Source organism: Notothenia rossii, assembly GCF_949606895.1.
Source record: "Notothenia rossii genome assembly, chromosome: 5".
Taxonomy (NCBI): domain Eukaryota; kingdom Metazoa; phylum Chordata; class Actinopteri; order Perciformes; family Nototheniidae; genus Notothenia; species Notothenia rossii.
Window position 1 is genome coordinate 73241199 of NC_136903.1, and position 141865 is coordinate 73383063.

Consider the following 141865-nt stretch of genomic DNA (forward strand, 5'->3'; position numbering starts at 1 on the left):
ACAGGGGAAAATATGTTGTCTGGGGATGCAAAATTATTGAAAGCGAAGGATGAAAGGAATATAAAAAGGTTAGAAAACTGTCAAAGGAACTATAATTTCACGGGAAGACTAGGGGTAGAGGAATGTGAGGGATATTGTCAAATATCTGGAACAAACTACCAGAAACCTGCAGGTCTGCTGCAACTCTTTTAAATCCAGGCTGAAGACTTTATTTTTGCCGCTACTTTTAATTGAACTATTCACATCTTACACTGCACTGTAACTTGTATCATATACCTGTGTTATTCATGTTTTATTATCTTTGCTTTTTAATGTTTCTAATGTGCTTTATGCTCTTAATGTCTTTCATTTTTGTAAAACACTTTGAATTGCCTTGTGTTGAAAAGTGCTATATAAATAAACGTGCCTTGCCTAAAGCTAGAGTGAGCTGATATTTGCATCAAAGAATTGCAGTAATATTTAGTCCAGACAAACTGTGTGTGCCAACAGCTTAAATATTTTTTGAGGTTTAAAAACATATGGTTAATGCTGAATTGCAAGTTTGGCTTCATGTTTATATGCCCATATTTACCTCTGAGTTTACTTTCTCTTTTACCTATGACCCCTCAGGTGAGGCTGAGTTCATGTTAATGTCTGCGGTAACAGACAATGAGACTCGAGGCCCCTGGGCACAGACAATTGGTGCTAGTGAATTAATTTCAGTTTTTCGCACTCTCGCGGGAGTGTCATTATTGTCTCACTACTACTATTACTATTACTACTACTATTACTATCACTACTGTCATTATTAGGCTGTAATTTGTTATATACTGTTGGAATGGGTAAGCAGGCCTATTGTTTTTGGATATTTGTGGAGTTAGGTGGTCCATGAGTGTTTTTTATTGGTTAAGTGGTCCTTGGTATGAAAAAGTTTGAGAAACACTGCGCTAGTGGATTGTCAAAGGGGGAGCTTCGTTGCGGGGAAATTATACAGATGGCTAGTCCGCCCCTGAAAATGTCTATGCAAACGTTATTATTAATAATATTTTTTAAAATATATATATAAAAAAAATTTATCAATTTTTTTAAAATAATTTTTCTTTTTTTAATTTTCCATTTTTATTTTGTAATCATCTCGCGACCCCCCACTCGGGACTTTGGGAACCCCTGTCAAAAAGCATGAACACAGTTATAAAGAACAGGCAGGCACAAAAAGAAAGAGCAACAAGGGGATACTTGTTAAATGAATGCTTAAAAGGCTTAATGATGGCCACTCACAACCAAAGTAAGTGCTAAAGAGACCATGCTTTCACAAATACATTTAAGGTAGAATGTTTTTGGTAAGATGAACAAATAGTTCATGAAGCACACTAATTCACACATCAACTGTAATAGTTGATATTTGATTCAATAAGTCAGTCAGTTATCTTTGATATTAAGGTTTTGGCAGCTGGGGTCATGTAGCTACACAATAATTTAATGCTACCACTATAGATCTCTTTCTTTTGTTAAGGCTTTGCTGGCAAGCAAAGTGGATTACAACTCTGAGCCTTTCATACGCACTCAGAGATGAGGAGATGAAGGGCTAACGGTGGACCTTGCTGCTGCTCTTACACTTCATGCTGACCCTGCCTGGATGCTGAGTGAATGCAGTTGTAGGTATTGGCTATGTTTTTACAGGATTTTTTTTAATGTATTTTTATAAAAGAGACATGGGAAACAGCCCTGGGACGAGTGTGGAGGAACTACAAGCTTGTGAGAGTCATCAGTGGTACAGGAAATTCATGACTGAGTGCCCATCTGGAGTTCTCACCTATTACGAGTTTAAACAGTTCTTCGGCCTGAGGAATCTGTCGGAAGCGTCAAATGCCTACGTTTTGACCATGTTCTCAACGTTTGATATGAACGGTGTAAGTTCATTTATACTCCTCTGGCAGGTTAATATATACATTTTAATGTTATCAGCAAAGATGAGTGTCACCATTAGTTGCTTCTCATCTTTACTGAATATCAGTGGTTGTTAAATGTTTTTAAACGGTTTATTTCACATTGCATGTCATTTTTTTTAAAGTAGATTGCTTATGATAATGCTGCTAATATAATTAATGCAAATCATACTCTCACTATGTAAATAATATTGATAATCTGCTATTATGAAGAATTAAGATTAAAATGATCTTCATAATCCTCAGCAAAGAACCAATGAAACAAAAACGAAGAATATATACAATCCTTTACATGCACTTTATTTTGACCATCTATTGTTACTCTATGTCCTGCTTTAATGCAGAGACACTGGTTTGTTGTTATTTTCATTTAGTTTTAAAACCGTGCAGTTTTCATGTTTGCCTGTCTGTGTTTTCCTCAGTGTGTTTCTGCTAACATAAATAATTTAGAAGAACTTAGTCTTTTACTAAGGGTGCTTATCCCATCAATGCTGCTTACTGACCTGCAACTTTAATCGAGAAAGATCAAACCTCTTCTTCATGCTGTTGTTGATTAGTGTATCAGCGTATTACATTAATGACATTTGAAAAATAGGTGGGGAACAGGAGTTTATTCCACTATTTGCATTGTTGTCTTTAAAATGTCAGGAGTATACCATGATGAGTACTGCTCTGGTAATGACAATCTTCACAATGTGCTTTTCTTTCGTAGGATGGCTACATTGATTTCATGGAGTATGTGGCCGCTCTGAGTCTGGTGCTAAAGGGAGGCGTGCAGCAGAAGCTCCGTTGGTACTTCAAACTGTATGATGTAGATAGGAGTGGCTACATCGACCAAGAGGAGCTACTTCAGATAATTAAGGTGCGAAAGAGACTTTATGTTAAAGCATGATGCAGGGCTTAGTGAAAGACTTAGGGAAATCCCAAACACTGTCCTGAAACAACCTGCTTAGACCACTGGGGTCCAAATGAGAAACAAGGCCGAGAAATCCCCTCCTCAGGCTTATAGGAGCGTGGGATCTACTGTGAGTTAGGTTCAGAGGCACATGGATGACACTTGGATGACATCTACTGGTTAACAAAAACATTAAATGTGTCAGTTTATGGCATGTTCATGATCATAACATGACAAAAAAATACTATGATTCCTGTATGAAGCACTTGCAAATATGTGTGGCCTATTTGAATCTAATGTACTTGCAGGATTATTGCTGTTATGAGTTTGTATCTCTTAGGTTGATTGCATGTACTGTGTGTTGCTTTGGATAAAAGCATTCGCTAATTGAAATGTAATGTTCAGTAATGATTTCCTTTCTTTGTGTTGTGTTCAGTCCATCCGTGCAATCAATGGCAGTACCAGTGAGATTTCAGCAGAGAACTTTGCCAACATGGTGTTTGAAAAGATTGACGTCGATGGAGATGGTAAGACCGGAGGGAGAAATATTCAGACATTCGATAATACCTGAATATTGGGATACAGCTGGATAACAAATATTTAGCAAAGGATTGACTATTTATGAATCCAGGTGACAACCAGCATTAGATGATTGTGCTTAGTGTTTGTATGTGTTTATTCTACAGGTGAACTGTCCTATGATGAGTTCATGGAGGGGATTCAGAATGACGAAATGCTGCTGACGACACTAACAGAGAGTTTGGATCTCACACATATTGTCAGCAAAATTCAAGAAGAGATGAGAGCCAACACCTGATACCTCTATCTTTATTGACACTGAAATAAACATTTTTGTATAACTGTTCCACAGCTGAAGAGGTGGATAATCCATAAATCATCATCAGGATGAAAGGATGTGGACCAATCTCTGGGTCACTGTCAAAGAACAGCATTTAACTCCTCTGAGTTTACTAACTCAGACTAACAAAGACAAATATTAATGTTGTATTCAATGACACACTTAAAGGTATTCTACTGCATAGTTTATAATGCTTTCAACATGCACCTTAAACATAAATATTGTGACAATGCTTTACAGTCAAAATAATTTATATGCTGCAAAAAAATGTAATTTTGTCTTCTGAAATAGTCAGACAAATCATAAAGACAGATTAATACCTTAACTCTTTGTTGGACTCTAGCTGAAGTATAAAACTACATGATTTCAGTCCAATCTCCATAAAGTGCCATTATTGAATTTATGTTGTAGCTATTGCATGAATTTTTACAATACATAAGCTACGCGTTCAGTTGAATGTGTTTAGGTGAAACCTACAGGTTCCTTAATTGTAGTGTTTCACATCATGTGCAGTAGAGCCACCTAGATCTCCCTACATCTGAGACAGTAGATGATGTATATTTGAGATTAAACAAGTACCTTATACTACCGTTCTCAAAATGGTGTGATTTTTTACGGAATCCTTTTTTATTTGATATTTCACTGTGTGTTATTATAGGGACAACAAGAATGTGTGCATTTCCAGTTATTTCAAGCAAACTGTAAGCAAAAAGCTAACAAAACGTTCTGTTTGTTCTTCAGTTGTCGAGTTAACTGTTAAAGCATTAGACAGCCTGTAGTCTGAATTAAGCTAAATGACAGTTCCACATTAATGAGTTTTTCATGATATAAGTTGTTGGCTTGAGCGTTTATGTTTAAAACTAAAAATACCTTAGTTAGATATATGCACATTTATAAAGTGAAATGAGAGAACGTGCAAAAAGGACCTTTGTGTGACCAAATAAAAGTTGCGAGGCAAAAATGATATCCAGCATCAATGCCATAGACATCTCAGTATTTAATAATGTTTTAGTTTGAACTTACATTTTTTGTAAGGTGTGTCTGTGTGTCTGTGTGTTTTACATTCTGACTTATTATCACTTACTGACACAGATGGACTGTCTACATTAAAACTTAAAGCCAAGTCATGTTTTTGATCTCTCAATGCGGAGGGAAAAAGGAGTTGGCCACAAAAATGCAAAAGAAAGGAGCAACATCTTATAAAACGAATCTAAGGATGCTAAATTCATAATCTGAACACTTCCTTACACTCCCCTTTATGTCAAATATATTCTGGTATAACCCCTGGGGATTCCTTTATCCTTTGTTAGGGGACAGTGTCTGGCTACTTGGAACCATAACAAACCAACACACCCATCAAGAAAAGACTCGGACTGACCATCCATCCCAGAATGAAAAAGAGATCAATGATCTCAATGGGATTCACCTGCATAAATAAAGGTTTGAAATTAAATTAAATGAATGCAAATAATTAGCACTACACACACATGCGCGACAGGCTCATTATGGATATTAATCCGAAACCAAGAAACCCGAAGTCAAATATGCGCAGCTGGATGTCGGACACACGTTCTCAAAGCCATGAGTAGTTTCAGGGTGTGGTTTATTATTGCCGGGCTGTTTTGTCTACTATTAGTGATAGGATCATCGCCAACCGTCCATTTGTGCCAATGCACATTGAATTGGCTGTTATTTTCAATGGAAACTGCCTAATCTGTCTGCCAGCTGAGTCATAAATATCGTCTGCTAGTGCGCAATGCTGACCAATTTATACGCAATCTAATGTATGACCAATAAATCCTGAATTACAGTAGTAGTTCCTTCCTTCACAAACTCCTTAAAACAAATAAAATACAATTTCTGGAAAATATAAAACACCAGTGGAGAAAATAACAAACAAGAGGGTAAATAAACCCTGAATGAGCAATTTAAAATAGTTTTTACAAAACAAATGCTCAGCATTTTAAACCAAAAAAATTAATTATAAGAACATGTCCGTGTGTCAGATTGAGCCTTACAAAAGCACTTATTATTATATTAATTGCATTAGGATCATTTATAATTATTTTTGATTAGGTAGCTTATCTACATGTCAGATTTATAACTCATGATAATGTTATGAGGTGAAGTTGGTTTACAGTGAAATGCTCAGATGGAAAATTAAAGTATGTGTCCACGTGCTTCAGGAACAGCTTTCCCCTCAGCTGCTCAGAAAAGGTGTGTCGCCGGCGTGACGTCACGGCTGTACCTGAGTTTCGGTGAGGAAAGGGGAAGGGCCGAGCCCGAGTGAACAACACCAGAGTTCCCCGGGAACAATTTGTTGTTATTCTCTCACACTTTCGTCCAAATGATTATCTATTAACATTTCCTTCGGGTGAATCTGCGACACTTCGGGTTTTTGCAGAGGAAACGCGGTTTAATCTCCAGCTGCTGGTGAGCAGGCCAAGAACAGACCTCTCCAACTTCCTGGTTCACCACAGGTATGTGTCGTTCTTTAGTATCGTGTTTGGTCGCTTTTTAACCTGAATTATTTTTAATTGAATCTCACGTTTATAGATACTCTGAACTATTAAACACGGGGTGTAATCTCCGAGCAGAGCTAGTTATATGACAAACAAGTGCTTATATAATCGATAGTATCCCGACTTTCAAAGTGTGCCTGTTTAAAAATGTTTGGATAACCCGGACGCGCAGGATTTCTGGGAACACTGCTGCACCATTGTTAGTCACTGAGAGTGTTTAAACTCTCTGGCTATTGGGGAGATGATTCACAGTAAAATCCACAGTGGACTGATCGGTGTATGTTGTCTTGTCTTTCAGGATGTCGGTCACCCCTCGACGTGTCCGCCTGAAGCCCTGGCTGGTGTCTCAGGTGTCCAGCGGGCGATACCCGGGGCTGGTGTGGATTGAGCGCGAGGCCATGCGCTTCAAGATACCATGGAAACACGCGACACGACATACACCGCAGCACGAGGACGAGGACACCATATTTAAGGTTAACCTAAACTTAACAGATGTCATGGTTGAGCTAAAAGAGGAATGAATGTAGGCCATGAAACGAAGTGTTTGTTTACCCCAAGGCAGAGCTTGTACATGTTGGCACTGCTGCACGGGCAGGGAACTGTGTCCTCTCTTTTTAAATCGACATTTTTTTTGCAAGGTTATTAAATACGCTTTTACAAGTTAAAAAAAGACAAAACTATTTGCATGTAACATCTGGGTTTGCGAGTTGCATCACAAGGCCTCCCAGTTCCACAAAATGACAGTTATTTAATCATGGATCTGCTTTGCCTATTAAAGCGTTGCTTCTTATTTGTCCCTTTTCACCTGATAAACAATTTGAGAAAGTGAACATTTGCTATATCGGTGTAACTTGAGACATACTAAACCCTTTTTGTACTGAGCACATTAATTGGGTGATATTGTCATGAGAAAGGAAACATTTAGGGATGACAAATCTCTTGTATTTTCTAAATATTTTGCTATATATATTGCTATAAGGGTGGTGGTGGCGAAGTCCATATAGGGACTTGACTTGGCATGGCAACTGGAACGTCACCAGTTCAAGTCCCGGAAAGACCAAGTGCTACCGAGGTGTCCCTTAGCAAGGCACCGTTCCCTACACTGCTCCACGGGCGCCGTACATAATGGCAGCCCACTGCTCCTAACACTAGGATGGGTCAAATGCAGAGAAACCGTTTCGTTACATAGTACCTGTGCTACGTAATGACAATAAGTTGAATCTTTAATCTTCTTCAATTATATATGTAAATGCTTTTCATGGATACCCCACAAAGTGCAACTACCTTTGAGAAAGACAGTACAAATATGTGGATTCAGTGCAGGAATGTAAAACCGGACTCTGATATTGATACCTCCGTTGTGTTTAAATGTTCCTCCAGGCTTGGGCTGTGGAGACGGGGAAGTTCCAAGAGGGCGTTGATGAACCTGATCCTGCCAAGTGGAAAGCCCAGCTTCGATGTGCTCTGAACAAAAGCAGAGAGTTCCACCTAGTCTACGATGGCACCAAAGAGGTCCCCATGAATCCTCTGAAGATTTATGATGTGTGTGACATTCCACAGCCCCTCAGTAACCAAGGTAAACAAGAGCTGCTTAAATATGAGTGATTAATTTGTCCTCCTTAATTAGCATTTTTCTTTTGAATTTCAATTGATTTTGTATTTTTTACCCCACAGGTTCCTCAGATGCTGGTTCTTGGACTCCACATGATGATGATGGTGGTGACGAAGATATTCCAGATACACCAGAGTCTCTCCCTCCGTACCCATCCAATGGTGAATATCTTCTCCCCATACTTAATGCATTTTCTCCCCTTAATTTCCTAGCAGTATATCAAAACCCCTCTTCTCTATTATCTCCTCATTTAGGTACCAGTCCCCCTCCTCTCATTATGTGGTCTCCTATGAGCTCCGGATCCCCCATACAACCTTCCAGTTGTCCCCCTTCAAATGAGGTCTGGCCCAAAGAGGAGCCTGTTAAAATCTGGCCTAAAGAGGAGCCCGTGGATGTGGAGATGCACCCCACACCCCTGAGTGAAATGCCCCATGCTCCTCTGCCTGACGTCCCAATGCATCCCCCTTCTCTACCTGAAGTATTCTTCGCCTCTCCAGAGACGTGGATCAGTTCCCTCCCGAGTAAGCATGCACTTCTTCTATTGAGGAAATCACTGCACATCATAAAAGGAATGAATTTGTTTCTCTTTCTCAAACAGATTTTGTATTTTAAGCTACTGTAGCTCAACCTGGTCCATGCATTTCCTAACCTAGGGCATTGTAGTCTTTTTTTTTTAAAACAATACCAAAAAACAATCACTTTGGATTTTGTGAGTATTAACATAACAGGTATGATGGCACGTGTCAGCCAGCGAACTATGTGTCGTATTGTTATTGTTATATTTGTGTTTTTAGATAACATTGAAAGTCTATGGCATAGATAGATGAATAAGCAGCAGGGCCAATACTTGTTAGAAGGATCATTATAAGTAAAATTATGTAAAAGTTTGAATTAAAGCAGAGATGTCATACATGGGTTTAAAATATGTCTGGATTTGTCTCTGTACCAGTGACAGACCTGGAGGTGCAGTTCCTGTACAGAGGGAAGGAGATGTGTCCCACAGGGAACATCAGTAACCCTCAGGGCTGCAGGCTGTTCTACGGAGACCTCGGCCCCATGGTCAACCAGGAGGAGCTGTTCGGGCCGGTGAACCTGGAACAGCTACGCTTTCCGACCACGGAGCACATTGCCAACGAGAAGCAGAGGATTTTCACTAACCGCCTGCTGGATGTGATGGACAGAGGCCTCATCCTGGAGGTCAGCGGTCACGACATCTATGCAGTGCGTCTCTGCCAGTGCAAGGTGTACTGGTCCGGTCCCTGTGCTCCAAACCCTGCTGCACCAAATCTCATAGAGCGCCAGAGAAAGATCAAACTCTTTTGTCTGGAGTCTTTTCTCAGTGGTAAGAAAAACTCACCTTCACCATGCAGATCTGATTGAAGTCATGGTCTTCGCTCTTTTTTAAAATGTTATATTCTTTGATCCACAAATCTAATCCTAATAAATGTGTCTCCATGGTGTTCAGGAGTAATCGCCCATCAGCGTGGCCAGACACCAATCCCTCCTCTATTTGAAATCAACCTATGTTTTGGAGAGGAGTGGCCTGATGGCAGGCCCAAAGAGAGAAAACTTATCATGGTTCAGGTGAGAAATGTTGTTCAAATATGTGTGCTCATTGCAGGACAATACAGGCCAGTGATCAGCAGTCTACACCTCATACTTGTGCATGAACAAACTTCATCTCTGTTTAACAGCAGTTGAAATAATAGTTTACTCAAAAATAATATAAATCTGCAAAAAAGTATATCTGTGCTTAAATATTTAGCATGAAAATGGTTTTAGAAAAGACCCAGAAAAATATATCCTCATGTAACCCTCCTGTCTTCGGGTCAAATCTGGCCGATTTACTACTTTCATCAATCATAACTTTTTAGTTTTTTTTTGTATTCGATTGCTGGCTTTTATGATATCCTTCACAGTCGACATTTGAACATATACAATTGCTGATCACCACATTCATTGAATTTTGGATGGTGGACTTTGTAACACCCATGGTTTTCCCGGTCAAAAATTACCGCCATAAAGAAAAGGAATTAGTAACCACCTGGATCTCACACACACACACACACACACACACACACACACACACACACACACACACACACACACACACACACACACACACACACACACACACACACACACACACACACACACACACACACACACACACACACACACACACACACACACACACACACACACACACACACACACACACACACACACACACACACACACACACACACACACACACACCAGTAGCCTGAAACAATATGTACCGTTTGAAAGGGTGTTAAATGAAATTTGGTGATGATTAATGGTTTTTGTGTTAATGTAATAGCAGTTAAAACAGGACCGGTCAAATTTGACCGAACACCATAGTAAGGGGGGGGGAACGAAGACAATAGGAGGGTTAGTTTTTTTTCACTTGATGGAGACATACTTCAATAATATTTTACATACTTGTATTGGGTTACTAATAAAAGATGTTTACATGCTTTTCTTTCCCTTATTTTTTCTACTGTCCATCTCAATCTACCTGTACTAACCCTCGATCTTGAACGCACCACTATCTTTAAGTCTCTCACCGAAAAAAATCCCAGACTTGTTTTGAGTTGTCTCTTTGATAGTTTGGGGTTTGTTAGGCACTCCTGAATATATATATATATATAATATATATAACATAAACAGAAATGCAAAAGCACTGAAAAAGTGATTTTTGATATGATATGACCACTATTTTAAAGAAAATAGAAACTGTTTAATTTAACCTTAGCTGCAACCCGCCATATATTTTTTCACATTACTCGTAGTTCCCGTTTTAATCCTGACGAACAACTATTCATCCGTGTTACATGCGAACCTCAAGCAATTAATACTTTATTTTGAGAGTGCCTGATTGTGTGCCTCATATTGGTCCTCTCTCCCTGCTCTGTCCTGCAGATTATTCCAGTGGTGGCACGTATGATAAGCGAGATGTTTTCAGGGGACAGCACGCGGTCCTTCGACAGCGGCAGCATTCGCCTGCAGATCTCAATCCCAGATATCAAAGACAACATAGTGACCCACCTAAAGCAGCTGTACTGCCTGCTGCAGACCCACCAGGGCCAGGACGGGTGGACATTGCCCCCCGGCCCGGGCCTGAACATTGTCCAGGCTATGCAGGCACAGTGAAGCAGCCCACACTGAACCAACATATATTATATATCACTGTATGTTCCACAGTGCTACTGAGAGTTGCCTACTGTTGGGAAATAAGTACTTGTGTGTATGTGTAATCATATTTAGAAGTTTAAACACTATACTGTTGGATTATAGTGCTTTCCTCTTGTAAAGTGCTTTCACTATACTTTTCTGTAAATAGAAGTAGTGCCTTTAAGCCTGCATCACTCTACATCATGTGTGCAGGAACTACAGACAGCTGCGGTGACTGCAGGGGCCAAAGTCCTGCTTTCTGCCAGGGGACATTTAAGTTAACTTAGTTAATGAGTTACAGTTCGCCCCATGCCCTATTTATACAAAACTGGCCAGTGATTACCAAACTTTCCTGCACCATGCAGAATACCTTTTTATGTTTTGATCTCATATACATTTATATAAAATATAGGCAAATATTAATTAAAGTATGGATGTTATTTTTCTTCTAGTCATGTACTACTTTAAACTGGCTATTTGGCCCCATTTATCCTGCCAGCATATTGGGTGTTTCAACTCTTTTAACAAATGTTGGACAATAAGGTCTTCCCATTTGACATAATTGGCAGTTGTCTAGTCACCTCATCTGCAGTTTTGTCTTCAGTTCTTTTACTTTTTCCATCTGTATTGTAGTCTATTTTTGTAAACATATCTTTGATTTTTAAGCTATGTATTGTTTCCAGACAGCCATTTAACTAAACAATATTCAGCTACATGGGTCTGTTTTAATATGGATGCCACTGCACTTTGGGGTGCTGAATTATGTTTTATGTCTAGTTGAATTTATCCTGTGATTGTATGTTTATTTTATCAATAAAAATGCAGAAATGATAATGGTGTTTATGAATGACTTTTAATGGTGACACACACACAGTAACTTGTTTCTTTTAAAAATGGTAAAATATTTGACTTTTGTTCACAAGTGTTTGTTTACTTTTATGACTTTACTGATGAGGCTGCAGCTTGACAGATTTGAGTGACCTGCAGTTCTGCACCAGATGTGCTTATGCAGCATTGCTGACCTCTAGTGGATTTGTTTAACAATAGCAAAGGGGGGTTTGTGGGTTAATATGTTAATTTTCAATAGATTTTCTCAGCGCCATATACTGTAGACAGAAGATCTAGATCTAAGATCAGTCTATCTGGTGCTGGATTTTCTGCCATCTGATGATAGTACTTAGTTGCCAAATATAATCATCAGAGCGACCAATATATAACGGCTAATTGTGGCAGAAAACAAAAAAAGCACTTAGAAATGTATATCATTCAGAATTTCCACCATATTGAAAATATCTTAGGTTTGTGTCATTCAAGCATTGGGGTCACATGGTTAGAAAAAGTGGCGGGGGACACTTCAGATAAATAAAATACAAACACTACTGCATTCAGCCCCCCCTGTGCCAACAATACATGCTTACAATTCTAAAAAAGTATCCTAATGCAAAGTGGTGGGGACAACATTGGCCATCTGCAAAAGTGGTGGGGGCCATGTCCCCAGCGTCCCGTCTACATGACGACGTCAATGCTATCAAGTATTTATTGACAATGAAAACCCTCTGATTAAGAGCAAGGGCTCGGGTGTGAGCTGACCGTCCTCTGACTTCTGGCAGTCGGTTAGAGAGAGGGAAAAGCCGCCGCTGGATCTTGAGTGTTGTCTGACATCCCATCGAACAAGCTGCTGCTTTGACAACGACAGTTGGTTTCTAGGCAACACAACAACAACCTGGCGAGCATGGCGGAGAGCAAGCAGAGTGCAGGTTCGTATGAGTTAGAACATTCACTTACCAACTTTCTAGTCACACAACAATAAGGGAATTGTCTTAATAACGATAGTTAGGTGAACAGTTGTTTTCGATTGAAAGATTTGACCTTGGAGTTATTTCTGATCAGTAAGATAGAAAAGGATCGATAAGCTGCTACTTTGTTAAAGCTCTAATGCAAAGTTTTAGGTAATATTCCGTTTGAAACCATTGAACATGTCAGTGTTTGTATCGGAATCTTTTAGTATTCCAACATAGGGGACATTTACACAGTTACAACAAAGAGACAATTCTGATAAAATATAAAACAGTGTTTAGTTAAAGGTAGGGTAGGTAATTCAATTCAGAAACACTTTTTGTTATATTCCATGGAATGCTCTTAACATCCCGATAGCAATGAATAGGCTTACATGAAATGCTTTGACAATAAATACATTACAAAATGTCATCTGTGGAAGCCGTGGCGCTGTAAAATGCACGACCAATCATCTGAGCCGGCCCGGGTCAAATAACTGGATGGACTACCTGCCTGTCAGCCTTCCATCTCGTGCACAAACTTCTCTCGTGCCCTCATTGGTCATGTGCGCGTTCGTGTGTTGGAGGAGGGGCTCTGTAAGGAAGTCTGAAGGAAGGGGCAGATTTCTTTCGGCTGCGTACTTTCAAATTCTAGCGCACTCGAGCTGGTTTCTCCATTCTTACCTACCCTACCTTTAAGTGGCAAGCAAACATTAATACACATTTAAAATCAATGTAGCTGCAGGGTGATGGTGTAACGTGTAAGTATGTTTTGCACAGTGTTATATTGCAATATTGTTTAAAAAAAAACAACAACTAGTAGGCTATGTATTATTTATACATTTCAGACCTTTCTTTCAACTGTATTTGTTATCCTCATTTCATTTCCTTACATGTTTTATGTTTTGTACAATTTATGATCGTTTTATATTATGTTTATACAAAATGTATTTACTGCAACTTTTATTAAATGAAACCTGGAACATATGAAATCTATAACACATCTTTATAAAAATGTATTGACTTTTCAAAATGTGGTTGAGGGAGAAAGTAGTAGGATAACACTCACCTCTCTTTACTCTTTAGAAGCCACAGTGTCGGATGTCCAGAAGAAGATCAGAGCAGCGTTTGAAGCGTTTGATTATGAGTCCAACAACACGGTGGATGTCAGGTGAGCTCCAGCAGTACAGAGAGAGGTGGGGGTGGGGGGGATCCCATTGTTCTCCTGGGCTGATACACCAGACTTTTGTAATGTAAAAACACACTTCCCTGAACCCTTGAGGTCATAACTTTAAACACAATTAAAACATGTCATCTTATTATACTTCTAATCAAATAAACACTTACTAATGAGGTGAAGCGTATACTCAGTTAATAGTGTGGTCTCTAACATGATGTTTGTTTTCCAGAGAGATTGGCACCATCATATATTCCCTGGGTTGCTTTCCCTCTCAAGCAGACCTACACGACTTAATAGCTGAGGTCAGAACATCGTTTTTTCAATATTTTGTCTATAATAGTTGTGGTGACTTGCATGTATAGATTGCTTGAAATTGCAACTACTTACTAAAATATGATATCAGTTATGTTAGAAATTGCTCAGCTTGTTGTTAAAAGTTCCAAACTCACTAGCTGTGTCCTGTTCAACCAGGTTGAAGAGGACCAAACAGGATACATCCACTTGGACAGTTTCCTCCCAGTCATGAGTAAAGTGCTGCTGGAGCACAAGTAAGACAGTTATTTGATCTCCAATACACCTTCTTGACTGATGCCAGTACTGATGTTTGGTATCTAATGAGGTATCTAATGAGGTAGCTACTGAAGGATTTCACTGAATCCATGTGTAGTAAAAAGGTCTTCCACTGTAACCTGTTGTTGATCATTAAACATTCAGGTGTTTGTTTTGCCACCCAAGAAGACACACGTCAGATCTCTTTCAATAATGTATGCCACCTTCTTTAAAGTTTAGCTTTTTTATGCGGGTAAATGTACGTGTGTGTGCGTGTGTGTGTGTGTGTGTGTGTGTGTGTGTGTGTGTGTGTGTGTGTGTGTGTGTGTGTGTGTGTGTGTGTGTGTGTGTGTGTGTGTGTGTGTGTGTGTGTGTGTGTGTGTGTGTGTGTGTGTGTGTGTGTGTGTGTGTGTGTGTGTGTTAGGTTCCCACCCATCCCTGAGGACCTCCTGCTCCAGGCCTTTGAGGTGAGATCAGCTGTTTACGGCTCCTACACACGGCGGCGTGCGTTGTCGCTTGCCGGCGGGGAGGGGCTGAAACTCGACCAACAACCAATCACATGAATCTCCCGCCCAAGCACGCGGTTTGATTGGCTAGAGCTTGCACTGGCATATGATTCGATTGGCTGACGCCTCCGTCGAGGCTTCAAAAGTAGAACATTGCTCTGCTTTTGCAGCAAGCACCGCGAGAGAAGCTACGCTTTGCTCCCACAATGCAGTTCGGCGAATGGTGACGTCACCCCATTCAACGTGAATGGGCAGAAGCGTTGAAGCGGCAACGCACGCCGCCGTGTGTAGGCTCCTCATATTCTCCAGTGTTGTAGTTCCCGCGTCTGAACAGTATATAAATAAAGTTGGACCCTTCGAGTCTCTGCAGATATCATACTGTCAGCAGAGTGACACTAACATCAGAGTAACTGATATTTGTTAAAGCAGAAAATCAATAACTCTATATTTCCAGGTTCTGGACAAAGAGAAGAAAGGATACCTAGAGCCTGAGGAGCTGACAAAGTACATGACACAGGAAGGTAAAAGCAGAAGCCTTCAGGTTTTACTTTGTGACTTGTTGGAGCAGATCATCTCATAGATATTTTTTGTGTGTCTTACATTCCCCCTACTATTTTTTCAAAACATCTTATAATGTACAAACAGTTTTGAAACCATGGCTGTGTTGTTTTTGTGTAAACCAGGTGAGCTCTTCACCCAGGAGGAGATGGATGAGATGCTGACAGCACTGGCTGACCATGAGAAGAACGTTGTCTACTACAAAGACCTAATCAACCAGCTGACCATTGACCCAGACATGTAGACAATGTCACAGTGTGTCTACAAAAATGCTGGAAAATATTAGAAACACACGTCTGTGTGTTTGTTGACTGTATTAATGCAAGTTATTATGTTGTGCTAGTAGTTCTGATATGGTATAATATAATAAATGTAAATATCTAAATCCTAACTTTGTGTTTCCAGAATCGTTGAATTTCCAGAATCGTTGAATTCAGATAAATTACAATTTGGTATAAATTGCGCATTTTGGGGGAAAAATAAATCAATGCATGTAAGCTTGAAGTTTATATTCATCATTACTTTTTGAAGTCTTGTTGTTTCTTAGTAATAACATAACCTATATATTAATACCTAAAGTGTTGTTTTGTTTGTTTAACACATTTAAGCATTAAACTATAGTCCAATTGAAGTTAGTAAAAATGTATATATTTTAATTTTGATTGAAATATATGCGCACCCTTTTTTCACTTAAAAACAGTATAAGTTTCTGATAAACATATTTCATACTTCAGCTTGGAAGCTGTTTTGGTTAAGTAAAAGTAAGGAAATAGTGTTAGCTCAACATGATGTAAATAAAGCTTTAAAAGTAAAGCTACTCATCAGGCATTAACTTGAAACTAGAATGTAATCTTATGACCGTGTTACTCGTCACGGTAGATCTATTTTTAACAATAGTTCATACTGTTTGGTAAATCAGATTAATATATGATGCAAGTTGCATCATGCAACTTTGAGCATGTTCTCATAGTGTGTGGGAATAGAAAGTAAAAGTCTAACTTCAGTCCTTGATGCATATAATTCCACTATTGCTTAACAGGCTGGATTTCTGTACATTTCCCAAGTTTTTCATCACCTTACATTTAGGTATTAAAATGAATAGGTGACTCATGTTAGATCTCTTTTTTATATTATTTTCACACATATTACTTTAGGTTTGGGCTAAATATGAGCATGTTGTTTACCTTGTGTCCATTACATCATTGAGGAATGTATTCTGGTTCATGTTTGGCAGAGTGACATAAAAAACAAGGAAGGGCCTGGGGTTGTTTTATTGTGGAGCCAGTCTGCCAAGCAGTTTAAACGGTGTGACGGAGATAAGAAGTGCTGCAGCTAGACGTTTCAAATGTTCTCTCTCTGTTTATCTTTCCCAAGAGCTCTTTCTTTAGTATCAGCTCCATATGTACATTAGATTAATACAAAACTGGACGTGGTAGATTCAAAAGAGACTGTCATACGCTGCTATTGAGAAATTGCAACAGAAGGAAAGTGTTACAAAGATATGACTGCCCTTACTAGAAGTTTGTAATACATTTAGCAATAAACTGAACATTTTATCCCTTCTTTCTCTGTAGATCTGTTTTATTCACTATAACATGTACCTGCCGTGTTGTAGGCAGTTATCTATGACAGGATTCACACATTTATAGGCCCATACTAATCGTCGTTTTAGATTAGGAAGATACATAAATATGAGCTGACTGAGCCTTGTTGCTCAATACTTGTAATCTCACAAAAATGGAAGATGGAAAATGAGAAAAATGCTGATAAGGCATTTCAAGTCTATGTATAGACCTGGAGACCTTTAAGCTTTTCCAGGGTGATTTCCCCCGTATCTGGTAACCTTTGCTCGGATGGGATGCCACACTAAAGGTCTCACACCCTTAACTGAGTCGACTCAGTGTCCCACAGATCGCTGTGCTACTGATGTGGACTTTGTCATTCTCCTTTATAAGGAAGACGTTGAGGGAGGACTGAGCAGGATTAAAATATGAGTTCTTTTCACACTAAACAGTAAATCTTTTAACAACATTCATCTAGCAGACATCAAAGGTAAGAGCTTTTGAACATGAATCTCCACAATACACTCGATATTTCTTCGCTGTTTGTTTAAACAGTCTATAGTAAAGGCTTGCTGTGTGTACGCATTTCATTTAACACAATTCAAACAACATCTACAGAATAATCTTCCACATACTCCTCAAAGTAATCAGAAATCTGAGAACAGAACAACACTTTTCAGATTACTCCGAAATTAGCCTAACGATTCGTACTGAAGTATGTTGCGTTTATTTTTATTATATTCAAACAGAGCATTTACCTTTGGACTGTTTTCATCGACATTTTTGTCGTAAGGTTGTCAATCTCTTTGTGTTGCCAGGTGACTATGACCAGTTTATGATTTCAAGACCCATTCATTAATTTTCCATTCACCGATAACAACCAGGTGTTGTTTGAGCAAAGGCTCACTTAGCTGAGTACATTTGTTAACTCAATGTTCTCAAAGCTACAACCAGCTTTAATGAACACTAATGGAATACAAACTCCCTAAATCCCATATTTTTTTTTCAGAGGCAAGTTTCTGACGCAGCTCGTAGCACTGACATAATGTACGGTGTGTGTTGTTAATGTCATCTATGATAAGGCAGGTGTGTGAGAGTGGACAAGATGTTCAGGAGCAACAGTCCCTTTGACAACGACACCAGCAGCTACGCTGGATCCATCCAGTCCAAGTATGCATTTCACAATCTTTATGTTTTTGATTGATTGTTTTATTTCATTTATTCATCAGCAGATGATTGATATTGTATTTTGTTCTATTTTCTGTGACAGTGGTTTCTCCAACACGGATGATGTGTCATCGCAGGCGTCAAATGTGTCGAAGCTCAGTGCCATGTCAGTTTATTGTAAGTTAAAACTCGACATGAAGAGTGGTTACACCTGTTCAGTTAAACTTCATAAATAATAAGAGCTCTGGTTTATGATCAACAGTGCAAAGGAAGGAGTATGCAGAGTCACTAAACAAGATGATGGACAAATTACGGTACAGAGTGGAGGTAACCTTCGAAATAATCTCCAAACAAATATGATCCTCTATGAATCATGCCTTGTTTGATGTTGTGTTTGAATCCCTCCATGCTGCAGCACTTGTTCACCTGTGACCTGGATGGGAAGGAGCTGAGAGGCGTGGGGGACTGTGTGGAGCGGCTGAAGCTTCTGGACGGTATGGGCCGAGTTTGGGGTCAGAACATGAGGCTGGAGGTGCGAGGAGCCAACCTGCTGCTCACAGACAGCGAAACCAAGGTCAGCAGCGTGTGATGCCCACAGATACACACATCAGCTGGGAGTAGTCTCCTCCAGGATGAGGAGGACCCCACCCAGGGTGTAAAGGTTCACTGGGTGATTAAACCAGCATAGCAAACAGATGTGAATCATATGTTACAGCCTTCACAGTCGCCAGATCTTAGTTCAACTGAACACTATTCAAGTCAATCACACCCCCTTTTAACAAATGTAGAGGTTTTTAGTGAACAAAGGAGGAAAATCCTGTTTGTTCAAAGACTACTAATGTACCTGCCTCAGTAGTGTACATGCTGTCTGTAAGTTCAGTTTTCTTCAAACTACAAATCTGTTTGAACATCTACGCAGACGACATACACCTCTATAATTAAGACTGTCTTTCTGCAAATGTCCCAAATTGCACGAAGGAGAATTAAAGTTGTTGTAGAGCTTTGTCACTGCCCAGAATCTCACTAATAAACTGTATTATCTGGAGTTCTTTCTTAATTGAGAGTGCTTTGATACAAGAAACTTATTTTTAAATACTTGAAGATGATGGACAAAAGCAGCTGGGTTTTGCCTTCATTTATGCATGTGGTCCATGACGTGGTTCATGTGAATAACAGCCTGTTTTCTCAGGAGGAGCTGGAGTCCATGTCCTTCTGTGACATCCTGGAGCTGAAGGCGGTGCTGGACGCCGGCGTGTTTAACTCCCTGCTCACAGTGTCTTTCCGGCCCGAGGGGAAACACACCACCACTGTCTTCATGTTTCAGTGTGAGGATGTCAGGGTGAGCACAAAACCCTAAAAATGGCTGTTATTTCAACTGCTATGAACTGAAACAAAATAAGTGGGTACATCTTTTCCTGCTGCTTACAGGCTGACTATGTCCAAAGGGATCTCTCAGCAGCATTGTCACGCAGGAAACATGACTTAGGCATCAGGTAAGAGCTTGAAGTCAGAGAAGACATACCTGAAACTACTGTATGTGTGTATATTGATTGATGGTCTCTAACATTCTTTAAAGCAGCAATGCAGGACCAATATCAAGACATCAGAGAATGGAAAACCTGAGTGACAGCAAAGATTTCTCTGAACCAAAACAGCAGAAGCCCCCCCGATGGACGGCTCCTGACTATGGTGAGTCTGTGAGATACATAAGGGTTTGATATTGCTTATGAGGTCAAAATCAATACCAACCGTCTGTCTCTTTGTACTTATAGAGGAGGATGACGTACCTGAGCCTCAACCAGTTGTGTATCAGGAGGAAGAGGAGGAGGAGGAGGAGGAAGAGGAGGACCCACCTCCCAGAGAGAGGGCACCGTCACCGCATCCCTTCACCACCAAAGAAGAACCTCTGTCGAGCCAACGTCCATACACAGACCTGGACAGGGATGTAGTAAGTGTATATTTGATCATCATTATGAATGCCTCATTTAAGAATTTTAGAATGTGAAAATGACTTTCTTTATCCATCTTCTTTACAGGACATCTTGAATCATATTTTAGATGACATAGCAATCTTCATGGGAAAAGTATCTGCAGTAGTAGCGAAAAATGCAAAGAAAAAGAAGAAAAAGAAAAAAGGAAAAGGTAAATGAATGAGGTGAAGAAAGGCAGACATGTAGACTGTTTCTAAATGATAGCACTCAGTCAATACTGGAATATTCTAAATTAGTTTTTCTTTTCTTTTTTACTTTTTTTCTCTTAACTTTTTTTTGTTTTGTTCACACATAACATCAATAGAACATACATGGAGATGCTTACATAACTGCAGCTGTTGTACACCAGGATGAATCATTCATGCCCTCCTTGGACACCAAAAGGACATACAGTTTCTTAATATTATCAATTTCTATATTGTTATTGTGCAAACATTATTAACATATTACAGACTCTAAATGAGTTTTGATACAACATATCATCAGTTATGAATACACTGCGACATGTGTTATGAAACTTTTGAGTCATACTGTATTATGACATTTATATGAATTCTGTGTTGCTATGACTTCTTTACTTATGACATCATCTACAGCACAATTTTGGATGACTTCTGAAAACTTGTGAGTCATCGTGTTTCTATTTGTTTTCTTTAGCCCTAGACGGTATGCCACCTGCAGCAGAGTTTGAAGAGTGTTTCCATAAGATCAAATGTGGTTTCAATCTGGTGGTATGTGTCCTTAATCACATTCATATTATATAATCATGTTCAGTATTGCTACTGTTCATTCTGTAGAGTACAGTTTGTGTAACAGTGAAATACTTCTCTTGACAGGGGGAGCTCAATGGAAGGATTAACAATCCCAGCGCTCCTGAATTTGTTCACTCCTTATTTTCCATATTAACATTCGTAAGTGACTTCATCTCGTAATTCCAATACTCCCTTATAATTAAGTTAATACGAAATAACTTATAAACAGATAATGTTTTTAAAAAAAATTAAAATAAATTGATAATGAGCATGCATTTAAAACCCTTTTATATCACATACTTTATTATTTATCTTCATATTATTGAGTATCTTTAGGATCTGATGAGGTTTTAGTTTTTCTTTTGAATACTAGATTACTATGTTCTGTTGTTATTGAGCACAATTTCATTTTTCCAGTTCATACTTGTACTTTGTGTTTCTACTAGTACATGTTTTAATGTTCATAAACACTCTTTCTTAAACGCTTTGTTTTGGCACCAGTATCTTCAAGTCCTCCCAATTGATTTACAGGAAAATAATGGTGCCCTATTGCAACGTTATATTTATAAGCCAAATTTGGAGATAACCAATTTTGGGTGTTATATTCTAATTAGCCTGCATGTGACATTAGAAGGGGACTCATAGACTAGATTCGATTAGATTACTTTATTGTCATTACAAAAATGCAAGCACAGTGTAACGAAATTAAGGAGGGTCTAACCAGAGTGCAACACAGTCAGTTATATACACAATTATCAGAAGTATGTACAAAATAAATGATACGAAAATAAAGGTAAATAGATGGGAAATGTATAAATAAGAATAAATACACAGATAATAATAAATACAGTGAATACAGAATTGCACTTCAGCACAGCACACGACAACAACTAGGCAGTATGGGACAGCGTAGGGTTCATGTTCAGCAGTCTGACCATCATGATCGCCCTCTGTGGCACCTGTCTAATACAAAACTAATGCCTTCTTAATTATTTGTTTCCTCACCAGCTGGTATCTCACTGCCCTGAAGATCTGATGAAGACCATCGTGGCGCCGCTGCTGACGCCTCAGTGTATCCGTCTGCTGAGTGAGGAGGCGTCCACAGAGGAGGACCAGCTGTGGCAGTCTCTGGGAGACGCCTGGAACATCCCCAGGTGAGACAACGGACAGTGTGGGACCTGATGAACTGTAGCTTTCTCTTTTCATTTGCATGAGACCAAAACATTAGCCCCATCTCAGAAAAGTAACTTAATACATTTCAAAGATCAGTTTTGAAGGATTTTTACTTTAAGTTAGTGTCTACACATATGGACACAAAATAGTTCAAAAGGGCTACAACAGTACAATTCAGATTTTACTACATAAATATATATTTACTTTGGATACTGTTAGTTTTCCTGCCTTATAAAACTTAAGTACATTTACCTAATTAGGCAGAATGTATCTTGTAATTAGCTTTATCTTTGATGTATTGATATTTTTATTTAAGTATAGTATTTGAGTATTTCTTCCATCACTTCAGTTTGGTTTACTAAAATATGTCAGACTGATAAGTGTCAAGATAACAATCGGTCATGATTTTGACAATATGATCAGCACCCAATGGCCAGAAGACGACGAGGACATCCCAACATACACTCTGGAGTTCTCTGACGGCTGGCAGGCCCCTGAGGTGACTGCAGCACCTGAAGCCAGTGAACCAATGAGAAGAGAGGAGCGTCAACAACCTGCACCCTACCAGGTAGGCTACTCCTCCAGATCAGACATTCAGTTCAACATCGGCACAGAGAGACAGGTGGTTTGGGAGAGAAAAAGGGAGGAAATATTCAAACATAACACGACCATGTTTTTTTTTTTCGTGCAGGCTCCAGCCAAGAGTATAACACCAGCTCATCGCCCCAAAAAATCATCACGGTACAACAAACCCATAAAGAATAAATAAAAATCCAGGCGATTGTTCGAAGTTTAACATTTTAGATGCCCTTTGTGTATTTCAGCTTTGGTCAGTCGCCACCGCGTGACATGTATGTTACGTATGACTTCATCTCAAGAAACCAAAGAGAGCTCACCGTGAGAAAAGGAGAAGTAGTTCAGGTGAGTGAACCGACTCCTAATGTTTGAGTGGAATTGGTTACAAAAGGGTTCAAACAAAAGATAACAGAGAATGAACACAACTCATTAAGACACTGGCTCTGATTTCCATCTACAGCTGCTGGACATGTCGAAGCAGTGGTGGAAAGTGAGGGACAGCGCAGGGCAGGAGGGCTATGTTCCCAATAATGTCCTGGAGGTTTATGATGAACAACAGATGGAGGTGAGCACCACAAACACACCGCAGGTCTTCTGTGACTTAGTATGAGACGCCTCAATCAGAAATATTGGTATTCATGCACAACTTTGAACATTTTTATTCCATAACCTGCTTCCATATTTCTCAGAGTCTCCTTGAATTACTCTCTCTATATACTCATCTTTATATTTCAGTAAAAACAGAGCAATATCATTCCTTTTTTCAGCAGGCGCCTGGGGGTGCTCCTGTCCTCACAAAGAAATCCAAGCCTGCAGAAGTGAAAGCTTGGCTGGAAGACAAAGGCTTTAGTAAAATGTAAGTACACATTTATTAAACTCCTTTCATAGGCATTAAAGCACGTTTCATTTAATTTGATATAACCTACTCCAACCTACAGTATAAGGCGTTTTCTCTTCAGTTAATTGAAGATGTTGGGACTCATTTTGTATCATCAGGGTTATTTGTTTTCTCTTGGAATGGGATTGAACAGAAAGCCTGTAATACTGGATGTGGTTTACAAAGAAGTGAGCATATAAGAAGCAGGAGTGTCTAATGAAAAATACTTTTAAGATGCATTATGGGTAATGAGACCAGTGTTTTTAGAGCTCAACTCTTAATATGGATAAAAAGTCAGGACATAATGGACCGTGCTCCCTTCAGTTTAACCATTTTCACCATCAAATAAATTATGAGTAACCAAACTTCACCCACTGCCCTTTAATATTAGAGCAGAAATTTGACCTTTTTCCACCAAATGAACTTCAGAGATTCAGAAGTGATTGACAGACTAATATACGTTTTATTGCAGCACTGTGCGCTGTCTGGGCGGGCTGAGCGGCTCCATGCTGCTGGGCATGAGCCGAGAGGAACTGAAGACCGTTTGTCTCGAGGAAGGAGGACGAGTCTTCTTCCAGTTACAAGCAGTCAAATCCGCCATGAGTGTAAGTTACCATCTTTATCTGTGTCCACTGAGTAATGCTGGTGTGAATACAAAAGCACGTCTAACAGTTTTTTGTTTGAATACCCAAGGTTGCCACATAAGAGACCAACAAGAGAAAACCAAAGAAGAAGGAGAACAAGAACTCCCCATGGTCCATGTCACTAAATACTGTATACTTTTAAATAAGTGAGAGATTGTTAAGCATATTATTATCTGAATCCTTGTATACAATCTCATTTTGAATTCATATATAGTATTTGTTTGGTTGAGAAATCTGCTGTAAATCCAAAGTGTAATCTAATCAGTGGAGGTGATTTTACACAATGTTCCCAGCAATACTATGTACAATGTCTTACAAAGTCCGATGATGTAACACGATGTAAACAGCCTTATGTACTGTATGTGTTCATTCAGTAACGTGTAAATAAAAGTTTTCTGGCACACAACGTTTTAGTGAATAAACATGCTTTATTTCGTTCAGACATTAAACATGAACCTTATCAAAGGCATCTGTTAAACACTGGCAATTCATTTCAGGCAATCATTTGGCTACAGATCCATGGCCATAAAATTAAAATGTCGAAAAAGTGACGAGATTTTGTGAAAACAAAGATTTCAATGAGAAAAATACAAGCTGCACAGAAATATATCTTGAGTGAGCATTACAAATGTAATAAATGAGTGATAAAGATAGTAAAACACACATAAATCAGTGTGAATTATAAATATATGAATAATGTAGCGCATATATTTGATTAACTAGTACTGGTTTTTGTGATGGCATCCAAATAATTGCTGTGTTACTACTTAGAGATAAAAGCATCTTAAAATGGTCCCATCTGTTCTGTTTTATGTGCATCACTTCTCATGCGCTGGACTTTAAAAGGTTAAAATGACCAATTTACTGGTTCAAACTGCTCAAATGTGAAGATGTGTAGCTTCTTCACATTGTCTATGAAAGTAAAGCAAATATGTTTGGGAACTGGACTGTAGTATGGACGAAAACAAACAATTTGAACACCTCAACGCCCAGGGTCAAGGAATCATAATGGGCTTTATTCACAACTTTCTGATGATAATAGACCAAACAAACAATTGCGATAAACCGGAAAAATATCAGTTGATTGTTCAACGTGTAAATAATCCAATAATGGTGTTGTGCTGTTGCGGAAGACACACAAACACAGAGAACGTTTGGAGACAAGTATTTGTGAGGTATAGGCTGCACAGTGTTGTGCAGACAGGTAGCTCTGTGCTGACTGTTAGAACAAAGTGAACCATCGGGGTCATAAGCACACAACACAACAGTTAGTGAATGGATGGAGAAAGTTCAGTACAGATTCTAGTCCCTGGAAGAACGCACCACAGCCGGTACGTCAAAGAATAAAACACTAATTAAAATTGTTGTAAGAGGTAAGTGTGTGAAGTTATTGGGCAAGTCAAGATCAATGGAGGAAATTAGTTGTTCCTAATCAAAAACACAGACAATGTATATTGATGTGACTTAAAAGAAGGGGTTTGTTTTATGTGTGTGTGTATGTGTATGTGTATGTGTATGTGTATGTGTATGTGTGTGTGTGTGTGTGTGTGTGTGTGTGTGTGTGTGTGTGTGTGTGTGTGTGTGTGTGTGTGGAGGTCAGCAACTGCTGTAACGACATCTGTTGGCTTTAAAGTAAGATGTATGTACCGTAATAGGGGGAATTTGAAAGCAAATGTATATTCGAATATTCGACACCCAAAGAAACGGTTAACCGATTAACCGAAATGTACATATGCTATAAAAAAAAAAAAAATGTGGGAAAAAATGTTACAAAAAAAGAAAAAATAATTAATTAATTTTGAAAAATAAATAAATACATGTTCAAATAAGTATAGAAACCAAGTTGAATTTGTCAAATGTATTGAATTGATGATCACAGTTTGAACAGTTGACAGCTATAGGCCTACAGCTTTCATGCTTAAAACATAACTTGTTTTTTAAATTAAAGAGGGATCATAGACGAACAACATAACGGGTTAGGGTAATGTAACCCTATTACAACAGAGATCAACAACCTGTAACAGGGCCTATGCACAGAATGCAGCTATTCAATACTTATTCTTGTTTAAGAATATGAGCATGTCTACTCAGGGGAGAGAAGGGGTGCGGAGGCGATTCACAATCAGGCCAGCTGTAGAGAAGCTGGAATTTGGGCATAAGATGAGGTTTGAGTCTGCGTGATCTGCGTGTAGGGAGGGGCAACAGCCATATCATTAGCTTGAACTAGCTAGATCTGATGAATTTGGACATAAACGCGAGTGAAGTATAACCGGACGTGAGAGAGAGATCAGCACCTGCAGCTCTGCCCGCTGTGAGGGACCGGTGAGCGGAGCAAAACACACCTTTAGACCTAACACATTTAGCTATGGCACTGTCGTATACATTGAATTATTCCATTTGATAATATGTAATCAACTTAGGCACCCCTCCCAAAAAAAATAAAAATAATAATAATAATTACAATACAAATATTCATAACTCACATTCTCATATTCGAATACCTGAATAATTTCGAATATACGATTAATCGTTCCCGTCCCTAGTATGTAACATGTACATACTGTATACTGTTATATGAAATGGCTTGATTAACTAAATAAAAGAACAGCCTTTATTGAGCGACTATCTTCATGTCATAATGGTAACTCACAATGGTAAACAGCAACACTACTAAGTGTTAAACCTTGACATCAATATATTGTGAATATAAAATCTCTTTTCTTTATATCCCCTTTTAAAAAATACGCTCTATACATGAAACCCAACGACCAAGCACACAACTATGGTGCCTCCCTTGAACACTTGAAGCTACTTCCACTTTATTCCTGCTGAACAAATTCAGCTCTCATCTTTCATCCTAATCATCTTAACAATGCTCACAGTTTGATGGAAGTTGGCCCGTGTCCATTGGCAGGTAGAGAAATAATATGATGAGTGTAAAACACAATTTGTGATCACAGCTTTGATCAGATTTGGGGCGAGTTTTAAAAAAAAAAATGCTACAAGAACCATGCAAACATCTGGACCATGTCCCAGCATGGTTGGCTTGTATCTACATGGTGAACAGTGCTTAATTGAAATCTCTTTAATGCAAACAGATTTCAAATGCTGGTGTAGCCCTGAATGAATTAAAACGTCACATTACAGCTTGCTGTATATAACTAATTCTCGCCTGCCATCCATTACTCATGCAGGCATGCAAATAAAGCACTTAGAAGCAGAGTAATAGAAACAAAATGTCTTCGTCAAACAAAGGCCAAGCTTCTTCACACCGAGCATGCAGCTAGGTGGTGTCAGTTCCATCGGTGGGGAAGTTACAACAGCTTGGAGGCCTACTGTAGACGACTGAGAAAAAGAAAATGCAAAAAGAAAAAGTGGGATTTTCAGGCTTAAGCTAAAAAGGAAAAGGCACTGCGAAGTCTTGTCCTGCTGCATATGTACAGTGCACTGCATGCAGCGGTGAACACGAAACTTTGTGATTTGTCTACAATAGAAGGAATGAGTGATAGATGTCACAGTGAGGTCACTAAGAGCTTTCTCCTCAGACGATGCGAAATTCATCCATAAATATTTGTGCTATGGTTCAAATCCATTTTCTTCTCATGAACACCATCAAAACGGGATGATTGTGAACTTTTACTGGATTATATTTGCAGCAAAAGACAAGTTTTAGCTTCCTGGAATGTTTGCAGTGGACGACCAGGAAGTCATTTTCTGAGCTCATTACATTTTGGACAAAAACATTCTTTAAAAATAAATGATCTGACAACCACAACAAAGTACCAGAAGCTGTGCTCTCTCTTCTCTGATTCAGTACATCTCCAAACCTTAGGACGCCCTGAAGAAGCTTAAACCATCTTCTGGGTAAATCCAACCTACAGCTGTTATCATTCCATAAAAACTGAATGGGTAATCATTTGAATACGTTTGTACAATGAAGAGAGAAGAGGCACCAGGTTGTCAGCTGCGTTCAGAGTGGGTTTATGTGAAGAAAGTCCCAATGTGCTGGTTGTCAGTGTTTCAGTAGAACACAGATACTACATGCTGAGTAATGCGTCTGGTGTATTAATACATACTGCTGACTGGACAGGATGTCAAACTCATGGACAGAGAGATAAAGACAGCATCGCCCTGAAACCTCTCCAGTGTTTCTCATTTTTTTAATTCAAAAGAAACACGTGTGTTGGTCTTCTCTGCTAAACTTGATTATGACAGAGCTAGGAGCGTTAACAATAACAGGTTAGATATCCATAACTTCAGCCTGATAATGACTAACACAAACAACAGAGGAACATAGAATCTGAACGGCTCTAGCAGCACTTTGTCCTTGGCTTTTTGGTATCTGTGTGTACGGCATACTTCAATATGGATGGTTTGTGGTGTTTATACTGTATGTGGGATGCAACGGAATTTCCCTCCCACCACGTCTCTTCCGTGTCATGCTGGGTGGACCACCGGGCTGGGGGTTCACAGGTTATTGTGACTTTAGTGATCTCCCGGGATAGGGCCCATGGACAGAGCGTCCTCCTCGCTGATTGGGTCCAGCTCCTCGGTGTGGACAGCCTGGGTGATGAGCTGCAGCTCCTCAGCGAGGGTCTCGCTGCGGTACGCCACGCGGATGTCAGGGACGTTAGTACGGCGGATGTCGTTGCTCACAGGACCCTCGTCAAAGTAGGTGGGGCCCAACCAGTAGCTTTTGGCCTGAAATCAAGAAGAAATACATGAGTGGGTGCCTTGAGACAGTCAGTCAATCACGTGAGATTATGAGCCAAGCTAAAAGCTGTTAATATTTCAGTTTATTACGTTTTTAATATGTTCTCAAGTGAGAAAGTAAAAATATAGATTTCCAATATGTGTCTGTTCGGAAATTTGCTGCGGAAAAGAAAAAGAAAACCTTGCTTAATTAATAACATAATTTATTTCATATAATGTGACAAACAGAATCAGAATCAAGTTTATTGCCAGGTAGGTTTACACATACAAAGAATTTGCTTTGGCATCTGGTTGTGCGAACAGAAAAAAAAAAAAAAAAGTTGCAAAGTCGGTAGAAAAAAATAAATATATATAAGGATAATAAAAAATAAGTATTTTTAACAACTGAACATTATAAACTTGATAAAAGGATCATATTAGGACAGGGCTGTTGCATTCGTTTGTGCAGGTGAGTCTATGTCCTCTGTTGAAAAACACAAAATGAGAAGAGGTGTAAACTTCTTTACCTTGTGTGAAAAGCCACTCATGAGGACACTGTTTCTGGCCAGCTCACACATGTCGCAGGAGCTTAGTTTCCACACCTGAGCAGCGATGCTGTACTCCTCCATCAGAGGCTCCTGGAGCCAGACAAGCACAGAGAGAGAGATGTCATATCAGCACTTCTGATCATCTGCATGCTATTTTTACCTAAAAGCCAAACCTGACTCAGACTGACCTTGGTGAAGTGGAACTGAAGAGGATCGTCGGTGGACAGAGAGATCATGAGGCCTCTGGACAGATACTCCAGCAGCGGGTTGCGATGGTAACTGAGGAACAGGCTGTTGTTACTCAGTGGAGACATGGCGATGCCAATTTGAGCCAGGTAGTAAAGATACTGCAGCACCGGAGCCTAATGGATATCCAATAGAGAGAGAGCATGCCAAATGTAATCTCAAACCCTATATTTCACTTGTTAAGCGAAGGCACAGTGTGACAGAATAGTTTGAATAGTTACTAAATAATCAAATCAGGAGCTCTCTGACAGCCTCAGGTCTTGAGGAAGCTGTTCTATGTCAGGGATAATAATAATAATAATAATAATAATAATAATAATAATAATAATAATACATGTTATTTATATAGCGCTTTCCCTGGTGCTCAAAGCGATTTAAAAGCAGGTAAAGAAAAAAAACTAGCTAGGTGGAATACGGGCGAGGGTTTAGTGGATTAGGAGTTGAAGGAAAGAGTGAAAAGGAGTTTTGAGGGCTTTTTTTTAATAATGTGCTTTACTTCACTTAATTTAGGATCACCATGGTAATCACCACAAACATCTCATTTTTGACAATCCATAATATCAACAAAACCAAGAGAAATACAATTCAGAGAAAGCTAGTAAGTCAACATGGTAGAACCAAGCATAACCACACTGGTCTCTATAGTCGGACCCGTCCTGACCTTTCTGAGCAGCAGACCGTGGGAGATGTTCTCTGATAACATGAAGCCTGACACCAGGTGGTGGACAGGCCCCGCCTCCCCACAGTGAGGTCGCAGGACGAACGTGTGGAAGCCTCTGCGCCTGTGTCAATCAAATATATTGACAAATTGAGTGGATGCAAGGCCTGGTCAATGATTTCTGGGTGTTATAAATGTATGGCAGTTCTATACCTTCGCAGGTGGTTGAGCGCAGTCATGTTAGCATAGGTGTAGTAGAGGTAGTAGGAGTAGGGCGGGTTGTCCTCTTCTGTCCAGTCAGCTGGCAGCGGACTGTCCAGGTTGAAGATGTGGTGCTCCGGTTTAGACTCATCGTCCACACTGTCGAAGCCCACCACCTGAAGACAAACATGCCACACAAAGACAAAAGAGAATTGGTTAGTTTCTTTTAGTGTGAACTATCTGGATCGATTTCTTGTAAAGGGGTACTCACGTGCTCCAGAAAGAGATGCAGCTCAGGATGACTGCGCGGGTTGATGCTGACTTCAAACAGAGGCATGAAGATATTCTCCAACATCTCCTCGAAATTTGCCAGCTGCTTCTTTGTCTTGTACACGTCACTGAAGAGGAGAACAGTGACATGTGTTGTTAGCATAGAGATGATTGTGTGTGAATTTTCTTTGTAAAGGCTAGGAGATATAATGTGTGCTGACACTAGTTAAGAAGGTTGTCCTTAACTTGTCTTATGATATGCATCTACTCTCTAATAAAGGGACGTGACCTCAGAAATGTTCCGACTAAAATTCCTTTGTCCTGGCTGTTACCGTTAAATACCTCAACCTGAAAGACTGACCACTTTATTTAGATTTTTTGCAGCCAGTTTGCTACTGTACTTCAGACTACAGCATTTTATATATATATATATATATATATAATATTATTTAGCTGGTGTTGCTTTTAATTTAACTTATTTAGTGTACTGTGTTTTTATATAAATCTATTTTTAATGTGTTCTGTCTGGATGTGATTTGTCTAAAAAACAGCTTTCTGCATTTTGCTAGCGAAAAGTAAACATTATAAGCATTTTCTGTTTTAATTTAATTAGTTTTGGTAAAGTGAGTTAGAGCGAGTACTTACAAAAGACGAGGCACCTGGATGAGCCAGCGCACATTATCAGAGTAAACTCGATGTTTGAGGGCCCACTGAGCCAGCTTGTCCCATTCGTCCCGGCAGCGCCCGTAGATGGACAGGCGGAGCTCAGAGTTCTGGTACTTACTCTCCTCCAAGTCGTACATCACCTCCTGGATAGAGATGTCAATAAAGAAGTGTGTTTGTACATTGATAAATGGTTTGGATGAAGTGAATATTATCAATAATATGACATTTTTCACACCTTGACTATGTGTGCAAAGTATTTTCCTTCGATGTGGTTGTCAGTCTTGATGAAGATCTCTCTGAGGATGGATTCTCCGATGGGGTTGTATTTGGCGTTGAACTTGTCAAACCGATGGAATGTGTTACGATCCTGATAAGTAAACACAACCAGTCAAACATCGTTTTTGTCTTTACCAACGCTCATGCACCAGGAATGAAGTTAAAATATGTGAGGAGGAAGATTCCATTTTAATCTACATTTCTAAAATAAAGTCAAAATGAACGGAACAAAACTGCTGGAAATTAGTCGTGAATTGTCTTAGATCTAAAGTTAGACTTGAAATGTTCCTTATTCCTGCCAATACAACTCTTCAATAGTTACGCAATATCTCTTTGTACACAACCTTTAGTTAGATACTCTTTATTGCTGCTCCCACTTCTCACCGCATGCATGTCGAGAGTGTCCACGCTCAGGTCGAAGGCCGTCAGGTTCATGCTCTCGAACACCTCCTTCAGGGTCTGACCACGGCCGCGGTCCACGTGAACGATCTCCTCGGGATATTTCTTCATGGCTCTCTTGATGAATCGCAGCAGGTGCTTCTGGTTCATGCAGGACGATGCATGTATGTGTGTGTCCACCTGCGGTTAGGACAGAGAGGAATAGGTGAGAGGCAGATATGACCTCGGATCACATTCCTTGGGCTTGTTCAAAGAGTCCAAATGTGTATTTTGTTAATGCTTTCAACCCACAAGGGTCAATTGATGTAATCAGAATAGTAGTGATGCATTTAATATGTCATTCGTTGGCTCTTGCCTTTCGTATGTTGTAGAAGTCTCTGTGGGGAACTTTCTTCTGAGCCGCCAGCTCCTTCATTTCATTCAGGAGGATGTGCATCTGGAATTTAGAGCTCAGGTACTGCAGACGGCGGTAACAGAAAGACTTCCTGTAGACACCAAACAGATGAAACTAATTTAAAATAAAAACTGAGCATTTAACCTAGGGATGTCAGCATCAGGAAAGAAAATAAAAATCAGCGAAATCTAAAAAGGGAGCTTTTTTTAATTAGGTTTTCTTTTTATTAGATTTATTTTGAATGTGTAAAACAATAATACAAACATTTAACATGAGAATTATTATACAATACAAAATGAATCAGTGTCAAATTGATATACAAAAATATGACTCTAAATTATGTATAAACAAATAATCTACTTAATTAGACATCTGAAAAGGGGTAGGAAGAAGTTTACACTTATTTAATCCCACCCCTTCTCCCAAAAACTAAATTATATATATATTTTTTTTTTCTTAAAGAAATACATTCGTTATTGAAAAACCAAAAACCAATACAAAGCTTTGCATTTACTAAAGTGCTAAATTGACTCATTGAGCTTTAGTACTGCATCTCAAAGCATTATATTCATTTCCCAAACACCTTCTTTTGAATTCACCCTCAGTGACACACACACATTACGTTGAGCTCACTGCCTTAAAGCTCTGAAGCTTCCTACCAATGTCCATATTAAATTAGCCTGTACACCGACATGCTGTTTAAACATATTCCCTACCCGACGACAACCTGATTTTGTCCAATGATCTGTGTATAATACTGGTATTGAAAAATACTCACACTGGCCCGTTGATGATGAGGGACATCATCACATTCATGTCTCCAATGTACTCAGTCAGGTCAGGATAGGTCAGGTCCAGTTCTGTGCTTCTGTTGAAGGAGAACAGGTCCAAGTAAAACACAAGACTCACTATATTTTCACTCATTGTCCTTCAGGTACAACACATACTTGTCCATGTTGGTTTTCTTGGTGTATACATGGACTACTCCACCCACCATCTTGCAACCATAGCCTGTGTCTGTCGGCAAATACTTGGGGTCTTTGTCATAGGGGTGATTCTTTGAGACCGGTGGGTGCACAGGGGCATCTGGAAAAAGAGAAATTGATATTAGTAATGTCTTCCAAGCTACAAATAAATATCGGATAATGATTAACAATGATGTGGAAACTGCTCAGACAAAACAAACACAGTGTGAGGCTCTTTAATCACATAGTGGTCCCTGGTGACCGCTGTGTTTACTTTTAATAATAAGATCTAGATTAGAATTTGGCAAGCTGAATAACAATACATTTAAATAAAAAGAGACAGCTGATGGTGTTTTCTCAATCACTTTTCGTCACTTGTTTTGCCCACAGGTTCAGGGTGTGGAGGAGGAGATTAGTTATGAAAGTTATTAACCTTCTTTCTGGCTTTTACTAGCTGACTCAATGTCAATGCACATTTATGTAGATTTATTTTAACGACTGTCAAACTTTTCAAGCTCTAACACAATTAAGACTGAAAGCGTCATCTTTATTTTAAATTTTTCTATTGTTATTGATAATCATTTTGGCCCAGATAATCGTGAAAATCAAATGTTATGACTACAATCATTCATAAAACCATCCAACAATCGGATACAACAATCATCTTTGTAGAATTCAACAAAACCTTTTGACTGAAGAATATTTTGCCTCAAACATGCAGCTCTGTCCTTTCTGAAATACACTTTCTAATTCCTGATCCCAACTGTGATAGAAGTTTTGATGTATGCATCAGTTACCGGCATCTACAGGAGTCTCTGCTATATCGTCGTAGTCGGCCAGATCCAGAGGCTTCATCCCCAGCTCCTGGAGGGAGTGAGCGGTGGTCTTACAAAAGTTCTGAATGGATCGCTTTATGTACTTCTCCCGGATAAACAGCGCCTTCACCACACACTTTGCAGCATCTACAAGGTCAACGAAGGGAACCTGGGAAGATATTGATACCCCGAAAATGAAAATGGGAACTTACTTTAATGGAGTTAAATTGATAATGAAAATTCAAACAAATCATATGAATAAAATGTCCCCACCCCGCACTTATCCTCTCCAGATATTGAAACTCGCTGGTACTCTCTTTCCAGTGGCAGCTCCCTCTTCTTAAAGCAATTATCAACATTGTCCAAACTCAGCTCCTGCAAGAACCTTAAGATACAGAGAGAAAAATGAGGTTTTTAAAAAGGGGAGAAAGGTCAAATAAGTGAAGACACAAAGGAGTAGCAGGGACATCTCATACATTATTCTGATATGAAGATGAATTGATCTACAAAATAGCAAAAACCTTAATAATTTGCCCAACGAGCTGCACGATGACCAGGACTGTAAGAATGTGTCAGGGTTTAGGACATTTAATTAATAAGAGAGTTAATAAGAAAGCAATATAACAATATAACATTTCTACATCTACCGAGTCACCAGCAGAGGGAAGATGTGGCCCATCTGAATACAGTATGCTGATGATATCTCAGGGGTTATTGATACATACTTAAATGAGACAGTCATGTATGCTTATGGTAATAATCAATTAAAAAGCCTCCACGTAAGAGGTTACCATGGACATTTCTAGGAAAGCAAGAACAAAAATTGGCCCCTCTTTAGACCTTGCATTCAAATGTGTTTAGTGTTATCTGCTTGTAATCGGATAGTGCTCCTCAAACACATGAAATGACATCCATATATAACACAAGTTGAAAACAATTGTTCCATTTTCAATCAACATACAACAACTGGCAGCATTGGGCTCTAACATGTGTCGAGACAGATAACTAACAGCCCAGACCATCTCTATGCAGCAACAAGGGAAAAGCCTGTTAGAGAAATACAAAATAATCCCAGTGTAGCTCGGTGCTGGGTCAGCCTGGGCGTTGAGGCAAAAAGTGCTCGTGCGACAGGAGACACATTACTATATGGTATTGTATATTGATACCAGTTAAAAATCTAACCAGGTTAAATCATATGTAGGTACAATCTGATACAAAACTGCTTTCAACGCCAAATGTGAATTGGGCCACAGAGAGTTACTGAAAGAAAATGAACCACCAACGAGAAAATCACTTCACAAAGCATGCATACTGAAGCGGTCTCACTCACTCTAGGTCTGCATCACTGTCGATTTTCATGAAGTCCTGTTTGGCGCGGAGCAAGATCTCGGGCTCGAGCCTTGGTTGATAAGCAGCGGCGCAGGACAGTGAGGGCAATGCAGAGAGGCAGTGAGAAGAATATATATGCACAAGCACACACACGCAAATGAGCATCCTCAAACACAGGTTTATATTTACATATGCACAAAAAGAATATTCTGCATTAAGTTTGAGGAGATTGGCACAATGAGAACACATCATCAGCTAGTAGTGGCACACCCTCAGTGATAAACAGGGGCTAACAGAGATGAGGTTCAGATAACAAAAAGCTCTGTGGTGCAGATACCATCAACCCCAAGAACAAAGACAGAACCCACCTCCTTCTAAAAGTGTGTGTAAGAGAAGATTAACAACAGGACAGCTACAATCTGCTAGCTAGCCAAGTTGCTGGTTGCAGAAGCTGATAAACCTGTGTGCATTACTGATTGTAAAAGGTGGGGGCAGGGAGATCTCTTCCTGAAATAGTGGTATGAATTCATTTAACTAGATGTGTTTGTGCGTCTGCATTTCCTCACTTGATGTCCTGGCTGATTTGCCTCTCCAGGCGGTGCCGTCGTTCTTCCAGCTGCTCGATGGGGCTGTCCTCCGGAAACTCATATGGAGCGCTCCGCATCTCGCTATCTGCCATGCTGCGTGTGAACAGCTCCTTGTGCAAACATAGGTTGTACAATGTTATATGGCGTCATAAATTAGAACAGGTCAATTTTCACGGAACTACAGACATATTATGGACTCTAGGGTTTACACAAAACCACCTGCCATTTTGCGTTTGTTTTTCTGAAACATTTCTCACTCAACAGGATTACAACTACTTGCCCATTTTTCATAGAAACGTGTAAAGGGAGAAAGAAAGAAGAACTCATAACATTATGGAGCAGATACAAAAAAATCCTCTTTTTATTTCCTTGCTGCATTCATGTGGTATCCAAATAACAGGTTCTGACTCGATCAATTTAAGAAAACGCTTCCTTAAAGTGGACCTATCATGCTATATTTGAAACATATGTTGTAGGGCCATACCTATATAAAACATGTCTGTTTGGTATTTTTTTTCAAAATACCAAACAGTTCACCCATTGTAGCCATGCCTCATACTGCTCAAACCCCTCTTTTGAAGCCCTGTTAGAGAAATGCGGATCTTTGGTCCTTAGCTTGAAAAAAAGAAAAGAAGAGGAGGCGGAGCTAATGCCTGATCAGAATTCTACCGGAGATAAAGTTAAATTAGGTTGTGATAAAACGCCATCCTGTTTAAACCACATCAATGATTATTTCTGAAATAGTATGGAGCTCAAATGCTTTTTCTCTTGCAGGTTTATCACAAGGTGAGTTCTTTTTTGATGTCCTGCTTTTTAAACATATGTGCTCTTCAGTACAGGTTAGCTCTGAGTGTTAGCAAGGCTTGCTAATGTAAACAAAGACGTCCAAAACACGTCAGGCATTGTTTCTGATAGCAACTTTCTGTGGGTCCGCTGCCGATTTGACGTCAGTTCGGATGGAATCTGTATCCGCTCGTTGTACACCCGTTTTAAAAAGATTTGGGTACGGAGGGAAAGAGAGAGGGTTTTATTTTCTGACGCTGCGTGAGTTCCTCGACGCACCGGGGACATATATGTATGTTTAAAAGACATCACAAAGTGCATTTTGCATTATAGGTCCCCTTTAAGTCGGAACAACTACTCAAAAGCAGCTTTAAACACGCTTAAAGGAGATTGACAGAGGAGGTGTGCAACTTCAGAAAGCCATTCTAGTTCCTATGTTTTTGTACACTTTAAGAAAATATTCTGGATTCCATCGGCAGGTGGTTAAATATACATTTTCAAATGAGTTAACTACTAACAACATGTTTCTAGCTAATTCAACATCCAAACATCAGCCAGTAACAGCTGATTCAAATATCTGAATGGCTGGAAATGAGCTGTATCTAAAAGATCTCGTGTGATCTGGTTGGCTTTGAATTCTTACCTCGGCAATCTCTTTGTACTTTTCCTCCATGGATGTTCGCAGGTCGATTGGGTAGTGTGTGAGAGAAGTGGATCTCTGGGGCTTCAGGGGCTTCACTCCAGATGCACCGCTCAGGTCTATGGGCAGAGACAGAGGAACGGTTTGTGATAGTTACACATCTCATGTTAAAATCTTATTTTTTTAATCTCCGGAGCCCAGTTTACACAAAGATGATGACTTTGAGTTCTGCAGGGATGAGGGATTTTTGTAAGAAGTCAGAAGAATCAGAAACAGGTCGATTACCAGGTTAGGTTAACTCATACGAGGAATGTTACTTGGTGTTGTGGTACATACATAAAAATAAAACAAAAGTTAAAAACACAGATAGAAAACTATAACAACATTGAATAGCAGTCCCTATAAGAGCATCCTCTTGGTTCCCTAAACCACAGCTAATGTGATTTTTCCATTTCATCTTGGAATATTGCACATATCAGCTCGACACTTACACATTTTGGTTTACAGATTTTTATCGTTTTCATCTACGCGCATGAAAAGGTTACATTTTCAGTAGGTTCCCTTTAGCCAGAGGTAATGACATTATTTTTCTGCAACTCGAGCCACGCAATGCAGAATCTATATTGATCCTCATGTTGCTTAGGAAATATCTTATTTAACAATGTTGTCTCTTTTGTTGGTTCCAGTAAGCTTTGTCTGTTGGAGAAAGAATGTATCCGTATTCTTTTTCAACAGACTGTGAAACAAACGTTTGTAGAGGGATTGGCATCAATGGCAGATTGTGTTGTACACTTTGAGTATTTTGAGAATGTAAAGTACCCTATAAAGAAGTTATGTGTATGTTGTAGCGCTGACAGGAAAGGATTAACAATCCACAGAACTTCTCCACACACCAACATACATACAAGTGGGCTTTTCAAGTCTCAAAGGAGTCACAGTGTACAGCCAACTGCATACAGCATCATGTGCCATTGATGCCAATCTCTCTACAAACTAACAATTGTTCATCATTTCACAGTCTGTTGAAAACAGAGACACAAATATTGTTTGTAAAAACAGACAAAGCGAACTACTACAATCGCAGACAATCACACTGATGTCACTCTCACACACAAATAAAGAAAGGCAATCAATGTTTTTTCAAGATTGAGCAATTTTTGTCTAAATAAAGTCCTTTGTTTCCTTCATACAGCAACATGAACACATAAGCCCATTTTTTTTGTGTCAACACTGAAGACATCACACAAAAAGACACTAGTGGCAAACATTCAGTCAGAAAATAAACAAATGCAAATAGCTCATAACTATGATTACCTCTGGAGAACTGTATGTCCAACAACAGAAGCCGGCTTAAGGAAAGACAGCTGTACCAATAGATACTGTGTCACTTAATCACACATGGGCATACACACAGTAAATAATTACCCCAACCAGCAAGTACACACACACACACACACACACACACACACACACACACACACACACACACACACACACACACACACACACACACACACACACACACACACACACACACACACACACACACACACACACACACACACACACACACACACACACACACACACACACAAACACACACAAGATTAAATAAAAGACAACAGTGTTTTCTACACAAAATAGCTTTGTCTGGAGACTGAGGGATACAGAAGAACATAATATGCACTGATCGTGTACTTTCTTAAGAATTTCACATTTAAAGGGTTCCAAAGTTATGCGCCCACACTGTAATTCACTACCTCGTAATAAGTCTATGGCTTTGGGAGTGGTGTGTTCACTCTCTTCTATAATTGGTTCTGTGTCTGGCCTGTGACAATTAGTCTCCGCCATCTGCTGTCTACCTACAAGGCTGTGGAGGATGGACAGAGGGACGCTCCACAGTATACTAATATGAGCATAAAACATTTCACTCAACTTTTAAAGGATGTGAGGTACAGCTTTCCAACGATCTGTGACAATCAAATGACCAAGGACTTGTGTGATCAACAAATACTGTTAAAGACATTCATCATAATAGCTCAACCAATCAGGGTGTTTAATTATTTGTTTTCCTCCTCAGCCATTGTGGCAGGTCACTGGGCATTTCTACAAGTCACACAGTTTTTATTGCCTGCTTTTTCTCAAATATATGTAGGACTTTAGAAATCGCTAAGAACTGTAAACACGCCAGTGCAAGTAGGCGTATGGACTTTGCCATGTAATCCTCATTAATGATTTGCTTTCAAACAGATTATTTCTAAACATAAGTAACACCTATATGCCATGGTGGCAGGTGACGAGACACTTTGACATGCCACAGTCAACATTGACCTGTATTTGGCAAATAGATGATCATATTATTACCTGCAACTAATATCAACCGGACCGATTCACCATATTATATAAAGAGTGCAAGATATTCAAATGTTTCAATAAACCAACAGGTGACTCCAATCAGGCCTATAAACACACAAATAAACACAGTCACCCCCAGTAAAGTATCCATGTAATCCCCCCGGCCTGTCCACAACAGATGACTCATCCCCATCTCGATTTATCTCTGTGACATCATGGTAGTATAGGGCTAGGGTCCAAGGATAGAGCATGGTGTATTCTGTACAGAGAATCGTGATTGTGTAATTTGGTACTAAATAAACGGCATCTAACTGATAGTAAGTAGCAGAAACCTTGTGCGCACACACACACACACACACACACACACACACACACACACACACACACACACACACACACACACACACACACACACACACACACACACACACACACACACACACACACACACACACACACACACACACACACACACAAGTAAACATAACAAACTGTGTGAAACTGAGTAGTACTGTAAAAACAGATGAAAGCAGAAGAACGACAACTTTGAGAGTTATTCTGAGAGTTTTGGCTCGTATTCTGGTCTACACTGTGATGCCTAATTTGACATCCAAAACCAACCAAAAAAACAAGAGACCACAGTCAAAACAACAACCGAGGCACAAGCAAGTTTATGATGAGCAAGTTAAAGAAAAAGGCTTGTATGCTGCATTCAGTTAATGGTAAATCTCAAAAGTCCAAAGAGTGAAAGGCAGGTCAAGGAAAAGCGTACTATTATTTCCTCATAACAGTTTTTCCTGACATGGTAAATAAAAATGAATATCTTAGATGTCTGGGCCATGATCTAGTCCAACAATCAGAAAAAGTCTAAGACTGTGGGCTTGTCCTCGAGACAAATGTAATCTTTGCGACTCACTTGTTGTTGTATTTCTGTGAAGCCTCAAAATAAGCCATTATGTTTTAGTTTGCAGTTAGGAGAAAAGCAAATGTTCTGCTATACCTAATACCTGGTTATTGATATTGCAACAATATTGTAAGGTTGACCATTGGTGTTTTCACAATATACTGCCTGACTCATTGAGAGTTTTGAGAAATAATTATCAGTAATGTAGTTATAATGACTATTTAGGTAAAGGCAAATGATAGATCAGATACAACAGTGTGGTAAGTTCATTTATTTCAATCTATTGTAATGCAGCAAAACCTAGTATGATATACAAAATGTAAGACAATATATAGCATTCTATAGCAATATTGATATCATTTCAATACACATTGTCTAGCTATTTTAACAGTGTGGATTGAAAATGCCTCAAATGTAATTTTGAACCAATGCTAGCAAAGAATCTCGGTTTATAGCTTAACTTCAAACACACCATTGACTGTGAGTGTGTCTTATCTTTTGTAGAGTGAAATTCCTCAACCTTTTTTTTCATGTTGCTATAGTGAGTTAATTACTTCGACAAGTGAGTAATAGTTACACATCCCTGGGACCTGAGTCTGCACACCGCCCACTATTCACTTTTTTTGCACCCCTAACAGTGACAGTGATCTAGAATCTGTGGAGCTGCTCTATACAGATCAATACACTCCTTCCAGCTCGTATCAGCTCCCTGTTCCTCAGGCTGGAAGAAGCAGCAACGTACCAGAGAAGTCAAACAACACATTGTACAGTCGTGCCCTCAAGATAGTCCAAGACCAGATCCACCTACATCATTTTAACTTTAACCTTTTGTCCTATTTATGCGTATTTTGAAAATAAAAGGACTTTGTATGAAACACACTTCTAGTCACACAAGCATTCACACTGTATGAAAACGTCCTATCATAATAAACATTCATCTGCCAGTTTATTTCTACAATAATTCTACTTGTCTGAATGGATGTAATATATGTTAGTGAATGCTGACCACATTTCCAACTGCGTCACATTGGGCTGGAAACAGACCTTGTTGTTAAACAGCTATTCTCAGTGCAATGTCTAAGAGGTAGTGTTTCACCACAATAAATCCACCCAAGGTTTCTGGCACTTGGGTGAAAACATCTGGCCTTGCACGGCCTCTTCTGAACGGATTTAAACTTGTTATGCACACTGAACGTCAGAGATGGGAAAAGTACGCATATCCTTTTCTCAAGTAGAAGTACAGATACTCGTGTTTAAAAATACTCTGGTAAAAGTAGAAGTACTGACTAAACTGTCTACTCAAGTAAAATTAAAGAAGTATGGGCTTCGAAATGTACTTAAGTAAAAAGTACCCATAACTACCATCTGTTTTAAAGAGTAACTGACCTCCCTTTATATTAATAGAACAATAATTTCATTGTTAGCTAATGAATGTTTCCATGCTGAACAACGGCAGAATGACAAAGTTCTCATTGTTCCTTCTTCTTTGGAGAAGATCAGGAAATGATGGATGCACAGATTGTGTTAAAATCAATAGGCACGCAATGACTCTAAATAATAATGATCAGGCCACCAAACACACATTCAAACTAAAGTAACAAACCGGTTTTGAAAATGTAAGAAGTAGAAAGTACAGGTAGTTAAAAATGTAAGAAGTAAAAGTAAAAAGTAATCAGAAAAATAAGTAGTGGAGTAAAGTACTGATACCAGAAAAATGTAATTAAGTACAATAACAAAGTATTTGTACTCAATTACTTCCCACCTCTGCTGAACGTGTTGTGGTACTCCTATCTCCATTCTTTGCCACACCATGACACTAGAGCCAATTACTGTATATGATGTTGACATTTGAACCAGTTAATTTCCAAAATTAATATCAGAAAATAAACTTTTATTTTAAATGTGTATTTAACAAGTTTCGGTTCGTTATAGATAAGATAAATGATGGATCTCGTTTTACTCCGATAACAACCTTTGATCTTTGTTGGATTCATGCCCCAGTGACAAGGAATCCACTCTCTTAAGAAAAGCTCATTTCATTTTGCATTAAATGTTTAGCAGGTTGCATCGTTTCTGTAATTGAAGCAAACTTGTTTGAATGTCTGTTAGTAAAACACTCCTGAATAACTACTGTTGTGGCTCCAATGTTTACAAGATACTTCACTTTATTCCCTGAGAGGAAGAGTGATGACAAACACTTTACAGGTTCCCTAGCAACCACAGATGAGAATAAACCCCTACAACCTCAACAAACATTGCTGATGAAATGTGCCAAAGTACTGCTTGCAAATTAACTCAGTGTATGACTAAATGAAGATCTGCTGGAGATGCAAAATGACATTCAAACGCATGCAGAAAAACGAAGATAATTCTCAGTACTGTGGTATGAACATCTTCCTTTGCTGCTTCTATGCAACACAAAAAGCCTTTAATAGGAAAGGGATAAGTAATGTTAACACATACACCAACACGTCCACGTCCAACTGAAAAGGAATGTCCTGTTCAGGTGCACATGACGTCCCTGCTTTAATTATCTGTCAATCACCACACCTGCCTGAGAGGTACAGCATTGATGCAGTTCTGAATAAGACATGTATTTATTTCCAGATTTAATAGCTCCTTATCAGCATCTAAAACTCTTCACTGCCTCTCTGATCTACTGCACACTCTCCCACAGCATGTGTCATACACAGTACATGTTTGTTTTCAGGCACTGGCCCACTCCAAGGATCTCAGTGATCATTAATCCACGGGCCAAAATTACCGCATCATAGATGACTGTAGCAAACGGCAGCAGATGTCCCAAATGTTCATTCACTGCAACATCCAGACTCTGCAGTAAACTAAAGGCACACATCAAGCTTTCCAAATATCAGTGTCGCAGCAACAGACCCACCTGACAGACGCAAGATGTATTTCTGTCTCTCTCTTAAAGAAAACCCCCTCCTCATTCCTACATTTCCTCCCACTGTTTTCTACATGCTGTCAGGTATTCCAGTACGACGCAACTGTGTTCCCTGACAGCTCATCGGTCACTGTGAGCTTGCTTGTGCGGTATTTATGGAGCGATAAGTACCATGCATCACACAGAACTACTGTAACTTGTAGCAACACAGTATTCACATACATTATACGGTACTGTTTGTCATTAAGCAGCATGCATGGTACAGTACCTCTAACTCCCTGTCTTCTGTTTTCACAGTCTCCGTTACAGTCGCAGTGGCCTTGTCTGAGCTCTTGCGGGATGCTGGGACATGTAACTAGGCCTGGGACGGCCGATGCGCCCTCCACCGCTGACACAGTGAGAGAGCAAGAATGACAGCAAAGAGAGAAAAGAGAGAGACAGCATACACTCTCTCCTCAACACAAGCTGCTCTAACAGCAGGATCACACAGTCCTCTCTTTTGTATCTCTTTCTGCTTCTCCTGTTGTAACTGTCGTCAGCTCCAGGCTGCTGATGGAGCAGTTTTTTTCCCCTCTTTCTTCTGATTCTCTCTCTCTCTCTGCCTCTCAGCTGCTTCCTGGATAACGCCGGTTTTCAGTGCACAGCCTTCAAGCTCCCGGATTTAAATACTGGGTTGGATCATACCACGTGGCAGAGGAGGGGAGGGACCGGGGGGGACTACTTCAGCCTCTATTGTGCTGTAAAATGGAGGAGGCCCAGCATTTCTGGCCGGCCCCACTTCCTCTCTACCCCCATCTTCTTATTCATGCTGCGGCGCGCAAACCTTTAAATCAGGTTATAAATACCAGATGTTCAAAACAATTATTACAGGTCCAATAAAATACATGTTTAATTACATATGGATTCAATATTTGTATTTGGTATGTTTCATTTCATCACTAGATGTTCCTCATGTTTAGCAGCACTGAAGCACAGTTTTAAAAGAGTTGGCTTGTGTTCTAATTTATTAATGTTATCTTATTCATTTCTTTTAATAAGCTTATGTGCATATTTATTTATTTCCAGCTTGCTGTTGATGTGTTTTAATGTATCCATGCAGCCAAATAAAGACTTAAACAAACCCCGACCGTGTTGTTTATCTTTTATGTAATTGACAAAGGTTTAAATTCAATGTCTGAAGTAGTTGTGTTTTTTCTAAATCATCTCTTGTCTATATATTTAACACTGTATTTGTCTCCACTTATCCTTCACTGTCCTGTAATCACTCCATAACAACACAAATTGTATTTGTGAAGTCAATTATTGTTTGACTGAGCATGAGTATATGAGTTAATTAACATGCTGCATGCCATGTTGCTTTCTCCCCCGATCACGTGATGCCAGGGGCGACCGTTTCCTTCCTCTCTCACATGACTGCTGTGTGGCAACAGGAAGGCCTGCTGCATACCACAGTGTACAATAATCTGTGAAGCTTCTTTTTAAATTCCATCTTTAGATAAAAAAATCATCAATGTATCCAGATATGAGAAGGGGGGGAACGATAGGCGTCTACCAATCAGACAGTTTGATCAAAGCCCCTTGCAATGAACAAAGTGCCTTTGGGCAAAATAATTAAAGCCCTAATTCCTCCCATAGGCATGTAGTCTACGATATGTAAATGAACGTAAGTGCTTTAAAAGCATGAGGTAAATAACATGTTATATAATGTTACATGAAAGACACACAGAACCTCCTCCCCTTACTGCGCAATGTTTGTGCGATAAAATGCTAATGACCGGGATGTAACAAAAACCAATCCAAAGTCACTGTATTTGACAGCTCGTCTGAGGCCTAAACAACACCATAAATTAACAATATATTTGGACATTTCTGTTAAAAAATACACTACTATGTGTGCAAGATAGATAGGTTAATCATCTTACAATAATTCATAAAAAAAAAAAAATCAGGATTGAGATTTTGAAAAGCCTAGAAATACATTGCCCATGACTTTGACTTAAATAACAAATAAACAAATAATAATGTTTGGGAGATCTTGGCACCATGAAAAAGAACAACAGTTGTGTAGACATGAAGCTAAGGAATTATCAAATGTTTGCTAATGTTTCACATTATAGTACATGATAGGCATTATTCCATACAGCAAGTGAGGCAACAGAGGCTGTGTTTGCAACCCAAAGCTAGCTCCAGCATCAAAACAGACATAAAACATCTCTGGTAACACGATAACCATCATTTGTGTTGGTCTGTATCTTAAAGAGTAACCATAAACGTTATACTCATTAAAACATATTACAGCTAAATATATATATATTTTGTGAGTAAATTAAGTTTATTTGCCTTGAACGAAAATACCTTTAATAGTGGTAACTATGACTGAAATGTACTGGTGATGCCATGTTTAAATTGCATTTTTATGAACAAGTGGCAACATGTGTGATGAAGGTGTTGCGCTGGGCTATATCATGCAATTGAAAGTGAAACTTAAGCTCGCTCCATTGCGGAGATATTCCCGCAAGAGTGCGGAAAACTTTAATTACTTTATTTATTTCAAATGTGACATTTTACCAATATACTCACGGACCACTAAGGGGGCGCTCACGGACCACACTTTGAGAAGCACTGCTATAGACGATATTTTAAATACGGAAAGTTCTCAAAGAATTTAAGTGTGAACATAGAGGTGTTAAACAGGGGTTTCTCCAGAGGAATGCTACGTTCAGAATCCTGTCTAACCAGTTACAACCACCTGTACCTGTACGTGTGGAGGATTAATGCGTGTTTCTGAATATTCCTGTGAACAATCCCTTGCTTTAAGCATTTTCTTGAATGTAAATTTTAAATTGATAACAGTTTGCACACAACAATAACATTATATGAAAAATGTGTTGCCTAAAGCCACACAAAGCACATGTCCACTTTCATTCTTTAAATCACATTTCTTGAAAGTAACCTGAGGTTTAGCCTCTTCTTCAGCCCCAGCTCTCGCTTTCAGCTCTAACCGTGTTATTCCAACATGTGTTTTTCCCAAGACACTAATCAAGTGAGCACGTGGGAGGAGCTGTGCACCTTATTGGACTGCCTTTCTCCCAGAAGGACACACAAGCTGGCGTTATTGCAAAGACCCCTGTCAAAGCAAATCTAATCTCTGACCCTGCACAGAAATACCCCTGTGAATAAAAACAGGACAAACATTCCATCAAAAATACTCGTGGCTTCTCAGGGTTTAGGCTGATGCTGTCTATGTCTCCTCCTAAGTCGGGACATTTCACTAAATAATAAATCCTCCTTGCAGTCCATCACATATACAAAAACATTGGCTGTATACTCCCTTACATCAAATAAATGGGCACTGCATATACACACAAAGTCCAAAGAAAAGGGTGCTGCTTCACAGAGATGGCTAAGTGAGGAGGCCTCTGATAACACCCAACCTAAAAGTCTGAATAAATAAATGGATTCATCGTTTAGTATATGCAAAGGTAAAAAGTTGGCCAAATGTTTTACACTGGATGCAAAAATGCAAACACAATGAAAGGAAGAATTTGCTATTTGATATCCCCTGATGTCAAACAATAAATATCAGATTAACAATGTTTATTAAGGCAGGTGATAAACTGTCTGACTGAACCAATGACTACATAAGACAAATGATATAATGTATTACTTAATATCCCACTCACCGAGAATGTGTGATTTTCTGTTAAGAGGTCACTAATGATCAGTTGACTTTGAAGAGTGTTTGTTGAGAAACTATATATGTGTTTTATCTTCGTCACACCAGGGCAGTGGTGGGCGAGCTCTATACTGACTCATGAGCTTACAGGACAATAAAAGCCAGCCAGGGACCAGACATCAGCTGATGCCGTTTCATCTGTGATCAATGAGGTGGACTCTGAGAGCAGAGACAGACCAAAGCAGCATGCTTAAATTGTACATCAGCAATGAAATACAACCCCCTATGTGTTTTAAGCATCATCTGTCAGCCTGCAGATCAGCCCAGGGAGACATCGAGTCAAGCTGCTCTGAGCATGCGATTCTGTATGTATGTTTATGTTTTGACGATTCAAAAGGATATGTATTGTGCCTCTGCTGGTTATCTACTCGCCCCAGCAACAGGCCCACCTGGTGTTACAGCTTTCGAGGCCTTGATTCCTGGTCCTACAAAATCTCTTTTCCAGAACTGACACACTTCCTCTGTTACATGGAAGCAACTGTGCTATTCATAGCAAAAGAAAGCCCTGGAATGTTCCATCCAAACACAGAGCTAACTGATCCTCACTCATATCTGACTGCCGAGCAGCCCAAGACCCCGGCCACTGACAACCGGCCACTTGTTTGAAAATGATGGTCTGACTGTATAAGCACTTTTGCGTCAGAGACTCTCCCTAGTGGTGAACTGGAAAAGTACAGAACTGTTATAGATATGCTGCTTAAAGCTTTTCACAAATAATGTTCCAAATATTCAGGCGTTTGCCAGAATAAAAATCCTGTAAAACACATCTGGGATTGCACTTATTTAATTATTGGTATTTTCATTTTTAAACTAATTGTTGGCATACCTTTAGTTGCTATTCGTTCCAAATGCGTCTCCTCAACACTTCAACTTTGCTCTGTCTTTTGTAATGAAGAAAGCAATTCCACCTTTTAAGCAGGTGTAGGTAATACAAAACCACAAGGTTATGGGGCCCTATGCAGGTGCTCCATGTGTCACAGGTTTCAGTTTGAGCAGGGTAAGATCAATAAAGCAACAACATGTAGATGTGCTTATGATCAGGTAAGGACAGCCCCCCCAGGGGTAATCGACAGAGCCCACATGATTAGGTAAGTCACAAGACTACATAACACAAAGGAATTCAAGAGAGATAGTCACATGACATGACAGCAACCGCATTTCTGATAAATAATCAACCAGCACAGGGAGACAATTTACCAGACAGCCTACAGATTAAATATAGAGGCCAGTGTCAAGTTAGAGGCCTGTGAGTTAGTGGAGATCAGAGCCTCTGTATGAGATCAGATCACAACAGAAAGCGCAGCAGTGACTCATGCTGGAGAGAAGAATTCCCTGCACCTCTCTGGCAGATTTCAATAGTCTCTATACATCACGTCATATAGCTTTAGCTGCAGAGCTAGGACATTAAATATTCTGCTTCATGTGATGCAATGAAGGTCCAGAGAGAGCAGCCTTCACGCAGAGACAGATCCCTGCAGCTGAGAAAAGGGACCATGCAATCAGGGTTTCCACCCACAATTTTTAAATATGCAGGAGATAATACAAATAAACCTCAAAGGAATAAAATATGCGGTGGAGCGGAGATATTGCTGAGGTTGCTACGTAGCACAAGAGATATGGAGGGTTGCAGATCATGACTCCTCAAGCTGCTGCTAAACTACATTTTTCTGCAGTAGAAATTTGGCATCAAAAGTGCCAACAGACCGTGGTGGTCAGATGGAGGTGCTGTAATGGGTGGCCTACATGTGGCTCCTATGACGGACTGGGAGTGCAGAGGGCTCAGCCGAGCGGCTAATTGAGAGGACTTAAATGACTGCATGGATGGAGAGACCTCTAAGTTATTTATTACTGCAGCAAAGACAGGCTTCTTCTGCAAATACAGTGTTTGTCAACGTGAGTTACTGCTTGAGATCTGCTGTGGCCTCTCTTCCAACGCTCAATATGTGTGCTGTGGCACTGAGGAAGTGGCTTCAGATGAAATCAATATTACCATTGAATTGCCTTATAGATACATTGCTGGTCTAACTTTCTAGTTTCTCTCCAAATATATAATTTAGCTTCAATTTCAGATGGTAATAACAGAGCTTTGATCATTTGGCCTGCATCCCATCGCAGTTAAAAGTTAATGAAACCTCTACACATACTTTTGGAACAAACAACAACATAACACTAATTAATACACTAACATGTGCCAGTAAGAAACAGGCCTGTGGTGAGTCCAATTAAAATGTCAATAACTAATCTCTTATTCATAGAATAACATCTGAGATAGAACTGATTTACAGTTTGACATTTATAAAGCAAGGTCAAAAGTCCAGAGGTCATTGTAACTAAAGCAAGCAATACAAATATGAATTAACACTCAAGGTGTTTTTCACTATGGGATGCTAATGGAGGAATGTAACTCAAATGTAGAGGGAGGATGTAATCCATAGCTGTAGTCACAGAAAAAAATGTTATATGAGGTTTGTTTTTCTCCGCATTGATTTTGGTCAAAACGTTAAGGAGGTTATAATGAGAGGTGCAGTTGCAAGATAAAAGGATTCCACTGCTCTCTACCCAAGCTAACGAGATAAGGAGGATCCAGTAGACACATGATAAACAGCTGTCGCTACAAGGGGGGGAGGGGGGGGGGGGGGCAAAGAGGTCTATTAAGGGCTCGGTACATCTATACAATCATACAGATATCACTTTTGTTTTTACATTACATTGCATTTAGCTGACGCTTTTATCCAAAGCGACTTACAATAAGTACATTCGACCAGGAAGATACAACCTTACAACTTCAACATTCATAAACTGACAACATTCACTTTCAAATGTTCATCTCCATCAATTGCCATCCAAACAAGTAAAATACATGTTTTACATTTGATCCAGTTGTTGTTCAGTTGGTCAGCCCCGGGGCAGAAATAATCAGTTTGATAAGGGGTGCATCTTTTGGGCGGCCACACCACACAACTGCTATCTTTGGGAAACACTCTGAAAACACTTTCTATAACCCACTAGTGTGTTCTTCCATCAGCCTGCATCATGTAACAGTAAAAAGAGTAAAAGCAGATTCATATCCAAAAAGTTTAGCTGTGTTATAATGTATATGTTTATGTATTAACATATCAACAGCAGTGTCTGTTACTGAGCAGTCAGGATGGTTTTAGTTTGGAACAGTTTCAAGTTCAGCTGACCTATTGAAGGGTAGATTAACAAAATAAAACAACTATTCAAACTATTGATAGATAATTTTATAACTTATAAAATCAAACTTCCAAGCATTTCTTGAGTCATGCATCACCAATATAAGGCTGCGAAGCTATGTGGACATGCAGTGTGTTTTTATCCATATTTTCTAACATTTCCAACAACTAAACAATGAACTAATGAATACAAAATGTGTATCAATAAAATACATTAGTTGCCACTTTTTAGTTACAATTGCAGATCCACACAAAGCAGCATGCATCAGGAATACACAACAAATCAAAGCTTTAAACACATTTACCAAATGTCTAAACAACAGACACAAAACTAAACTGGGACCTAAACTAGAGTTGCAGTGGTCCCAACATCTGGATCCTCTCTTTTTGCCCCCAGTGAGTAGCATAGATCCTTAAATGCCACTGCACAAGCATCTGTGTGATGTTCTCTCTCTACATTGATGTAACATCTGGGAGTTCACTCATTCCTTCAACGGACCCCCTCTTCCCCACACTCACCGGGGCTGGTGGTGCTCTGCAGACTCCCCCTTTTGCGAAACGGGGATTTAGGTTTAGGCTTCCCTTGTCCATCGTTGTTGCAGGAGGAGGAGGAGGAGGAGGAGGAGGATGACATCTTGCCGCCTGTGCTCATGTTACTACTGGAGCAGAGTGAGTCAGAGCGGTGCAGTGGCCAGCAGAGGGAGAGAGCAGCAGCAGCTCTAAAGGGGGGGGGGGGGGGGTACCCACAGTGGGCTAGGAGAAGCTCCTCTGCAAAGTTGGCCCCTCCTCCTCCTCCTCCTCCTCTTCCTCCTCCTCGCCAGCAGCAGGTCAGCAGGCATGTGGCACAGCGACGAGGTGAAACGCAGCCCAAGGCTTCCCCGGCTCCTGCTGGAAGCTCATTCCCTGGTTGCCCTAGCAGCCAGGGAATGAGCTTCCTGAAGCTAATGCTGGGGGAAACAGCCACAGTGGAGGCCATTGCAGATCAAAGTGTGTAGCTATTATGTTCTAGCATGGAGACTGACAACATCCTACCAGCTGAGCACCAAGGTGAGGGAAGGACAAAAGTGTTTTCACTCACCTAAAAAAAGGAATAAGATACACTAGATATCTAGAGAAAGGGATCTAAAGTAATGTTAAGTCACCAAACAAGACTACAGATAAGCTCAAAACAACTTAGTGTGTAAGCTGACTAGTAAACTCTCCCTTTGATGGAAAATTCAGAGGGAAGTCAGACAGCCTTAAACCAACAGAGCAGGGCCCACCTGAACAGTGACAACCAATTCCCAGAAAGCATAGTTATAAAACCTGTGACAAGTGCGCACCACTTCCTCTCATGGTTCCCCTCTGATGTTTAAAAGCACTGAAGTTCATTAAATATATTATAATTTGGAAGTCTAGTAACCAGAACCACACAAACTTCCACAAGTCAGCCGGGCCTAAGCAAGTAAAACATAAAAAGTTGTTGTTTTGTAATTTACCAAAACTGAAAAATACTAAAATATTGAAGATTAAGAATGTTTAATCTCAAAGATCAATTTGCACATAGACCACAAAATTGCATCACATGTGCTGTTTGTTACTGAAGCTCAAAATACACTTACTATAGTATATATTATAAGCCTTGTATTGTCAGTAGATAAGTCAGAGCAAGAGAGCTACAAAAGAGAGTAGAGATCACCACCTAGTGGCATGAACTGCTTATGCAGTTAGACAAAAATGTGTTTTTCTTTTCTGAGCACACAAAAGTTGATCGAGCTGGTAGCTTCAGTTTGAGCAAATATACAGTATCTGCAGTTTTCTAACCTTCTAGCACCGACAACTTTATTATTAAGCAATTATTTAACCTTTAATCTCCTCAACAACCGACCTCACATACTCAAACACTTCAGAATACAACTTATTTGATGCAACTGAAGGATTATGATTAAAAGAAAACTGGCATTGGGACTAAATTTGAAAGATTTTTGAGTTTCATTATGAGGATGGTTACATATTTAGAAAGTTAAGAAATGAGTGGATCACATATATAATACTACAACTTCGTCTGAGTCTAAGCCCAAAACACTAAAATCTCAAACTGATCTCTAAAACTAATTCACAAACTACACGCCTGAATGAACTAACCCTAACCCTAGAAACAAAGACACAAACATGTTTAAACTATGACCTAGAGTTTAAAAAAATAATTAAAAAACTTAAAATGTATCCTTCCTATCAAATAAGCGGGACAAGAATATCTTCCTGATGAGTTCCTGACAAAAGTCAATGTTTACCTTTTATCACGTTGAAATAAAGATCTTGTTTTTGGCGTCTTCAGCCTTTTCTGAAATCTGACCCAGTTTTTGAGGGCTGACGCTCACCATCTGGTACAGCGGCAGCAGGGAGTAAGAAAACAGAGGCCTTGAAACTAAAAACTAATCTACCGCTCTGGCTATGTCAGACATATTTCTGAATCCAAATGACTGATATTCTCTTACCCAGAAGCAGCAGCGAATTATGTTAGCCTGGTGGCTCTTGTTATTGCTCCTTTGGTTTCTCTTTGCTTCTTCTGTTTGCTTAAGCAGTCTGTCTACACACCCTTTTGCAAAAAATTAGACCACTGGGTATAACTGGCAGCTTGGGTTTTTTTCCCCCACTCCTTCAGAGCAAAGCTCATGGATTTCAGTACAATGTTTGCAGAGGTCATACAACAAAAAACACAGTGTTCTCTCTTAAGCTTTTTATAGAAAATGTGGAATGTGAAACCCAAGTAAACCCAACCGAACAAAGTATTATTTCCTTTAATTAGAGCAAGTAGAGGGCTACTGCCAAACACAACTGATTGTGACCATCTGCAAAAACTAAACTGATGCGGAAATATGTTTTGTGTCTTTAGATAACAGTTAGTGTGCTCATGTATTTCCCAAAAGCATCACTTTTGCTTGTGACATATGTACTTTTCAACACGTGTAGCACTAATCTTCAAAGTTTAATACTTTAACTAAAAACTGTTATATATATATTATATATATATATATATATATACAAAGTAACCACTGTTTTTTCAGAAGATGTACAATCTCCTTTGATTGTATCAAGGCCAATAAAGACAATGATTTGCCCAAGATATATCTCTGACTTAAAGAGTCAGAGATTTCAGCTGTTATAAAGAGGTTACATGTTCAACATGGAGTTACGCAGTTCGCTTTAGATCTTTTAAGCTAAACGTCTCGTGTCTTAAATTAACAATCAGTATATTATAAACATAATTTAGTGCAGAGGTGAAGAAGTAGTCCGATATTGTACTTAAGTAAAAGCAGGAGTACCAGAGTGTAGGAATACTCTGTTACGAGTAAGAGTGCTGCAATCACAATGTTACTCGAGTAAAAGTACAAAAATATTAGGATCCAAATATATTTAAAGTACCAAAAGTAAAAGCGGTCATTCTGCAGATTGGTCCATTTCAGAATAATATAGATTATATGTTTTGATTATAATTATTGAAGCATTAAAGTGTTATCAAAGCTGGTAAAGGTGGAGCATGTTTCAATAACTGTGTATACAGTATACACAGTTCATTAGTAACATTCACAAGCTACCCTGCAGTATAGTTACTGCAGGGTAGCTTGTGAATGTTACTCCAGGTGTAACTAAAGTCTTATTCAAGGTGTTGATTATATTTCACATCATTATTCCAAATCTGCAAAGTAACCAAAGGTATTAAATAGATTGTGTGGAGTAAAAGTACACGATTTACCTCTGAATTGAAGGGGAGTAGAAGTACAAAGTAGCAAAAAATGCAAATACTCAAGTACAAGTCTCTCAAAATTGTACTTAAGTCCAGTACTTGAGTAAATCTATGTAGTTACTTTACACAACTGACTAAGTGCCTGTAATAAATGAAAGATGTGTGCACCGTGTCATTGCAGGTTGACTTACCACCACCACCTGACATGGTTGAGTACAAGCTGCGAACAGCCTGTAGTCCGCCTGCAGAAAACACAAAGCACGCAGCAGACTACTTAGCAAGATACACTCAGCAAACTGATAAACTATCAGCAGAGACCTGGACGGTCATCTCTTAGATATAAACAACTTTCCGTTATGGTTTCTAAACACCTTTACGTGGCTGGCTAATATTACGTTTTAAATGAACTTTTTGTTACCTCACAGACGATTTGACACGACCTTCACTTAACGTGTTGTTCCTTTAGCCGTTAATAAACAACTAGGCTGACGTTAGTGTTTCGTCGGTTAGTTTACGTTACTTAGTGAAAAGCTGACAAGTAAAACAAACCCAAATAAAATATATTAAAACATAACAATTCAGGCTAGCAAACTATTAATTAGCAAGAATTGAAATTTACCCGTGCTCGAGTAACTTTGCTTGTTTTTGTTTTGACGTAAATCCCTTCTGTTTCCGCAAAACACGTTTTAAAGGAGACACCGCCCAAAGACAGGCGCGGTTCAAAGGTCTTTTTAAACACTCAGGAACACACACACAAGTGTTTTGTTAAAGGATTGTAAAACTTAAAATATTTCCCCTGAATGTAGTTGAGAAGCTTAAAAGTAGGTAAAGTAAACTCATGTACGACCAATGGCCACGTACTGTCGGCCTCTTTCCCCTTATTACACCAGTTTTAATTAGGATATTAGCTGTAGCCTACAATGCATTGTTTACTTAAGTTGCTGTTAGGACATTAAACCAACAGCCAGACAGAAATGAATAAAAAATGGGAACACTGTTTGCTGACTCAGGGCTTTCAAGACTGAAGTCCAAGATTTGATTTAACCGTTTATGTAATATATGTACAAGAAGCATGTCCCTCATACACATTTACTTTTGTGAAATGTTTACGTGGGCCTGGATAGTTAAAAAAAACTCACTGTCCATGTCCTTTCCAGGTTTTTTTATGCCAAAGAATCGAGCGTCACTCTTGTCCATCTCCTTTTACTTCTTTGTGATAGGTAGTGACAGGAAACATCTGGAGTCAACATATTGGGTAAGTTCAGTGACAGTATTTGCCCTTACTGCGCAAGGTCTGTCACAAGTACAACTGAAAATAGAGACCAACTTTCTATGGGATTACACCAGCCACAATGGCAAATTAAGCTAGGGCTATAAGGCCATTCGGCCCTTTTATAATTACAGTAACTCAATAATCTACATTATGTTATATTTTTTCTCTAGCTATGCCCTTTGCCCTCTTTCAGACATTCTGAGTCCTGATACTTGACTCTCTTTTGTTTTTCATCGGCTAAGAGCAACCTCTGTTAAACCTATTGTCCTGAAACTCTTATATTTTTGGTTTGCAACTTCTCCTTCTATAACCTATGTGTTTTGCTCTTTACAGTTAGTTTTAATCTCAAGACACAACTGAGTATCCCATTTTCAACAATAGTTAAGTTGTGCATTGCATTTCTTAGATCCCTATTACCAGGTTATTTAACAGGTCGAAAAAAAGCTTATCTCTATGTTGTTTCTTTTGCAAATAAAATATATATATTATAAAAGAAGTTAAGAGTCTTAAAATGTAAATGTAACAACTAAAGTCATTAATGCAAAGGACTCCAAGATTACCAATAATAAATAATCAAAGGTCATTATAAACAGCAGAATAGAGCGTACAGCTGTCTCAGTTAACAGAGATACTCACACAAGCAATCCAGAGATTGTGGAAAAAAATAACAACAACAGAATAATGTCAGCTCTGATTAAGTCTAGAGACTATATTTTAAGAAGACTCAGATAAGGGCGTTTTGTTGGATCCCAACAGAACATGCTCCTCCTCCCGCCCACCACAGCACTGAGAAATGTCACTAGGTAATAATTGCCATGGGGATGGCAGAGCCTGGCAAAGCTGGGGGCGGTTTGACTGAGGTCCATCGTTGAGGTGTGAGGCCTGTCGTGCACTAGCATCTTCCAACAGGAATACAGCATTAAACTGAGTTTTAAAAAAAAAAATCTATCTGTTCTATCTGTCTGTCTGTCTGTCTGTCTGTCTGTCTGTCTGTCTGTCTGTCTGTCTGTCTGTCTGTCTGTCTGTCTGTCTGTCTGTCAGTCTGTCTGTCTGTCTGTCTATCAATCGATCTATCGATCTATTGTTCTATCTCTGTCTATTATTCTATCCATCTACTGTATCCATCTTTTCTCTCTGATTAAGCTCATACTCCTGGCTTTGGCCTTTTGAAGTTTAAATGTTACCTTAAGGTCAAAGTGTTTGAAAGTGTCGTATCCTCCCACCACCCTCTTTGCAATGGAATATCAAAGCAAAGCAGAGAGATCAAGCCACACACACTGAGATGTTGAGCAAATTAAGCCATCTGTATTTGCAATCCCTTCAATTAATTTGTGGCAGTAGCAGCCCCATAACGTTGTTAAAATTATGAAAATGCAACCAAAATGTTTAACAAACATAGAAACTCTTTATTACAACAGCATCTCTCACTCACGTTTTAGCCATGTCTTCTTCTAAAACACAATCATATCATTGTAGTACAGTGGAATTAATTATTTTCTTTTTATCACAGCATAAAAAACAATCTCTGAAAAAGTGAAAACCCTAACACAAACATTGAACATCATTCACAGTTTGGGATATTTAGACGTGATGAAAAGAGGATATCAAGCTGAACAAGCTTTTGATTTTGGATTGGTATTGTAACTCAAAATAAGATCTAAAAAACCCTGTATCCACATTACATAAGAAAGTCATTTCACTCAACATTTCCTCATATAGTTTATCATATCTATCCCTAACAGTTTTCTAAAAAATAGCATTTCATCGCATCCTAAAAAGTATGAGCCTCATTTCCAATGAAGGAGCACATAACACCTGCTTTAAGATCCTTGCAACATTACAACAAAGTGTTCAAGAGTCATACTTGACATGGAACAGCGCAAGACTTTAAAATAATGTTGAGTTTTCCTGCATTTGAGGTACTGTAAATGCCCTGATCAGCAAACAAAATATATATGTATTTCTCCTTCTGGGATAAAATATTTTTACACAGATGAAAAACCAACAAATAAAGGTCAAAACTGAATACGTGTAAAAGTAAATTAGCCTCCTTGTAACGAAATCCATAACAAATACTAACACTCACTAATTAAAGTAAACATGGGCATGCTCAGTTAAACACACAACCCAAACGTATACATGTTTATTAAACAGAACATACAATTTAGTAGCCTACATTTAACAAATGTAAGAAATATAATCAAATTTGAGCGTAATGCAGTGCATCAAGAGAATACTGATTTTTAGGAAATACATCACATGGCATAAAGCTACGTGACACTCAAGATGAGTTATGAAGTCAACCTGCATCCTAAACTAAGTTGCAATAAATCGTCTTTTTAGTATATTAAAAAAAAGATGTGTTCGGTCAAGCACCTAAGAAAGGAGAACAAAATTGATGGTGATCTGTAAACAACTTGTAGCAATTCCATGAGGCCACAATATGGACGCTCCCATATAATCAGATTGGCATAAGGGTTAAGAGAGGCATTAACATTGATGAACGCACAGCTACCAATCACAAGGGAAAACCGTGCCTTCTCTTCAATTAATCCCCAGAATACTTTTAAATGTGTGCATTTTATTGCTAGCTTCTTCGACATTACTTACTCAACAGTAATCAACCCACCAAAGACTCGAAAATGATTGATTTGGCAGGTAAAAATACAGAATCAGTTTGTATGGAGCCGTTAATCTTATTTCCTGAATACTAAAGGCAATTCGTCAAACAGCAGAGCTTCCCCGCACAAAAGCAAATTAGTTGATTGAGTGTAAGCCAATGAATTTCAGTAGGTGTTCCCTAACTTAAAATCAAAAGGGCCATTCTGAAAACATTAAACTGAAGACAATTTAGATACTTTCATAAAACAAAACATATAATTATTGTCAAAAAAGGCTTTCACAAATTAGTATTCATGAAAGTAATTTACTGTACAGAGCTTAGTTTGTGTGGAAGGCCATTTTTGTAATTTCCCTGTTCACAAACAACAGTTTGAAATGCTTCTGAAACAACTTCATTTTATTGTGACCGTTTAAAAATGTGATGAGGCCAAGTGTTTCAAAGATACAATTTAAAGTCATTTAAGTGAACTGAGTTACCTGTTTGACAGCTTGCAGTATAGTCTCTTACTTTTTCACTCAAATGTAACTCCTGAAATTGTTCATATCTGAATGATCAACAAGACATTAAAAACTCAATTGTCTGTATATATGTGGTTGTTTATCGCCTGTTCAGTCTCTATAAACTCTGAAGTCTCCTCTGCAATTTGTCCCGGGATACGGAAATCTATGGGTATGGGCCGTGTTGGCTCCGGGGGCTGGGCCTCAGCCGCGGGGCAGCAGGCCTCCCCTTTGGGGCTGGAGGTGCTGTGAGAGTTTTGTGGATCCAAGTTGCAGCCGGTGCCCTGAAGAAATTGAAGGAAATTCTCCTCTATGGATCCTTCCCTGCTGGGCAGTCTGTCCTCTATGTCTGCCCCTGCTCGACGGAACAGACACGGCAGATGCTTTCCCAGCTCTTCCCTGATCTGTCTGTTGAGACAGCCATAGAAGAAGGGATTGGAGGTGAAGCAGAAGTAGCCAATCCAGGTGACCACCTCCTCTAGAGAGGCTAGTGTGGCTGGAGGGCTGGCAGCCACCGCTGAATACAGGTGGAAAGTAAAGTAGGGCAGCCAGCAACAAAGGAATTGCCCACCCACTGCTGCCAACACTGCTGCAGCCTTTCCTCCCCCAAAGGGACGCTGCGGAGTGGCTCTGTCTGTCCCCGTGCCCGTCCCAGAGCTGGTAACCATTGTGGATCGGCTGCTGAGTGATTCTGAGCGCTGGCGACGAGGCGTGTCCATCCAGGTGGGAAGAGGCCCGTGGTGCATGGCCGCTACCCGAGCCACTTTGAACATATTGCAGTACACAACAAGAATAACCACTAGTGGACACAGGAAATACACCAGAGTAAACAGGGCCATGAAGGCCAAGCGGTTCGACCCTCCCCCTGTCCAATGTAGTGAGCAGCGCCTGTGACCCTGAGCAGGAGGAGATGGAACTGCCCCACCTCCTCCTCCCCCAACTCCACTACTCTCCAGCAGAGGAGTTCTCCCGCCTTGCAGGAACCAGGCGAGCAGCGGCAGAGCAGACATGGCCAGGGCTTTGACCCAAATCCCCACCAGCACTGACGCCACTAAGCCAATAGTCATCTTCACTTCATAGCGCATTGGGTGTATGATGTAGTAATAACGCTCCACATTGATGACGGATATGGAGAGGATGGCAGCACTAACCAGGCACACACTGAGAAAGAGGTAGCTCCGGCACAGGGCCTCCCCAAAGAAGGCTCGGCTTGAGAGCATGCCAAGGGGCATCAGCACCAGGGCTGCAAGCAGGTCCACCACGCACAGGTGGAAGACGAAGGCAAACTTGTGGAGCTGCGGGGCCTTAGCAATGACCGCCATGACAGCCACGTTACCCACCACAGCCAGCAGATCCATGAGCAGCATGGCCAGCAGGGCTAGTGACTGGGACAGAGCCCAGCCCTCAGGCAGATAGGAGGCAGACATGTTGGATGTGAACTGTGGAGGTGCGTGGGAGGAGTTCCACGTCGGCTCCATTGAAGGGTGGGATGAGGCAGGCAGGCAGGAGCAGTTACAGGCCCATCACCCATCCTTCACAGCCAGGAAGTACGGCCAGAGAACAGCTGCTTGAAAATCAGGTCGAAAGCTGCCTTCTTGCCCAGAGTAGGATGCTGTGATCTTCAGGAGGTCGGGTCAGAGTGTATGATTCATTAATACGTTTTCATGTCTGCCCTCAGTGACAAACCCTCCTAAAAACAAGAGAGAGAGAAAATAACGGAAATGAGTGCGTGTTCACTGGAGTTTGCATATATTCCTATAATGAGCAACCCCTTATGCACTTCTGGGTTATATGAACTAATCCTTCCAATCAGTAGCTCGTGCTGAGCTTGTGCTGCAGCTACCATTAGGATTAATACACTCACATGATAAAATCCTCTTTAGCCTCTCAAATCTCTGTTAAGGCAATCTTACTGATAAGGTAATCCAAAGTCCGCCCTTAAACCAATTAACTCAATTAAGTAGCCTTTGCATTATTCAATGTAGGGACACTTGGTACCCTTTTAGAAAAAAACAGAAGGAGTTAAATTATTCAAACTATCATAAATCCTCACACAAAATAGTTAAGTCACATAAGATGAATGTTTATAAATATGCAGCAAAATCACATGCCTAAAACAATTGAGTGACTTTGATCCTCCAGGAAAAAGAAATACAAAGTATTTTTGACAACCTTCTTTACCTTCCTGTTAATATTACAATAAAAAAGGTCAAAGATGAATCCAGTCGGCTCCTTTGCTTAAGGGCTGCATGTGATCAATACTTTTCAAGCACTCATCCTTACAATGCACAAATGCATGCTAAATCCCAAATCCTAACAACAATGCTCTATTCCATCATACATGTGACTGCTTTGAGAGCTGTTACCCAAGGTCTAAAATGATTGTGCATAGCTAAAAACACTTCACATATTAATGTCCCATATGGTTAGACATTCAATCATTCCGCTTGTGTACATGCACAATAGCATGTCTCACACTAAAGAACGCCTGGCCACCAAGTCGTTTTTCAATTCGAAAACTTGTGGGTATTCATAGGTTGCAGAGGCTGTCTGCATATTAACTATGCCTGGCTATTACAGACAACAAACCGACATTGGTTGCTGCTGCTGCTGCTGCTGTAAGTATGTGTCAGATCAAGGAAATCCAGTGGCTTACTGATATGAATGCTCTCTGTCACAGATGTAACAAAAGCCTGGGATGTTCTTCTTTTTTTCTGCTCTGATCACAGTACGAAAAAGGCTAAAAATGTAGCTCTGAACCCGTTCATCACCTATTAACGATTGCCCTCAGTGAGCAAAATGTCTAAATCACACATAGGGGTACTCCCAATTCAGTTTAACCCTCCTGCCTGGTTTAGTCATGTCTTACCGCCTACACATTTATATATTAATCATTAATGCATTACACCCACTGTATAAAGAAAGGCCCACATTCTATATATTTTCATATCACAAATTACATTTATCATTGCACACAGAAATATGCAATAGGCAGATAAGAAGAAGAGGGGGAGAGCAAGCAAGAAAATGTGAGGATCAGGGAGCGTGAAGGGAGGAAACAGAGAGAGAGCATCATGTACCTGAATCAGAGTATTTCCTGATGCATCTGTCTACTGCTTTTGGTCTCTGAGGATGAAAACCTGGTGTAGCTCCCACTGCTGAGGTGCACAGTGGACATCAATCACTGCACCTTGTGAATGCTGTTGAGGCAGTTCCCTCCATAGCAGCCTGCTTCTCTTCCCATCCCTTGATCTGCCTCATGCATCCTCCTCCCTGGGTGCCTTGAGCTGTGGCAGCAGAGGTTTTTCTAAAACGGTGCTGATGTAAATGCATGCAAAGACGCCAGCTCACTCTCTGCTTCCCCCCTCCACTCACACAGTGACTGCAGAGATGGAGCAGGAGGCAGCAATAAACAGGACCAGGGCTGCCGTTTCCACATGGTCCTAGTGTCCTCACCGCAATTTTTTAATTATTCAGAGATTCAGAACTAAATATGATGTTAGGGAAATGTCATGTTGTTGCTGTAGTTTTTTTCTGTATATATTAGCATTGAAAGCTAAGTCTAACACATCTAAAAAACTACTGATATATGAATATACAGTATGTGTTACATTTTATCTCTCAACTATGCCATTTCATTTTGACATTCATCATCCAGAGGCAAAATATGGATCCTACGTCGTTGTTTACATATCTCTCCTCACGTGAATGCTTTTTAGCCAATCATTCTTGGTGTGGCTATGATGTTGGTGATCATGACTGTCAAGCATGTTGTTGGTTTTGTCAGCTTCATTAAGAAAAAACAGGGCATTTAAAAAAAAAAATTTCAACAACTTGTTTTGTACAAATGTGCGGCTATTTGTTCTTGTGGTTAAATCTTGCTTACAATAATATTTCTAAACTAACGAGGATGTCGGTATGATAGTTCAAATGGACATATTATGAAGAACTCTATGTAACAGGCTGTACATTCTTTTATTTCTGTAAATTCATTTTATGGCTCTCTTTTGGAGACAGCCTCAAGTGGCCATTCAAAGAGCTGTAGGGTTTGGCATTTCTGATTCCCCTGTTGCCTCTTGGATTCAACAAGACATATAAATGTGTCTCCCTTTCCTATGTCACGTTCAGGCTCATTAGAATAAACTGCCCCCGCCAACACCAACGGCTTGAGAACTGTCTTTGCATTTTTTTGGCAAGCCTATCAGAGTAGAGTGAAATTCTTCTTAGGGAGGCTCAAAGAGACAGCCGCCAAAACGAAGCATTTCAAACGTTGGGCGGTGGATAGTTATATTCAGACTGACAATTTAAGAAAAAACTTCTACAACTTTTTTTTAAAGCAAAGAACATGTTCTTGTAAAAACCCAAATTTAAATTATGAACTTCAAATGAGCATGATATATAGATATAGATATATATCCCCTTTTATTTGATGGGGGTAAAAATATGCAGGTTAAATATGATAAAACCATGCAGGAATCTAGAAAGAGAAGTGTTCAACCAAGAAATGAATGATTATGTGTATTTGTATTCCTTGTTTTATATATCGCAGAGGGTAAATGCGTAACAGATGTTCACCAACTGACTTTACTCATAAATATGTGCACAATGCTTGATAGCTAGCCCTCATATGTAATCCTGTATTTCCTGCTTCTCACCCAATGTATTTATTTGTGTCTGTCAGTAATGATTCAGGCAGTGATTTTGTGTATTTGAGTGCTGGGTTTAGTGACACAGGGAGGCATTGATTAGGCCTCAGCCTGCACCATCCCATCTTCTCAAACGGGGGCTCTTGTTGCCACGGTGATCTTTTTCATATACAGTCCATCTCATTGCTCTGTCAACGGAGGACAATGAAATCTGGGCTATTATGGGTAAGGCTAGTCTTCTGAAGACGCAAGCATGGAGCTTCTAAATCCAGGTGTTTTTCATTTGCATTTGTATGGTTAATGATAACACACATAACATTTGCATTTCATGGAAATCACATTTCACCATTAAAAACATGGTTTAATTTGCACAATCTCTCAGGATTAATTTGATTAACGCAGTTCTCTAATTGAGTCATTATATAAACGCCACTGGATAAGGGAGACTCTGGTCTAATAGTTTCAATAGTATACACTTTGTTGCTTTCCATCCACAAATCAGTGAACTTATTGCATCAGGATCATTGACTATGAACAATGGTGAAATGCACATGTTACTTCTATTGCAAAATAGAGTATATAAAAACAGTGGTGTTTAAGTTTTATTTAAAAACAACACTACATATTGGAGCAGAATTGATAATAGATGCATGTAGCACAAAATGATCTTGTTCCACGGTAAGTAAAAGAGGAAAATCCTATTCAGCAGTCAGCCTGGGGAAATTACCTGGCGTTTTTCACTATGAATAGTTGAATGATTAATTGAACAAGAAATCGTTAGATTATTCTATAATTGTATTGGAATTATGATGTTGATTGCAACCATCATACTTATGACTTTGCTTCTCTTCACAATTGTTTCAGAATGTGTATAAATTGCTTTTTTGTCTCTATCATGGACTCTCAAATATCATCCATCCATACATCACAGAAATAGACGGAAATATCACATCACACTATTTAAAATGTCAAGCCTTTTGTAACCTATGAGCTCTTAGAAAACCTGACTGATTAGAAGCTTACGTCTCCTCACACTGCTTCCAACATGCCTGGACAGCAGCAGGACACATGAAACACGATTCAGTTGTGTGCAGAGATTTGATAGACAGCGATCACTATTGCTGTCATGGTGAAGATGTATCAAGATGTCTGGCAACACTGAGGAGAGATGTGAAACAAACACATGCTCAAATAGCATATATCACTAAAACAACAATACAAGTGTGTGTGTGTGCGCGCGCATCTGTGTGTGTTTATTTAAATGTGTGTGTGTGTTTAAATGTGTGTGTATCAGGTGTTGACTCGTGACAAAAATAGCAGAGTCTTTCTCGGTCGGCAGCACCAATCACTGCAACCACAAATACAATGGTTTCCATGGCAACCGTGAAAATAGACTCCACATACGCTCTCAGAAATAGCAAAGGACGCTGCAATAACCCCAGAGAGCCCTATACTGCCAATAATAACTACCAATAGATATGGAAGCGCAAATATCAGCCGCACTCAGGAATAAAATCACAACATCAGTTTTACCAAAACATAATTACAGCAACCTACACAAACAATCAACTCAAATTCATATCCACATTAAGCAAGGATGTACCGAGGCATGAGAGAACATAACATCTGTGTTTAATAACATCAAAGCTAAAGTAAAAAGAGGTTGTTCTTGCGGGCTCTACAACACCTGACATGAGCGAAGGACAGATTCTCTATAAATGTCTTGAATATATCCTGAAAGGCATCTTCCACATCTTTTCGATATATTGTGCTGGATTGATGTTGCTGGAAATAAAGGGTAAATAGATGAGTGGTGCCACTCAGCAGTCAGTCAGTCTGAGACAGTGTAATCCACCCCATTGATTTTGCACCTTTGCTGCATGAGACATCTTTAGCAATTAAAACGTGTAGGGAGAATTCAAGTCTGACAAAATGTGTGTTTTTATAGCTCTCATATTTTTGTCTTAGTATGTCAATCATCACAGCATGATGCCTGGTTCTAGAAGTACTGTGACTGAATGATCTGGAAAACAGATCTATTACTTCTATTACTAGAAGGCTGTCCAACATCATCATCTCGGACCCAAATCATGTTCTGAACAGCGAATATGAACTGCTGCCTTCTAATCAGAGATACAGGGTCCCGCGATACAATAAAGTCAGATTGAAGCATCCTTTGTGCATCAGTCAATCCTCACAGTAAATACAGAGCAAATGCACGCTAAAGGGTCTTTGAGCATGTTTTCACTCAGTGATTGTGCTGTTATTTTAAATGTTTGTTGTTTGTTTTTCATGTATTGTGTCTTTATATTTACCTATGTTGAGGATACACATGGAGCTGCTGTGATGCAAGTCAAATTTCAGTCTTGATCTGACCATTAAAGTATTATCGTATCCTATTATACGATACGATACTTTAAACATGACAGTAATAATTACTGCCATGTTTAAGATTCAGTGGGGTTTTGGATTTTAATCAGCAAAGTTATGCAGATAACTCAGTAAACCTGCCTCTTGAACAGTTCCCTACACATGTCAGCAGATGGTGGCAGTGTGTCCACTATATTGTGAGTCTGGTGCAAAAGCTGCCTGCTTCACCCACAGCAGAGGTTATAGTAAAACATCCAAGGACTGTTGTGGTATGGAATTGTTTGAAAGCAACACAAAGATTTCGATATGTATATATAAATATAAAAAATTGTATTCTGGTGTTGTGTTCACAGGACTATACAGTACCTAATTGTCCTCTGGTCTTGTTCCTGCTATGTTAAAGCAGGAACAAGAACAGAGTAAACTCAAAGGCTTTGAATACATTTTGGAGTAGAAGAATTCTGACACATGAATATAATTATTATGAATCCTGTCCTGTTCTTTTGCTCTAATAGGATTGTGGTTTTCACTTCATTGTAAAAATAAATGTTAATATGTCAGTATGCTCTAAAAAGTACAAAAACCAGAAACAGTATTACCTATTATTTGAAAATGAAGACACAATTGTATAATTTAACTATCTAGTTATAAATAAAGAATTTGGGAAGTACATTGAAGGAGAAAGGTACATCTCAGCCTCAATTCAATATTTACAATGAATTTAATAAAAGCAACAATTGTTTATATTATTTGATGCCACTGTATATCCACACAACCATAACATATGACATGTCTGAAAGCGTGGCACATCAGCTCATATCATGAACAAAATATTATTTCTGATCAGGATCCGTCAGTCACAATAACATTGTTAGAAAAATATTTGTTTTCAGCCGTGAGCAGTAAGCAGCTCGTCTTGAGAAAAGAGGCCAATCTTATTTGGCTGATTGTGCACTGTGGGCCTGGATAATGCAGTGACATGCTGCCACTGCCCCAAAGCTTTGCCTCATTTATAATTGACAAAAGAACTGTGAATCTCCAGAGAGAAGAACGCCCATCTTCCAAGCCTCTGCTGAAATCAACCCTGCTATCTGAGCAAACACCCATCAGCTGGAAACAGCTTTGTAAACAGATGGTTGTGACAGAGAGAGATGAAATAATATTACATTATATGTCACTTGTTAGACGCTTTTATCCAAAGCAACTTACATACTCAACACTGTGGACAATCCCCACAGGAGCAATTCGGGGTGAAGTGTCTTGCCCAGGGACACAACAACATGCTGACTGCAGTGGGGTTTGAACCTGTGACCCCCTGATCCCAACACCAAGGCTCTATCCACTGCACCACATGCCTCCCAATATGACCCGCTCTCGAACAAAGGAGCGGCCATGAGACAATAATGAAAATTGTGAATATTGAAGTGCAAAATGGGAACTGTAGTGTTTTTCACACTGAGCCAAGCTGGTGTAAATAGTGTATTTTTTAGGGACTATTTTCAGCAGCTGATTTAAACACAATGGGTCCATGCGGGAAAATAAACTGAACAATGTTTGAAACATGTCAGCCAGTGTCACAATGTGAATCATTGACTAATAGTCAGTACTAGTTTTGAGGAAACAATGGAGGTCTATGGCACAGATGAATATGAATTATAAGGTGAATTTACTGTTAGTTTTATTGTCTATTTTTTAGGATCTGAGCCTGAGTATAGCATACTTTTGAATTTGACCAAAGGAAACGGCCCATAAAAGCCACATTCCCTGCATCACAGCGTAGCAGCAGAAGCAGCATAAAGCGCCGTTTTTCGTGTGTGTGTGTTACTTGCCTGTTTACTGTGTCCTCACACTAAAAGCACTCGGTAATAACGGGTAATTACTGCTACTGAGATCCATGTCACATTATGTTAAAGTGGAGGTTGCAGATGTGCCTTCACAGCTGAGTTTCCGCTACATAGCTCCACATTTTTGTAATCGTGATTTAGGTTTTTGTTGTCTGGGGAAATACGTTTATTTTATCTATATTTGGTGATTTATCTTTTTTTAAGTTTTCAAATAAACTATTATAGGATTCATTTATGTCATACACTTAAAACACTAAAATGAAATTGGAGATACATGTTTTTTCATAGATAAGTGGTAACATGTGATTCTGTAGAGTGCAGTAAGAGCTTGATGCTTCAAGTTTAATAGCTAACACTCAATGAATCATCAACTGTTCAATTTACAACACAATACAACATGATTCACACTTTCCCATAATGCTCAGCAGCTCCAGCATTAGAACAGTTGGAAATGACCCTATAGGGCAGCACATGTGATGCATGCATTACAGTACATCAATGTAAACATGCACTGAAGCAATATTTTGAAAACAAAGCTGAAACTGAAAAGTTGGCTCCTCCCTCTTTGATAACTCCATCCCATAAGTCCACAATGTAATGCAAACTAATTTGTGAGATGATGTAAGCATGTATCCCAGAAGACATCCGATCCCAGACAAAAAGATGAATGAAGATAATATCAGGTTATTTTTCTCAACTTACAGCACTCAATGAGCTGATTCCTATCAAGCATCCTCCAGAGAGACATTGAAAAGGCTTTTAGTCTATTTGCTCCACTGTAAGAGGTTATTTGTGCAAACATTGATCAGACTTTTATCATTATCCAAGTGTTGCACATATATCACCTCCATCAGAGCATAGCTGATGTTCCATCTTTTAAGCCAATTTAGTAGATTTTCTATAACAAAAGTATGTTTGAATATAATAGTATTTGTACAATTATAGTATTGTATTCTATTCAGGATTTCATTCAACAGTAGGTACTGTAGATTTGAACTTGATAATTTTACTTAAATTCAAGGTCTCTGCTTTGTAAACTATCAGGGCTATGTAACATCGTCCCGTAAGTGTGACCTCACAGTGTGACTCGATCCACCATTGACATCCTGCCAAGATTCCTTGTCACAGTTTAAACCTTTTAGTCAAAGTCTTGCACGCCATTGTTGAGTGCTTTGTGTCCAGCTGACGTCATAACATCCCTCCTGTGTTCACGCTCTGCATCCATTAGATGACACTCATTTTATAATCTTATCGCTTGCCTCCTCGACCCTCAGCCCCTTCCCTTGGCATCCATAGCAACCGGACCTGTGGACCATTTCAACTCCCATCAATTTTTATGTGAGGGTGTGTCTGTAAGGTGACCTTGTTCCATAAGATTTATGACATGGTATTCAATGCCCAGCTCTACGTGGGCTGAATGGTCATCCTCTGTATTGTCGTCCATTTCACCTTCTTCAGCTTCAGACTCCTATCATATTGTTTGTGTTCTGGCATTTGTCTTGCTGTTTTCCGCACCATTGTATGGTTGCTTCTGTAATGGTATTGTTTTTGTCCTATTTTGTATGTCCTGCATGCCAATATTTCTACTTCTATGCCTGATGTCGGATGTCACCCATACGTTTGACACAGTAAAACACCAGATCCTAAAACCCTCCAAGAGCTGAGAGTCGGCTCTGTTCTCTCCCTCGTACATCCTACCTTAAAGACTGTCTGTGTCAGACCCTTGTCAACTCCTCACTGGGGGGTCCCACAGGGTCCTGTCCTGGGTCCCCTCCTCCTGTCCCTGTACACAATTCACTTGGTTAAGTTATTCTCACTTATAGCTTCTCCTAGCACAGATTTGCAGATGATCCTTAACTGATGCTATCCTTTTCCCAGTCTGAAACCCAGGAGGCTGCGCAAATCTCTGACTGTCTGGCTGACATGGTCTCTCAGTGGATGTCTGCATACCACGTAAAGCTCAATTAGACAAGATAGAGATGCTTTCCCTTCCAGGGAAGGACCGGATGAAAAACTGCCCTTCCCTGCTAACATCGCTGCCACAAGCAACTCAGGCAGATACAAAAAAACTCCTGGTTGCCATCCTAGCTCCAAAATGGTGGAACGAGCTTCCCATTGATATCAGGACAGCAGAAAGTCTGCACACCTTTCGTCATAGACTGAACACCCACCTTTTTCGAAAAGACCTTGGCAACAATATAAAGAAAGAGAAAAAGTGTAAGCTAAATGAAATGTAATAATGAAATGTAATAAAAAGTCTAACTGTATTGATCTATACAGTCTTGCCTAGGATGACTAAATGTACAACAACATCCCAGTGCTGCTGGTGTGAATAGCAATGCACTACTAACACGGTCAGATTACAGAAGCTGGTAACTGCCATGCAGGAACACAGAGCTCCAGTGGCTCACTTTGTGTCACCTTCTGCTAATTATCAGCCGTAACAGCAACGCTGATATTGTTTTCACCTTGTATGTGCTTGCTCCCCTACTTTATGCCCCTGGACAAATGTGGCCTTGTGATAAGGGAGATCTCATAACAAGATAAGTGCCCTAGTGCACTGTTTTATTATCTAACCTTGGGTCCTTGTGTCAAAATCCAATTTAAAGCAGCTGTGATAGAAATTCCAATGAAATGGCCCAATTTCTCTGCACGTACCCTTGGCATTAAGTATGTCATTTAATTGTTTGGCTTTTTGTTGGTAACTTCACTGTCGTGGTTCACTCTCATCGCTCTCTAGTTTTGTTGAGCACCAAAAAGAGTCAGGTGAAGACCAAGAACAGAGCTTTAATAGTGAGTAGAGTGGACCCAAAAATAACTCAAAATGATTATTAATGTTGCTACCTAACTGGAAGTGTATGTAATGTATCCGGTGGCAAAATAATCACCATATGAACTCACATTTAGTGTGGGCAAAAATACATGCTTTATGGCTTTCGTAATGTAGTTTTTAAATAAGAAAACCCTTAAATCTGTAACGGCTGGTGTTTTGTTTCTTTGATCCTTCTGAATACCTAGATACCTGTGCAGATTACTTATCATTATAGTATTATGATTTGGCACACATACACACGTACAAATCTGAGGAAGATAAAAAGCAGAAGGTGAGCTGTGACAAAAGCAGACTGGACAACTCTATAGGTATAAAGGACTTGAGTTACATTCAAACTGAAATACATGTTGGGCTATAATGTAATGTCTGTTTGATGTCCAGTTCACAAGACTGCTGTTTGTTAGCCACATGCTGATATTGATCTCCCGCACACTGCTGTATGCACATCACGCCCTTGACAAAAGACTGCTGCAGCTGCAGTTCTCACACGCAATGAGCGTTTGCTCTGTCCTTCACCACATAACAAGATGAACCCGAGAGAAGGATTCATCATTAAAGACATCAGCACACTGAATGGGCCATTGCTAGTATGCACCCTGAAAGGAAGGGAAAAAATACACTCTCCCTGAGGTCCAATTTGTTTTATAAAAAATACATCATGGACAGTTTAAAAATGTAATGAGCAATGGGGGGTGCAAAGACAACAGGGACCAACAGGCTTCTGCAATCTAAAGCTGAATAAAATTGCCCAGATGTTAACCATAATGCACTGGCAATCAACATGTTAATTAAAGACTTCAAGCTGTGTTGATAATTTCATGATATTAATGTTGTTATGCCTGTAATCTTAATAGTAACCGTGAAACCTCCAACAGAGAGAGAGGGGGTGGGGGGAGAGAGACTGTGACACACCCCCTGCTCTGCTGTTTGCTCCCCTCTGATCCACTATCACAGGTTTGCATTTCCTCATCAGTGCAACAGCATTCCCGCTTTTCCGGTCCTTCTGTGCGTCCCGGTGATCGCTGCTGCTGCGAGGAAGAGGATGAGACTGTCCTATTAACGGATCCCCGGACTGTTGAAGCCTGCCCGCTTTTTCTCTCCGGATCTAAGGAAATCGTCTAAAGGTAAAGGAACTATAGCGGGCGGGACACCTCTGCCTGCTGGGACAAATGTCTCTAACACAGATCTTTTTTATTGTTGGGGAGGGGGACATGAATATCATCATGTAAATAATCTCTAAGGATGTAAGTGTGTTTTTAATTAACATAACGGCGATATTGATCTTGCTTCTTCATTTATTGCGTTATGACGACATTATTATGCTAACACCCATTGCGCATAACTTTTTGACCAGCTAGTGACCTGCCTGCTGCAGTGCACCCTGGGTGCTTAGAGCAGCAGATGCTGTGAGCATTAAAGACAATTCATATTTCATTTGGATAATAATTACAATTTTGATTTCATTGTCATCCATACAGCTCCATGACCCTACCCTATGAAGACAGGGACACATCTAGCCTGTTGCAGTTTATCACCCTGACATGATGGGGGGGTCACTCTGGATTTCCCATGGTGCCACTGAAGCCCTGTTCAATGGAAGGAGCTTCATTGCAGTTCTACCTTTGGCCCTGTTGTTGCCAACAGTGAGAGTCAGTGCACAGACGATGATGATAGGTGGCCCTTTGGACTGCGAGGAGACTTGTGTGTGTGCCAGCAACATCGTCAGCTGCTCCATGAAGAATCTAACCTATGTGCCCACCCCTCTTCCAACTTATACAGCTGTTCTGGATCTCAGCTTTAACAGCATCACCAGGCTACGTGCTGAATGGACCCCCCACTCACTAAACAGGCTACACAGTCTGATCCTCAGCCACAACAACCTCACGTTCCTTTCCTCTGAGGCCTTTGTGTCTGTGACCAAGCTCCGCTACCTGGACCTTTCCTTTAATAGCCTTCGCCAGCTGGACGAGTGCATCTTTGAGCCTCTGGAGCACCTGGAGGTGCTGCTGCTTTACAGCAACTGCATCTCTCAGGTAAATCGCGCAGCCTTCTCTGGCCTCGACAACCTTCAGAGGCTCTATCTGAGCCAGAACAAGATCTCCCGCTTCCCCTTGGAGCTGGTGAAGAATCGCACTAGGCTGGAAGCTCTTAGACTGCTTGATGTGTCCTCCAACAAAATCAAAGCCCTGCCCCTCTCTGATTTAAAGGCTCTGCCCGCCTGGATCAAGAACAGCCTGTACTTCCACAACAACCCCCTGCCCTGCACCTGTGATTTGCATGACCTGGTGGCACACTGGCACCTCAAGGCGCTCAGCTCTACTATGGACTTTAAGGATAGCCACACTTGTTTGTTACCAGGCCAACAGAAAGAGAAAATAGCCATACTGGATCTTGACAAGCACTATTTGAACTGCAGTGAGGTTAAGGTTATGGACAAATCCGCCTATCTGGAACAGCGCCTGGTCCTGGACTGTGACAGCAGGGAGAGGGACATGATGAAGAACTGGGTGCTGCCTGGAAACATCTCACTGTCTCCTGCCATGGAGACGCTTTATGATGGCAGCCTCGTGATTGGGCCCCTGAAGGCAGAGGACTCTGGGGTCTACACCTGCTATGCCACAAGTGACTCCTTTAATGAGACGCTGTATGTAACTGTAACCGTGTTTAATTCCACTAAAAGTGGTGGGCTTGAGAACCTAAAGACGGCCTACACTACCCTCATAGCATGTCTGGTCAGTTTAGTTATGGTTCTCATCTACCTCTATCTCACACCGTGCCGCTGCGCATGTTGTCCAGGACAAGGCCTGGAGAAAAGCGACAGTTTCCACTCTTCAACTGTGAGCCTCTCTCAGGCACATGAGGAGACGGGGCAAGAAAGAGGGGTAGGCCGAGGCTTCGCCTACAGACATGTGGCCTTCATGCAACCCAAGGACCAGCTAGAGCAGAACGGGAGGTTGAACCCAATAGAGGAAGACGAGGAGTGTCAGGGGGACAGGGAGAGAAGAAGGTCTGACGCAGAGTCTGTCAGCTCAGTGTGCTCAGATACCCCCATGGTGGTGTGAAGTCAGTGGCACAGCCTGGAGGGTAAGACAGTGATGGCTCGACCCATGTGGCTTCTACAAAGAGATTAGTATGCACTGTTACAAATTAAAATAAAAAATACATTATCAGAACAATTTCCTGATAAAAACAACATAGAAACAGCCCAAAACATAATGATAAAGCAGAAACATGTGATTTCTTTAAAAGAGGAATTAGTTTGACGTTGTCTGAAAATTATTCTCAGGCCCTGCAAGATATTGCTACGCAAGCAAGAACAAAAAGAGTTTAAGATATGTATTTAATTATCTTTAGGGATTCCTCAAAAATATAATACTAACACTTATAGACAGCAAACAGCATGACAACAGCTTGCATCTGAATAACATAATTGCTGCTTGAAAAAGTAGCTAATTGTATGCAGAGTTCACCAAATAATCACTGTTAGATGCTTAGATGTGCACTGTGTCAAATATGGCTCACATTTAGGTTAAAAACGAACTAATATTATCAACAGAATGTCAAAAGGTTACAGACATTATGTCCAAGTGTCTAGTTATTGTCTTTCAGAGATAAACCTAATCCTCTCAGAGTTTCGGTTGAATTTAGCTTATTCTTGCCCTGCTGTTAGTAAGTAGTTTACTTTTTTTTTAAACGGATTACATAAATTGTAAGGACCCAGTTGTAGAGGTAAAAAAAACACTACATGTCGCCATGCATTTCACATTGCACCTTTAATATCATGACAATTTCACATTCCTGTTCGGTTATGATGCCTTTACAGAAAATAAGGAAAAGATCACATTTATGCAATATTTTCAATTTACATTATTTAAGATTTGAGTGGGATTTAATGCTCAGTTAAATATGTGTGTTGGCAGTAACTGAGCTTCTTTTTTAATACTGCTTTGTATGCAAGCCTTTTTTAGATACAGCATAATTACAGAATTATAAACCCAGCCTTATTATGATACATTGTATTTTCACTGAAATTCATTTAATCCAGAAATCATTTTTTATATATTGAATGTAGGTTGTAGTCTCCATAAAAAGAAACACAAAAGATTGATTTACTAATTTGCAATAACTTCATTAGCACATAAACATTACCCATGTGGTCTGCAGACATTTTAGTTAAGAGTTGACCACTGAATCTTTCAGTTTGAACTGTTTAAAAAGTGGTTAATCATGTTCAAATTAACTAAATGCCAATTTAGGCTAGACTTAGATACATGACAGAGGATTCAATTTCCATAAATAACCCTCTTTTATCATCACAATGCAGTGAAAACGATACGTTCAGTGTGGGATTCAGACTGCCGACATCCGGTCCCAATGGAGAGTGAGTAGCAGAACGGCCCGAGGGGAACAACTGAGAGCGAGTACCATCCAGCGAATGTTTCTGGGCATTAGTGCCCAACCCTCAACAAATCAGCAAATGCCAACCAGCTAGCAGTCTTATAAACACCATCAGAAATAGCAGCTCATAGTGCAGCCAACATGCAGGGGGCACAGATGACATGTACATATAGAGTAGCAGTTTTCAAACCCATTTTTATTTCTAAAATACCTTCAAACTGTTGATTTGAACTTGAGCAATGTTAGAAAATAAATCAGCGAGAGATTCAGTCCATGCAAAATATGTTTTGAAAAACCTAAAGTCACTCTGGCTCTACTGTGATTAAACAACTCTCACAAAAACATATCTGAAAGTAATATTAATGATATAAATAGAATAATTCAGTGAAGCGTTATAAGCAAAACACAATCCCACACGACAGATGTAGCAATGTACACTAAACATACTCTTATATTGGAAGGAACTATTACCTTATTACTGTCAGTTCTCGTGGTGCCTTTTCAAGATAAGCTGTGGTGAATAAACACGATATATTAAATGTCTTTGTAGGAATTCTAGCACTGAACACATGACGTGTGTGGTTTTGTAGAATTATAATGTAGCTAAACATGAGGAACTTCATTGACTTCTATCTCTCACACATATCCACTGTATGCTGATGTTGTACACTTCTTATTTTTCCTGTGAAAGTTTTTACCAAAGACTGAGTTACATGCAGAGAATTAATAACCTACGTGTTCAGTGTTTACAGTCAGCACTATATTTATGTTGTTACCAACCGTATTTTCATTGTTTGAATTCAGCTATAAACTGAGGTTTTTATATATGCAATCCTATATAAGGACTTATTGTATTTCATTATTTGCTGCAATATATCTTGTCTGTTAATGTATTGTTTCTGTATTTCATGTACTAAAAGAAAACATGGAAACTAAGCGTGAGGGATGTCTGTTATATTCCTGAAAGGTGAATGTATTCAATCTTTCTAACAAAACTGCAGGCAAGTAACCTTTAAAAGATGAGGTTAAAGGGATAGTTTAGCAGTTTGGTAAGCAATATTGGGTAATCTATATGTCAAGACAGTTATTGAGTGTATTTTCCAAATTGTTAGAGTACTCCGGATGTGACAGAACAGATGGCCTGACATGGACGTCTGTTTAAGTTGAGATCAGACCTCGGTTTGCTGGCTCTAGTTTGTGTATCACATGGCACAGCCTACTTGTTCACTTCAGGGTGAAACTTGAGACAGCACAGCTTGCTGAAGCGGAAACCGTTCACACAAGAGGACATATTTTATTGTACCTGTCCCTAACACTTACTTTCTTCTGGCAACATTCGGTGCTGCCAGCTTTTCAACCTTATTTGGCTTGTCGACCACAGGATCTGCCTGAGCAGAGTGAGCACCCTGGTCTGTACTCTCTCTCTCCTCTGCCACACAGGAACAGTCAGTTGGATTTGTAGTTGCCTCCTGATGTTTGACGTCATATTTATGTCGCATATTCAAGTTTTAAAACATTATCTTTTAAAGGTCCCCTATTGTACTTTTTTTCCATCAATACATTATAGTTCTCATATATACAAAACATGTCTCTGAAGTGTTGGCTCGAAATACTAAATGGATCATTGCAGCATCCCATAATCCCCTCTGTTTCAGCCCTGCTTCAAAAGTGCTGATTCTCTGTCTGTTACTTTAGAGGAAAAATAAGGAGCCACTCCCCACGCCCCTCTGAGAGAGATTTGGTTGAAAAGAACTCAATGGTGCTCTCGGAGGAGATTCAGGTGATAAGGTGGGGGGTGTTACCTTGGTTTGTGATTGGCTAATGGTTACACAAGGCAAAAAATCGTTATGACATCATAAAGTGGGAAAAATCTGATCAGCTCATTTTCAGACAGGTTTTTATATAAATAGATCAGGAGAAAAAGTGAGTGAATCTTTTTTCCTGAAACTTTCAGAATCTCTTTACACAGAGGGGACACATGTTGATGTATATAAGACATGAAAAAGTGGATTTTGCATAATAGGTGACCTTTAAGTTTAGTTTCATCATTAATCATTATGTGAAATGCACTACATCACATTTTGTCACGCGACAGTGCAGAAAATGTGTGCAGAATCATTTTTTCAGGGTCAATTTTTGTAAAGAAGCTTTCCATCTTCCTGACAGGCTCTGCAGTGTGAATCCTCACCTGCAGCCTCTCTGCAGGATGAATGATTGACGAGGTCTAAGGATGTCCACACTGCCTCTTTCAGTAGCTGCTGTCTCATCTTACCATGTTACCCAGAAATACATGCAACACCACCAGCTAGGTTAAAACTATTTGAATAATACAAAGCAGCAATGCGGCATTGAAATCAGACTTTAAAAGTATTTCATTATTGAATATTAAAGAGGATTGCCTGATAAAAGAGTTGCTGTAGGAGGTATGACAGGGTTAACGATCTGTGTGTGGATGCATATCTTAAAATGGAAAAACAGCTAAATGACGCCTCCCCGTAAATCACAGACTATAATTAGAACAAATGCAGCAGCCTAAAGAAAATCTGAGATCACTGAATATCACAGATGGCATGAATGTAAGCCGGAGCCTGTTGACAATGAATGACTGGCAGCGGGTTCTGTGTTAGGGAGAATGAATTCTAAGTAAGATGAGTCACCCTCTCCTCGGGCCCCTCCCAGGAGGATCACATGGATCACATAAATGACATGAATGAGGAAGTGGCTGTCCTCTCTGAGTCCTCTGCCATCTAGTGGCCACGAAGCATTTGGGTTGACTGTTCCTGCCTTTGCAGAATATTGCAGGAATTTGAACCCTCCTCTAAAATAAAGACATGCTGACTGTAAGATCTGAAAGGTTATGTTTATTAGTGTCATTCACAAATATTACACATTTTACACAATAGTTTGTGGTGGTGGACAGTAGCCTAACTACATTTACTCAAGTGCTGTTCTTACTTCACTGCATTACTTTTATTTGATAGCCTTAGTCATTCTGACAATTCAGATTAATTTAGCAGGTATTATCAAAGGTTAATAAACGACTTTGCAAGCTACTTGGCAGTATATATAGTAAATAAAGTAAAATATGCTTCTCCTTTACCAGCTGCAACAATAATGAACATATTCATACATCAATCATTATAACTTGTTATAATATATAATATCCTATACGACAATGTGCAGAACTGAACACAAATTCAGAAGTTTGTACTTGTAACAGAGTATTTCCAAAAATTGGGATCAATAAAGTACTATCTTATCTTATCTCTTATTATCTTCTACTTTTACTTGAGCATAAGTATATCATTTGTTCATTTGCGGAATAGTGAATTGTGATTATAAAAATAAAATCAATTGCTTTCTAAATATCAGCAGCTGTCTGAAGCCTCTAACAAACATCTACTATCATTTCAAAGAGGCCCAGTGTTTTCACACAGACTGAGCAAAGCCCACCCTGTTGTTTCCGATGTCGAAGGCGGTGTAGTACTGCCGCATGAACACCTCTCCCAGGATCCAGGTGCCGGCTCCAAACCCTGTGCTGCAGCCGGACGAAGACTGAGGAAAGAGGACATGATTCAACATCATCTTCATCACCTCAAGTATAAATACTGGAACAAACGTAAATCTGTCTAAATGCTTGTTTAAGAGATACAAACTGGTACAACTAACTAGTATTGTATACATAAAAGGTTTATGTTTGTGCTCCTTTGAGAACTGAGGTTACCTACTGTAACCCCAGCTTCTATGAGTAAATGGCGCAGCCCTCTAAGGCTATCGCTATTGGGTAATCCCCCTGCGCAGCACTGAAACACTTGTAGTCCACGCCCACCCTCAAGGAGGGCCCCACCCTCGGGCCTCCTTCCGGTATAAATAGGAAGGAGGCCCGGCAATCTGCTCCCATACCAAATAACTTTTCTTCAGCTATTCGTAGAGCCAGTGGGGCCCAGCTCTTAGAGGGCAACGCCATTTACTCATAGAAGCTGGGGTTACAGTAGGTAACCTCAGTTCTATTTCGTATATGGCTTCGCCCTCTAACGCTATTGGGTTAAGGGCGAAGCATGATGTAGTCTGCGCCCCACTGGGTCCGCCCGGCACTAGAAGCACAGACACACCTGTTAAATAACACCCCATGCCTGTTGTGCCAAGCGTAATGGTGGATCACCGTCCCTGGAACATAGCAAAACATGCCTATCTTCCCGACGGGGTGAAGGCTGGGAACAATACATACCGGCCGCTGTGAGAAAGTAGAGAGGAAGGTCCCACCTTGCGCAGCGATCATAGAGGGGGAACAGCAGCTCTCTGCGTGTCAGACAGGTAGGAGAGCGCCCAGCTGGATCCCTGACGTCACTCACTCTGACCAGGCACTCCGTACAAAGTGTGTCAGAGGAAAAAGGAAAATCCCTCCTATAAGAGGGGAAAAGGGCCGCTCTCCGCGCGCCGAGAGGCAGGAGAGAGGCGCACAGATTGCTCCCTGACGTCCCTCACTCCGACAGGACACCCAGTACAGGGTGTGTCAGAGAGGAATGGGAGACATCCCTCCAATAAAATTGAATAAACGAACAGGGGGAAGACCAAGATGCAGCCGTGCAAATATCTTCCACTCCACATTCCTCCGTGCAAAGCCGTGGAGGAGGAAATTCCTCTGGTGGAGTGCGCATTGATGTTCTCCGGGGGCTCCACCCCAGAGGAGACATATGCCTGTGACACAGCCTCACACAGCCTGTGTGACAGCCGCTGTGCAGACAGAGGTTGCCCGATCGAGCGCTCTCTATAGTGCACAAACAGGCGCTGAGAATGGCGCAAGGCAGCCGTGCGCGCCACATAGCAAGACAGCGCGCGCACAGGACAGAGGAGATTTAGAAAATAGCGGGGGTAAAAACCGCGCAAGACACTGTTCCTGGGATGACAGGAGTGTTTCTTGTATCCCATGGAACTGCTGGGGGGAGAGGCTTCTCTGTGAAGTGCCATAATGGTCTTCATGGTGACGAGCCACGCCATCGCCGCCGCTGCCCGTGAGGTAAAAAGTGCTGCGAGGGAGTTTCCACACGCTGCCTTTCACTCCGTCTCTCCTCATGAGGCGCGTACACGCCCAGGGGATGAAAGATGTGTGCATGCTGTCCACACGAGGCGTTATAACGGTGCTCGTGGTTATTATGCCGCGAGTTCTGCAGTTTATAAAGCAATACGTTAAAACAGCAGGCTTCTGCAGCGAATGAACCACCTCTGGAGTGTCCCCCTGTTGGAAGAGACTCAGGGGGATCATCACGTGACCAGCTGACGCCAACGCCAAGCAGCTGCGTCACGGAGAGGGCTGTGTGGGTTGTGACACGCCGGAGGAGAGCTGTCAGTTCCTCCCCTCCTGCTGCGAGAGTCGCGCTCTCATGCTGGCTGAGTTTAACTCCACTCCCAGATAAACGATTGTCTGAGAGGGAAGAGGACAGCTCTTCTTCCAATTTATTATGAAACCCAGGCTTTGACAGATGCGATACGAGATGTACCGTCTGTAAAGCGACTTCCTCCCTGGGGCGAGCCAGCAAATAGCAGGTCGTCCAGAGAAAAACCACACTCTCATCCCTCCTCTATGTAGTGGCTCCAGCCTTCTCTACACAAATACGAGGAGCCAGGAAATATCCGAACGGCAGACGATTGTCTGGTCTGATATTCCCTGAATGGAAAACGCAGGAATTTCCTGTGTTTCGGGATGATGGGTACGTGGAAGTATGCATCCTTCAGGTGGAAGTGAACCAGTCGTCCTGGTGAAAACATTCCAGCACCTGTTTGATCGTCAGCATGTGGAATACTGACAGATCGAGGATGTCTCATTCCCCCAGTCTTTTTCGGGATTAGAAAAATAACGGGAGTGAAAACCCCTGATTTTCCTCCCTTTGAGGAACCCTGGAAATATCCTCTTTCAACAGGAGTTCCAGCAGCTCGGATTGGAGCGCAAGACATAGCTTCTGGGAGGACAGGAGTGTTTCCTGTATCCCATTGAACTGTGGGGGGGGGGGGGAGAGGCGAACTGCAGGACGTATCCTCTGCTGATCAGCCTGCTCATCCATCTGTCCATCAGACACACGCGCTGCCACTCTGAGAAACACTAAGAGCGGGCGCACATGCTCGAGATGTTCTGTGGTCGTCATGGCAACGAGCCACGTCAGGGAGCCTCCACACGCTGCGTTTCACTCCGGCTCTCATCGTGAGTTGTGCACACGCTCAGGGGATGAATGGAGGTGTGTGCAGTGCTGTCCCCATGAGGCGTTATAACAGCGCTCATGGGTTTATTAAGGCCGTGTGTACGAGGCGTATCGCGGACAGAGGAATGCCGCGAGCTCTGTAGTTTATTAACCAACAGGTTAAAACCAGGCTTCTGCAGCGAGCCCTGCTGTCTACTAATCAACAAATTAGTGGCAGCCGGCTTAATTAGCGCGCTCTGACATTTATTAACCGACAGGTTAAAACCAGGCTCTAGCAACGAGCCCTGCTGGCTATTAACCGACAGGTTATAGGCAGCTGGTTTACACAGGGCGTGAGGCAACCCCAGGTGGGCTTGGACTGAACGGGCTGCGCGGGGGCCTCTACACGCTGCGTCTCACTCCGACTCTCATCATGAGGCGCGTACACGCTCAGGGGATGGATGGAGGTGTGTGCAGTGCTGCCCACATGAGGCGTTATAACGGCGCTCATGGGTTTATTATGACCGTGTGTAGGAGGCGTATCTCGGACAGAGGAATGCCGCGAGCTCTGCAGGTTATTAACCAAGGTTAAAACGGGCAGGCTTCTGCAGCGAGCCCTGCTGGTAATCAACAGATTAGTGGCAGCCGGCTTAATTAGCGAGCTCTGCAGTTAATTAACCGATAGGTTAAAACCAGCAGGCTTCTGCAGTGAGTCCTGGCGCCGTGGCGCTGCGGGCGCTTCCGCTGAGGGCACTCAGCCTGGAATACTGTTCATTCCCCCGTTCTGGCTTCTCTGTGATGTGCTGTAATGGTCGTCATGGTGACGAGCCACGCCATTGCCCTTGCCGCCGCTGCCCGTGAGGCGAAAGGGCTGCGAGGAAACCTCCACACGCTGCGTTTCACTCCGGCTGTCATCATAAGGCGTGTACACGCTCAGGGGATGAGTGGAGGTGTGTGCAGTGCTGTCCACATGAGGCGTTATACCGGCGCTCATGGGTTATTATGACCGTGTATAGGAGGCGTATCTCGGACAGAGGAATGCCGCGAGCTCTGCAGGTTTATTAACCGATAGGTTCAAACCAGCAGGCTTCTGCAGGGAGCTCTGCTGTCTACTTATTCAACAGATTAGTGGCAGCCGGCTTAATTACCGGCTCCGCTTCCTCGGAGGCTCTCGCGGAGCAGAACAGGAGCGGGGGAGCCTCACTCCCCTTTGACTCGCCGCCGGGAGACCCTGTCTCTGGGGTGGCGGGGGAGCGGAGTAGGGGATGGAGCCCCTGCAGCCGCCGGGGTGGTTGCTGTGGGCGTCTCTCCGCTTGCGGCCTCCTGTGGCCGGCGTGGATGCCGCGGCTGCTGCGGGCGTTGGTGCCGCTGTGGCAGCTCAGCCGACTGGAGCCAGCTGTACATGCTGGCGAATGCCGTCCACCTGTTCCGCGGCCGTCTTCAGGGACTCCACCATGGCGTGGAACTGGGGTCCGAACGTCCAGTTGCACTTTTCTGGCCGTCTCCGTAACAGACGCCGCCGCGCTGTGGTGACGGAGAGGGGGAAAGCATGTTCGGCCGCCAAGCTGGCACCCTGCTCCGACTCTGTCTCCCCCGTCTGGGGGAGAGGAGGGAGGGGAGAACCGAACAGTGAACCGTGGAGGGAGGCGGGGCAGGAGTTGCTTCGGACTCCTGCCCGGCACTCTGCCCCAGGGACACGAGGCCCCGTCCACGGGCTCGTAAGCCTGGACGGGCCAATCGTTCTCCTCGGCCACAGCAGCAAGAGTGTCCGCTCTCCGCTTCCTGTCGCCCGAGGGGAGACAAGCGCAGTGCATGCTACCTGCTGGTTTAGAGCCGCGTACGTGTGCTCTGACCCCCGGCAGGATTCGCATACTGCTTTTATCTCTGCAGGTCATAACTCATTATGAACCCAGAGCCACATGAGGGACAATCACGGACGCAGTTGTTGCTCATGATGATTCTCAATTGCTGTTCAGTAACTGTGCTGGTTTGCTGAAAAAAAGAGGGAGCAGATTGCCGGGCCTCCTTCCTATTTATACCGGAAGGAGGCCCGCGGGTGGGCGTGGACTACGAGTGTTTCAGTGCTGCGAGGGGGCGCAGGGGGATTACCCAATAGCGATAGCCTTAGAGGGCGAAGCCATATACGAAATAGAACCAGGGCAAACAAGTTATGTGCACCCCTGTTTATACTGTATGTTGCAACCAATGCATTTTGCGGCATGTACTTTATAGTTAGAACATTGTGCAGAGAGGTGTTATTGTCATTTAGCCTACCCTCATTGATGCAAATGGTTACACTAAATACATAAAAAAACTGTTAGTGAAATGCAATACAAAACTGAATTAAAGAAGTTGTATTAGACTGCATTACTTTAGCTAGCTGCAACAAGTCAATTGGTAACTGAATGTATACAAAAACAACACACATATATATTTGTTTGTTGTGGGTTAGCTATTACCTGTGTATAAATATATATTCCTAACCAATGTGTTTGCATGTTTAATGTGTCTTTATGTGACTCCTCTCTGTTACACAGCAAGCTGTGAGAAATCCCTTTGGCTGACGTTAAACAGGCTTTGTCTTTGAGCTTAGTCTGTAACTCATGAATAAGAAACCCTTCGCTCAACCACTTACTTCTGGAAACAACAACATCCAGAACCATAATCTATTTATCGTTCATGCTGATGGTAAAGAGTTATGGATTGCCTACAAGGCTGTAGCTGCAAGTATAAACTTATGTTATATAGATATTGATTCAGATGCCGTGGAGCTGTTTTTAAAAACATAATGGTTAGAATTTCTCATGTGGGGGTTCAGATCAATCCAAAGAGCTAAAAAGACACATGAAGTTATAATGGAGTGGATATGCATTAGATTAAATCATTTTCTGTAAAACTGGCAACCCAGAAGTTGTCCATATTATAAATGAATTATTAAACTCTATAAAGCAACATTTCTCCTAACAATGTACTTATTGTAAGTCGCTTTGGATAAAAGCGTCAGCTAAATGCAATGTAATGTAACAGTGGCTTATATTATGAGTTATTAACTTTCATAAAGCCATAACCTTTAACTATAAATCTTTATGTTTGCATTACAAAGAAGTAATATAGTACTCAAAACACAAACCTGTATTACGTAGGCTGATGGAGGAAGAGCAAAGTAGTAGCCGTTTATGTTGAAAATAATTTCTGGCAAGCTATTCGTGTTCCTGCAGCTCACAGAAGCCTAAGAGACAGATTAACAAAATGTTACCTTTTAAAACTCAAAGCCATTAACTTAACATATTTCATATAATGCAAAAATGATTACAACACTCACTTCACCAAACTGATTTGTGGAGGCTCCCAGCCAGCCGTTGATGTTGTTAATTTCTTTGCTTGGGCCGATGATGTAAGAAGTCCCAGAGTCCACTACTGCTTCACAACCTCCAGAGCAGGCCACAGTGTTCCCATTGATGGTGATGCTGCAACACAAAGGAAGTGTCATTAAAAAAAGAAGACGACCTCTGAATGATGTCAACTGTGAAGTGGCTATATGTTTAAAACACAGCATGGACATTTCAACTTGAAAAGGAAACTACCTTTGTATCTGGATGTTCCAATAGTTAGTGGCTCCGTACAGGGGGATCCAGTTTAGGGTTCCAGAGTAATAGCTGCTATCTGTTCCTCCCAGAAAAAGCATACTGCCCTCTAGAGAACTGGAGGAACAGAGATTTGAATAACAAAAAATGAGACAAAGTAAGTTGTTTTACAGCGCTATTCCTCTGTGGGTCTCAAACACGCCTCACCTGCTCAGGTACATGGAGAACATATTTTGGGGGATTTTGCCCTGGTTCCACATGTTGTAAAAAATAGGTGTGCCTCCCTCGTCTGACAAGCCAGGGAAGGCCAGACCAAGAATCCCATCCCAGGGAACATAGTCAAGGAATTCCGCCTCTTCGTCAGCGAGGCCAACGATCTGGTGCTCCACGTAGAGGTCGCCTACCTGATTAGGAAGTGCAAATATTCAAATGTTATAGGAAACTGATCAAATTCTGCATGGTATACACAGGTGTGTCTCAGCAGCATTTGTGGAAGAAGAATTAGGATTATAACCTAAGTACCTGTATATTAATGTAAAACTTCAAGTACAAGTTGCGATGTAAATGATATCGAGTATCAGTATCACATCCGAGGCATAAGTAACATTACATGGTTAGTACTGAGTGTTCATGATTATTCTACTTATAGTTGGGTTATCTCCAGCGGTTCCCTGGGCTAAACATTTTGGAAATCACAGGTGTAAACATAATTTTGTAAATTATGAATCTGGAAAGTAACTAGTAATTTTAGCTTTCAACTAGAGTACAGTATTTCCCTCTGAAATGTAGTACTTAGTTACTTTCTACCACTTGTCAACAGTTGGTAAAGGATGCAGTGTGAATGTTAACTCCTCACCTTTACGATATCATATCCTGTGGTTCCTGATGCATATCCGCTGATGTACGATATGCGGAACGTATTTGTGCCGGCCTCAAAAGTGGAGGACGCCGAGCTGCTGAACATTACATGATTGCCTAACAACAGAGAGGCAAAGAGAAACACATAAAGTGTTGCTTCATCATACACAAAGACATGAAAGACTTTAGAGATCAGATTTACTGTCAATTCAGAATTACAGCAAGAACTAAGGATGCAACTAACAACTATTTTCTTATCAATAAATCACACTGCCAATCTTTGGGTGGCTGTTTGACATCCAGGATCCTCACTTTGTTAAATGAAGCTGCCACACTCTTCACACTCACCACAGGCGGAGCTGTTGCAGCTTGTGGAGGGAACCCAGAAGTCGGAGGAGCCGGTGTCAAAGAGGAATTTAAAGAGCTGAGGAGGGGTCCCGATGCCAATCTCTCCATAGTATGTAGTCTTTTCCCAAAATGAGATCATTAAGTCAGTTCATGTGTTTCATGACTGCACAGGGCAGTGTATGCAAGTGTTAAAAGATCCAAGATTCAAGAGTCATACTGTAGACAAAGGCGGTATTGTCATATGCCCCATACAGTATCTACAGAAAAGTCATTCACAGGCTCCTTCTAAAGTGCAACATATAACATACTTAAGCGTAAAAACAAAGAATAGTGCAAAGACAAAAAGAAATACAATAGTGCAAGAGAATGGTGCAAGTGAAATGAGTAAACTACATACATGTAAAATACAGTAAGATGTCAAATGAAGTCTATGTACACCAGAATAAAACATGTTGCTTACATCAGGGTCAAAGGTCAATGGCAGCACAGTCTGCTCGACCCTTGGGAGAAACTTAGCTGCCGGGTTGTATGGAAACTTCTTCCTGTACTCCTGGAACAGGCCTCTCTCGTCCAGCTGTTGCCGGGCAGACTTCCCTCTCTTCAGGGGAATCCTGAGCAGGAAGATTAACAGTTATCCGGAAACACACTCACCAACACGTCGCGAGGATAGGTCAGACCTCATAACTTATCCTAAAAAGGAGTTTCCACCTTGGATTGATTTAGGGAGGGAGAACAGGAAAATAAACGACAGTGTTTTTGAAAAAGTCAAGAGCTTGTCTCAGAGGAGGCTGGTTATTAACGGTTGGATTTAAATGACCATATTATACAGAGCACTTTACAGACACAAAGACAGCTATTAGTGCAGGCAGTGGTAACTAAAACATTGAATTGAGTACAATGTGAGGTTCTTGTACTTGACACGAGTTTACATTTAATGCTTCTTCCACTGCAATGCATATCTGAGGCAACTATTGTATCATTTACTGCATTGCATGTTTTTGATTAAATTCAGGGAAGCAAACTCTATACTTCTCCATTCTTTTCGGTGATTTCATTTTTTTTTTTGTGACATTTTAGCAAATGTAGCTCTTTGCCTTTTTTTGTGTTTTATTTTTTTTAAAACATAGTATTTCTACAATGTGGCACTGCTACTTTTACTTTGTTGCATGCAGGTGCATATGTTACTAATTCAGTTACTAAACCAGCAAATATTACACATTTAATAATATTTCAGTGGTTGATGCTGACAAGTTTTGCTTGCACTTTATCAAAAATAATTTAGGTAGAACTGATGTTATTTAAAACATCTGAAACTCTTCAACCTTTTTGAAGAACACATACGGTCATATTTGACTTCAAATAGGACAAAAATAATCTACCATTAGAATAAAATCAGGATCAAGATGATGCACTGTGTTCTAGAAAATAAATAAAAAATGAAAGTCTCAAAATGCAAAGCTTAACCTGATTTCATTATTTGAAAAAAAAACATTTCAAATATTTAAAAAGATTAAAACAGAATTTAGGCAAACAGTGTGTCAAAAAATATTTGTTCTTTGTACAATAAGTTGTTGTGTGTTCTTTATCTTACCTGAGAACTCCCTGCGAGACGGCCAAGAAGGCCAGCAACACAAATGCAGACTTCATTATTTCTAAATGTTCCCGATGTAGATCTCCCAGGTCTTTATATAGAGGTCAAAACTAGTGTTAACTCCTCCTTTTTACAGTAACACTTCATACAGGTGAACTGATAAGGAAACCACTTTACAGAGCGTCAGATGCATAAATTCAGATAAAGGAATGAATGGGAAATGACTGCGTTTTCCGTAATGCGCCATAATTTATCTTACTCAGTTCTTTATTCAAAGTTAACTTTAGAAATCAGCATTCAAAATCAACACAGAACTGTTTTGATATGTGTTTGAATACAAATCGCTGTACAATGAGTTCCACCCTTTCAATTGTCTGTTCCTGTTAATAATTAATCAAAATGAACTCAATGGTGAAAACAATGTATCGGGCCTCAAACCATAAAACATTTCAAATGACTATACAAATAGTAAATGATATGACATGTTTTGTAATTGTAAAAGAATTACATTGAAAAAGTTAAAGATGAAAACCTGTATCTTTGTACCAATAATCTTCACTGATTAACAAAGACCCATAGCTTTATATTTTATTTAATATTCCATTCCTTACACAATTAATGTAAATAAGATCCTGCTTTATATTGTGTTAACTTAAAATGGTTTTATTGTCAGAGTTTATAGAAGTTCCATCTTCACGGTCTACTGTATATTTTAATGCCGTTTCATTTCTATTTTGAGATGTTTACATTTCAGGATTGTTTATTTCTACTCATGAATGAGCGATCACTTGTTTTGTTTTTCATGCTTCTGCAATGCAAAAAAATACCAATTTGGGATGAATAAAGTACATCTTATCTTATCTGATTTGGAAGGAATGATGTGAAGTCCAGTTCTGAGTTTTAGGGAAATTATATAACCTATTAAAGAGAAAATATCTTCTGTGTCACAATCTGAGGTTGCCACGGACAACATCACGTTCACTTTAGCAGTAAGATTATAAGAGGTGAGAGAGGGGTGAGGTTTGACCTTTCCCAGACTCCTCTGAATGACTCTCTGTTGACTGTTCTCATCTATTGTGTGTACCTTTAGAAAGAAATGTAAAGTAGAATTGACTACTTTAAAGGTCCCTCTGTTTCATAAAATAATGCCCTGTCACATTAAGGGGTGTTCTAAGTATTAATGGCTTTTACAAGATAAAGAGTAAATGCAAACGTTATTGACATTAGTGACATTTCCCACAATAACATTATCACCTGTCAAGCGTAAATCAACTGGATAAGCTTATCGTATTATTTATTTAAAAAACCCTGATAGCGTATTGTTTCTCCCTCTGTGAGTTCAGGAAGTTTAACATGCCAACATCTCACCCTGCCCTCTAGAGGAGCAGCAGTCTAAAGACCAGATCAGACAACTCACACTCAATAAATAAAACACAACATCAGAATAGGTTTAGAACAAGAGCTGCTTTTATTTAAGCACAAACAAATGCAATGTAGATTATTCATATAGAATACTAAGAATTAATGAAAAACAAATGTTAAATATACTCACCAAGGCATGGCTTCTGTGGTCTGATGAAATCCTCATGACTTCAGATTCACAACAGCGGAGTTCATTCAAAGGGACGACTACTGAAAAGAAGTTGTCTTTCCTCCAGGCTGAGTGGACAACCTGCAATACTCTCTAGTTATGACAGGCACATTACATTTTAAAATTAAATCTGTAAAGAACACACCATACTGTCAACAATAACAATCATCTCTGGGTTGGCCTCATTTTTAGAAGTACAATGCACCGCTGTTTATCAGACAGTACATTTTTTTTTATTGGAACACAAAATAACACAATATGTTTGATTTGTTTATAATGTTGACTAAAACTTAATTGTAATTCATATAGAGTAAAAAAAATAGGTTTAGGTTTGTTTTAAACTATTTTACTGTATTGACAGCTTCCTGTCACATGCAGGTTTCTTATCTAAAATACAGGAAACCAGGACTGATCATTTTCGTTTATTACATGTTGATTTTTTTTTCCGATTATGAGATGGTTGTGGTTCGGTCCCTCAAATGTCAGAAAATGTAAAAAAAAAAAAAAACATGTTGGCCATTGTTTCCAAAAGCCAAAGAAGATGACTCAAATGGTTTTGTTCCTTAAGTATAACTAAAAAAGATTTACGGTCAAAGAGGAGTAAAGAAACTTTTAAAAAGCTGAAGAAAGAAATACTTAAACTTATATCATTTATTTACATATCTGACTTACTACTACTGCCAAATGTGATGTCCTCAAATAACGCGCATGGTTTTTTTCCTTAAGTAAAGAATATCCAGTTTTCAGTCATAGAGTAAAGAATCCAGAGAATATTCTCATTTAAGAAGCTGGAGGGGGAAAATATAATTCCTATTACTTGAAAAATGACATGGATGTCACTAATTGTAAAGTCATATAAGCAAGTCATGCATTAACTGCCCTTTATTGCCTGATTGATCTTGACTCCAGTGCCACATTTACTGTGCCACGCTCATGTGGAATAAACCTACTTTAACTACTTATATTACCATCCTAACATATAGAATATAAATAATTGCACTTATAGCGAGTATTTACATATATTGAGTAACCACTACTGACAGGATGAATAATACTGCTTTTATAATGTCAGATTAAGACACCGCCTGTTGAACATCGTAACCAGTGATGACTCAGTTAGGATTATAGTTCACTAAAGCTTCTGTTGAGAAAGCTCCAATATTATTTATTAATACATTTAAATAAACTAGCTAAGATATCAGTCCAAAGAAAGGCACATGGGTTGGATAAAGTAAAAACAGATTGATCTTTTAAGAAATATTCCATGAATCATCTTATATGTCTTCCTGGTTGACTGATGGCAGGTTCCTAATGTTTGGTAAGTGACATTTACCTCCATGTTGCTTTACAGGAGCTTTCTTGTAGTGATTCAATGGGATAACATGACTCCGTGTGAAACTCAGTTAACTACAGAAACTACCATTTTTGTTTAGCAAACATACATTTGACCAAAACTTCTGTAATTGAACCTCTTTGACCTAACTCACCTCCTTTTATCAAAGTCCAGAGCTCAAGCTGTCAAAAGGAGCCAGTTAAATGTGTGTTTAGTTGGGACTTATCACCTCAAACAACTGGGCAAATAAACTGTATCACGTGGTTTTTTTTGCTGGCATGTGACTTTCTTGAAATTATATTTTGCTATCATTTCCCATGAGCATTTATAAATCCTGACTTTTGCTGGTGCGTTTTTTTTACCAGCACTAACATTATTTGTAATTTGACAAATGGAAAAGTGTCAGAATAATCAGCGAACAAGTAAGTAGACCTGACTGACGGGATATTTGCTAAAAAAAAACAACTATAAAAATAAAAAAAACTATATATTAAAAAACTATAAACTAACACCTGAAAAATTTGAAAATGTTTTTTGTTTGTTTTTCAAATGGGATGGACAGCATCAACTCAGGTCAATTATTTTCTGTATGTTTTTGGTTATAGCTATTAAATAGGGTAGTGTGTGTTGCAGTCGTCTTACAAATTGAATACGTACCTGGTTCAGTGGTTTGGGTCATCTTGATACTTTACCTGTGGATTAGGAGCAGCCAGAGGACAGGGAGACTCGAACCCTCCACAGGAAACCATGACTCTGCGGTGGGGGGGTGTGGACACTTGTCACTCGTCGTCTTTGTTTGGCGATGAAGCGGCGATGAAGCAGCAACAGCACCGTCTTGATGATAAACATCCTGACTCAATGACAGCAGGATACTCTTCACTTTGCTTTCATATGCAGTTAAAAGAGTGTGTAAATCACATCAATATCTCAACTAAAGATTAGGATTCCCTGCACAGGCAATCTGTTCTCTTCTGTCGTGTTTCCTCTCCATTTTAAAAGGCCAATAAAAGCGGATGCTGCGTCACTGTCTCCACCTTTCCTCCGACTCGGGATGAGACACATTTTGAAGTCTGGCCCTAGCACAGAGATCTTCTTCAAAACTCCAATGCAAGAACAACAAGCAACTACACAAATGAACTCTGCTCCTCTCTCGAGCGGCTGCAGGCGCCGAAACAACCCTCTGGATGCTGGAGCCAGGTGAGAGAGAAGGCCGGGGGCCGCGGTGCTTCCTCTGGGGGGGGGGGCGGGGGGGCCGGCCGGCAGACGCACCACCAGCTGATTCTGGCAAAACGTGGACAGATGATTCTCAGCCACACCTCGGGGACACAGTGACTCTAAATTTGCCTTTGCTGAGGGACTGCCGAAAGTATTCTAGTTTGGGCGAATTTCAATTTGAATCACGCTCCTCACAAATGATGATCAACCAAATGAAACACAGAACCTCCCATTGATTCTCACACTTCCTCTCCTTTCTGCAGGGAAGGCTCCTGCTGTCAAAGTGATAAAGCCTTCAGAGTTTGAAAGACAATTCCAAGAACAGAAAAGGTCACAAAAGTTGTCTTCCGAGGCACTCGTGTTTCCCACGTAAGAGCAAATTTATTGAGACAAAATCTATCGAGTGCATGTCGCACTGTGACAGTTAGGTATACTTCTTAGGCCCATGAGCACTGATGTTCTCCATTTCTCTCTCCAGATATCCTGAGTATACAGCACAAATCATTTCTCCTTTTGAAACAGTATTTATATCAAAGCATAAAAAACAATCATTCAAAGTCCGTTCAGAGGAAGGCCGTGAGATCAGCCTCATTCCTTCAGAAGTCCTTTGATAGCGGAGCAATGATTTATACTTTTAGACTCCTGATCAGTCATTCGAAATGTGAAGGGCATACATAGAGCGCTTCATTTATAGGTTACATTAATCTTTTTTAAACAGTACATGCTTTGCTGGGGTAGTATATGTAATTAGTGGATAATAAAAAAGTGACAAATGTATTAACCAATGACTGTTTAACCAAATTAAAGGGTGGCAATTACAGTACAATATAAAAAGGGTGGACACAAACACAACCCTGTCTAATCTGCCACTCAAAGAACTCATGCACAACACATAGCTGTGCACAGCTGGCCACATGGGGGGTGTGTGGAGACTCCACAATAATAATATTTAGAGCTGAAAGGATCAGTTAATTGTATTTAAACTACATTATGATATATTTGACGGTTCATAGGAACATCAAAGCTACCTGAAGATCATCACTGTTATTACATGGATTCTTTCCCCCACTCTTCTTTTGTTTTATTGACCGAATAATTGTTGAATTAATGATAAAACAAACCAGTAAATTAATAAAAACTTAAAATAATTAGTTTCAGCTCTAAATATTAACATAAAAACTTTTCAAAAACCTTGAGGTCAGAACTAAAGACAGAGCTTAACGTCGGCTCTAACCTCATTTGAAGTCGCTTTATGAAGGCAGTACTTTGCATTTGAACTGTTTAGCTACACTATGATGTAAAGGTGTCCACCACTACATACTTACAAAACATAAGCATGAACCTGAACCTTGTAATGACACATTCACCTCCAGATGTGGCTTCAAAGGACAACTGAAGTTTAATGTGATCTATTATACTTGAATCCTTAATGTTTAACACCATTGTTGGAAGCTTAAAGCAGGAGGGGCCAAATGTGACAGAAATAGAAAAGCTGTTATAAATGAAAATGTGAATCAAATGTTTACTTTGTCAGAAAGAAAATACAGATGCACATCTGGAATCTGCCTATGAATCAGTAAGCTTTAGAGCAAGTAGATATATATCTTAGATCTTCTGTACATGACTTTGATTTCATTCTTTCATAGACTGGCTGTACAAACATTAGAGCACTACAAACATGTTGACACTGGCTAAATCTATGCCGAGTACACATCAAATGAAAGCACTATTCTTTGTTTTGAATCTTAAATTATCTTTTGTTATAGGCAGGCATTGTATCAAAGAATATAAAGGACTTGTGTTTCTCTTTAAATGATATAAGGCAACATATAGTATTGATTCACTGAACTGTAGCTTGCTTTGAATTACTTGAAGCAAAGTACCTTTCAAGTCAAACACATCTGAAAACTAAATAGCAGAAAGCAGTGTGTCACATTTATCAAAATGTATTCAATGCCATGTGACTTTGATTTTCATAAAACTTCAACAAGTAAACTGATCCCTATCATTTCCTCCTCTTTCATTATTATTTCTACCTGTTTTTACAACCCACAATTGAACAGTTCATGAGCGTGAAAAGGAACATTTAGACATTTTGTTTTCAGGACGCTCCTCTGATAATGACCATCACCATGTAATCGTCCTCTGATTTGGCAAAGGCTAGAGCAGAGGCATCCACGAACTGCTTTGAGAACTCACATGGGGGGAAAGCGTGAAGAACTCCTGCGTGGTCCTTGTCACGGCCCCCCCCCACAGGGAGGCTGATGATGCCGGCCGCCTCCTTCTGCTTCAGGTAGGACACCAGGTTCTTCAGGGGTCTCTCCGCGCTGCTGGCGTCCTGAGTCGCTCCCTCCTCAGACTTCCCGGGCACGGCCATGAGGATGGCGTATCCGCTGGAGCCGGCGGCCTTGATGCGGCGAGACACTTCATCCAGTTTGGGCTGGTCGAGGCGCAGGCGCTGGCTGATCTTCAGCTGGGACGCTGCACTCCCTGCAGAGCCCGGCAGCAGCAGGCTGGACGCCACCGCCATGTCCCCCTCCAGCAGGTGCAGGGATGTGGGGAAGCTGCTGTTCTTCAGCAGGAGGACGCCCTGCCAGACCTGACTCAGCTTCTGTCCTGCAGCTGGGGGCTTAGACTGCTGACCAGATTTGGAGGAAGGATGTTCCTCCTTCCTCGCTGTGTCGCTGGCTTTGAGTTTGCGGTCCTTCTCGGAGCCCGGGGCTGCTGGGCTCAGGGTTTTTCTTCTCTTGTCTCCAAAGGCAGTGTTCTGGCGATCTCGGACAGGGGACGTTCTGCCAGAGCGAGACAGGCGTTCGGGATCACTGGCGCGCCCCCCGTCCCGGCTGTTTCCTCCGGGGCTGCGCTCTAATGACTTGCCATGGCGGCGCAGACCAAAGTTACTGTTGTCAGGTGACGTATCCAGTCGGCGTTTGCGGCTAAGATCTCTGCCTTGTAGCTCCCGCTCACGATCTATTGACCAGGGCTCATGGGGACGCCTGTCCATGCGACCAATGGGGTCAAAGCCTGCTCCCCGCATCCTGTCGGGCACACCCATGCCCGGCCATTCAGCGCTGGTGAACAAGTCCCTGTCTCTGAAGCGACCAGGAAGTGGAGGAGACCTCTCCCTCAACCTCACCGGGTCTGACAGGCGGTGGGCAAAAGGCTCAGGAACAAAGTCATAGTGTGGCAGTGGGAGGGGGAGCTGCACATACTGCTGCTGCTGGTAGCGGTGCTCTGTGTCTGCGAAATCCACCCTGAGTCTCCTGTCAGGACCCCCGAGAGGGAAGCCTCTCATGTGAGTACATGCAGCCTGAGCAGCATCCAAACTTTCATACTGGATGTAAGCCCACACCTCTCCCTTCCTGTAGTCTATAGTTCTGATGGTGCCAAAGCGGTCAAACTCCTTGGCCAGTGCAGCAAGTGAAACCCAGGGTCCAAGGCCCCCCACCCAAAGCCTGGTCGTGGGTGTGGGTTTACCATAGCCTATCTTTATTGGGTTGTGGCCCACCACTTTCCCTGACATTGCGACTTTGGCACGGTGAGCCATGTCCAGATTCTCAAACTTCATGAACCCATAGGTGTTGCACTGGTCTCTCACTGCCCGCTTTATGTCCACCTCTGTGATCACCCCGAACCTGTCAAACGCCCTCCTCAGGTCGCTCTCTGTCACACTGACGTCCAGATTACCCAGAAACAAAGTCCTGTTGGCCCTCTGGTCATCCTCAGGGGTCATCAGGTCCTCCTCACGGAAAACAGCACATTCAGGGATGAACGGGGGTCTATTCCTGGCATCATATACGGAAAAGTCTCTCTCCCTTTCCAGCTCTCTTATGTGAGGTGGAGGAGGAGGGGGGGGAGGAGGAGGAGGGGGGAGACGGCCCAGAGCCAGCTGCTGTAATCGGTAGTCTCTGTACCCCATGCCAGTGGGGGACAGGGGCCTCTGAGAGTGGAGATGTCTATGTCCTGGAGGGAAATTGTCTTTAGAAACAGGGGAGCGGCTCCGGAGTCTGTTGGTGTAAACTGTCTCTATCTTCAGAGGTCGGTCGTATAGCACCAGCTTGCCGCGGGCGTGTTTAGCCGACCTGGCGTCATCTGGCCTCCTGAAGTTTACATATGCCACCCGGTTCTCGTTTTCTCGACTGATTTTAACACTCACGTCTCCAAACCTCTTAAACTCGTGAAACAGCCCATCTTCTATCTCCTCGTCGTTCAGCTGGTTGCCCAGTTCACTTATTTTGAGAGTCTTGTACTCATTTTCTGGGGTAGACGGAGGCCGCAGGTCGCTGCGTGAACCGGACCTGGATGTTTCCGCCTCGATGTCAGCGCCTCCATACGGCTTGTTCGCAGGAACTACTCCATAGTCGTAGCCGCTGCCGCTCCGACTGGATGGATTGTGTCCGTCTGAATCCCTCATGTCTCTTTTCTCACCGTGTAAGTTCCTCCTGGATGAAGCTCCGCTTTGAGATGAGCCGTTGTTGCTGCCAGCCGTCGACAGGGCTCCGGTCTTCTTGCTTCCTCCTCGGTCTCTGCAGTCATCTGGCGCCCGGGAGCGTTTCTTCACCGGAGACCGCTCTTTCCCCTTCATTTCAGAAAGTCGATGTCTGCCGTCTTCACACAACAATCTGTTTAACTCCAAGCCACTAAATTAGAGCTGAACTCTCTTAACTTTAACGCGGTTTTGCACAACACTCTCATGCGAGCGACACAACCGCCATGTTGGACTACTACTTGCACTACTGTACAGGAAGTCCCGCCTTACACGTCACTAGAGGAATGTGATTGGCTGAGCGGGCTGTCGGTCATGTGCTCAGGGTGCGGGTGCGGCCCTGCTGTGGGGTCAGAGTACACGATAAGCTGATCTGAAAATGATAATTATTGTGACTAGAGTAGCACGAAAAGAGGAGAACACGGAAGTCTGTGTTTCACATAAATATAATCTTAGTCTTGAATAAATTATACTAACCTATTTGCACCCAAATACTATGTTGTTCTGATTGGTCTAAATCTGTTGTATTGTGTAACATCAGCTTGCAAGTTTAAGATCATCAAGATATGCCCAAATACTTAATGTTGTATGCTACGAGGAACTCCCTTTTGAAAAAGCCTAGAGAACATTTCCAAAACAAACCAAAACATATTTTCAACTTCTCAATTATACAAAAAGACAGTATACGTTTATTTAGCTTTCATAACCACAACACAACATAGTTACAATTGTATACAATCGTATAGCAAAGCATTTGTACAGGCTGCATGGTGACCTTGATGTAAGGACACCGACAGAGTAATTAATACTTGGTAGAAAAAACATCACTTCATTTACAGTGGAGGAGGGGCGTTGCTGGGATGAACCAGCTGTTTGCATTTGCAATGCCAGGGACTTGACAAGCTGTGTTTAAGTAAAATAAATGCATATATAGTGTGTCTGAGCTGGATAGAATAAGATAGATGATACAAAAAGTAATCACTGTACTTTATCTGCAGTATTTATTCGCAACGCTGAGCATATGTGTGTAAATTCACTTGTGCAATAATCAAACACGTAATCTATATTGCACAATTTAAAATACAGAAACAAATTTCATGCTATTTCTTTTTTTGTTCAACATATCATTCATTTAGATAATTGATCTGTATGTGTTAACCACCATCAGTGTACCTCTTCTGTTGATGCATGGATATTACTTTATATTCTGTCTTATTTGTAATTAATTTGTTTTGCTAGGTCACCATTGAAATAGAGATTTATCTCAATTGAGTCTGGTTGAATAAAGTTTATATCACATGTACACCAGCAGGAGGCAGAGAAGCTCCTCGTAACAACCAGGTTTGGTTTGGTTTATCTGTGAAACACAAAGGGAAAACACTTACTATCTGGACTGGCTACAGACTTCAGTTTCCTGATTATTGATTGAAACTCTCCTCGGGGGCTGAGAGGCAGTGGAGTAAAACAGTTAACTTAGAAACCTGCAGAGCGTCTGTATGTCCAGTCTGCACCCTGGATGTAAACATGTCCCATCATTGAATAAAGCATGAAGAAACCACTAATGAAACCTAAATTGCAAGATTAAAAAACAAACCAAACCTGCTCAGTTTAACTTTAACTATTTTGTCTAAACAAGTTATTATTTTAACATTGATACATTGTATTGCACTGTTGATGTTCTGCTTCTCTATATTGTCTGAAATAATTAAGATCATTACTCAATACCATTGAGTCACATGTTGAACAACCCCTCAGATCAGTTTGAATTAAATTAGTTTAAGAGTTGATGTTGAGTTTCTTTAGGTTCAAGAAAATCTATTAGAAAAAGATCATTTAGATCATGTTACTGTAAAAGTACGATCCAATCCAATCCAACTTTATTTCTATAGCACAGCAGAGTTGACCAAAGTGCTGTACATCAATTGATATAATATATATATATATATATATATATAAACAGATAGGACATAAAACACAGGACAATAAATCCATACTAAAAGCCTTATAGACTGAAAACTCTAATATGTGACGTAAAAACAACATAAAACCCCAATTTAAAAGCACAGACTGACATGTCTTATAGGTGGTCTGCAAACGCACGGGAGAATAACTGGGTCTTCAAACGGGATTTAGAAACAGGCAAATCGTACCACAGCCTGGGAGCTGCTCCAGCAAAGGCCCTGTCTCCCCGCTGTTTCAACCTCGACCTCGGGACCACATGGAGGAATCTGTCAGTAGACGTCAGTGACTGGAGGATGTATACGTTTTGATAAGGATGGCAGCTGTCATTGACAGGCCATCTATTTTTGAGTAAGGGGCACGTAAAATAATAACTCCTTCTCCCTGCTCCTTTCCATGATGGGCTGTTTAAACTGCTCAAAGACACGCAGGATTACAGCCTGCAGGGCAACAGGGGAGAGAGATGGCATCCAATTATGAGGCCATGTTGCTAGAAAAGCTGACAATTCAGAAACGTTTGTTACGCTTTGTGCAAAAGAGTACACACACCCAAGAAGGCAACTGCTTTTTCGATTAACTTTTCCATTACTTTATGTGAGATTGCTTAGATTTTGAATTAGGTTGTGAAAAACTAAACATCTCTCTCTGTTTTCCCTGGCTATTTAAAAAAAAAAAATCAAGTCTACTCTTCCAAATTAAAATGTATAAAAGACAAACATGAATATCCTTATAATTTTACAAAAAATAATTTACTGTAATCACTATTTTTAAATTGTATCATATTTATTTAAATGTATTGCTCCGACAATGCTTACTGTACATGTAGTTTGCTTTGCTGCAGGGGCATTTTACTAAGATTATGTTGTTCAAAAATGGGGACAGAAGCTTTGCCCTCGACCCATGTGAGCTGGACCGGCCCCTGTTTGAGAGACCATCTGGTGAAGTTCTTCTGTAGACTGTCACATGTTCCTGTGCAGGCCCAGCAAGGCAATCTGCCACCCAGTATAATATTGGTTTAAGTGTAGAAATGTGTTCATGCTTTAAATCTCTTCTTAACATCCAGGTCAGTTGTCTGTCCTCAAACCAAAACATTCATCAATCACTGTGTCAACTAAATAGTGCTTACATTTAAAAAGGTGGTGCTGACATGCTGCGTGTTCACACCAGATAACAAACAGGAAGAAAACCTATACACAGACATGCTTTTGTTAAATATTTAAAGTAAGATACATGCCAAATTCACTAAGGCCTGTAATATGACTTCACTGCAATATGAAACCTTCATTATACTGCAACAGATAGGTGTTTCATATGATAGTAACCATGAAAAACAGAAAGGGATGCAATGACTTTTGTAAATGAACTGTCAGAGGGGAAATCTGCAAAGGATTAGTGAGGGGGAAAAACAGTTTTTAATGAGTTTCTATTTTTGTTCATTGCATTAAGATGAACAGCCTGACCCACTGCTGGCGTTCATGAGAGACAGACAGATGCTGAGTAACAGATCTGTCTGAGCATTTCTGCACAACAACCAAAAGACAACTGATCCCGCTCCTGTCTCATTTAAACCGGTATGCAATGCTCTCTGAATGTCCCCGCCATGCGTGTAAACAGTTAAAGCCATCACACTGTGTTTCCTTACTTCACCGTGTCTTGTCTGTTGTTTATATGCATTGCACTGTTCATTTCTTATTGTATCTGCATTTTGAGTCTCCTCATAGGGTTTTTTAAAACACTCTGTATAGATAAACACACTCTTAGAGGGTTGAAACCACGTGGCAGAGCACTGCAGTGTGTTTCCTGCCCAACATGACCCACTTTCTCTATATCTGAACACCTGCACATCACCAGCATGGGCTCAACGATGCACTCTGGGTAAAAGGAAATGCTACAACAGTTTGAGGATGTGTGAACAGATAAGCAGAAAGACACAGTAGCTGTTTTTTTTAACAGATGTAAAATAAAGTTATGCATGAATTAAAGAGCCCTTCAAAATAAACATCTTATAGGGGAATATATGAAAAGTATGAACATTTCCTTGAACTGCTCTGCCTTAAAATAGTGAGCGATGGAGTGGTCTTGGGACATGCCTTAATTAATTGTCCCAATGTATTGATCACAGAGAGCTATGGGGGCTAACAAATGTAGACATCAATGTCTTTGACTCATCTGTTCACATCCATCAAAAGTGTTCACATTCGCCTGCTTTCTATTGCAGTGCATATGTAATTACGTTTGTTCAAGTGCTTGTACTCAGAATGATGGACTAGAAGATAAGCTATATACAGCGGCCAGTGCAGAAGGGAATCTGTTTTTAGGAGCTGAGATGACCCAGACACCGCAAAACATAAGGGGAGAAACAGGAGGGGGAGGGGGAGGAATATAAATGAGACTGGAGTATAGGAAAAGTACTGGGCGGATGTGGCGGTGCAGATGCAGAATGCATGAGCGCACGTGAGTGGAAGTGGGGGTGTGGGGGGAGCACGGAAAAGGAGAGCGGGTTCTGCAAAGCGGTGGGAGACAATGTGAAGTTAGGGGCGACTGAAGGTGAACAGAGGAGTGGGAACGTGCAGAGAACGGGTGCTGACGTCAGACCCCATGGACCATGAGATACAACACAAATCATAAAGGATATTGGAAGTGAAGATTCTAGAGAGACATTCTTTATAAGAAGAAGGACACTGCGCAGAGAGAATGAGACAGAGCAGAGGAAAGGATGCTGATGCTAAAAATAAACTTGTAAATAACTCCCAGCCCTGAGAGCATGCCGAAGAGAAATGTTAAAGACTGTGAAGTCAGTTCAAGAAATACTGTCACTCAAGTGTTCTGTGCTTTAGTTTATATTTATGCTGAAATTATTATTCATGGCTGCAGCGTTCACTCTTTGGATGGAATTGAGAGTCTGTCCATTGTATTAATCAATTATTTAATTGATTAATACTGACTTGATAACCCCTTGACTTCTCTCAGCATCTGAAGGACATCAATGTCTCCCTCAGGTTATGTCAATATAACTTTTGGGGATCTTGATGACATTCACATGAGCAGCTATTTTAGCGCTTGTCGCAAATTATATGATGTAAATATATTTTTCTGACATTAGCTTTAGCATTAGCTTTAAGGACGACTGTGCCCAAGTGCAGCCTCATAGAGCTAATTCCATGAAAGAAAGTGTGTAATTTGTGATATTGGGCTATGAAAATAGAATTGACTAGACATCTGGTGCTGGGTTGGGTGCTGAATAAACAAGATCAGATCTCTGGGGTTTTAACAAATTTCAAACTCTGCAGATGATCACAGCAGGAGCAAAGTTAAAAACAACGTTTTTAAAAGTACGTACAATAATTGCTGGTGCGAGTAAAGAACATAAATAAAGTGAAGGCAAAACAAAGCTGCTGCTCCTCAAACCCAGATGGGATTGTTCGGTCAAGTGCTAACTAGAGGGCAGCAGCATTGTGGTACCAACAGTCCCACAGGCCAGCAAATCTGCTGATACAGTCTAAATATAACCCTAGAAAATTATGCAAGTGTATCATTGAGTGACACCACGCTCACTTAGCAGATGCCCTGCAGCAGTCCAGGCTGTACTGTGTTAATCAAGAGCAATTGATAGTTCTTCGTGGAGGAAGATTGTGACCTTATATTCGCTTTATTGTTACAAACCTACATTCTGCCTCAGCCACGTCGTCCATTTTCCTGTTAGAGACTTCTGGTCAGACAGTTTCTCCCAGGAGACGAGGTGAGAAACAGGCTGTTGAGAGTAAAAGCGAGGTGAGAAACCTTTACAGATGATTAACTTTACACGTCTAATACACAGCTGATGAAAGAGAGGAAACACAGTTTGAGGATCAATCAGTATAAAACAACCATGTATTGTATTTAGATTTACTGTAATAAAACTCCATCTGTTAACTACAGGATCACGAAGAAGTCACAAAAAAACAATCACTTATCAAAGTTAAGGTGACTTGATTTTGAATGTTGAAAATGCATGTTGTTGCTAAAAGGATAAAGACATAGGATAAAGGAATGCAGGTGGAAAGTGCGAGATGGGACAAAGTCATTCATATGATGCTGAGGTATGCTGTGGCAACTGTTCCCAGCAGTCAGCTGGAAGAAGGTGTGTCAAAAGCGTCAGCAAGCGACAAGTAGCTGTAGAAATAGATCAAACAGACCAGAACTACACTGTGGGCCTTAGTCTAACCTTGGACACAGTCTGAACAACATCATCACAAATGCAGGAAAATTAGATTTAATTCAAAAGTATTGTGGACATGGAATTCATGCTTGTTAAATAGGATTTTGGCTCACAAAGTTTAAACCCACTTAATACCACATGTTTACTCCTCTATGTTCTTTATCATCCTTTACACTGAACCAATGATCCAAATGAAGAAAAACAGTAGGAGATAAGCGGGGAAAACCACGTCTGATTAAGACAGCTAAGGAGGCAGACGTGTGAACAGACGACGAAATAAATCCATGAAGGGTCAGGATGAAAAATGGCTCCTTGATGATATCTTTCTCCTCGATCTTGGTGGTATTAAAGAATATCCTGGTGGAGGGAGCATGATTTATGGTCCTCTGGGCACTGTGTCTGCTGCGCCGTGTCGCATGTCCAGTGTTTATCAGTAAAACGACCACCAAGTCCACAGTCTGATCAGGGAGATAAAGCTGTGAGATTATAAAGAGAATACATGTATTCCCAAAGGAAATTAGTTTCTGGCCCAAGACAAAAACAGGATTTTATCTTAATGTAATTATTGTCCTGTAGAACACCATGTTTTTAAAAAAAAGTATGAAAGTTCAGTACAATTGTGAAGTAATTCCCACTGTATTCATTTGTCAGTTACTTTTAAGACGAGTCTGCTTTCATATACAACACTGTATGATCAGTTTATGAAATATGATGAAAATAAAGATTGAGCTGTCAAAATAAGCAGCTAAAATAAGCCCCATCTTGGCCCACTATGTACAACATACATTGTACTATGTACAACAGTCCTTCTTATGCTAATGCCTCAGTAGCAACAATTAAGTAAATTATAACTCAACATAATTTGTTCAACACTTTTGCAATTTAAGTTAAATGAAGGGGGGATAACCAAAGCTTTTCTTTTGTTTCCAAGAGGCTTAGCAAATGCAAGGGTCTGAAATGAACATCTAGGCCTCACTGAAAACCTTCTATATTGGTCACATATTATAAAGTAAGATGAATTAAATCCCCCTTACTCATGATTTATTCAGTGTGTATACAGTATATAATCATACAGTGATGGAGACTCAAGCATGTGTTAATGGTGAACAACAGAAATGCATGATGGTGTGCATCCTGCATCAATTCATGAATCATCATGACCATTAGTTAAGTGAGTTACCCTTATAAGTGTACAGGTGTCTGGGTGTAAAGGTCTAAACATAATGTGCTTTTCTTCAAGTCCTAATGTGTTTCGTTTCTCTCTTTCACTGCATAATTAATTCATTGTTCATATATTTATCATGAGTTTTATATATTTAGTTATTAATGCTCATTTATTGTTGAGCAGTAGAAATGCTTGCTCCTCAGTTATTATACCAACAGTCTCATGTAGGTTACAACAAAACCTCAACACTGTGTGCGTTACCTTTAGCTGTGTTTTTTTCTGTAATCCGATTCCTGACAGGCCAGTGTTGAATGAATTTTTTATCAATTGGAATGACGACAGCTGCGTCAGACCATCACTTCCTCAGGTAGGAGTGGATAACCTTGACAAATCCCTTCTTTCTCTCTCAGCCTCCCACCTTCTCGTGCACAGATGCGATGGCCGGAAGTCTCACACGGCAATTGAGTGGCAAGTGATCATTTGTCATTGTTGGTAATGAGCGGCACTTTGAGCGTCACGGTGCGTCACGATGCGTCCCGAGCTCTCCACCCTGCATGTTAATTGTGGGAAGAGCAGCATGTGATTCTCCGTCCTCCAGTCCCGCTCAGTCAGTGCCACACAGACTCACAAGTGCTGCCCGACGGATGTATTCATGCCTACACACACATTTTCTAGCGTTAATGATAAACCCTGGGTTTTGGTGATCGGTGCAAAAGACTGACGGTGAGAATGTCTTTTTTCCTAACATCCATCCTCTGTGCATCATTTTCTTCCTAGGTGTTATCACCTGCATTTAAAAATGTGTAGACTGCTAATTGCTAAGGAAAGTTCACAAACAGCTTGAAAATTGTTTTAAAAGCTTTGTTTTGAGTCATGTGAAGTTAGTGTTCAATTCGCATTGTGTTTGAAATTAGTTCCAGCTTACACAGAGGTCATAGATTGATCGTCTTTGACCTTGATTGGGCGTTTTAAAAATCATTGCATCACTTTTGATGAGCTCTTAAATCGAAGAAAAAACACCCTGAAATATCAGCATCAGCACCGTGTCACCTGGTGTCCCAACAGTGATCTCTGCTAATGTTGATCAGTGAGGGCAGGTTTACACAGTCTGCAGCTGCTCTGTGCAGCTGCATTTTACATTAAAATAGGTTTGTATGAGAAACAAGTTCAAATCAATGTCCTAATGTTTTCATTTTACACTGGTCCAGGTCATTTAGTTATTTAGAGGTCTGAGATATTATGGGGTGTTGCCAGTAAAGTATGACTATTTGGTTGTTTTAGGTTTCAGGCATTAAGTACTCCAGTGTAAAAAAAATCCAGTGTAAAAAAAATGGTTGTACACTAACTGTGGTTCAGGAGGCTAGAAGTCGACCAATAATCGATTAACTAACAAGTCTGGACGTTTAAACAGGACTGATTATTAAGCCAATACATTACATGTCATTTTAGACGCTTTTATCCAAAGCAACTTACATACATTCGGTACTGTGGACAATCCCCACATGTAGGAGCAATTTGGGGTGATGTGTCTTGCCCAGGGACACAACGACATGCTGACTGCAGTGGGACTCGAACTTGCTAACCCCTGATTTGAAGTCAAGCACACTTCCACTGAGCCAAAGCCTCCCAATACCTGCAGAATCAGCTGTTTTTCATCAAGCTTAACATCCTGTGTTTCTGGAAGTGGCGTGAAACCTCATTCTAATCGATTACAATAAAACTGTAATTGATATTTGAGAGCTTGTGTTGAACTTGTGGTCTTGGTCAAAAGTACTGAACTGTGAACTAGGTTTCCTATTAAAACACTCTTGTGTGGCAATAACAATAGCCCCTCAGAATCATTTGTTGTCATTCAATTGTGTTGCTTTCAATACACTCTGACCGGAGACTTTTGATTACTATGACTTGGTTAAAAGCTGAAGCGATTAGTCATTAATCGATTAGTTGATTGACAGAGAGTTCCTTTTTATGATCGATTGATAATTTCAGTGGTCTTTCAAGTAAAAAAAAACAAAGATTCGCTGCTTTTCTTTGTTACATGTGACAGGATATTTTGGGGTTTTGGATTGTCGGGACCAAAAACACAATTTGAAGACAAACTTTAAGGATATGTGACATAATATTTTACTTTTTTTCTGACATTTTATTTATGAATCGAGAAAATAATTTTCAGATCTATTGATAATGGAAATAGTTGTGATTCCTCTCCAGTAATTTACAAGATTGTGAGGTAATAACAGAAGACAGCTGCATACATGAAGAACTGATAACCTTTACACTACAGCATATATTATTTCCTAAGTCAAACTCCAATAACTGTTCATTGCACTCTCTGCTGTTATTGTGACATTTGTTCAGTAGGCTTATAAGCTTATGTAATTTATAAGAAGGTAAGTAATGCATTTGGAGGTTAAAAACTATGCTGGAAAAAAAACATGTATGAAGAAGCGAAAACATAATAAATATAGAGAGATGAGGCAGATAATTAAGTAGGTTATTTAATCAAAGGTAATACCGTTTTTCAGTGTCTATCTCTACCGAAAATCTACATCTTTCACAATGAGAAATATGTGATCTAGAGCGGAAAAAACATTGCAATCATACGCAAACATTTGTCTGTCCTGCAAAGAATACCACTGCTCTTCAACACTGCCAGACCTTCAGTACCAGCTGGGGTTATCAGAAGTGTGTGTTGATGGGTTTTTTCCAGCAGGATTACTCGCCGGGTGTTTTCGTTTCTCAGCGTTGGCTGGATGATGCAGCCTCTGATTGATATCACGTGTCTTGTATGCTGTAGGATGGGATTGAATGACGAGACAGAAAGACAGCCGTGGGGGCTTTACGGTTAATGCACACAGGATTATGAAGACTTGTGAATGACCATGGATTATTGCATCACAGGCTCATCTTGACATGCAGAGAGGAGGAAATTGTTTGGGATGAAAAATATATAAACAAGGATCGGGAAATGCACATTCTGAGCACGATTTCTGAAACTATTGGGGCATTGGGACTGACAGGAACTCTGACAGTGGTTCTGTTGAGTTTGTTTACATTGTGGAAAATCTGCAGATAGTTAAAGAGTTAGTTTTAGGTCAATATCAAAGGTGCGAGTTGTGACTACAAGCAGGTTGCAACACTAACATTTTACCACTCTCATGGAGCAGCCTCTTTATTCAGTTTTATGATTTATGATCAGTCACTATATAGAGAATCATACATTGTGAGGTAGTCGGTGGTTTGTTTCACTTATCTGTGCCTCTGCATGTGAAACAGTGTTCACATACCCTAAGCTTTGCAGTTTTGCATGCCAGTGGACGGCAGATTTTTATAATGGAGAAATGACTCACTCAATAAGTAATGAGAGCCTGCACAGGGGCTCGTGCTGTGGATCAAGAGAACACATGACAGCACTTCATCCAAAGCATCCACTTCCTCCATTATGTTTGGGTCGAACCAACCACTCCCAGAGAGAGGGGTGAGGCTGGATGTCGCAGCATGGCTTCAGAGGATTAGGGGATTTAAAGGAAAAAAAGCTTCACTAAAGTTAAGCTTTGCAGAACAGGGAAATGAAATAGAACAATTTGCAGGATTAGGAATATTTCTGGAACCAAAAACATTGCGTGAGAGACAAAGAGTTGTGGTGGAAAAATGACGGTTCAAGTCCCTGCTGAGTTTTTGCTGATAGATTTGTGTTAGGTTAACTCTCAGGTTTGACTGATTGTCTCCTGTCTTACTGTTGACATCCTTCATAGCTCTGGAGAGGCATGACATGTGTTACAATCCTGTGTCCTCTTACAAGCCTAACCAAGCACATAATAGAACAATAATTGTGTCAGCAACTGTGTGAAGTTATTTATGGATCCCAGCCAGAAAAATGCAGCTTAAATGTACTATACATTCAATGGGCCATGACAAGGGCCAACACCTGACCTTGTTTATTTAAAATGGAGGCTTTTTGTCCAATTATATAAGATTATTGATTGAAATTGTCATAACCATAATGTCCTTGAAACATCCTTTTCAATTTTCTGTGTTTTCTGATGCAGGCCCACAGCATAATATCCGGCTGTCGCTCCTCAGCATCTCCATTAGAGCTACATCCCTCCACCTCTTCTCCACTCTCTGTCTGTATCACCTCTTTCTGTTCCCACAAGGGTCTTTTTTCGCTCTCTCTTTCTCTCTCCACCCCCACCCCCCTCCCGACCCTCAGCCTCCCTGATGCCGAAGAACAGCAAGGTGACGCAGCGCGAGCAGAGCAATGATCACGTCACAGAGTCGGTGGCTGACCTGCTCGCACATGAGGAGCCGTTTGACTGCAAGAACAGCTCCCTGAACGTCGGAGGGGCCCCCGGCAAAAAGGTCCCGCAGATAGAGGTGCCTGAAAACGATGGACGCCCCACCTGGAACAGCAAACTGCAGTACATCCTGGCACAGGTGGGCTTCTCTGTGGGCCTGGGGAACGTGTGGCGCTTCCCTTACCTGTGCCAGAAGAATGGAGGAGGTGAGTGTTGACAAGCTCAGCAAACCAGACACTAAGCACATTACCTGTCAATGCACTCAAGTGACATTTAATACACAGTTCCTTGCTTGTCTCCAACCGAGGGACACTGAGAATAATTACAAACAATGCTGTGAAATATTATTCTGCTATAAATACTTACGGCATCTCAATTTCCCTCTAGCACCATCATTGGGTCAATGTTTTTATTCGTGCAATACTTTGTGCTTATAAGGAAATGTTAGTACAATAAACTTAGGTGGTAAACATGTATTGCTGTTAAACAACATCATGTAGCTTTATTTACCACATTCAACACAGCTGTAGATCAAGCTAGCAGGACAAGTCAAAAGTTACAAGCAGGCTTTTAAAATAACTAGCAGCCTTTGACACAAGGGCTGAGCAAGAATTCAATACAGTGTTATCTTTTTTATACACTTTGTGTATCGGTACTCAAACTGATTCCCAAACCAAGTCCCTATACAGACTAAGCCACTGCTACCAAAAACAAATGCTTTAACATCCTTTCTAAATTAGTTGGTCAACTCTGACTGAACATCTAACAAAATGACTTAATAAATGGATATATACACTGTATATAAAATCAACATAGAGACATAAGGGAATCATATGGGGTAACTATTTGTATTAATACTGTGATATTTTAACAATGCATGATTTGTTGTTGAAATCTTTCAAACACGATTTCTGGCATTTGAACATCTGCTCAGCTTTTTGTTTAGCTGTTCACCTCTCAGTTTCCCCCAACCATCACAAAACATGGAGGCTGATTCAGGCCAGAGGAGGCAGCAGAGCAGCTGTGTTGTGCAGAAACCGGCCAAGTCTAAATATAGCTGCACTATTGACTACTACTGTCGGCAGAGCAGGCCAGTCCACTGATACTCTGGTAAACCAAAAAGGGCTCGATAAAAAATGTAACTGTATCATGATAAGGGTTTATTTTGGTATGGGTTGCATGTAATCGGAGGTGTACAACGTGTAAACTATACTAGAGGAAGATCATAGTGTCATCATGATAGACATGCTGCTCACATAGCTCCATTAATGCTGTTGTGTTAGCTGCTCTCTGTGTCTGATTTACTGCATATAGGCAGGATGTATTGCTTATAGAGAAGATAAACTCATAGTACACTACCAGACCAGACAGGTCATGTGACCTGACGGGCAGCCATTTTTCACTCAGTAATTGTCTGCCTGGCAGCCAATTACTGACACATTAAAGGTGTGTGTTGTTTGGGAGTTATCGCTGTGTGTGCTTCTCTCTCATGTGTGGTATTTCTCTTCCTTGTAATGCATTTTTCTTTTCACTTTAATTTCCTATATCATTTCTCCCTCCTTTGTCTCATATTTATGCTGGTGCTTCTGTCGGATATATCACATCTATCTCACGCTCCAGTTATAACCTGTGATGGAGTGGATTTGCAAATCCTGGCTAAGGCCCAGATAGCCTCTCTATATTTAACTATTCTATTTCATACTCTATTACAACCGTCTTTATTGAGCCTTTTCACCCACTTTCTTCTCTCTCTGCCTCATTACTCCACCCTTTATTGAATGTGTTCACCGCTGTATATCATTTCTTACTTTCGGTGTATTAATAGTACGTGTTTGCCTGCTAAGTCCCAGAGGGTGACTCATCCTTCACATAAAACAGTTTCATCCTGATTATGCCTCTGGATTAAGCTGCAAAGAGACATATTTATTTAGACTTCCATCAAAATTACAATTAAAGTCAAAGAACATTTGCAGATGGATGCAAGGGCCTTGTGTTTGACAGGAACTGTGGGGTGGGGGGGTGGGGGGTGAATATACTGAATGCTGATTAAGTGAAACGGATGCTGATTTTTTTAACCTCTGTTCAAATGCCACTGGTAATAATAAAACAACATTTGTAATGTATCAACATTGTTAAAGGACATTCAAAATGGTGCTTATTAATTTTTGCGGTAATGTTTTTGGAAACTCTAATGTGTTGTATTGAATATTGAATTTAAATGTTTATAATACTTGTGCTCCGCTGCATGTTAATGAGAAAAAAGCATCTGTAACAAAGCATTGACTACAGCCCCAAAACACATGATTTACTGTTACAAACTAATAAGAAATGAGCTGGTCTCAAGTAAAGCTGAAGCTGACAATGTACAGCTATATTAGCTCAAAAAGCCTCTTTCTTTTCAGGTGCCTATCTGGTTCCCTACTTCATCCTCCTCCTCATCATCGGCATCCCGCTCTTCTTCTTGGAGCTGGCTGTGGGACAGAAGATCCGACGTGGGAGCATCGGGGTCTGGAACTACGTCTGTCCCAGTCTGGGCGGGATAGGGATGTCCAGTCTGATGGTGAGGGGGGGAGACATTCGTTTTTATTTTCAGAACATACCTGATAACACATACTTAATGTACTGTACACAGATAAGAATCAGGGAGGTTATAACAGGGGAAAAAAGCATGCAGTTAAAACAAAGGAAACATTTAATTTGAATTCTTTTAGATGAAATGTGATTTTGTGTGTCATATGGTTGTTCATATCATAAATAAATCATTAAATAAATATGGCCATAAGCAGGATAATGTAGCATTTACATCTGTAGTCACCACCACATTCACACTGCCTCAGGCTCTCGGGTTTATGGGAGGTATTGATGTGTTTGAGACTGAAAGGTAGCCTTTCTTTGGAGTTGCGTGGCTGGTGCAGAAGTAGCTATAAATATCTCGAGGAAGATCAGTGTTGAAAAGAGAGTGCTTTAATTATTCATGCTTTCCTCAACCTTATTTAGCCGGTGAATGTCCTGGCTGGCATGACTGCTCAGAAGACTGACAGCAACATGGGACACGCACCAAGCATCAAAGCTCATTTGCATACGTTTTCTCATGTTGTACAGTGTGGTGGGTTTGGGAAATTTGACATTAGAATTTGACAAATTCCTATAAATTTTCTTTCTTTCTATCTATCCATCTTTCTATCTATCCATCTTTCTATCTATCTATCTATCTATCCATCTATCTATCTATCTATCTGCAGGTGTGTGGCTTCGTAGGTCTCTACTATAATGTGATCATCGGCTGGAGCATCTTCTATTTCTTCCAGTCTTTTCAGTATCCTCTTCCGTGGAGCGAGTGTCCAATCAGAAGGAATGGGTCACTTGTCAGTAAGTAAAATAATAAATAAATACAAAAAAGTGAATGTGTAGGTAATTACGAATAAGGATTTGACTGTATTTGCATAGTGCCACTACATTTAGAACAATAAATACAAATACAACAAAGATCAAATTAAAATGAAATGCTCATCTCAGCACACTTATATGCTCACAATGACAATGCAAACATGTTGATGTTCAGTAATTGTAATGCTTGCTATGGCCACCATTATAGTGTAGTAACACTAAGTGCAGCTAAGCTTAATAATACCAGAAGGATTCTGAAGGAGGGGCACATTTCAGCACAAGCTGAACGCAGCCTCGATCTTAAGATGACTACTGAGTTTACTGTTCATTGAAATAATGAATACTTTATGGTTGTTGGTCATTAGCTTCTGTTTTGTATTAAATCAACACATTAAGTGAAATCAATTACATTAGAAGAATGATTTCAATTTAATATCAAGAGTGCTTACAATTTCAGGATTATGTAATATCTGGAAAAATGTCCATTTGTGTCATTGTTATGGTTAATCTGTTTAAAAGTATCTCACAATAATTCCTCAATGGGCCACTATGCTGAAAGCTTTAGGATTACATTAATAGCCTCGATCTATCGACACACCTACAGAAAGCAGACCAGACAAATTGTGTGAACTTCCTCACAACTTCCCAGACATAATCTCGATTAAAACCCTTTGCAGTTAATTTGATTAGATCCGATAATAACAAAACCCTGGGGCAGCCGAGAAACACTCAGCGTGAGTGTGACTCAGCAACTCGGCTGGCAGGAAGACGGGGAGCAGAGACTCAGACTGAAGGACGCTGAAGGACAGAGTGTAAAGCATTTCACTCTATGTGTGCTGCTCATACATCCAGACAACACATCATGATGGAACCAGACAGTAATTCATTTAGCAGAGGCCATCGTGATTTCATCAGATTTAGATTGTCATCCATCTATTGAGATGTGTCTATGTGTCGGCTGTATTGATGAATCACCCAGCAATGTTATGTGGAGAATGCAACACTTCTCCCTCTAAACTCAAATAAAGTATAATTATAAGCCTATTTCCCCAAGGTAACAAGAACATATACTGTGTGTGTAATGTAAAAAATGTACGTCTGAGAGGTGTAAACAAGCCAGGGATTGAGATATTGACTCGGAGCAAACAGTCATTATATTTCTCCTTTTGCCCTCACCGTGACATTGAAACCTTCCAGCTGCATCTTCACAACCATTCCTCTAAATCTCAATCTCCTTCTGTCTGCAAAACATACAGTTGTGGAGCCAGAGTGTGAAAAAAGCTCGGCCACAACCTACTTCTGGTACCGTCAGACTCTGAACACCACCAGCACCATCGCAGATAGCGGCGGCCTCAACGTTAAAATGACCCTGTCTCTGCTGGTGGCCTGGATCATCGTCTGCCTCGCCGTCATCAAAGGCATCGCCTCCTCAGGGAAGGTAGTGGAGAGGAAGACACACAAATCCATGATCTGATGAGAAACAAATGTCAGTTTCCTGAATGTATGTTTTTCCATTTTCACAGGTGATGTACTTCAGCTCTCTGTTCCCCTACCTGGTGCTGTTCTGTTTCCTGATCAGAGGTTTAATGCTGAAGGGATCAGTGGATGGCATCGCTCACATGTTCACTCCCAAGGTGAGAATTTATTCCTCACAGTATTCTTAATCAGCCATGTTGAAATTCTCCTCGATCTGATTTTCTCTGTCCATCTCTCACAGTTGGAGAAGATGCTGGAGCCCAAGGTGTGGAGAGAGGCAGCCACCCAGGTGTTCTTCGCCCTGGGTCTGGGGTTCGGAGGGGTCATAGCCTTCTCCAGCTACAACAAGATCGATAACAACTGTCATTTTGATGCTGTGCTCGTCTCTTTCATTAACTTCTTAACCTCCATTCTGGCCACGCTGGTAGTGTTCGCCGTGCTGGGCTTCAAGGCAAATATCATGAATGAAAAGTGCATCGCAGAGTAAGTTCGTATCTGCAGAAGCTTTTATCCTTAAGCACCATTCATACCGTATGTTTGGTGTGTCTATAACTGTTTTGGTTATGTTTATGTTTAAGTACAGTAGATGCATCAACAAATGTAGCATCTTCACAGTAATATATACATGTTGTGCAATGATAAATAGGCTACCTATAATCCAATTTTCATTTAAATAATTTTACTAGTAAAGTTTCAGCAGACTGTATCTTCAGTTCATACACTTCCTTTTCCCTTTTCTGGTGATAATTCAAAGAAAATACTTCCTAGATGAAACTGCTCACAACAAGGTTTGTGAATTATCTTGAGTAACCAGGTCATAATTTCTGGCAAGAAGCATATCGGAAAAGTTTCTAATGTATTTCCATGATCATTAAAGCATTTTTCAACTAACAACTAAAGGTACAAAATGGCCCTAACACTGCTGTTAGATATGCTCTTTGAAATACTCACTTGTTTATGTTTTATCTCTGTAGGAACACAGAGAAGATCCTGGGATACCTTAACTCTAGCGTCCTGAGCTACGATCTCATCCCTCCACACTTAAACTTCTCCCAACTCAGCACATCAGACTACGCTGAGGTATACAGGGTCATCAAGACGGTGAAGGAGGACGGCTTCGCCCAGCTGGGTCTGGATCCTTGTTTGCTGGAGGACGAGCTCAACAAGGCGAGTCTTTGGCATGTTCTGCTGTGTGCCTCTTACACAACGTAGTTCTCCTACTTATTTAAGTGTCTCTCTCTCTGCAGTCAGTCCAGGGCACCGGTTTGGCCTTCATTGCCTTCACAGAGGCCATGACTCACTTCCCATGGTCTCCGTTCTGGTCGGTCATGTTCTTCTTCATGCTCATCAACCTCGGCCTGGGCAGCATGATCGGCACCATGACGGGCATCACCACACCTGTCCTCGACACCTACAAGGTCAATAGGGAGCTTTTCACAGGTAAGCTCACTCCCACCTCTCCCCCCTGCCCCCACTGGACTATAACTCCCCCACACACTCAAATCCAGTACCAGACACTTTTTACTCTGCTATGGACAATATTGCAATAATGCACATTCTATGGACAATCTTGCACTAATATTTATTTTTGCACATTCGATGGACAATCTGCACTAATGTACATTCTCAAAATATTGAAGTGACTGTTATTTTGTATATATTGATTGTTGTGTCTTTATTTAGGTCTAAATGTGTGCACATGTAAAAATGTGTCTTTGACTGTGTATAGACATACATATTTGCACACATATTTTATTTTCATATTTTTATATTCTATATACATTTGTTTTTATATTGAGGATTGTGGGAAACAGTATTTCGATCTCCCTATCTGTACACATAAACTGGAAAATTGACAATAAAGTTGACTTTGACTGAAAGCTAACCGACACAATATGCTATTAGGAGTTTAAACAGGCTTACTCAGCAACGCATTTAAACACATTTAGGCTGCATTAGTCTTACTCTGAGTGTACTGTGTGCAAAACAACTGAAAAGAAAACCATTTATTTTTCCATTTATCTTACCAAAGTGTCCTTGTCTCCTCTGAAGGCATGCTCATTTTGTTTCTTCTCTGGGTTTGTTTCAGTGTGTTGCTGCGTTGTGGCCTTCTTCTGTGGCCTGCTGTTCGTCCAACGTTCAGGGAACTACTATGTCACCATGTTTGATGACTACTCTGCTGGACTACCTCTCACAGTGGTGGTCATCCTGGAAAATGTGTCTGTAGCTTGGATTTATGGCACAAAAAGGTACAACCAGCTGTGGTTTTAGTTACACTCAATTAGTGCTTAATAGTGTAGAGGAGCTTGTTCATACCCGTAATGTGTTTCTTGTTTCTTTTCCCCCAGGTTCATGCAGGATCTGGAGGACATGTTGGGTTTCCGACCATGTATAATCTATTTCTATCTGTGGAAGTACGTCTCCCCCATCTGTCTCATCTTGCTCATCTCAGCCACCGTCATCGAGATGGCCATCATCCCCCCGGGATACAATGCCTGGGTCCAAGAGCTGGTCAGTGTGTGTGTGTGTGTGTGTGTGTGTGTGTGTGTGTGTGTGTGTGTGTGTGTGTGTGTGTGTGTGTGTGTGTGTGTGTGTGTGTGTGTGTGTGTGTGTGTGTGTGTGTGTGTGTGTGTGTGTGTGTGTGTGTGTGTGTGTGTGTGTGTGTGTGTGTGTGTGTGTGTGTGTGTGTGTGTGTGTGTGTGTGTGTGTGCGCATGTGCTTTCTAGCTGCCTTCCATTATATTTTTATTTTACCATTTTGTATAGTTTCCTGGTAAATGTGATAAGGGCACATAAAAACATGACTTCATGGTGGTGCTAAAGGATAAGTATGGGAAAAACCAACGTTAGCCAGATTTATCCAATGGGAACCATGAATGTCTTTAGAGAATGTAATGACATCAAGCTATTAGTTATTAAGATACTTCAGTCTGAATGAAAGCTGACAAACCAAAAAGAAACTCATTGCACTCTATTACCGACAAAACTACATGCTCATCTCTAAAAGTGTGTTCTCAAAGGCAAAGATTGTAAACCGTGTGCTCTTCTAGTCACTCATCCCTCTGTTTGTGTTTGCAGGCTGAGGAACGCTTCCAGAGCTATCCTCCCTGGGCTCTGACCATGTGCTTCTCTCTCATCGTCGTGGCCATGCTGCCGCTCCCTATTGTCTTCATCGCCAGACGCTTCAACCTCATGTCGGACGGCTCCAACAAGCTGTCTGTCTCCTACCGTAAAAGCATGATGAAGGACATCTCCAACCTGGAGGAGCAGGACGAGTCCAGGTTTATTCTTGGTGCCAAACCGGGCGAGGCGCCACCTATAGCTCCGGCAGGCCGGCCCTACCTGACCCCAGCAGGGAACAAAAGCCTAGACCCCAACTCGCTGTCTCCAAACATCTGCTACGGTACAAGCTACCAGAACCCAGCCGTCAGCCCAACCACACCGACTACTCCGATCACACCCGCCACGCCAGAGTCTGACTCTTGACTCGTCTGACGCCCAGTCCTCGCAGTTTACCCTCCAGCCATAAAGTCTCCATGGGGGTCACTGCCAAGCATCCTCACCACTGCCCTACTGACGCCATAAAACTGTATGTAGCCGCCCAATTCATCTGAACACATGCTTCCCAAATAACATCGAGATCAAGCTGCAGCAGGAGTAAAAAAACAACTCTTGCCAGTAGATCACACACTGAAATCAAGCTGTTTAAGTGCTTAAGAAAAGGTTCTGAGATCTGCTTTTCTATGCCTTAGTATAAGGATCCTCAGCAGTCAAAGCCCCCCCCACAACACACACACACACACACACACACACACACACACACACACACACACACACACACACACACACACACACACACACACACACACACACACACACACACACACACACACACACACACACACACACACACAGTTGAACGTACATCCCTGTTTGCACAGTGCAGGGACCTGTAAGAATGAATGTAGTGGAGCCGGTTTGGTCCTGCTGCTTTGCACTGGCAAAGAGAGCAAAGATTATTGTGAGTTTAATTATTTTGAGGTTTAAAGCCTCTCTTGGTCATGCTGTGTGTCTAAGCCACTCAGTCGAAGAGTTAGGAAAGTATACAAAGTTATTTTCTATGAAATCTTATGCAGAGATCCCAGTGAGTACATACTGTGGGCTGGGCAATGTCGAGAAACAAAAGAATTTACCAAATAGCTTGATTTTGCAATATTGGAGGTCTGGGTTAGGGTTAGGGTAATTATGTTATATAAAATTACTGCTACAACACACAAATACATCACTTCCCTTTAGGGTGACCAGATGTCCCATATTTGATTGGCAATGTTTTTCGAAGTTAAACCACTTCAGGACAGACGCTTTCCTAAAATTGGGCTTTCGTCCAGTGTCTGCGAAGAAGGAAAGGAAAGCCATTATCATTTTATGTAAATCTAACTGCGTACATGTCAAGTGCAACAAAATATTACAAATTTCAAGACATCATTTAGTCGAATACCACCATATCGATATAACATATTGCCCAGCCCTAACAGTGTGGCTACACAAGCACCTCTGTTCTGATGTAGCTTGAAAACCCTTCTCTTGTTGGTCTGTTTTCGCAGGGCTCTATGTATTGTAAGCTATGTTTAAGGCTGCTATAAAGATATCCATGTATGTTTCATTCCCATTCCCTGCTGTTTTTTGTGTGTAGCCAGTATTGTTCATTCTGTAAACAGTGGTATGCAGTAGAGTAATATGATATGGATAATAATGATGTCCCACTGTCCGTAACACATACACGATAAATTGTGACGGTCACTCATTTCAGTTTCTCCACCAAAGAGTTACAATTAAAAAACAAAACACTTGCAATATAAATCATGTAACAGAATAACAGAAAGGAAATGCTGAAGTGAGGTACGCTGAAAGTACAACAGAGACCTGGTTTTAAACTCATGATGCTTGAACACATTCTGCAGTGACAGAAAGCACAGTTTGTTGATTTGAATTTGATACAAATGTTTATGCAGTTCGGACATTCTTGCTTCAAAAGCACAAAAAAGATTCACACTTATACAAGTGAATTAACAATGTTGAATGTGTACCATACAATGAGAAGCAATATATATTTCTGTTGGAGCACAAACTGAGGTCAATATGGACCAAAAACACAATGAAAAGGACAGAAAAATCTGGAATGGACCAAAATGTTAAAGAAAGTCAAATCAAAATAATGGAATATTAAACACAAACTTAGTATTAACCTATGTAACCTAGGACCTGATATGCACAAGTAAAAACACACATATGCTCAAATGCACAAGTTTTCTGTATATTTGTGGAAAAATAAAGCTTACGAAGTGTCATTGTAACAGACAGATATTTCCGTGTGATGAAGATCCAAGACACTGAACCCATGCACACTGAACCCATGCACACTGGTACTGAATAGACCTGAGCACATTCTCTTTCCTGTTACATGGAAGAGGATATACCTTTATTTATTTTTTTATCACAATATTCAAAGCCATGGCGCAAGGAATTAAATGGACTATATTTATATTACTGTAAATTTGCATTGTGTGTAGGTGTGACGAACAACAAAGATGTATCTTTTAAAAGTGACCAGTATATATATATATATAAATATAATGTATATTTTGTCTTCTTTTTCTTCTTCTTTTGTGATTCTTATTTCAATTGTATATTTAAAGACATCTATTTTGTAGTTTTTGTTGTGGGGTTTTAAAAGCGGCTGGGAGGTGGAGGTGATGTCAGGTTTAGTGTAAACAGCAGCTGGATCTCTGTTGTGTTCGTCTGGCTTCACCTGCTGTCAGCTGACGTCCACTCCCCGGTCCCCACTTTATAGAGTCACTGCTCTGCTTGTTTTGAGCCACACTAGCATCAGCTGTCTTGAGGTTGTCCTTGACTAAAAAAAAAAATGTCAGCTTGAAGAAAAGCCACAAAAGAATTCTAGGCTTTATCGACTAAAACAATCTGAAACGACTACCACCAAAATGACAATTAGTAAACAAATCTACTTTCCACAGAAGCTTATAGCCGGGCTTTTATCTTTTACAACACATCAAGTTCATTACTGGATATCTCTCAAAAGAAATCCAGTCCGTCTCTTAAACTTTGTATGAAATAACATGGCCTCCAAAATACAATTAAAACAACTTTTAATAATATATATTATCATAGATTGGTCACTTTATTCACTTCAAAGATCATCACTGTCTTGCAGGACTGATAGTGTGGTTCTAAACATCCCGTTTTCTTTCCTGTTTTGTTTTAGTCTGTGTGATTCAGCCACTGCTGAGTGTGTCATATAGAGATCCCTCTGTTGTTCAAGTCTGTAAATAAAATTATAACCAAAAGATTCTGATGATAGATTTTACCCATGTGAATTATATATATATGTCTTAATAGGTAACTGTTTTAGCAGTAAATGCAACATAAAGTAATGATGAATGTAATTAATGCACTTTTTTCACTAGGACTGCAAAAAAAGTTAGCATTTGTTTTGTTGTCCTCGTAGTGTAAAAGCAATATCCAGATATTAAAATGGAGAATAATTTGAGATTGACACATAGTGTGAGTTAGCGATGATTAGGAACTGCCCTCTTACAGCCAAAGGGAAGTTAACTCTTCCTTACAAGAGCTGGTGTGCCTGTGTGTGTGCGTGTGTGCGTGTGTGGTTTTCCTTCTTCTTACCTGTGTGTGCAGGGCCTTATTGAGCACATGTTTTAAGCACTGTCTGTACAGGAGACACCTTATAGATGTCCCTTGACAGCTCCTCTCTCCCTTTCCTCAATCATATAATGATTGTATGATACTGACAACTATTGTAAAAAGACAAAAAATGTGAACATGACCAACAATATGAATAAATAATGAGTGGACAAGATGCTTTTGTATTTCTGTTTTTTTTTCAGTTTGAAGTCAAAATGGTCATGGTGAAAATTACATTTTCATTGGGAATGTTTATCTTCTGTTTCTTGTTGAAAAAGATACAGAACTAAATACAGACAGATATTAATAAGTAACCCATTTCAATCAATACATATTGTATAGCTACTGACAGTTTTCAGAATACAAACAGCTGCACACAAAGCTTTTGTGTTATGGTTTTACTGGTGTTGATATATACAAAATAATTATAGTAATATAAAAGACAATACGTAGACTATTACATGAAAATAATATCAAATAAATCATAATTACATTTTGGCACAAAGTTTGAGCAAAATTTGAAGAAATGCCCTCATGATGTTCTCGTGATTTAATGTATGCGAGAAGGGTAAGGACAAGCAGAACAATAAAACTTTGATGAGGATGGTAATGTTGGTTCCTCTTTGCACCAAAGTCCTGTTCGGTCCAGTGAACACAAATATGTAATTGGGTCAACCCAACAGCCTGCACAGTGGGCTTAAATGGATATACTGTTTAATTAAGACTATGTTAAGGCTACTTTATATTGTAAAACCCCTATAAGAAAACCACTAATCTTCAGAAAACAATCAAAAGAAGACAGAAGTAAAAGAGATATTCCCATTTAAAAAAACATAGCAGGATTGTCAGAGAGGCGGCCATCTTTAAGTATACTGTGGCCATTGCGGAGAGCTGTGAGTGCTGCAGCTAACTATCTCAACCTGTTTCAACGGTCCCTCTCAGATAGATCACAGATCCTGATGCAACATCCCTTTTCGAGCCAGAAGCCCGGATACAGAGGCTCTGTGAACGTAGACTGCAGCTTGTAAAGAAACAGCATACTGTCCGACCCCGACACCTCGTAGAAAGCAAGAGTTCCCTCTTTAAACTTCAGATAAACGCCGATCCGGCCGTGACTCGGTGATGATGTGAGCTCAACGCTTTCAGCTTTGTGGCTCACCGAGTACTTAGAGTAGCGATCAAGACTCCAGGAACATGCATTTGCCCCAAAAGCTGACAGGTGGGTTCGAGTCTTTCTGTTCATCCCCCTGTAGGCGAGAGCGATCTCAGCCTTGTCTCCTTCCACCTCGACCTCATAGTAGCAGCGGTCGGCATGCAGCCCCTCCTTGCACAGCACCTGCATGCGGTGGAAGAACCTGTCCGGGGAACGAAGACCAAGGTCGTTCATCTTCGGAGAGTTCAGCCTCACCTCGGTGTCTCCTGCAGAGATGATCAGGTCCTCATGAGCTGTGGTGCGATCCAGGCTGAGTCTACAAGCATCTGAGATGATGATGGGAAAAATGTAAAGGAAAAGTTAGGGTTAGGGTTAGGGTAAAAAAAAAAAAAAGTTCCACCCACTACTGTAAGGTTAAGGTACAGAAGTATTAGAAAAATGTAAACTACAATCACTACAGTAAAGTACTTTTCTACTGTTTTTGTTACTTTCCACATCTGTCTTTGTGCAAGGTTAAGATATGTGGACCAAATGGCTGAATATTGGGCTGTGAGTTTAGAAAAGATGCACTCACACTGCAGGAAGTCAGCTCTGGTTTCGGGCTCCTCCATGTTCTGCTCAGTGTTGGTAACTCCAAAGACACCTATGAGAATATTTCAGAGACATTCATCTTGGATATTTTCACTGCAAAACAATACAGTGGAAGGGGGTTCCATTTGTAATGCTTACAACATTTAAAATATAATATTAAAATTCAGACTTTTGAAATGTCAACAGCTGGATCTTTGTCAGGAGAAAAAATATGTATATTTTCAATAATACTTTGGTCCACTGACTCACCTCCTGATTGCTGCTGCTCTTCACCACCAGCTGTTGAGGTAATATGGAATTAAAGCCAATCTTAACTTTATACATATTGTATTCAAATGGACTGATGTTAAAATACAGACCTGTATTATGGATTGAGGCAAATTCTTTGTCACAGATATCCTGCAGCTGCTCCCCGAGCTGTTCCACTGCTCTCTTTGTCAACTCGAAGGGCAGAAGTGGATCCTCTGGAACCTCCTGAAGAGGATAAAGAAGATCCGTGTCGGTAAGACACCGCAGGGAGGACCATTTCTGTGAAGAGACAAAGAAATACAGCATCATCTTTTATACAGATTCAGGTGATGTTTCTACAGTAGTCCTGTGATCACTATACCTGCAAGAAATGGACATCGTTGTCAGTCTCAGCGAGTTGATGGAGCTCAACGTCTCTCTCCTTCAGTTCCTCCAGTGTCTGTAAGGAGCTCTGAGCCTGAGCCTCCTGATCTCTGATCAGCTCCCTCACCAACATGTAATGTCTCTGGAGGCAGTCAATGACGCCTACCAAGACACTTTCACAGTAGTCCTGTGTTTCTCTCCCCTCCTCCTGTTTCATACCCAAATATGTGGGATCAGTCTTGTATCTAGATATTAAACATGGATTCTGAGCCCATACTGCAGGTATGATTAACATGTTCTCCTCACCTGAATCTGTTCCAGAGTCTTCCCCATGTGCTTCAGTTTATTTTCTTCTTTCTGAAGAATCTGCTTGGATTTTGTTTGCATGTTGTTCAGCTCCCTCTTCAGTGTGTGTTGCATAGAGACACACATGATATGTTTAGTTTTATGATACTGGTGTTAGCTTTATAAGTATGATAAAGCATTTCAGTAAGGTTTTCTTTAAGTTACTGGTAAAGCACTTATTGTTCTTATAGCAAAGTCCTTAGGTAATGTCTAATTACAGTCAATTGAGTGTTTTTGGTTTTTATTTTCACTTGCAGCACATGATCAGCTGAACTGCAAGGACGCATATCTTGCATGCATCACATACTGTTTACATTGCAGACCCCTGTCCGGTCACACAGTGATATCACCAACCCGGTATCAAGGCAAGACGTGAACATGTGACGATTTACCATGCTGTGAGACGTGAAGATGTCACGATTTCGTCCCTTTAAACGTGACAGTTACACGGTATTGTTAACCCATGTTAACCAGTGGAGAAATAACCGGAAATGCCAAGCAAATGCTACCCCGACGTAATGATTTATTTTGTAATAGTCACACTCGATTACGCCAATTTTCTTGTTGCCCCAGCTGGTCGACACCTGTTTTAGCAGAAACAAAGGCTACATTAATGTATTAAATCGATCATTAATCCATGCGTGTGGATGTGGAATTAACGGACGTGACGTTGTGCGATTGAGTTGCCAGGCAACACAGAGCCCTAGACAGAGCCCTAGAGGAAACAGCTTCGGTTCATGATGATTTACAAACTCTTCAACTACAACCGTAGTTTCTATCAGCTCTGCACCGTTATGGTGTAAATACAGCCTATCCACCAATTGGATGAAATATAAAAGTCAGCCGAATTAGTGTTGATATGGCAAGGAGACGTATTTTGTGAAAATAAATGTAAGATGTTGTTTAATCAACCCAATATCACGGAAAGACGGGAACATGTGACGATTTACCATGCTGGGCCAGCATGGTAAATCGTCACATGTCCACGTCTTGCCGTGATATCGGGTTGGATATCACTACATATCACTCGCGATTCTATTCGACATACAGTCTATGGCCCCAACACATTGTACGTGCGGCGGGACATCTCTAGTGCGGCTTTCACACCTGCGCTTTTCCCTTTTCTTTTCTGCTCCCGCTCTGTTCACACCGCCCAGAGCCCGACTGTTGCAGCCGCTGCTGTGTCATGACGTCACCGTTTACATCATCGCTGATTTGCTCCCCAACGGTGCTCACAACAACAACAACAACAACAACGGGGTCGATGATCGTGTTGCTTTTAATCATACAAAGTCAGATTAAATAAAATAACGACTTCTCCAAGCTTATACTTTTCTCCAGAGTGCCGTGGTTCATTGTTTATTAATGTGTTTCAGCGGCATTTACCGACCGCCCCGTTAGCTCCGGGTTAGCTAATACTTTAGAGCGGCCTCTCTAAAGTATTCACTGTCTGACTGTCACACAAGCAGCTGATACATATCCCCAATTCCCCTTAAGTGAATGTGTGTCAGTCTGAATTTACGTTGTTTGGCATCACAACGCTGTTATTAAAGTGTCTCTGGTATAAAATGGGTGATGTTAGCATAGCAACCGAAGGTAAATGACTTCTTGCTATTGCTATCCTATTGTGGCATAAGGCAAGCCGTTTTCTACTGGCACATTTTACCGGCGTATTTTTCATTATGATTGATGACAAATAATGACCAATCACCAAACATCAGAAATAAAAGGAGGTTGTTGAGTGATAACATTTTTATAAATGGTGTAAAAACTCCAGAAATTGAGATACAATGAATGATTTAAAAAACAATGACAATAAGCTCCATAACAGAATAAGTTACGCAAGTTATTTTGAAATGAAATGATGAAATATTGTTGTACTTATTGTCATCAAACAATGACTTTATTCTTAAACTTTCCGAGAACAAATATATGTGACATCTTCTGAATGTGCAAAAAGCTTAAAACATGAATAAATATCTTGAAGAACAAATATGAGCTAATGGGGTTGATAAAAACTTGGATTTATTATTGATATAACTAGGCGCCAAAAATTAAGTAACTTCCTCAAACAAAAGCATCAGCATATCTGCCCCGCCCCAAAAACATATTCAACTTTATAAGCAAACCTTCGCTTCGCTCTTGTTCTAGGCATTGAAAACTATTCTCTTCACTCGCACCAACGTTTAAAGGACAGCAAAAGTCTCATATCAGATATGGCACTTTTCTTTGTGTTTGCGTTTGTTTCATCTACCTGTTTGCGCCTCCTCTCCTCCCCCACTGTACCAATGTAGTGCCCGCGGTGCTCGGTCACCGCGCACAGGGCGCAGATGAGCCGCCGGTCGGTGCAGCAGTAGTTCTCCAGTGGGCTGCGGTGCTTCTCACACAGGGTGCTGTACGCAGAGGGTCCTGTGTCTGTGAAGGGACAGGGTCTCTTCTTCGAGGCCGATCCTGAGGGGTTATTCCATTTGTACATCTTCACAGGGAGGATGCTAGGCTCTAATGTGAAACTTAACTCTGGTTTCATTTCCTTCTCGTATTGTGGGTGTGCCTAAAATAATAACCGAATGGAAAAGGTAGGGGAAAAGAAAGGGCAACATTTTTGTGTTGATGAAAAATAAAATGGAAGCTCATTAAACTGGATTCCTTAGCTATGTGTGTGTGCTGTGCTGTGCTTCAGGCATGTGAAATGTGACATCAACTAAAGGCCGTGGGGGATCATTTACTGTTCCTACATCTTTTTTTTTACCAGTATACAGCATTCTTTAAGAGGGTGTTTAATAGTATCTCAGGCCCTAAGATATTATAATTGAATATTTGAAAACATTACAAAAATATATATTTTTTGTTAAATTGTTCATTAGTTTTACCAAAATAACTTGATTTAATTGTATTTAAAATAACATTTCCAAAGAAATAAATCCTTCGAATCTGCCTGTTCAGTTTCTGTTAAGGGTTAAATGCCGTCTCTTCGAGTTACTGTGAAGACGGGAGAGCTCGTTGGTCCCTCTGTACATTCACAGAGGGCCAGTGTTACGTGCCGCAGTTGGTGCTTGTGTGTGTGCTTTTGTATGTGTGTGTCTCTCTCTCTCCCTGATTGTCTCCAGGTGCAGCCTCTCCCCCAGGTGCTCCCAAGCCCCAATCAGGGCGTTCTTAAAGGACCTGAGGAAGGCTGCAGTCTCCCTCTCCTTCTTCTCTGGCTGCATGTGTGCAGCATGGTGTCTATGTCTCTGTGTGGGACCTGTTTTTCGTTAATCATTAGGAGATGTGCTCCAGTATACATTTGTACCTTAGTTTACTTTGCAAGTTGGCTGGTGAGCCCTTTTTCTTTTTGTCCATTAAAAGACCTGCTTGTGGCTTCAGAGATCAGCTTCCTGTCCTTTTTCTCTTGCCCGGTTATTTTGGTGTTTTGTCACTTCCCTTTGTACCCCTAGTTTAGGAGGGAACGTAACAAATGGGGGCTCGTCCGATCTTTGAGACACGGAGTGAGTATTTGTAGACGGTTTAGTGTGGTCCATTGTCGGCGTGGTAGGTCGTCTCCTCCTATGGCGCCATCTCCTGGGTCCCAGATGTAGCGATGGATGCGAGAGGGCCCGGCTAGCTCCCACTCCTGCCTCCAAGCAGCCGACAACCATGCATCTCTGGAGAGGTCCTCAGAGGTGGAATTGAAAATCTCTTGTGCTGCCTTGTTGAAGGGGAGGTGGGATTGGTCGCTTAAAACATCAATGAAGAAGTGGGGCCTGGCAGACAGTGCTGCATGCGAGTGCGGTGACCCCGAACAGACTACCGAATAATAACCACCTGCCCTTTATATAGACCACCCTCGGAAGCCAGCTTCTTTGACGTAGGACCAGAGCTGCGGGCATGGCTACACAACACCGAGTTGGACCTCTGACGTTACACGGAAGAAGAAGAGTGAGTATTTGATTGTGTAGTGTTGATTGTCTTTGGTGGTAGTAGTGGTGTATACAAGTATAGCATTGGCTGAAGTCTCTACTGTTGAACAGCTTCCTCAGTTTAGATTAGAATCAGTCCTTCCTTCAGGCACTCATTTATTATTTTGCCTTTTTTATTTTCGGGGTAATCCTGGGTGGGGATTTAGTCCCTGTTGGGGGCAGGCGTTTCAGGGTTTCGGCCGCTGAAGTTTGCCTTTTTTAAAGTCGCCTCAAGCCCAGCACGCTCCAGAAGATAGGTATAGTTTGTGGTAGGCAGGATCTGGGGAATTTTGTTATTTGAAAGAGTCAATGTTTGTGTAGCCTCAGATATTTTGCTTGTTAAGTGAGGTGATTTAAGTGTGAGTGTTGAAAATTAGTTTGTGTGTTTTTAGTATGGCCTCCCTTGTATGGAGTGAGTCCTCTCATACTGGTTCTAAAATAAATGCCAGGTTGAAAGTGAGGTTAGCTCGTCTACAGTGGGAGAAGGAGGAGCGTGAGTGAGATTTTCAGCTCAGGAGGGAGTTGGAGGTCAGAAAGTTCGATGCAGACACAGCTTTCAGGATGCGTCAGCTAGAGCTGCAGACAGGTTCAGTGGGATCCTCTTCGGGTACACAACCATTGTCAGGTTCTGATGCTCCTTTTGATGTTGGTAACAACATTCAGCTGGTTCCAGTATTTCGTGAGTCTGAAGTTGAGTCATACTTTGTTGTGTTTGAGCACATTGCTGCTGCTTTGCAATGGCCGAAAGATGTGTGGGCCATACTTTTACAGTGCAAGTTAGTTGGTAAGGCTCAGATGGTTTGCTCTTCTCTTCCTGTTGAAGATTGTATTGTGTACGAAAAAGTTAAATGCGCTATTCTCAAAGTGTATGAGCTTGTGCCTGAGGCTTATAGACAGCGTTTTCGTGGCATAAAGAAAACATCTGGCCAAACCTTTGTAGACTTTGCAATAGAGAAGAGAAAGCTATTCAACGGATGGCGTAAGGCATCAAAGGCTGACGACTTAACTTCAGTTTGTGATCTCATAGTGCTGGAGGAGTTTAAAAACTGTGTCCCAGAATATACAGTTGTTCATTTAAATGAACGAAAAATAACCTCCTTGCAGCAGGCCGGAAAGCTCGTAACAGGCGTGCCACACATTCTCATTCTGTTTCTCTTCCAGGACCCAAGAAAAATATACATTGTGTTTCTTTTGTCGTGACCCTGGTCATCTAGTGGATGAGTGTAGCTCGGAAGAAGCAGGTGGCAGCTTCCAAGCGGTCTGTGGAAAAGCCAAAAGACCGGCATCCAGTTGCAATGCGACAGAGTGGTGAGTTGCAGTTAAGTTCTGCGTCCGTCTGACAGTGCTGTGGGTGCTCCCGTCTCTGACGCGGTGGGTGTGGACTTGGCTCAGAGCGATGTGGATCTGTGTTCAGTGAGTGATGTGTGTATTCCGTGTGATGTGTGTGTTCCATGTGTTGATCTGGTGTTAGCTGCTTTTGAGCAGTATAATGTGTGTTTTATGGGGGGGGGGGTGTTACGTGCCGCAGTTGGTGCTTTTGTTTGTTTGTGTGTGTGTCTCTCTCTCTCCCTGATTGTCTCCAGGTGCAGCCTCTCCCCCAGGTGCTCCTAATCCCCAATCAGGGCCTCCTTAAAGGACCTGAGGAATGCTGCAGTCAGTGGCTCTCTCACTTCTCCTCTGGCTGCATGTTTGCAGCATGGTGTCTGTGTGTCTGTGTGTCTGTGTGTCTGTGTGTCTGTGTGTCTGTGTGTCTGTGTGTCTGTGTGTCTGTGTGTCTGTGTCTGTGTCTGTGTGGGACCTGTGTTTCGTTAATTAGGAGATGTGCTCCAGTATATATTTGTAGGCTACCTTAGTTTACTTTGCAAGTTGGCTGGTGAGACCTTTTCTTTTCGTCCATTACAAGACCTGCTTGTGGCTTTAGAGATCAGCTTCCTCTCCTTTTTCTCTTGTCTGGTCATTTTATATTTGTGTTACTTCCCTTTGGTTCCCCTAGCCCAGTAGGGAACGTAACAGCCAGCTATAGTAACTCAACAAGAGATTAATGTCAAATGACAGTACAATTGACCAATCATATCTTCCCTCTAAATGGGTGGGCTTTATTTTCGTGGACTTTATGACAAGTTCCGCCCACTGTGAGTGAGGTTTATACATGTGTCAGTGTATAAAGCAAAGTGGTGCAGTGACCGCAGTTACGCGTCCTAAAAACCGGAAGTAAGCTGCGCTCGGGTTCCCTCGACACAAAAGCATTGGGATTTCTCCATAGGATTTTGGAAAATAGCTGGAAATAAGGTCTGTGGAACGAACCTGTTAGATAAATGCACGTTTTGTTCAGCCGGATAATATCCACATGTCTACCCTACTTTTATAATGTTCGAATCATAAATCCAATCGATAGATTTATGATTAGTATACATTCGTTCATGATGGCTCATGTCAGTGATGACATCGTTGCGAAATTATTAACCGAGTCATTTTCAAGATTGAGTTACAATGATAAACTGGAGTGGCAAAGGATCAGCTGCATGACCCCGCCATCAAGTGCTTCATCCAAAAGGACAGGAGGATGGACTTTGTGTTTAAGTGATTTGATCATCAAAGGTAGACCTAAGTCATTTTCAATGTGTGCCGCCGTGCCGACTTAATTCATTTGTAATTGTTACTTGGCTGTGGGTGCCCTGTCATGATAGGTGTTTATATAAATGGTGTTGTTTTGTGCTATGGTTTTGTGTGGTAGAGGGTCGCTGTCATTGATGCGTTTTGCACCCCGGGCCGCTGTTTTGATATTCCGCTGAAGTAAGCTGTGATGTAATAACTCTTCTTTTTTTTTCGAGGGAAGGGGGGGGTAAGAGGGCCTAGGTATAAAAGTCATGGCTCGCCACTGCTCAGGCATGACTCTCTGCTTGGTGGTACTCACAGCCCTAGTCTAGAGATGAACTCCCCTGGTTTTGATTTTGCTTATTTCTCGGTCTCTGAAGTCTTACAGGGTTTGCACTCAATTGATCCTAGAAAGTCTGCTGGGCCTGACACCTCAAAAATTGCAGCTCAGATTATAGCACAACCAGTTACTGATATTTGTAATCTCTCCCTGTCCACTCACACACTGCCAGCTATGTGGAAGCAAGCTCTGGTATTGCCCCTCTTGAAAGCTGGTGATCCCATGAGTTGAATACCTATCGTCCTATCTCAAATCTTTCTGTGTTATCAAAGATTCTTGAGTCCCTAGTTTCTACTCAGCTAAAACTTTTTTTAAATTCACACAACATCCTTAACCCTAAGCAATCTGGATTCAGATCAAAGCACATTACTGTGACTGCCAGTCTGAAAGTCTTAGACGATATTAAGGCTGGTTTGGATAAAGCATCAGTTTGTGTTGCATTGTTTATTGACTTAGCCAAAGCATTTGACACTGTAGATCACCACATTATGTCTAATGTTATGTTGGTGTCTCGTTTCAGTCATTTGCTGGTTTCAGAGTTATCTGACCGACCGTACTCAATGCGTCAGGTTGGGTAGTACTGTCTCTGACCCTGTCACCTTGGAGAAGAGAGTTCCACAGGGCTCTATTTTGGGGCCCGTGCTCTTTTTATTATATGTAAACAATATTTGTAATCAGATGCAATTTTCTACCTATCATATGTATGCTGATGACACTATTGTATATTCATGTGCTCCTTCTCTGGATATGGCCGTTTCCAATTTAAAATCTGATTTATCACGCTGCAGCATGCACTTCTTGATTCCAAATTGCTATTGAACGTCAGCGTCCTCTTGCCTCTCCATTGACACCCTTGATGGCGTCTCTGTTGAGTTTGTCGATACCTACAAATATCTGGGCTTTTGGTTGGATATTAATCTGAACTTCAAACACCATATTGAAGTTCCAACAAAGAAACTGAAATTCACTCTTTGCTTCCTTTTCAGATTTAAATGTTGTTTTTCAACTTCATCCTGTAAAAGGTTGGTCTCTGGCTTATTCCTGTCCCAGCTGGACTACGGTGATACCATTTATAGATTTGCCTGTCCCACTGTTTTGGCCAAACTTGACCCACTCTACCATGCTGCACTGCGTTATATATCAAATGCAGCCTATAGGACTCATCATTGCAAACTGTATAGCCTAACTGGATGGTCCTCACTTAGTATGCGTAGGGTGCAGCATTGGTTTTTATTATTGTATAAAGCCATTTTATGTAAGCTTCCACTCTACATATGTGCCAGATTTGCGACTTTTACAACGTCACATGAAGTGCCTGGATACAGTTCCAGGTACCTCCCGTGCGGACTGAGGCTGGAAAAAGGAGTCTTTTTTTATTATGGTCCTTGGTCTTGGAATGACCTTCAATCAAGCCTCAAACTGACGGCACTTGTCTCTATAGCATGTTTTAAATTTAAGTTGTCAGAAGTCCTTACCACCAGCTGCTCTTGCAGTAATAAGTAGTGTACCTTTCTTACTGTCCCAAATGTGCACAATGTCGTGACTGCTTTTCGTCTTTTGTTTACTTAGTTGTGTTCTCTGTATTTTATATGTCTGTGTTATGTATAACATTTCTGCCTTCTTGGCCAGGTCAGCATTGTAAATGAGATTTTATCTCAATGCTTTTTATCTGGTTGAATAAAGGTTAAATAAATACTTTAAAACAGCTGTTATCAAATCTCTGTTAAAGAAACCAAACTTTGATATTATTTTACTAACAAGCTATAAACCAATATCCAACCTTCCATTCATCAGTAAAATAGTTGAAAAGATAGTATCAGAGAAAATAAATTCATTTTTGAGAGGAAACAACATCCTTGAAGTTTTAGAAGATACCACAGCACTGAGACTGCCCTTGTTAAAATAGTCAGTGCCCTCTGACTGAACTGTAATAAAAATAGGGTCTCAATTATTATCCTCTTGGATCTCAGTGCAGCTTTCGACAATTGATCACGACATCCTCATCAATAGTCTCGAAAAGTGGGTTGGTCGTTCTGGCTGTGTCTTAAACTGGTTTAGAACAAACATCAAAGGGAGAACGTTTTATGTCAGCCTGGGAAATCATGTGTCGGAAGAACACGACAGCTATTATGGGGTTCCACAAGGGAGCTGCCTTGGTCCGTTGTTTTCTTTATATATGCTACCACTTGGTGACCTGATCAGAAAACACAATGCGGATGAGATACACAACTGTATATATCAGCAGAACCTAATTACACTGCAGCTATTACCTCAGTCACCAACTGCTTCTTGGCGATAGATGGATGAGTAGTAACTTCCTAAAGCTGAATGAGGACAAAACGGAAATCCTGCTAGTCTGCCCCAAAGCAAAAAGAGATATTGTTGTTTAATAATAACCGGATCAAACCGGAGGTCACGAGTCTTGGTGTTATATTAGATTCAGATCTAAGCTTCAGCTCTAACATTAGGAAAGTGACAAAAACATTGTTCTTTCACCTTAGAAACATTGCTAAAGTAAGACCATTCATAAATCAAAACTACGCAGAGAAGCTAATACATGCCTTCGTCTCAAGTCGGATAGACTGCTGTAATGCACTTTCACTGACCTCCCGAAAAAACTACTGACAGACTTCAGCTCATCCAAAACGCTGCAGCTCGGAACTAAGGAGAGAACACATTAGTCCAGTTCTAGCCGCTCTGCACTGGCTTCCTGTTTACTTTAGGATTGATTTTAAGGTTCTCCTGACATATAAGGCCATTATTGGGCAAGGTCCAAGCTTTTTCAGCATGACATGCCGAGAGATTTAGTTTAAACGTGCTTTGATTTCCTGGCAATTTGATCCTAATCTATTGCTGCATGTGTGAAAACAAACCTGCACCCGTGACATTTGGTTCAACCATTATTATAACATCCCCGTATATAAAAGACAACAGTTGATTCAGTCATTCTGTATATTATACTATATTTCTACCCAGATTACATACGAGATATTTTATTCAAACTTCACAACGATTGAAAAACTGCTTCAAGTGCTATATAACAAATGTCTTTGTTTGGTCACACACCCGCACATTATAAAACATTTGGCTCAGTAAACACATAAGCCAATAGCTCATAATGTCAAATTAATAATCTAAATAAAGATAAAAAAAATTCCACATGAATGACAGTATCATTTTATTACAGTATAAGTCTATGTAAAACAAAGACAAGATAAATAAGGTTCACAATTTACATGTATTTTAATGTCCTTAACCTTTAAACTAAAACATGTTAAAGTAGAACGAGGAATCTGGTTCTGTAACTCGCAATTTAACTGAGATTTCCCCTTCAGTTCAGAACCGCTGTCTGATGGGTGAAACTAAAGAAGTGAATGATCTCAAATCAGAGACTTTCTTCTCTCTCACACAACCAAGTGACGTGAACATGTGCCACCATTTTCCCCACACAACAAAGCGAATGGATGCTATTGAGCTACTTTAGATAAAAAACAATAATCGAGGCTGTAATCATAACGTCTAAACAGCCTGATGGTCAGCGAAGCGCTGAACGCCTGCATGGTCCCAGAGTAAAGAAAGGTGTGTCGGCAGCACTCAGAATAATGCAAATAACATCCAACAACAAAGGGTGAACAGGAGATTCTCCTCTTCAGGTGATGACTGTTAAAAAGTAATACATTTGGATTTATACATAAGGATATGAATAAAAAGCCCCACACCTGTTCTCTTTATCTCTCTTATGAAGATAAACTCATGAGATGTGACAGGGAATGTTTCATTGATTAAGAATCGGACCAAAAGCTCAGTGACTTTAAAATGGTGAGCTTTTAATACACATACCTTTTGTCTGATTCTTTCTTAGCTTGATTTTGGATCCAGCACCTGTTTCTTTGCTATGCGTACTCTACAACTTGTGAATAATAACCTTTGACAACATCTCAAATCTGCTCCCTCAACAAAGCACACGCGCCTATATTAAGACTCTTAATGAATACGCAAATTGTGTTCCCAGTAGATTTGTTTAAAACTACATTGAAACTTCCATGTAGTGCTTCAAGGTAAAACTGACTGACTTTTGGTAGCAGGTAAGAGGCACTGAGCAAACACCCGTATATGTAAAGGTAGGGTTGGGTTCAATTCCACACGTAGAGCAGGACTCTGCACATTTAAAATAAACTGTGGGGGGGGCATTAGTGTGGGGGAAAAGTCTCAATAGTTCATCACATTAAGCATATATTTAGAGCAGCAATCAAACGTGATGATTGTAGGTCCACACCTGCGCGTCAGCTTCAGTCTGGTGTCACATGATGCTGAGCGCTGTCGGTGGCTTGTCAGAACTCCCGATTGAAACTTTATTTAGAAAAGTCGATGATTCTCACTGCAGCAGTTCTTCCCAGGAAATGGGTTTGGAGAAGACTTCCCGCTCCAGCCACAGGTCATAGTTCATCTGGAAGTCCTCAGGCAGGTCCACCCGCTGTCCCAGGACGCTCTGCAGACAGTTGTCCACAGGCAGGAAGTCCGGGTTGCTTTGGCTGTTGTCGTAGCGGCGACTGTTGAAGCGTTCGATGTTCGCACGCAGAGCACACTCCTCGGCCTGGAAGTCCCAAGGTCGAGCATCCAGATCTGATCAGAGAACAAAAAGCAGTTCGTATTGGGTGCATTTTGCTTTGAGTGGAAATATAAGCCCTTAGTTTCATTAAAGAAGGATTGGAGACCCACAGCCAACAGAAGCCTGAAACCTATACAGTAACACAGGCTAATGCGCATCAAGTGTGAACATGAATGAGTGCAAATGTATTCCTTTTTGGATAATATCATATGTGGAATCAAATCTTAACAAATAAACTACTATTGGAGCCTGCACTTTTTATTCTGGGTATTTATCTTCCTATATCTTAGACATCCGACATAACAAGCAAAACTAAAATGTGCAAATATTAATGTGCCAGGATCAGAAAGTGGATTAAAGAACTGGTATCAAAAATGGATAAGATAACATTTATTGTTAGATGTACTCAAAATGTTTTTGATTCAACCTTCCTAAATGTTCCCACACCACGCCGCTCCTCCGCTCCCTTCACTGGCTTCTAGTAACTGCTAGAATCCACTTCAAGACACTGGTACTTGCGTACCATGCTGCGAATGGATCTGGCCCTTCCTACATCCAGGACATGGTTAAACTGTACACCCCAGCACGTGCACTCCGCTCTGCATCAGCCAAACAGCTCGCTGCACCCGCACTGAAAGGGGGACCCAAGTTCCCATCAGCAAAAACTTGTGGGTTTGCTATCCTGGCTCCAAAATGGTGGAATGAGCTCCCCATTGAAATCAGGACAGCAGATAGCTTGCACATCTTCCGGCGCAGACTGAAAACTCATCTCTTTCGACTCCACTTCGAGCGATAGAATTACTAACAAAGCACTTATATACTAATAAAGGACTGGCTTATCTAAAGCCAGTTGAGTAGCACTTGAAATGTTTGGCTCTATGAAACCTGATGTACTTATATGATTCTGTTTTCTTCAAGGTTGTATCTTCCTGGTCGAATGCATTTATTGGAAGTTGCTTTGGATAAAAGCGTCAGCTAAATGCAATGTAATGCTGTGTTTTATGTAATCGTTATTCACAGAACACAAAAGCTTTAAAATAATTATCTGAATATCGAGTAATCAATTAACCTACTAATTGTGTCAGCTCTAATAAAGACCAAATACACTTCACAACAATAACACTTGCATTTTTGTTATATCCCAGCATAAACTTTCATTCATGCTGCATTGAATGAATTCCTACTGGTTGTATGATTGTGATTCCACTCACCGTTCCCGTAGGCCCAGTCGTCGTTGAGCCGATGTCGGACCTTCTGATAAATGGCCGACATGGTCTTCATGTTGCTCTTCCTCCACTGACGGCCCAGGTATTTGGTCTGCACTTTGAGCAGCTTGAGGACGTAAAGCTGCATCATGGCCTGCTTCACCTTCAGCGCCCTCTTCAGGATGGGAGCGGACTTGAACACCACCAGCATCTGAGAGGGCAAAGATGAATGTTTATACATGGATTTGTTTATATTTCTGATGAAACCCGTCCTCTTCAATGTTATTTGTGGAGGATTGCTCCCACCATTGTTCTGGAGTGCTTCCACTTGGTCAGTTTGTTGAGGATCCTCAGCAGGTTGATGCAGGAGAACAGATTCCTCCAGCAAAACTGATTGTTGTCTCCTGCTTCCTGTAAAAGACCAAATTTCAACATTAAAAATGACTTCAGGGCTAGATTTGACATCAGCAGAAACAACCCAAAACACTGTATAATCAGAAGGCAACGATTACAAAACAATGGAAAACTCACCAAACTCTCTGCTGTTAACTCGGGCAGCTCGTTCACCACGCAATGAGGAAAGTCAAGAACTGAAATGCTAATGTGGAAAAACATTGAGTCATGAAACAACGAACATTTCAATACTCTTGCAATGAGATGTCCTGAAAGTACCTGTTTTTGGCCGTGATGTACGACATGATGTTCTGGTTGAAGAACTTGAGAATGAGGGGGATGCAGTTGGCAAACACGAGATGTTGAGCCATGTACTCAAACTGAGATAAAATACAAAGACATGTTCAGTTCATGATATTTAGTCATATCCTTATTTCAAGTAACATATACAAGATTGAGATCAATGGTTGGCAAATATCTAACACAGCTCACTCGAGTCATTCTGACCTTCAACTTAGGAGGTGTGTGTGCTTACAGTTACATAATAACCATCACAGAAATGTGTTGTGAGGAATGTCATGATTCCCGAAACAACTTTAAAAAAGGGTGAGAAAAAGCGAATAAATGTACGTGTTCTCATTAACTAGTGCTCTGTTTACCTGGTAGATGTGGTTTAGTTTGAAGTGTTTGAGGAGCAGCAGCAGGATGGCAGAGATGGCCTTCACGATGATCTCTTTGTGTCGATTGACATCAACACCGAGTTTCATGCTCTGCAGCACTGTGGTCCTACAGAGTCAGACATTACACATCAATCACAGATTTAGTTTAACTCTGATCCTCAGAGAAAATAAAATATCATTAAAAAAAATCTGAAACTCAGACAACCTCAAGCCTGCTAACCAGAGTTTGGACTAAATAACCTTTCATCTGTATGCCTGCAATGTGAAGTTACACCAATTTTCCATTTTAGACACATCTCATTTTAAATTGTTAATAAACGTATTGTATTTTACTTGTCCCACTAGAATGGATATCGCTATTGCTGTTTAAGGTTTTGAAGAGGCCCTGCGTCACTTACGGCATCTCCTCCGGCAGCACGTCTGCCAGGATGTTGATGGAGTCCGTCTTGGCTTTGGATGTCGGAGCTGCAGCGAGGAGGATCTTTAGCAGAGCGATCTGACATTCAGAGAGACAGAACAGGAAGTGAGTAACAGTCAGTGATGGTTGATTTATACCATAAAAAGAGTAATGATATAATATATCTAATGCTCTTAGAACTACAAAATGTTGCATTTATGTCAACTTCACAGTGTCTGAAGGGCCTTACATGCAAAACATTATATTAGACTCAACTAAATAAAGGTTACAACATATTATTTACACAAAAGGGTCTTAAGGCTAACATTACTTTTTGTTATTTGCATGGAACTGAAAGCCACTGAAATATTCTATAACCTTTCTTCACAGGAGAATTAGCACAGTGTATACCGGAGCCCACTCACCATGTATTGAGGCAAACTGGGCAGAATTCCTTGATAGAGCAGCTCAATGGAGGACATCTCCACGTCTTCTTCACCCTGATAAGAATAGAAACAAAACAAACAAAATGTACATCACCATGACACCTCGAGAAAGATTGTTTTGCAGACACAAGACCCTAAAACCTCTGCTATCGTCAATTATTAATTACCGACAGAAACAGCTCACAATTGTTACCTTACCTTATTTTTCAGATATGGTATGCATTTGACAAACATTTCATTATTGATTAATCTGTCAATTATATTTTAGATGCATCGATTGGTCAGTTAAATATGAAAAATATTGAAAACTGTCAGTACCCATTTCTTAAAGTCAAACGTGATTCCTTAACTATTAACGCCCCTGTGTCTACTTACCCCAGACAGAGGGGTTTTCTGAAACTCCTCCTCCTTTGCAATCTGTATCTCAGCAATGGAGATGTACTTGTGCTGAAAAAAGATGAGGAATAGACGTGAGAATCTAGCAGCACTATTGACTTTAAGGGTATACCCTCTAGAAGTAAAAAGATGTTGTGAAATGGCTAATTCAATACCTGCTTTAACGTCCTTATGCTCTCATGGATTGGCCGGGGTAAACCAACGACTGTATCTGTATCACTGTGAGACATGCACAAAAAAAACATCAGCACACACCACACTCAAAGTGTGAAATATTAGACTTAAGTTGCTTTCGAAAACATACTTCCCAAGTGTGTAACCTATGAATTTACTTCTACTTGATTCCAGGAAATTCTCAATGTCCTTTTCCCTGAAGGAGAGAAACGCAATAACATCATAACAGAACCTCAATCTTTATAATCTTCTTACTAGATTTGTGGACAAGAGAAACGGATCCACCGGTACCTGACTTTAGGAGCCCACGGCAATCCTTTGGGGAAAGACACCCTCTCTGATGGAGGTTGAGGAATAGGCGGAGGCATCACCTCGTCCCTCTCCAGAGGGAAAGTCTCCGGCTCTATAGAGTTATCATTGTCATCGTTGTCGTCCTCATCCTCACGTGAGTCGTCTGCCTTGTAAGGATCCTTCTCGTTGAATGCGTCAAGGTTGTCTTGTTTGATCAACGACTGTGTACAAATTAGAATATCTTTATTAGTCCAACCGGGGGGGAAATGTACATCGTTACAGCTCAAATATAGAGGCAGAAATCGGAACATTTAAAAAAGAGGCAGGCACACAATATTAAAGATAGAAATACACAAAATACAAGTACACATCCAGGTGGATAGCAATAAGTAGCAGTATTTAAAAATAAAATGTTTGTAGGATGTACAAAGTAGTGTGATAGCAGCCAGATAACAGTAGTGAAAGTAAAAGTATTTATTGCACAAGATTATTTACAGATTTTGTAAATAACTTTGCCCAATATATACTTTTACTTTGGTGAAAGATTTTCCAAAACCCCTGATCTATATAATCAAGGCAACGACACATTTCACATGCACCTTCTTTGAACCCACAGTATGTTTGTTTTGAGAGCCGGGAGCAGCAGTAATGTCTACCTTGTGTTCGCGGCGCGCCCGTTTCTGCTGCTGCTCGATGAGGTCGGACGCAGACGCAGGAGGAGAAGCGGCCCTCATGCTGCGGATCACTCGGATGCTGTTCTCCGGGAGAGGGGGGAGACCCAGCTCCTCCCGCTTTTGAACCTTTATGCTTTGGAGCTGCTCAAACCCTCCGAGTGTGAACTGAAACAGGGGACAATCATTTAACATGTTTCCTGATTAGAGGTAATAGGTTTTTGTTGTGAGGTCATGTGGGAGCAAAACCGTGTCTCACCAGGATGCTTTTCCACAACAGCAACAACACCTTCTTCATTGGGAAGTGAGGGGCATGACCGCTGCAGAACTTGGTAACCATACCGAAGAGCATGACGGAAATCGGCTCGTTGTTGTACAGAGGAGCTCCTGGATTAGAGGAGTGGAGTTAAAATAGTTCACCTTGCATGTTTTGTTTCAAATCGGTGACATGACTGCAGGTTTTTACGTCCATAAAACTCACCTAGTTCTGCTCTGAAGGTTTCCCGGATGACTTTCCACTCAGGCTTGTCGGCAGGATCGTCCTGTTGTATGGTTTCCACCATCAGGTACATTATGTTGAGCAGCACTCTGAGATCTGTGCTGTCAGCCAGGGAGATGGCTGGTTTCCTCACCGCATTACTACAGGCAGCGCTGTTACTGAAAGGGAGAATATAAGTGTTTTAAACTCTTCTCCAGATAAATCATTTTACAACAGAAGATCTAGTCACTTCTAGCCTTGCAAAGCCAACACAGTGTGCTTTAGTGTTGCTCACTGGCAACACTAAAGCTGATTGTTCTAACCTACAAGGAGTTAGCACTTTTTATAAAAGGAGATGATTCCTTGTAGATAAAGAAGGCAAAACTAAATTAGGATAGCCTCTGCATGATTGATAACGTACTCAATCTCCATGTTGAGCAGCTCCACCAGAGCAGAGAAGGTCCCCATATCCAGCAGCAGAAAGATGTTGTATCTCATCCAGTACTGCACCTCAGGCTCAGAGCTGCACTCTGCAAAGGTTCCTAGAGAGAATAAAATGCAACGGTGAAACACATATATTTTGAGAAAAACTAAAACTAAATGTTCTGATCAATTTGAATTTGAATTAAATCAATATGAATTAATACTAAGAAGGTGTTAAGGGATGTGTGGACTGACCCTGAGCCATGTAAAGAATGGCTCTGGCGACCTTCAGCCTCTTCTCTCGAGCGATCATCTCCAGCCCGTCCAGCAGGCGCATGGCGTGAGCTCTCTGCTGAGATTCATCCAGCTCCGTCCATTTCTTATCAGAAACTAAGAAACAAAAGAGGTGGAGATAATTAACTTCAGACATATGCCTTCTTCATTTTACGTAATAAACGATTTGCTGTAATGTCATTAAGATGTGTTGTAAGTTGAACTCCATACCATGTGTTCTGAATTCGACCTCAAAGCACTGCCTATTGAGAGAAAACTCCGGTCCTTCGGTGTAACTGTACAGCTCTGAAACATTCACAAAGAATATGTAAATAAGACAAAATATGTTGCAAGAGTGAAGAGCAGGAGAGCAAAAAACAATGTCAGGTCATCTCAATGTCCGTAATGACTACACACCTGACAGCTCAGCAGCCCACTTGTCTGTATCGGCATATTCAAACTCAAGGTCTGGAGACTCCGACAGCCCCTATGCACCAAACATGGTATATATGTTTTTGTTAACTGGCAGAATGGCAAGTAAATATTCATTTTTTATTAACCACTAAATACATAAACGTTGTTCTTTGGCTGTTTAGTTAAGAACAACTGTGAGCCACTTCAACTACCTATGACCATAGAAATCAATACATGTTTATTGTACTACAATAAATAGTGTGTCTATAATATAAAGTAAATTCAATTCAACAGAAAGAAGGGTTAACCATTAAAAACTTTAGGTATTACAAAGAATAGTCCAAAACTATTATATGCAAAACAATAAAAAGGGGCCTTTTGATTACTTCAGTCATTCTAGCTTACCGATACAAACAAATGTATATTTTCACCAACATTATAAATCCAAACCGTTTATTTGTAATCGGTATTTTACATTGAAGCATTTTTACAAAAAGAAAGAACAATTTGTTTCAACCCTGTTAGAAAGTATGTATTTCACAGGAGCTGTTGATCATGTATCAATTAGATGTCACAAAGAGAAACTCCTCTCAATCATATTTACAATGGTTGAATCTGTAATGCTAACATTTTATTTATTTTCTGAATATTCACAAGATTACAAGATGTCAACGCATGAAAACAAGAAGTCTAGAAGTGGTTTTCTCGCAGTTAAATGCAGCAATGTATCCACTATGAGGCAAGGGAGCACTGACTAACCTGGTTTTCTTTATAGGTATACGCTTACAGGAGGGCTCCATGGTTTTAAATCACATGAACACAACAGGCCGCACACAGAATAAGCCTCAACAGGTCGCCGTTGACAGACAGCTCAGTCTGGCCTGGTACTAGCTAACATCAGCTAGCTAGCCCCTGCTAAGCTACACTACTATTCAACATTGCATAAATTAAGCTACAAAGGGAATATTGCACAAACATAGGCATATTATTTCAAAGATGTTAAGAGCCTCAGTTGCTGCTGTTAGTTTGTGTCTCCGTGTCAGAACAAACAGTAAAGCTAGCCTGACAGAGCTAACTAAGCTAACGTTATGTGGTACAGAAGCAGCAGCAGCCTCGTCTCTAAATGATTAGTTTGCTGTAAATTAAAAAAAAAACTTATTTTGACGTACCTCTGAATCTTTTCTTGGGTTTCGGGTGAACTCGCCCCTGCTTTTGTTAGGTAACATAGCTCTCTGTTTATTGTTTACAGGAAGCCCACTACTGTTCCCACCGACGTCCATTATATTTGGGGCGCAGTGTCTTCTCGCGAGATGACTGAGTCGATCTACGAGAGTTGGAATTTACATTCTGTTGTGTCATATTTAATTCAATCTTCATGTAACCTGTACACTCTTTGGCGTTACTACCGCTTAAAGGGGGAGGGGGATATGATCTGCCCTTTGTTCTATGTGTGATTTCATTATTGTGATTATATGTTCTTGCATTTATTGATGTCCTTTAGGTTCTCCAACCTGTTGCATTAAATCAATCCATATTTAATCCAACATTTGCACTCTAGTGCCCCGTTGCACTAATGTCTTACTGTTTGTGTTGTTGTATTATTTATACAATACAAAACATACATCTGTTTACATAGATTTATAAACGTACATGTATGTGTTGTTGTTTTAGCTGTACTATATCCATTTATGTGTGTGTACGTCCAGGGTTCGAGTTATGTGGGAGCCAATGGGAGCTGGAGGGTCTGAGCTCCCACGGACGCAGTGAAATGATACATCTGTGGGGGTCGCTAGTACATTACCAACAACCATTATTTTAATCACAAATAGGGCATGTGTCAATGTAATGAGTATTACTTACGTTAACGAGGTAAATAGGCAATAGTACAATGAAGACAAAAATAAATTGAAAGTGAAGTTTCTTGGGTCATTCCAGAATTGGAGGACATTTCATGTCCCCGATTTAAAAAAT

General features: G+C 40.7%; 12 protein-coding genes across 29 annotated transcripts; 6 read left to right on the forward strand and 6 right to left on the reverse strand.

Annotated features, from left to right (window-relative positions):
• Nucleotides 1-1691: 1691 nt before the first annotated feature.
• guca1ab.2 (guanylate cyclase activator 1Ab.2) lies at nt 1692-3637 on the forward strand (the record flags this gene model as incomplete). The annotated part of the gene is made up of 4 exons (XM_079680554.1): nt 1692-1889; nt 2638-2787; nt 3257-3347; nt 3507-3637. 4 exons carry the CDS (start codon nt 1692-1694, stop codon nt 3635-3637), a joined length of 570 nt encoding a protein of 189 aa, XP_079536680.1.
• Nucleotides 3638-5897: 2260 nt separating this feature from the next.
• On the forward strand, nt 5898-11845 carry irf6 (interferon regulatory factor 6). The gene is made up of 8 exons (XM_079684862.1): nt 5898-6159; nt 6500-6674; nt 7582-7777; nt 7876-7974; nt 8068-8334; nt 8763-9155; nt 9279-9397; nt 10760-11845. The coding sequence occupies exons 2-8, from the start codon at nt 6501-6503 to the stop codon at nt 10988-10990; spliced, it is 1479 nt and encodes a 492-aa protein (XP_079540988.1). The 5' UTR covers nt 5898-6159; nt 6500; the 3' UTR covers nt 10991-11845.
• A 663-nt stretch (nt 11846-12508) lies between these two features.
• drc8 (dynein regulatory complex subunit 8) lies at nt 12509-16597 on the forward strand. The gene is made up of 7 exons (XM_079683868.1): nt 12509-12768; nt 13873-13957; nt 14196-14268; nt 14438-14514; nt 14940-14982; nt 15476-15542; nt 15705-16597. Exons 1-7 carry the CDS (start codon nt 12744-12746, stop codon nt 15821-15823), a joined length of 489 nt encoding a protein of 162 aa, XP_079539994.1. The 5' UTR covers nt 12509-12743; the 3' UTR covers nt 15824-16597.
• An 870-nt stretch (nt 16598-17467) lies between these two features.
• eps8l3a (EPS8 signaling adaptor L3a) lies at nt 17468-24727 on the forward strand. Of its 4 annotated transcripts, none has more exons than XM_079685688.1 (20): nt 17468-17631; nt 18224-18311; nt 18412-18485; nt 18571-18635; nt 18724-18882; nt 19498-19647; nt 19737-19801; nt 19885-19997; nt 20081-20256; nt 20345-20450; nt 20957-21030; nt 21136-21210; nt 22060-22205; nt 22648-22792; nt 22916-22965; nt 23049-23145; nt 23261-23365; nt 23571-23656; nt 24150-24282; nt 24371-24727. In XM_079685688.1, exons 2-20 carry the CDS (start codon nt 18247-18249, stop codon nt 24380-24382), a joined length of 1896 nt encoding a protein of 631 aa, XP_079541814.1. In that variant the 5' UTR covers nt 17468-17631; nt 18224-18246; the 3' UTR covers nt 24383-24727. The 4 variants fall into 4 exon arrangements, with proteins under 4 accessions (XP_079541814.1, XP_079541812.1, XP_079541811.1 ...); XM_079685686.1 differs by having other exon boundaries at nt 18228-18311; nt 23568-23656; XM_079685685.1 differs by having other exon boundaries at nt 17469-17631; nt 23568-23656.
• A 2-nt stretch (nt 24728-24729) lies between these two features.
• On the reverse strand, nt 24730-56562 carry ampd2a (adenosine monophosphate deaminase 2a; the record flags this gene model as incomplete). 12 transcript variants are annotated; one of them, XM_079685677.1, is made up of 20 exons in its annotated part: nt 24730-29022; nt 29541-29651; nt 29750-29923; nt 30469-30589; nt 30679-30842; nt 30938-31064; nt 31582-31745; nt 31838-31969; nt 32263-32457; nt 32633-32762; nt 33450-33539; nt 33619-33757; nt 34434-34620; nt 34725-34836; nt 35782-35850; nt 36347-36477; nt 37794-37909; nt 54803-54853; nt 55751-55848; nt 56521-56562. In XM_079685677.1, the coding sequence occupies 19 exons, from the start codon at nt 55806-55808 to the stop codon at nt 28807-28809; spliced, it is 2487 nt and encodes an 828-aa protein (XP_079541803.1). In that variant the 3' UTR covers nt 24730-28806. The 12 variants fall into 12 exon arrangements, with proteins under 12 accessions (XP_079541803.1, XP_079541804.1, XP_079541806.1 ...); XM_079685678.1 differs by lacking the exon at nt 54803-54853; XM_079685680.1 differs by lacking the exons at nt 55751-55848; nt 56521-56562 and adding an exon at nt 55231-55291.
• A 707-nt stretch (nt 56563-57269) lies between these two features.
• LOC307041568 (G-protein coupled receptor 61-like) lies at nt 57270-69607 on the reverse strand. Of its 2 annotated transcripts, none has more exons than XM_079685038.1 (2): nt 69563-69607; nt 57270-60694 (listed from the first exon to the last, which is right to left on the reverse strand). In XM_079685038.1, the coding sequence occupies exon 2, from the start codon at nt 60480-60482 to the stop codon at nt 59079-59081; it is 1404 nt and encodes a 467-aa protein (XP_079541164.1). In that variant the 5' UTR covers nt 60483-60694; nt 69563-69607; the 3' UTR covers nt 57270-59078. The 2 variants fall into 2 exon arrangements, with proteins under 2 accessions (XP_079541164.1, XP_079541163.1); XM_079685037.1 differs by lacking the exon at nt 69563-69607 and adding an exon at nt 62085-62336.
• Nucleotides 69608-71646: 2039 nt separating this feature from the next.
• LOC307039326 (amphoterin-induced protein 1-like) lies at nt 71647-76031 on the forward strand. Of its 2 annotated transcripts, XM_079681256.1 has the most exons (3): nt 71647-71821; nt 72176-73781; nt 75022-76031. In XM_079681256.1, the coding sequence occupies exon 2, from the start codon at nt 72239-72241 to the stop codon at nt 73757-73759; it is 1521 nt and encodes a 506-aa protein (XP_079537382.1). In that variant the 5' UTR covers nt 71647-71821; nt 72176-72238; the 3' UTR covers nt 73760-73781; nt 75022-76031. The 2 variants fall into 2 exon arrangements, with proteins under 2 accessions (XP_079537382.1, XP_079537383.1); XM_079681257.1 differs by having other exon boundaries at nt 72176-76031.
• Nucleotides 76032-77936: 1905 nt separating this feature from the next.
• Nucleotides 77937-91026, reverse strand: LOC307040511 (pepsin A-like). 2 transcript variants are annotated; one of them, XM_079683402.1, is made up of 9 exons: nt 89202-91026; nt 86519-86669; nt 86059-86176; nt 85709-85827; nt 85060-85256; nt 84853-84969; nt 84591-84735; nt 84399-84497; nt 77937-78650 (listed from the first exon to the last, which is right to left on the reverse strand). In XM_079683402.1, exons 1-9 carry the CDS (start codon nt 89207-89209, stop codon nt 78525-78527), a joined length of 1080 nt encoding a protein of 359 aa, XP_079539528.1. In that variant the 5' UTR covers nt 89210-91026; the 3' UTR covers nt 77937-78524. The 2 variants fall into 2 exon arrangements, with proteins under 2 accessions (XP_079539528.1, XP_079539527.1); XM_079683401.1 differs by lacking the exon at nt 89202-91026 and adding an exon at nt 87650-88970.
• A 1102-nt stretch (nt 91027-92128) lies between these two features.
• Nucleotides 92129-97327, reverse strand: LOC307040509 (RNA-binding protein 15-like). Its single transcript, XM_079683399.1, has one exon. The coding sequence runs from the start codon at nt 96371-96373 to the stop codon at nt 93890-93892; it is 2484 nt and encodes an 827-aa protein (XP_079539525.1). The 5' UTR covers nt 96374-97327; the 3' UTR covers nt 92129-93889.
• Nucleotides 97328-103887: 6560 nt separating this feature from the next.
• Nucleotides 103888-119648, forward strand: LOC307040513 (sodium-dependent neutral amino acid transporter SLC6A17-like). Its single transcript, XM_079683403.1, has 12 exons — nt 103888-104319; nt 107646-108100; nt 110297-110454; nt 111137-111263; nt 112538-112719; nt 112805-112915; nt 112999-113240; nt 113732-113924; nt 114005-114197; nt 114847-115006; nt 115106-115268; nt 115835-119648. Exons 2-12 carry the CDS (start codon nt 107818-107820, stop codon nt 116240-116242), a joined length of 2220 nt encoding a protein of 739 aa, XP_079539529.1. The 5' UTR covers nt 103888-104319; nt 107646-107817; the 3' UTR covers nt 116243-119648.
• LOC307040510 (tripartite motif-containing protein 16-like) lies at nt 119649-125181 on the reverse strand. The gene is made up of 7 exons (XM_079683400.1): nt 124429-125181; nt 122136-122231; nt 121828-122037; nt 121577-121745; nt 121467-121496; nt 121201-121269; nt 119649-120952 (listed from the first exon to the last, which is right to left on the reverse strand). Exons 1-7 carry the CDS (start codon nt 124699-124701, stop codon nt 120399-120401), a joined length of 1401 nt encoding a protein of 466 aa, XP_079539526.1. The 5' UTR covers nt 124702-125181; the 3' UTR covers nt 119649-120398.
• Nucleotides 125182-132205: 7024 nt separating this feature from the next.
• Nucleotides 132206-141222, reverse strand: strip1 (striatin interacting protein 1). The gene is made up of 20 exons (XM_079681258.1): nt 141064-141222; nt 139898-139967; nt 139712-139786; nt 139463-139597; nt 139206-139326; nt 138788-138963; nt 138566-138693; nt 138292-138474; nt 137636-137856; nt 137475-137540; nt 137326-137389; nt 137150-137221; nt 136754-136828; nt 136330-136427; nt 135911-136037; nt 135531-135631; nt 135390-135456; nt 135165-135269; nt 134865-135069; nt 132206-133667 (listed from the first exon to the last, which is right to left on the reverse strand). The coding sequence occupies exons 1-20, from the start codon at nt 141172-141174 to the stop codon at nt 133420-133422; spliced, it is 2448 nt and encodes an 815-aa protein (XP_079537384.1). The 5' UTR covers nt 141175-141222; the 3' UTR covers nt 132206-133419.
• Between the last annotated feature and the right edge of the window lie 643 nt (nt 141223-141865).

Excerpts from the sequence above, each read along its gene's own strand:
- irf6 (XM_079684862.1), top strand. The coding sequence starts at position 6,501 with ATGTCGGTCACCCCTCGACGTGTCCGCCTGAAGCCCTGGCTGGTGTCT. Across the intron at positions 7,975-8,067 it reads CCCTCCGTACCCATCCAATG|GTACCAGTCCCCCTCCTCTC; the intron begins GTGAATATCTTC and ends CTCCTCATTTAG. Across the intron at positions 9,398-10,759 it reads GAAAACTTATCATGGTTCAG|ATTATTCCAGTGGTGGCACG; the intron begins GTGAGAAATGTT and ends TCTGTCCTGCAG.
- drc8 (XM_079683868.1), top strand. The coding sequence starts at position 12,744 with ATGGCGGAGAGCAAGCAGAGTGCAG. Across the intron at positions 12,769-13,872 it reads GGAGAGCAAGCAGAGTGCAG|AAGCCACAGTGTCGGATGTC; the intron begins GTTCGTATGAGT and ends TTTACTCTTTAG. Across the intron at positions 14,983-15,475 it reads TCCTGCTCCAGGCCTTTGAG|GTTCTGGACAAAGAGAAGAA; the intron begins GTGAGATCAGCT and ends CTATATTTCCAG.
- eps8l3a (XM_079685686.1), top strand. The coding sequence starts at position 18,247 with ATGTTCAGGAGCAACAGTCCCTTTGACAACGACACCAGCAGCTACGCT. Across the intron at positions 18,883-19,497 it reads TCACAGACAGCGAAACCAAG|GAGGAGCTGGAGTCCATGTC; the intron begins GTCAGCAGCGTG and ends CTGTTTTCTCAG. Across the intron at positions 22,966-23,048 it reads CGCCCCAAAAAATCATCACG|CTTTGGTCAGTCGCCACCGC; the intron begins GTACAACAAACC and ends TGTGTATTTCAG.
- LOC307041568 (XM_079685038.1), bottom strand. The coding sequence starts at position 60,482 with ATGGAGCCGACGTGGAACTCCTCCCACGCACCTCCACAGTTCACATCC.
- LOC307039326 (XM_079681257.1), top strand. The coding sequence starts at position 72,239 with ATGATGGGGGGGTCACTCTGGATTTCCCATGGTGCCACTGAAGCCCTG.
- LOC307040511 (XM_079683401.1), bottom strand. The coding sequence starts at position 87,705 with ATGAAGTCTGCATTTGTGTTGCTGGCCTTCTTGGCCGTCTCGCAGGGA. Across the intron at positions 86,177-86,518 it reads CATTGACCTTTGACCCTGAT|ACTACATACTATGGAGAGAT; the intron begins GTAAGCAACATG and ends TTTTGGGAAAAG. Across the intron at positions 78,651-84,398 it reads CATCAGCCTACGTAATACAG|TCTTCGTCCGGCTGCAGCAC; the intron begins GTTTGTGTTTTG and ends CTCTTTCCTCAG.
- LOC307040509 (XM_079683399.1), bottom strand. The coding sequence starts at position 96,373 with ATGAAGGGGAAAGAGCGGTCTCCGGTGAAGAAACGCTCCCGGGCGCCA.
- LOC307040513 (XM_079683403.1), top strand. The coding sequence starts at position 107,818 with ATGCCGAAGAACAGCAAGGTGACGCAGCGCGAGCAGAGCAATGATCAC. Across the intron at positions 112,720-112,804 it reads GCATCGCCTCCTCAGGGAAG|GTGATGTACTTCAGCTCTCT; the intron begins GTAGTGGAGAGG and ends CCATTTTCACAG. Across the intron at positions 113,925-114,004 it reads TGGAGGACGAGCTCAACAAG|TCAGTCCAGGGCACCGGTTT; the intron begins GCGAGTCTTTGG and ends CTCTCTCTGCAG.
- LOC307040510 (XM_079683400.1), bottom strand. The coding sequence starts at position 124,701 with ATGAAACCAGAGTTAAGTTTCACATTAGAGCCTAGCATCCTCCCTGTG. Across the intron at positions 122,038-122,135 it reads AGACTCTGGAACAGATTCAG|GAGGAGGGGAGAGAAACACA; the intron begins GTGAGGAGAACA and ends GGTATGAAACAG. Across the intron at positions 121,497-121,576 it reads TGCCTCAATCCATAATACAG|CTGGTGGTGAAGAGCAGCAG; the intron begins GTCTGTATTTTA and ends TTACCTCAACAG.
- strip1 (XM_079681258.1), bottom strand. The coding sequence starts at position 141,174 with ATGGACGTCGGTGGGAACAGTAGTGGGCTTCCTGTAAACAATAAACAG. Across the intron at positions 139,327-139,462 it reads CATTCTTTACATGGCTCAGG|GAACCTTTGCAGAGTGCAGC; the intron begins GTCAGTCCACAC and ends TATTCTCTCTAG. Across the intron at positions 137,857-138,291 it reads GGGCGCGCCGCGAACACAAG|TCGTTGATCAAACAAGACAA; the intron begins GTAGACATTACT and ends ATTTGTACACAG.